The 143,698-nt window shown below is 46.3% G+C and overlaps 1 protein-coding gene and 1 long non-coding RNA gene across 3 annotated transcripts in view; both read left to right on the forward strand.

Annotated features, from left to right (window-relative positions):
• Positions 1–7,975: 7,975 nt before the first annotated feature.
• On the forward strand, positions 7,976–85,348 carry LOC104642399 (gamma-aminobutyric acid receptor subunit beta-4). Of its 2 annotated transcripts, none has more exons than XM_075763420.1 (9): positions 7,976–8,940; positions 13,025–13,113; positions 35,862–35,929; positions 59,230–59,450; positions 74,605–74,687; positions 78,820–78,957; positions 80,587–80,739; positions 83,486–83,730; positions 84,225–85,348. In XM_075763420.1, exons 1-9 carry the CDS (start codon positions 8,861–8,863, stop codon positions 84,600–84,602), a joined length of 1,455 nt encoding a protein of 484 aa, XP_075619535.1. In that variant the 5' UTR covers positions 7,976–8,860; the 3' UTR covers positions 84,603–85,348. The 2 variants fall into 2 exon arrangements, with proteins under 2 accessions (XP_075619535.1, XP_075619534.1); XM_075763419.1 differs by having other exon boundaries at positions 8,003–8,940; positions 83,486–83,742.
• Positions 85,349–143,502: 58,154 nt separating this feature from the next.
• Positions 143,503–143,698, forward strand: part of LOC142603296 (uncharacterized) — a 4,201-nt gene continuing 4,005 nt past the window's right edge. Inside the window, exon 1 of the long non-coding RNA XR_012837188.1 lies at positions 143,503–143,604. This is a non-coding gene — a long non-coding RNA (uncharacterized LOC142603296). The remainder of the gene's footprint in view (positions 143,605–143,698) is intronic.

Here is a 143,698-nt window from a genome sequence, read left to right on the forward strand (position 1 = left end):
TCTCCAACCACCAGGGCATTGCTTGTGGAGGACGCCACCATGAGCTTTGTCATGGGATAAAACACAGACGAGGACTCACTCTCCTATGTGCCTGGGACACAGGAGACCTGGGCTTGACCTCCCTGAGGCTAATGGGGAAATTGCACACACGTGCCCCATGGTATGCAGGACCAATCTCTTTTATCACATTTGCTGTGACCCCTCAGTGCAGGTTGCGGATGCTGCAGGGCTTTGGGAGGAGACAGATCCAGGTGGCACCTGCTCTGGGAACACATTGTCCCCATGGCCAACAGGGACCAGCAACAGCATTTCTCAGCAACTCCTCCCTCCTGGGTGATGGCATTGAGCCCTGGCCCTCCTCAGAGCAAGGGAGCTGCGGGGACAGAGGGAGAAAGAGGAGCTGAAACTATCCACACCTCCATGTGGTGGTCAGGAGTGGAATTTTTTACCTAGATCCTTGCAATCCATTTCACTGCTCCTTCCAGCACTTTTGGTTGGATCTCCATGACTCAAACCAGGTGCCTGAGGACTGGAGGAAAGCCAATGTCACTCCAGTCTGCAAAAAGGGCAAGAAGGAGGACTCAGGAAACTACAGGCCGGTCAGCCTCACCTCCATTCCTGGAAAGGTGATGGAACAGCTCATTCTGGGCAGTCATCTCTAAGCATGTGGAAGAAAAGAAGGTTGTCGGGAGTGGTCAGCATGGATTCATCAAGGGGAAATCATGCCTGACCAATCTGATAGCCTTCTATGATGGCATGACTGGCCGAGTGGATGAGGAGAGAGCAGTAGATGTTTTCTACCTCAACTTCAGCAAGGCTTTTGACACTGTCTCCCATAACAACCCCATAAGTAAGCTTAGGAAGTGTGGGTTAGATGAGTGGGCAGTGAGGTGGCTTGAGAACTGGCTGAATGGCAGGGCTCAGAGGGTTGTGATAAGTGGCGCAGAGTCTAGTTGGAGGCCTGTAGCTAGCGGTGTGCTCCAGGGGTCAGTTCTTGGTCTGGTCTTGTTCAACATATTCATCAATGAGCTGGACGAGGGAACAGAATGTACCCTCAGCAAGTTTGCCGACAATACAAAACAGGGAGGAGTGGCTGCACACCAGAAGGCTGTGCTGCCTATCAGCGAGACCTAGACAGGCTGGAGAGGTGGGCGGAGAAGAACCAAACAAAATTCAACAACAAAAGCAAGCGTCAGGTCCTGCACCTAGGGAGGAATAAGCCTATGCACCAGTGCGGGTTAGGGGCTGACCTGCTGGGAAGCAGCTCTGCAGAGAATGTCCTGGGAGTCCTGGTGGGCAAGTTATGCATGAGCCAGCAATGTGCCAAGAAGGCCAGTGCTATCCTGGGGTGCATTAAGAAGAGTGTGGCCAGCAGGTCGAGGGAGGTTATCCTCCCCCTCTACTCTGCCCTGGTGAAGCCACATCTGGAGTACTGCGTCCAGTTCTGGGCTCCCCAGGTCAAGACAGGAGAGAGAGCTCAGAGGAGGGCTACAAGGATGATCAGCGGACTGGAGCATCTCTTGTGTGAGGGAAGGCTGAGAGAGCTGGGTCTGTTTAGCCTGGAGAAGACTGAGACACGATACTGTCCAACCTGCTCTAGGTGATCCTGTTTTAGCTGGGGAGTTGGACTAGATAATCTCCAGAGGTGTCTTGCAACCCCTACCATTCTGTGATTCTGTGTGAGAGGGCATCTCATCATTACTTATAAATATCTAAATGGCAGATGCCAAGAGGAAGGGGCCAGACTCTTTTCAGTGGTGCCCAGCGACAGAACAAGGGGCAACAGGCACAAACTGGAACACAGGAAGTTCCATCTGAACATGAGGAAAAACTTTTTTACTTTGAGGATGACCAAGCACTGGAACAGGCTGCCCAGAGAGGTTGTGGAGTCTCCTTCTCTGGAGATATTCAAAACCCGCCTGGATGTGATCCTGTGCAACCTGCTCTAGGTGATCCTGCTTTAGCAGTGGGGTTGGACTAGATGATCTCCAGAGGTTCCTTCCAACCCCTACCATTCTGTGATTCTGTGATTCTGTGATTCTTTGGCTCAGAAGGAGGCTTCTCTTGTGGTATAAATGGGAAGGAGCATCCCTAGGAGCAAGAGGTGCTATACCCTCTGAAATGGGGATGTCTCATGAGAGACACGGGCCCAACAGACACACTCTGTGTCAGAGCAGATCTCCATCGTTAACAATAATGAGCAGGGAGGCATTTTTTGGCACTTCTTAACTGTCTGCAGGGGCTGAAGGGCCTTTTCCTTGCCTTGGGCCCTTCACGCTGCCAGTCATAATACGATCGGAAATGCCAGTCCCAAAGGGCATTGCTGCCGCTCCTAACCACCATCGTGGAAATGTGAAGAGAAAATAAACTTGAGGCATTTTATGTGCTAAACCTGAGCAGGCCTTTGCCACAAATCAGAAGTTTGTGTTTACAGCCCTGAGGTGAGATATGCAAGTGGGATAAGTTGATGACACGCCACTGCAGTAAGCAGGGCCAGGCAGCCTGACACCACAGAGGGAGCTGGCCGTGATCTCCGTGGCAGTCACTAGTGAGGGGACATACAGCCATACGTGCATTCACGAGATGGCTAAGGCTCTACATCCCTCAACACGCATGTAGGAATGAATTCACGCCTCCCAGTGTACCACAGCTCTGCTGCGTGTCAGCCCCAAGGCTGCCCTGCAGACCTGACTCACCTGCCTTCTCCATCACAAGCCTTCTCGTATGGCTGGAGCAGATTATCCCTGTGCCACAGGCTCAGCATGGTGTCGACTGTCACCCTACAGGTTGTCTGTGCATGGCATAAGAAGGTTGTGGCATGCGGAGACTGGCATGCATAGGACTGTTCTTTCATTGCAGACGTGTGTCCTGGTTTCGGCTGGGATCAAGTTTATTTTCTTTCTAGTAGCAGGGATAGTGCTATGTTTTGGGTTTAATATGAGAATAATGTTGATGTTTTTAGTTGTTGCTGGGTAGTTGTTGTGTCTACACTAAGTCAAGGACCTTTCAGCTTCTCACACCCTGCCAGGTGCACAAGAAACTGGGAGAGCGCAGCCAGGACAGCTGACCCAGACTGGCCAAAGGGATACTGCCTACCATATAACATCATGCTCTGTATATAACTGGGGAAGCTAGCTGGGAGGCAGAATTGCAGATTGGAAACAGACTGGGCATTGGGTTTTTTTTTTCCACAGGTGGTGAGCAATTGCATTTGTACATCACTTTATTACTATTACTATTACTATGATCTTCCTTTATTATCCTATTAAACTGTCTTTATCTCAACCCATGAGGTTTTTTTCATTCTCCTCCCAATCCCACTGGGGAAGGGGAGGAGTGAGTGAGCAGCTGCATGGTGCTTAGTTACCAGCTTGGGTTAAACCACAACAATGTGGGAGCTAAACCTTCTTAACAACCACAGTTATCACAGCACTTCTGCACTCTTATAATCAAAGGGCCTTCACTGTACCATTGGCTGTACCATTTTTCAAGTGAAGGAAAGCCCAAACTAGACTGTGTCTGCAGCCTCATAAGCTAAAAGACAGGCTGGAATGGAAGCTGATGCATGAACCCATCTCCACTGACAATCTTTTCTCCCTTCCCTCCACACTTTCCGTGATCCAGTTAAAGAGATTTGAGCACAGAGGAGATGAGATAGATACACAACTGCATGCAAAGCTCTGCTCACCAGTTCAACTATTCACAGTTCCTAAAAACGGTCAACTTCTTACCACTTACTCTGGAGAAGTCTGCACTATCTTGCAAAGGGATGAAGGATCTTTAGCTCAGCAGAGATGAGGAACCCTGTGTCTTTGGGTTATTTCCTCAGGAATATATAACATCTAGCATATGGTGTGTCCAAGCAGGGGGGCTCCTGGGTTTATACATTAGGAGTGATTTGTGAGTTAGAGGACACAGAGTTGCTGCAATGACAGTCCCAGCTGTCCAAGCAGTTGCTGGTAGCTGTCAGCCCCACCAGTACATGGGGATGGCGACTTGTGGTCTTCTCTTGCCAACACCTGTTTTACTCTCTTTCTTCTCTCTTTCTCTTTCTCCTCTCCTGTCCTTTTTCTGCTTTAGAAGAACAACCATTTTCTGCTGGGAGCTGTTGGCTTGACAGAAGAGCCAGACATCCTGCCAGTGGGAAGTGAGGACCAGGAAGAGTTTCCACCTTGACAGCAAGCCCTTGGGAATAGCAGCACTTATGTGATAATAGTGATGGCACAGGAAAGAGCTCCTTGTTCCCTCCTGCTGCAAGAGGGACACATGACACCTCCTCAGGGCAGGAGGTGATGCAGCTAAGTGGTACTAGTGGACCTGTATTTTGGATGCTCTCTAGTGCTAGTTCTAATTATGGTATTTCCTAATGTTGGATTCATTCCACTGAAATATCTACCCAGAATCCATTGCTGAATGAATCTGCATGCTTGTAGAGGAGGTCTTAAGCATACCTTGGTGCTGGCAAAGCCCAGCCTCCCTCTCTTTCCCTGTTTTTGCTAAAAGGTAGAGACAATATGATTCACTGCTTCACTCATGCAAACCCCTCAGGACAGCACTGATCCTTCTCTCCCATGCCCTGAACCCAAAGATGGAGGTAGCACATAGACGAAGACCCAGCAAATGCTCAGCTGTTAGACATTGTGGAGAAAAAAAAAAAAAGAAAAAACAAGAAAAAGGGGACAAAAGGAAAAAAAGGCTTAAGGTGGCTGTAGACCATAAGCCATGATCCGTAGAGGCTTTTGGCACAACACTGTCACACTGACTGCAACTTGGAGTCAGCGGTGGCCACAGGATAAGAAGGGAGGTCAGGGTGTGGAGTTTGCAGCAGAGCAACAGGTGAGAGAGGAGTGAAAATGAGTGATTTAATAGCGGAGGACAGCAAATGGCCACAAACGCAGTCCTCCATGGCCTCTTCAGGGTTATTACAGCCATGGCATGTCATCTCCAGCAGCCTCTCACAGCTTTTTTCAGACTCAGAATATGAACTTTAGAAAAAAAACATTGCTAGGCTTACAGTGGAGAGCAGGCAGCCACCCAGCAGGGGATGGAGACCCAGCATTTGGGATTCTGGGAGGGGTTCAAGGATGCCCATCTTCCAGAGGGCAAGAAACAATCACCTCAGTGAGCATCATCACGTATCAATATGCATCAGCCTTAAAGAAGCTCAGCAGAAATGGGTGACTAATTCCAAAGCAGTCCTTTATTCATGAACATGGCTTCAGGTAGATTATTCAAGAGCACACAACAGCTTCTTTGAATGCATTCACTGCTAAGCAATCGGCTTTCCAAAGTTTCCCGTTGTGGCTGAGTGGCCAGATAATTCATGTGACACGGTTTCTGCTCCCGGCTGGGTGAACTTGCAAGCACAAATGTCACCATTTGTGAGCATAATTTTCCCTCTTCATGTATACCTCTGACATTTGCTTTCCACTTACCTTTTTGCCAGTAATATGCAATCATAGCTGGTGAGAGAGAGCAATGCTAAGGGGCCAGAAAAGGGAGGAGAGAAAGGGCCCAGGAGGGGCTGAATGTGGCCTCTGGTGCCCAGAGCCTTGGCAGAGGCAACTGGTTCTCATCTCCCCAAGAGCTCCTCCCTGGTACCCAGCAGCTTAATTCAGAATAAGTGCTTCAGAAACACACTGCTGCTGGGAGACCTGTGTGCTGGCAGCAGCAGATGAGGTAAATACCGAACCTGTACAATAGCTGGCGCCGGAGAGGTACTGGGGCAGCTCATCCCAGGCTTAGGGCTTCCGGTGATATATGCGCATATGGGGAGATCTCACAGGACCCTGGCATATCTGTGCCGTGGCTGGCTGTGCCCTGCACTGCGGAGCCAGGCACACCGGGTGAGGCACAAGTGACCACACAGGAGACAAACTGCGTTATGGAAATGGTGGGACCAGCTGCTTTTCAAGTTGGGATTGAGCCAAGCACAGCCCAGATCTGCTGGGCTGGTTTCTCTTCTTCAACAGGCACACAGGGAGACCCTATTGCTTTGGCCCATCTCCCCATAGCCCTTTAGCAAAGGTGAACCTCTCAGCCACAGGAATCAGGGAGCCACAAGCTTCTGGGGGAGCTGACAAAGCGTGTATTGCTCATGACACCAGGGCATGTTGAAGCTAGGGCACATCCTGAAGGCATACACCCTTGGCACTGCAGTCAGCCCAGTGCTGAGAGCCTAGGCGGACAGGCAGCAGTTGCTTTGGGCTACAATGCAGCTGAATAGCACCAGCTACAGCTGGATGTCATGGTTGAGTCCCTGCATCTGTGGGAGGCCACGGTGAATGGTCTGCAGTGAAAGCCTGTGGGTAGCGTGCTGCATCCCAGCCCCTGGCTCTGCATGCAAAGGCATATTTGCTGGCATGTGACAAGTACCACTTATCTGCTTTGGCCTGAGAGAAAACACAGTGGCAGATCACTGCTCTGAGCTTAACTCATGGAGGTCTGGAGGAGCAGGGGTGGTCTGGGCTCTAAACCAAGCAGAGATCATTTTCCACCAACCTCAGCAGCAGAAGACTTTTTCCCCTCCCATTCTAGCACAGCCTCATCGTAGATGCAAAACCTTCCTGGAGTCCTCCTTTTCCCCACAAGCCTTGCATGCTGGCTAGCCCCAGGACCTCCATGCTGTGACAGGAGCTTCAGGGGAGATGGACTGAGCTGTGACACCAGGACAGTGCATCACACAACCCAGATTTTCCTTGTTTTAATGTCTCTGCATCACCACAGCTCAGCTTGGCCTGCATCAGGGAAGCTCTTCAAAATGGTCACTCTCCATCTCCCTTTTTGGGAAAAGGAGATGTGGAGTACATGATCTGTGGTGTGCCTCTGATGAGGAAACCACAAAGAGCCATGCCAAGCACGAAGAAAAGGAGCATTATGAACCCCAGAGCCAAGGATTTGCCCAGTCGGGGCTGGGGCAGATCTCCCTGTAGGGAAGGGCAGGACGAGGGTGCTGCCTGGTGGCCGCTGTGCATTGCCCCATGCCTCTTCAGAGGCATTTTGGACCTCATCCTGTCCAGCTGCAGTGACACATCTGCTCTGCCCTCTTGGCCCAGAGGGCTTTGGAGACCATCTACACACAGGTGTCAGCCAGCACCAGGGGAAGGGAGACTTACCTGCTTAGAGGATCTGCTCTGAGCTGCCAGGCAGCTACAGAGGAATCAGAATCTGGGATGGTCCTGGTGTGAGAGGTAGAACATTTCCTCCTTGAGCTATGGCTTCTGCTCTGCATTCAAAGTGCTACTGGATCTCTTCTTTTTCCTAGGAAAAATCCTCCATGGTAATACATTACTGCATGCCTGATGCAGAGATGTAGAGCTCCTTAATTATATTACTTTTTTAAGATAAAGATCAGAAACTGATGCAAAGGAGATTGTGGCTGTGAAGATTTCAACGGCTGTTATGATTTCAGCAGGCAAAGCCACAGTACCAGAAGCTGATCCTCAGCAGTATTTCTGGAAGTTGAGGCTCCCTTTTCCCACAAACCATATTGTATCCATAACACAGCATCATCCAGGGAAAGCTGAGCTTCCCAGCTGAGCTGGGATTCCCTGGCCTGGGAAAGTCTCCAGTCCCACCAGAGGCTTCAGATCTTCCCCAGTGCACCAGGAGGAGGCCACCAGGTCACTCTGCCCCATAGCATGGAGAGAGTCTCAGGAAATCACCTTCTTTTTTATCTCTGAAGGAAACAGCTCAGCCTTTGCTGATCACACTATTTCAGGAAACCACAGCACCCATCAGAGTTTGCAGGTGAGCCACTCTTGTCTAGGCGCATCCCCCCACTTGCCAAAATGCCATCACCTTTCCCATCCTCTCCCCTGCGCCCATCTCACTGGGAAAAAAAAGGGAAAAAAATCCCCTCTGCAAGCCAGCAGGGGTTAATGTTGTCAGCCATGACGTCAGGATCCCAATTCATCTGGAGAGTCCCCCTCCCCATCCACAAACTCCCTCTCTCCTCCCCTCCTCTTGTGACTTTGCAATGAGCAGCAAAACTCCACAGGAGCTGCGGCAACAGCACTAGGGAGACATCCAGTCCTCCCTCAGAGAGCAGCTCTTTCCACAGACAGGGATTTATTTATCTCTACACATGCATATATGTATTTATTTATTTACTGGGTTGCGTTTGTTTTTCCTTTTTTTAACCCTTTTAGAAAAGCCCCAAACCTTTTAAGTGATGAGCCTGAGATTTTCCTAAAATAAAATAACTGCACAGTGGAGTTGGATTGCTTCCTCTTCCCCCTTGGAAAATAAAGAGGGAAGAGGGAGCAAGTAGGTAAAATCCAGAATAAAATCATATTGCTAGATAACTCACACCTCCCCCCTCACACACACACACGCGTGCACACACTCTTTCTCCTCCTCCTCTTCTCTGAAGGTGGGTAGCAGGAGCCATGCAACATCTGCAGAATCGGATGGCAGAAGAGCAGGAGGAAAAATAATCCAAGTGGAGTGCTCAGGGGACACTGAGTTCTTTTTTTCTTCTTTTTTTTTTTTTTTCTTTTTCTTCTTCTCCATCTTCTGCATACCTGTGAGATTCAATCTCACATTTTGCTGAGCCCATTTTGGGGCATTTTATTTTTCTTTCTCTTGGGATTTTCTCCATTGCCAGAGGATGTCTCTTGTTGAGAGGATGCTGAAAGGAAGAAGAAACGAATTCTTTGACTGGCACTGAAGGGGGGGGGAATATTTTTCCCCCACATTTTTTAGGGTTTTTTGTTATTCTTTTTCTCTAGAAAATCATTAACTGGGGGGGTTGGTTTCTTTTTCCCTCCCCCCCTTTTTTTGGAGAGGGATTTCAGAAGATCCATCCTTCTTTCCCCTCCCCTCCAAAGATTTTTTTTCATCCTTCGTCTTTGTGGAAATGTGGACATTTCAGGCAGACAGATTGAGTGGAATTGTCTCTGCTTTAGCAGCTCTTTGTCTCGCCTGCTGTGCGCAAAGGTAAGAATTGCCATCCCAGGCTGCAGGGACAAGGGGGGCTGATACAGGATTTGTTTGTTTTGTTGGGGTTTTCTCCATTGATCTGTATGTGGGAAAGGGGAGGGGGTTCTTTCCCCAAATTGCTTCCCCTGCTGCCTGCTGTTATTTCCCAGTCAGTGTCATTTTAGGGGGAGGAGGGATGCTCATACATGAGATGTGGAGCAGGCTCTGCAGATGGAGCCCACCTCGCAGCCCACTTGCAGCGAGTCGTTCGTGTCGTGTGTCCCTCCCCCCCTTCTCCCCCCCCCGTACACGACCTGGGGGAAAATGGCAAAATGAAGCGTTTTTCTGGGAAACATGGTGTCTGTAGGAGCCGATGGAGTGCATGGCACCGAGCTGTGTGCACATGCACCCTGGCACAGGGCTGCCTTCGCCATGCCTGTGTCTGCACACACACAGTACACATGCAGCCACACTCACATCCAAGTGTGCTGTACCAAAGCCCTGGCTCTGCGGTGTACAGGAGGCAATGCCTCTGTCTGTGCCTCCATGCAGATTTATGGCATGCAACATAATCATCTGTGGGTGCAATCTGTTCAGATATGTCCCTGCATGTGCGCATTCATCCATGCCCGTTTGGGTGCACATACGTGTGTATCACAACACACCTACAGAGCACAGCACGCTTTACCTGCTCTGCATGGAGCCATGTAAATGTTTGCACGAATACCCTGCATACTCAAGCTGCAGCTACTCCTGGTAATATGCGTTGAGCACTCTGAGTGGTTTAAGCAACCAGAAATGCAGGCACCCATCCAGCCTGGACAAGGTGTACAGAGCACACCTGTTTGCTCCGACACAGGTGTTTATCCACTGCCTTCACACACAGGAGTAGTGCTGCCTACTTCTCCTCATCCTCCCTTCTCACATATGTGGGCAGGTGGGTTTGTACCTCTGTGCTGACGGTGTCCATGAAGTCTGCTGGGGAAGGAGCTGTGGCATTTTCTTGCTCAGCCATGCACACTGAGCAGTGCATTTCCAACGCACACATTCAGGTCCCCGCACAGGCTTGCAGGTCAGTATATACAAAGATTTATGTTCCCATAGTTATAAACATGCACATGCGCAGATTCATGCCCACCTTACCCACACCATTCATGCATGGTTCCACCGTGTATGGACACATACACAGGCTTGCTTAGAGGCAATGTCCAAGCACACGTGTAAAGATAAATGCCCGTATCAAAAGCCTTTGCTCCGATGTGTCCTTGCGTGTGTGTTTATATCTGCTTATGTCCAGGACTGGTATTCACCTATAGTCTGCGTGTGTATCTGTGCACACCTTGGAGACAAAACACTCTCCCATGTGCACATGCCTTCAGCTACTCCCACACATACCAGCCAGCAGCACAGTGCGCATATATGTAGCTGTTTGGTTGCAAGTGTACGCGTATGTGGAAAACACATGCACGCCCACACAGAGGCAGGGACACAGTATTCAAAAATTCAGTTCACAGGCTAGATGTATGTGCTCCCTAAATGGATGGAGACCCACATTTGCCTAGAATAGCACTTAAATGCAGATGCTCGCCCACAGCTGGGCAAATGCACAACTTGCCTGTTCAGCAGGAGGGACGTGGCTTTTTGGATCAAAAGGAGCACTGAGACGCAAAAGACCTTGTCCTTAATCATGATGCCAGTTTATGCCCTCACTGGGCCAACTTGTAGCTGATGAGGAGGAAAAAACCCTTGTATCCCTCTTCCCACTCTGCCTCTTTCTGCAGGTCTCCTGACACATTGGTTACTGTCTCTGCCTCAATTTCCTTGGCTGTATTATGGACGTAACACTGCTTCCTGAGTTTATGATGTCCTGCGTGAAGCTAAACAGAAGTGTTTAAATCCCTTGAAAAATACATGGTGTCTCTATTACAAATATGGAAATCTATGTACCTAGGAATGACTGTCTAGAGATGAACAAACGCTGGTGCACACTATCAATCCCCAGTGAGCATATACACATAAACATGTTGCAAAATGTCACATACTTGCATAGAAATCCACAGGTGTAAGTGGACCTTGCAAGCCTAAACCACGTCACCTAGACACAGTGTTGTGAAAATGTCCACCTATATGCACCTCTCTGACCTTTTTCCAGTGATTAAAGCAATGCAATGGAGAGCTGTACCCCTCTAAGGTGCATGCTCAGGCATGCAGCTCAGACACTTCACCCCCTGCCCCCAGCACAAGTGCTGAACGGTTTGTCCATGTACCAAAGCTGGGCCTGAGAAGTGTGCTGTCCCACATTTGCACATCCCTATTCAGTTAAGAAATCCCTGCATACACACAGCCTGTGTATCCAGAGCCTTAACACATGCCCAGACTCCCCAGTGGTCCCACATGCTTCCACCCACACCTGTATGGAGAGGCTGGGCATCTGGGAACCCAGTCTTAGGCACCCACAAATACCTGTTTCTGTGCTCCTGCACAAATTGTGTCAACAGTCCAGTGTTTTGTCATTACCTGATGGAGTAAGATCTGTACCCACAGTCACCTCCACACAGACTTGGATGTGGTCATACACATGCACACGTTTGTGCACTTTTCACAGCTGTACCCTTGAGCTCCAGCGCTTTCATGTATCTGTGTGTCTGTGTGCACAGTCATGGAGTCCGTACATACTCCATACAGTCAGGAGGGAGTTTGCGTGCATGCGTGTGTGTGTGTGTAGACACATGGACATTTCAGCGCAAACCCAGGTGCCTAGTGAGGCACAGGGCAGGCTGGCAGAGGTAGTGCTATGGTGCAGCTTTCCAGCTTGACTTGAATGGATGTGGGAGGTGGTGTTGACAGGAAGACATGCTGTTGTGGTGGGTGACTGCAAAGAGCAGCAGTTGTCACTGACAAGGTCTCTATTCTCATGCAAAGCAAGGGATGAGGGTGGCACAGAGGCTGGGTGTTCAGGCAGAAAACCTATATACCCCAAAGCACTGAATAGGTTCAATATTTTTAGCATCCTCTGCTTTCTGGTTTCCCACCTTCAGTTTTTCTTTGGCTTTTGGTCTGTTTTTAGAGGGAGCTCCCTTCTTGCTGAAATGGCTGGAGGAGCTGGATCAGTGTTAGGGAGGACAGCTGCCCCTGCTGTGTGCAAGTCAGAGGGTCGGGAGGGAAAGGATCACTGCTCTGACACACAGGGAAAGATGGACTCTCCTTCCCTGTCTCTGTCTCTTGATTTGCATTGCTAAGAAGTCATGGTGATGCTGAGTGACAGAAAATGAATTTTTACATGCCAAAGATCAGCCATATGCTGGGGCCATAGGACAAAAGGACCATTGTTTTCTCCTTTACTTCAATAGTATGAAGAAATACCTGGGTGCACTGAGAAGCAGAGGTTGCACTGGGGTGTGTGACAGTGCAGGGTGCCTGCTGGGGGGGGAACCTGTGTAGTGGGGACCTCAGGGCACAATAAGTCCGTGCTGTGCGGTGTGAGACCAGAAGCAAGTGCCCAGTGTGGCAAGAGAAAGGGAGTGACCCACGCAAGAGAGAGGCTGCAGCCACCCCATGCAAGACTTGGTGGAACAGAAAGGACAATTTCTGCCTCTGTGTGTGTGTGTGCACCCATCTATGGGCAGGGCACAGTGAGGCACCCCAAGTGTGCGGGTTGGTGGCCAAGGAGAGAGTGGAGAGTGTATGTAGTGAGCGGTGCGCACGTTGAAGGGTGCACCAGCCTGGCGGGACTGCTGGGATGCAGGCACACACCAGGTGGGAGTGTGGGGGGATGGAGGTTGGGGTACCCAGGAGTCAGGGTGAACTGCAGAAAAGGAGCCAAAATACCTGCTGAGACTCCTGTCCCACCCCCAGCATGGCTTAGGAGCCCTGGCAGCCCTGTGGCACTTGTGTGCAGGTCGGGGGCCAAGACCTGTAACAGGGGCAGCAAATATGAGTGATAAAGGAAACAGGGAGGCTGTGCCTGTGGACAGGGTGTCTGTAGCACACACAGGTGCCACGGGGCACGAGGGACGCTGCGGCAGTGCTGCCTGGCCAGGACCCCTCCCGGCACAGCCAGTAGCACATGGGATGATGAGAACTGTCTTCTTTTGTCTTTCAGCCCATCCACTGGGAATATTTCTGTGGTGAAAGAGATTGTGGACAAACTGCTGAAGGGCTATGACGTCCGCCTCAGGCCTGACTTTGGAGGTATGGTGATGGCTGGTCACGGGGAGCAGAGCACGGGGGCTGTTGTGTGTCTGTGCTGCCAGCCTGGCTGCTTGCAGCATGCACTGGCCTCGTGAAACACTCCCATCTGACGTCTCCTATCCTTGGCTGTTTGCTAGCCCTCTTCTCCTTGCCTTCTCCCTCACGTTTCTTTCTTGCCTCCTGGTTTCCATCCTCCTCTCACTGGATCCTCTCCTTCTGCTGTCACCTATTTCTGCAGACAGTTGGGTTGTCCGTGGTGTGATGTTTCTGGGGATGTTTTGCTGGGACAGAGACACTCTGCTTTGCCTCTACTCCAAATTTTCCTCCATCACAGACAACAGGTCATCTCTCCTCCACTTCTGTTTCCAATGCCAGATATTTTAGCTCTTTTCCCTGCAGAGGGTTGGGGTGATCATTGGCAGGGCTGTTGTTTGGTCTGCCAGGCTGCCCCTTCAGAAACAATATGGGATCAAATATTCCCTGGGAAGGTGATGGCCTGGCTGCTGTTCAGTAGGAGCTGCAAGGATCTGCAATTCTTCTCTTGTGTCCTGTGAGTAAAAAGGAGAATGGGAAGGGCCTTCTCTTTGTTGTCCTGGTGGAGATGAAATATCAAATAATCCTTGGGTACTGTCATACTCCAGGGTATAGTTGAAGTCCATTTGTTGGAGAGGAGCAGGCGGTGGAGAACCACAGCTGACTATACAGGGAGAGGGATTTGGCGGCCTTCTGCCCTCAGCCTGCTGAACTTGGCTGTTTTCAGTCTTTTCTGGGCAATGTTATTTCCTCCTCAAGAGGAGATGTGTGGGATTGGGGGATCTTCAGCCTGCAGGAAGACAGGAACCACAACATGATGTCCTTCTCCAGATGACTGCTGGGAAGCAGATTTATACTTGTGCTCTCGAGGGGGAGAGATGCTAGGGCCAATTCCATGGTGATACAAGGGAGGAGTTTTTTTCCCAAAAGGTCTGATCTAGAGTTCCTTGAAGCTGGGGGTGGAGGAATATCCCCATTCATTTAATCAGGTTTTGAAGTCACCCCAGTGTATTCCAGTTTCCCATGACCCCATGAACAAACCTGTCTCTCCCTGAAACCTCTGTTTTCCCTGCACCTCACCCAAACCTGCCCCCATCCACTCTTACCCTTCAGCAGAGACTGCCTTCCCTCCCCACGCACACCGTCCCCACCGCCCTCGCAACCATGCTCTACCCCAGGGTGGAGCTGGGGCTTTCAGGTGGCAGCACCAAGTGCTGCTGGACTCTGGCCTCAGGGAGAGCTGTGGGGTGGGGAAGATAGTGCTCAGGGGCATCTGGGAGGTCACTTCAGTGCAGTGGGGAAGCACTTCAGAGGGACTTGCATCAATCTGCAAGGAAACAGGTTCCCCCTCTCCCTTCAGTCCTTTGAACATGGGATATGGTTGGATCTGATTTAAAGGCTCTGTCTGGGAACCATTAAATGTCCCTATTAGCTGACCAGCCCCAATCACAGGAATCGGTGCAGTCACATTTTATGAGGGGGAGAACTGCAGAGATGGCATAAAAACTGCAAGAAAACCATCTTGTAAGCCATTGAGATGATTATGATACACTAAAACAGTAGGTGATCTGGCTCCGCAGAGGCACAGAGCAGAGGGGTGCAATGGGGAGCCATGGGGGTGGAGGTCCAGCAGCTCAGGTCCATTTCACAACCTGTGTCCTCTGACGCCAGATCCCCAGGGCATCCAGCTGCACCCCCCAGGACACGGACCACCCCTTCCTTCAGCCTGAGCAAGGCAGGACAGGGCTCAGTGAAGGCAGTGCTGCTGACCCTGCCAGGTCTGTGCGGTGCACGGGCTGGGCTCAGCAGGCACTGCATCCTTCCTGACTGTAAAATGGATGGTTTTGGGCAACCGTTGCATTTTATTTATTTTTACTCTGAATTCCCAAAGTACAAACTGCATTTTCCCTCACTCAAGCAGAGAAATAGAGAGATAAGGATAACCCTGTTTCCTGCACTCATCTTACTATTGCCTTTCACCCTTTCTTGTCCTTTCCTTTGCTAGTGAGTGAAAAGTCCTGGCTGGCAGCACCAGTGACTGCACCTTCAGTGCTTGGTGTGCAGGGATGCCCGAACTCTTAGCATGTCTGGGCCCCTCCTCCTGAGGATAAGCTTGTCTGGACAAAATTGCCCCTGCAGCATTTACAATTGAGGGAAGGGTGGGCTGAGACGTGAGTCTGAAAGCTGGAGATCATTAGCATTACAAGCCCAGGGGAAAGGGGTGGAAGATTCCTTGCTCCACTGCTGTCCCCAGAGCTCACCAGTTCTCTGAGATTTTGGGCCGAATCCATTGCTGGGAGAAATCCAGTGGGATCATGCCAGGATGTATTTAACCCTTTGTGGCTTCTAGTTCATTCACAGCCCTGCTGTGGAGAGGGTGAAGTTTACCCCAGTAAATTGCATGCAGCTGGAAAAGGCACACTTTGGACAAAGCCCTGGAAGCTCTGTGTATGCAGATCTGCTGTCTCTCAGGGACACGTGGGGCTGGACTGAACCCCAGTCCCAGCACCCTGAAGACTGGTCTGTTCTGCAGGACACTGCCCTCCTTGTGCTCCACCTAGACCATCCTGCCACCCCTCGGCTGCCTTTCAGCTGGGTGTAAGCCATCTTTGCTAGGGGAGGCGATCACTCTTCACCCACTTGTTCTCTTGCCCTGGGAAGACCAGTCAGGGTGAGCTGTGAATGGCCAAGACAGCATCTCAGAGGAGTGACAGGACCTGCTTGAAGCTGTGTGCCCTGGCAGAATGGCATGGGGCTGTCTCAGGGCTGGCCCAGAAGTGACCGAGGGGTCTGGCTGGACAGGCAGCTGCCTGCAGGAGGAGTGGAGAGAACTGGAGCAAAGCAGCTACCACTTAGTTGCCTGTGAGCGAGGCTGAACTGCTCCAGAGAGCACCTCTACAAGCCAGAGCCCTTGGCCCTGTGCAGCTCAAGGATAAGGGCACTGGAGGCAGGAAGGTGAGAGTAGCTGGTGCTGGGCACCCCAGAGGTGTGGGCAGGGAAAGGTCCTTCTCAGACAGATTTCCATGTGAGAAATACAACCCCCAAAAGCAGTGAACCAGGCTGCCTTCCCTTCCTCCCTTCTCTGCTCTTTCCCCGCTTGCTTTCCCCATATTTTCCTCTTTCAGGAGTGTTGTTTCCTTCTTCTATCCTCAGTGCCTGGTGGCAATCACCCCTGCACTGTCCCCACCTGCTCAGCCCTGCAGGCAGGGTGCCACCTCCAACATCCTGGGGTGTCTCCTCCATGCACCTATGGTTGCTGCCTGCAGATCAGGAGGGAGCTGGGAAGCTTTGGATGTAGAGGCACTGGAAGAGCCTGTTCCTGTGTATCATTTATGCTCCTTGCCATGGCAAGGCAGATCTTGCACCTCACAACCTTTCTAACAGAGCCAGTGCTTCCACAACACAGCAGCCCTAGGCTGCTGAACCTCATTCCAGCACACCTACCATCCCTGGAATGTGGTGCTTCAATGGCTCCAAATGCAACTTACTGGTGCCCAGTCCTCTTTTTTTGAGAGAAAGAGAACTCCGACTAATGCCAAAAGGAGGACAGGCCTGCTGGGGATTGCAGTTCACTTTTTAATTTTGAGATGCCTCGTTAGCTCTGGGCCGAGCTGAGTGGCTGAGAAACGTCAGCCACTTGCTCTCCTCCCCTCTCCCCCACCCCCTTGGAAACCCATTAGGCTGATGAGCAGGTCGGCTCTCAGGGGTGATGCTGTGGCAATGAGTATGACGTGCTCATCTGGGGAGCCAGACTGAATGGGGGGGACACACAGGAGAAAGGGAGAAGGTTAGAGCCATGTGGAGGTGGTGGAAAAATCTGGGATCAAGCCATTCTGGCTCAGTGGGGGCAGCCCAAGGGGGTCAAGCACCAGGTGAGGTGGAGGGGCTGACATTGAAGGGCCAACAGGTTCATCAGTCCTTGGGGTACAGGTGATAAACCCTTCCAGCCTGGGAAGCTCTGGACAGTCCCCTCTTACTTCTCGCAGTTCCCCAAGCCCTAGAGTAGCACACCATGTTGGAGAGATGTGGGACAGTGCAGGGTAGGACATGTAGGGACCACAAAGCCCAATTTTCATGGGCTGAGCAAGGAGATGTCTTGGGACTGAAAGGGCAGGGGGTCATTGCAAAGCAGGTCTGAGGGGTTTGGCCAGGATTGTGGTAGGGATCTGGAACAGCCTTGGAGGAAGGATTTACAGGGTAGGGGGGAAGATCCAGCCAGGGCTTTTTGTCTGCTGAAGAGGGAGATCTCTGTCCTGGTACTGCAAGATCAACAATGACACAGAGCGAGGTCTTTTGGCAGAGTATGCTGGGGAGCCTGCTCGGCTCTGGGGGAGCAGGGCAGCGTATCTCACAGAGAGATCAAATCACAGGTGGGTGTCACCCAGTTGGCCCTGGCCTGGGGGATGAACAGTATGGGGGGCAATATTTGGTGGGTATATTGCAAGCACAATTACACCACAGTAAGGCAAGCTGGATGCTCACCATTTAGGACTGGATGAGCCGGGGATGTGGCAGATCAGGTCTGGGAAGCATTGCAGGGCCACGAGTGGGGGAGAGAGGGAGTTTTGAGAGCGGCACCCTGGATCTTGTAAGTGCTCTTAAGCACTCACTTTCAGAAGCATTAGTTCCACAGGAGGAAAAAAAAAGAAAGCAAATGAAGACTGTATTGCTCCAGGGTAGAGCAGGCAATGAAGGAATGGCAGGAGGATCCCACTTGAGCTCAGTGACTCAGCTGCTCTCTGTTGGTGCAACATTTCCAGCCCAAAACTTTGCAAGAGTTTCAAGCAGATGGCTCTGCTTCCCAGGAGTGGATGAAAAGGGGACCCAGCATCATTTACAGAGCTTGTTAGGCAAAAGGAAGGTGAGGGCATTCTCTGCTCGTTGCCCCCAGCCCACCTAGAGTGCAGGGTTCCTAGAGTTTCTCCTGAGTGGTGTGCACAGTGTCTGAAAATGCCTGGTGAAAAAGGAATGACCAGGAAGCCCTCAGAATTACACAGTAAATCCTATGTTTTCATGCAAGTGGATCCAGCAGCTTTCCCCTGGATTGAAATGAGCCTGAGTCCTGCTCCTCATCTGCCATGAACCCGGCTTCCCAGTTCTCGTCACCCTTGCCCAGTCCCACCCCTCACCTTTGACACCCAAATCCCTCTTTAGCTGCAATATCTTGGCCTCCTTCCTTTCTTTCCCCTGCCCTTCCTGTCCTCAGCCCCTCTCTGCTCATCACACTTGCACCCTCTTGGGGACCCAGCCTACCCCCATGTCTTGCTTGTTCCCCAGCATTTCTTCTTCAAAGGCCACTCCAAATTCAGTGGACCTGGGGATGAAATCCTCATACCTTCCCTGCATAACAGCATCACTTGAAACCCAGAATTGTATAAATAAATGATTGCTGATGCATAAAGTGTTGCAGTGAAGCTTCATCAGTAGTTCAGGGCTCCGAAACTGGCGGGGCTGCCAGGCTGAGCGGCTGCATTGGCTGTCACAAATATGGCAGGAGGCAGAGGGGGGCCAGAGCCCCGGCCAACCAGTCCTGTGTGGCTGGGAAACAGCTGGTTTTAGTGGTCCTGCACAGGAAGCAATGGGAATTTGGTTTCTTATGTAGTCAAGGCTGGTGGTATTGCACATTGTTAAGGCTTCCTGAAAATGTCCATTTTCCACTGCATATAAGGTTCAGTCACAGTGGTTGTGTTTTTTTCCATGCAGCTAGCTTGCTTTAAGTTTTTGAAGGGGAGGGGAGAAATTTTAGGCAAAATGATTCAGAAGTTTCTGAGAACAAGCTGAGGCATGTATGTGCTGGGTTTTTTTCCTCACCTAAAGTGTTATGGGGTGAAACTGGCAGGACCTCCAGCAGAGCTAGCTCAGGTGCATGTGTAGCAGGTGTGTGCCCTGGGCTGCCAGCTACCTGGCTGGCAAAAGTGGCATGGCCCCACTACCTCCGGTGCAGCATCCCAGATTGGCGGTGCTGCTGCAGGAGGGCCTGGGTGTGGGGCTGGGAAGGGCGCAGCCTGGCAGGGGTTGGGCGCTGGTCCTGGGCTGCTTGTCCTGGGCACAGCAGGAGCTAAAAACCTGCCTTTCTAGGGCTTAGTCCTCAGCTCTCCAGCTCTCTTCCCCTCCACTTCTGTGGCAAAAATGTTTAAATCTCCAAGCAGCCAGATTTAATTTTCCCTATGGTTCTGAGATACCTTGAGCCAACTCTTTTGCATGCTTTGGGGCCAGGCATTGAGACTTAGCAGGAAAGCACTTCTCCCACCAGGGTCATCTCCAGAAGAAATTGCCCAAAGCTGGACACAGGGTTAACCTGAACTTCACAGAGCCTTGCTGCAGCAGGAAATATCATCCTTCCTTCCCTATACCCCAGCAGGGCAGAGGTGCAGCTCTGGATTTGAGAGCAGAAGGGTGAATATGGATGAGATTGGGGAAAGGAGTAAGTTGAGGAAGGAGAGGTAGGAGCTGTCTGGAGAAGTTTGCAAACCCCAGTGTCACCCAGGGCCAAAGAAAAGGTGGATATGCCACCAGGGCTGCCAGTAGTCCTACTTTCCTTCCTGAGAAAAGGGTTTTAAGAAAAGGATGTTCTTGGTCAGTAAAACTGGCTGCAGCTGTGCAGCCCTCACTTTCTCCTCCATTTACATGACTTCTGGCTCCAGACCATGGGTCACATCCTCTTTAGGGCTAATCCAGAAGGAAGATGACAACCTCCTGCTGTTGTGTCTTACTTCATTAACTGAAGTGGCAGGAAATGAAAGGATCCAGTCCTTCTTGGGACATATGTGGATGTTAACACATTGCCACATGATGGAATTTCTATTTTTTTTCACTTTGCTCTTTTTATAGGAAATACATGCTGTGAAAAGGACTTTGGGGCTGTAAAGTCAGACACTCAGGACTTCAGAAAAGCCAGAATTGGGCTTTCTCCCTGGATCTATATTTGGTCCCCTTGTGAAGGTGCATCAGGAGGCAAGGTCCAACAGTTGCTTCCTCCTGAACACCTCTACAGAGCACACAAGAGATGGCATTTACACCTGGAGCTGATCTTTCTTGTTCCCTTCATTCAAAATGGGCACAGGCTGGGAGCATGACAGTGGGGACTAGCTGAGGTGGTCAAGGTGGGTGATTAGGACAGGTTGAGCCAGACTGAGATGCACGTCTGATGCAAAGCCCAGGACTGAGAAGGCAAAGACCATCTTGGACTCATGCTTTCTTGACTGCTCTGTATTCATACCTGCTCACAATACAGAATTAGTTGTTTTTATAACTGTTGTCAAGCACACCAGTACAGCATGAACATGTTCACACCTCCCCTCTGAGGAGTCAAAAGTATCCCCTGCCTTGGGGTGCCCAGCCAAAACACCTGATTTTCCAGAATACTTAGCAGCATTGTAGTCAGCAAACTGCATGTTTAAAGCAGAGCTCCTATTGGTTTCAGCCACAGCTGTGAGTGCTCAGCCCCAGTGCCCCAGGAGAGGGACATGCAGAGTTCATGAAAACCCATGAGGTTTAGGTGACTTGTGTAGGAAGGAGCATGTAGGAACCCCTGTGACACATCCAGTCCTGGAGAACAGGACTCAGCTACACAAACATCTTCTTTCCTTTCCTGGAGGCCCTCACTCACTGCATGGCTATCAGCTTCTTCAGCAAATCAGGCAGGCATCCCACTGTCAGCACTATCCTCTGGTATATAATCCTGCATCATCATCATAGCAAATCCATCCTCTATCAAACAAGGAAAAAGATCCTGTGGACTGTTTAATTAAGAACTGGCTTCGTAACATCTATTCAGCAGTGGGCATCCTTCCACCTAACTTTCATCCATTTTGTTTTCTCATGCATTTTTTTTTTGAGTGCAATAATATTTTAGAATATTAGACCAGTCCCTTACTCCCATGTGACAGAGTTTGCGAACTTCTTGCTGCATGTGAACATGTTTGTGCATTCATCTATGGCCTCACAAGATCCTTATTATCCTCCTTCAGAGACAGGAAGCTCTGACAGGTAGTGGTGGAGGGAGTTTTGGGTGGTATGACAAAGACAGCAATGAAGATGGGTTCCCCAGTGTCTCAGCCTAGAAACTTGAGTTTCTGAGCAATCTATGTGCCTGCCCTAGAGCTGTTATTGGGTACCAAGCATTGTTTTCTGGATTCGGTATACGGTGGAGGACATGAAGTCTTGCTGTCACCTATTAAGCCAGTATACTTTCACAGGAACTGGAGGAGATGTTGATTCTTATATTTGTGCCAAAGTCCATGTTGGATAACTGGATCCAGTTGTCCTCCTCTTTCCTTTTCACCCTTGGTTGGTGCAGTCTTTCCCTGCAGCTCTGCTCAGCCCCGGACACAGCTGCTTTCCAGTGCTGCTGGAGCTCGTCCACGGTAGTGCACCATGGCTAGCGAGGGATCATGCACTGTGGCTAGCAAGCATCTCTGAGACATCTGTGAAAAAGAAAGATGTAATCATCATTTTAAGAAAGCATTTATGAATTTTGCCTCTTTTTTTAGTTTGATTTTTTTATGACCAAATACAATGCATTCAAGTTATTGATTAGTAGACTAATTCCAATACTTCCTAATTAATTAACTGATTAAAAGCAGATTGTTGTTTATAGCCAGTCTGGAGGATGTTTGCCATCTCACCTGGACCCATCTTCCTATTTGACTAACATGTACATAACACTTACCATTTCTGGGATTATTCCTGCCAGTAAACTCGCCTTCGAGGGACTGTCACTGAAAGCAAAATGTAAAAGGAGGGTAAAACCCATTAGTACAAGATCTTTTGATTACTAAAAATATATTCCCACAGCCTTAGAGCTGTTCATCAGAGCAGCTTTGCATCTCTGCATTGTTCATTTCCTAAGACTCCAAATATCCCAGTTAGGCAGAAAAACATTTTAAACTCACATAGCACAAAATACAAAAGCCAAGGAATATGCTGTAGTTTTACTGCTACATGAAAGACAGACTGTCTGTGCATGTCACTTTTCTCACCTATGTCTGGCTCCAAGAAAAAAAGTTGGAGGCTACTAAATTGTCAGGGTGAACTGATGTGAAATGGTTCTTCAACAGTAGTGACAGCATTTGGTGCAGAAGTCTGTAAGATCCATTCTTGTGGATAGCCCTTGGTGGGGTTTGTTAAGTGTCTATATCTTGATATTTCATGTGAAATATCATGCACTTGTTAAAACATGACAAGAAACATGGACAAGACAAATGATGTGCTTAATGATGGTATAAAGACCATTAAAAGAATTCACATCACATATGTGAGAAAGAGAAATGTTGGACAGTGGAGCCCTATAGCATGAACATATCAGTCAGATAAACAGGTATTCCGGAGATCCAGTGATTGATCCTGTTCCCATTAAATGGAAAGACACAGGGCTCTTCTCACTCAGCCCTTCCTCCCAAGCTGTAAAAGCGCCACTGTTTGCTTTGAGCAGGGTGTGAATTTCAGGCTGGTTTGGGGAACACTGATCATGCAGTTCCTATAGGCTATTCTTCTGGTTTTGGCATTTATCCTTGGTTCTGTGTCAGAGCTAAAAACTCTTTTTCTTCTCTGATCTCTCTGAAGGGGAGAGGGGGCCCCTTCCTGTTTCTCCTGCTCTTTGCAGTCCTGCGGGAATAGTGCTGTTAAGTAATTGTGCACTTAGAGATGTCTGTGCTTGTGACAGGGGTGAGATTCAGTCAAACCTACCATGGCTTGAATTTCGCTCCCGAGACCTCAGGACCTCTTATTTTCAAGTCTGGGATGGCTCTGAGTACAGTTATAGTTGGAAAAGAGATCTGTAAAAATTACATCTTGTTGTTCCATATTTATTCTCCCTCAGTGGCTTCCATGTCAAATTTGCTCAGTTTACCAGTCAAAACAAGATATTTCTACCTGCCAGCTCTGCCAGCTCAGCCTGGGCTCTGGAAATCAAGCTGTGCTCTCTCTGCTCTGGACATCATCACCAGCCAAAAAGAATTCTCGAATCAGGGCTGAGCTGGATGTGATTTTGATTATGCACGAATATAATTTGTTCTCAGGTAGTATTACAGGCTCTGTGTGACAGATAGCAGCAAGGCTCCTGTGCAGTACAAACATTGACTAACAAATCCTCCCCACTACCTGTGGATGACAGGCCACCGCTAGGTCCATTTTACATCTAGGGGACACCAAGAGGGGCAGCTTGTTGGGGATGACACAGAAAACCTGTGGCAGTGTAAGGAATAGCTCTGGGAAGTTCTGCTTCCTGCTATCACTCCTTATTCATGAGCACCTTCAGTGCTCTGGTTCACTGCTTGGCCACCAAACCGTGACCTTTCCTTCAACTGCGGTAGACTGTCCAAAGGGAACATGCAGGTGGGCCCACTTCTTGCTGCAGAGAAATGGTATAGCCATAGGAAAGGCTCTCACATGCAATGGACATTAATTTTCTTCACAAATAGTTCCCCTTCTGGATGGAGATGGACGGCATTCCTCACTGTCCTTTTCAGGAAAACTCAGATTTTGAAAATTTGATCATTGGCTGAATATTTAAAAAAATTATATGTTGCAGATAATACATTCACTGTGTATGATCATGTCATATAGTAGAAAAAGTGGGAAGGGTGTCCCGGCTATTGCACCAGTTCCAGTCTTCAATCTTCTTGTGCTTCTGTAATGAATCTCACCATGGCCTGTGAGCAACAAGGGGTACCAGAGACTTCCCTGTCCCAGAGTGAGATTCTGCTCTCTGAGTTTGCAGGGTTATTTCAGCCACTAAAAGCTGTGGTAGGCTTTTATTTACTACACAGATCAACCCCTACCAAGAGCAGTGACCCAGAAGCAGTGCGTCTTACTTGGTTCCTATGACAGTTTACTATCCCGTGCTTGCATTTGGGACCAAGGCTCATCAGTCAGCTGAGGTGTAAGAACACCAAACTGCCCCTTCCTCTTCCACAGGTCATAATGGCAGCAGTGCCACAGAACCAGGATGGGTTTTCTGATCAGGATATCTTTCCAAATACATCTCCTCAGCTACTAGGCAGCTTCTTGGTGTTCTTGCTCTTCTCTTATGCATTGGCCACAGTGGGACAATCCAGCTGCAGGCTTCTTTCTTTTAAGAACATTGCATTGGTGAGACCACTGCAGATGACTCCTCCAGGTTGGGGGAGACTTGTGCCATGGGAAAGGCCAGGTTCAGGGGCTGCTCCAGGCAGTTCAACAGGCAATGCATAAAGAAGGGGGCTCCCTATTGCAGGCGACAAAGCTCTGGATGTAACATCAGAGGCTGTCACACCAGGAGAGGAGGCCACCCAGGTTATGAGTGGGGGCTTACTGGTAGGACATTGTCACCTGGAGAAGGAAACCTCCTTCAGATGGGGAGAAGGTCTGCAGGAAAACCCAGTCTGCTGGCCTCTGGGGAAGGGTCTCAGCCTGGTAGGAAATTTTTGAAAGTGAAGGAGAGGGTAAGCTATGAGCTGAATTTTTCTTCTTATCCTCCTTTCATAGCAAAAATAGAACATTCATCAGAAGTTCCTCTACATGTTTTTCTTCCCTACTGCACACTAGCTCTGTGCTAGTATTTGAAGCTAGAGAAAAAAATTTGATGAGTACTCAAGTTAATAACGTGTGATTATTATGTTGATGAATTGCTGGAGATGTAAAAGCTCTGCAAGATTCTCTCATCCATGCATCCTGAGTGAAATCAATTATTTTGGTGAATAAATGGCAGTTAGTTCTAGTTAGTTCCATCTCTTAATAAGAGGTGCTGGGTTAAAACGTAACATGGCAACATTTGTTGTGCTGAATTTCCAGGACACTTGCAAATTGATCATTACTGAAATGATGGAAACACCAGCACAGGGGTCAATCTATCAAAACTGACCAACTTACTTACAAACTTGAATTCTTCTTCCTACAAAACTCTTGCAATTCTGAGTCATCACTGAATTTTCTAAGATTTTTCTCTGTCTTGAGACTGTGGAGAAAAAGCAGAACAACCTGAACAAGGCACATACAAGAGACTCAGAAGCTGGGAGATGAAAACATATAATCCCATGTATAACATTTGGAAAGGGGGAGGCTTGTTTGTGTGTGTGCTTTGCTTCTCATGATTTCTAACTTAGACTCATTATTTTAATGTGAATGTCATGGTATTTTCAGGCCTGACTCACTCCTTTTTTTCTATACTTGCACTGTAAATTGTCCTGACTGTCACTGAGCATAAGCCTTGGGAACCATGCAACCCCAAAGCTCTACCTCTAAGCTCAGCCAAAGGGCGATGTGCCCTTCATAGGGTAAGGAAAGGACCAGGTGCACAGGATGGGGAGGTGGTGGTGGGAGGCTTCTGAAGTCAGCATTAACAAAAGACCTAATAGCAGGCTCTAGCTGGAAGGATAAGGTGGGCACCAGGAAAGGGGTATATCTGCACAAAGGACTTGACAGAACTAACAAGAATGGAGTCACCTTCTCTCCCTTGGAGACCCCAGTCATTGACTTTGAGCTGTTGGAGGATGAAGGACCATGTCCAGCACCATCCAAAAATCATCTCATGGATGTATGGCAAAGGGGCCACAGCAGGGCTGTGCCCTGATGCTCCTGGATGTCCCATCCCCCATTTCAATATTTATGCAAGTTTGGCATATCATGACCTGGCCATGTGTTTATTTTCTTTTTTCCCCACATGCTGTGCATGTCCAACTGCATTCAATCCAGAAGTTAGATGGTATGGTATCCCTTAAAGACAAGAGTCCATAAACAGTGATGAGCAGGTGTGATTAACATTAAAAATTGAAAACAAGGGGCGAAAAAGGAAAACACCTTCTTGCTGTCACTTTGATAAAAAAGACAAGTCCAAGTATTTTGTTGCTGTTACAAATATTTCCAAGACAGAGTAATGGATTTGATATGAACAGAGAAGCTTGTGTTAACCCATTTAAATTAATTTGGTTCGGCTCATTTTCAGCTAAGGGGATTAGATGGCTCAGGATTTGGTAATGTGTGAGAGTGTTTTCCCAGACAGGTCACATACTCAAATACAGGCCAGGTCTGCAGTTGTTTGGGGGATGACATTTCTAGTGCACATAAGAGAGAGGCTTCTCCACGTAGCAGACATTTATTGGTAATGTGTCAAAAAAGCCCAGCACTGAAAAGATGGGTCAGGCCTTTTGTGCCCTGAGTGGGCAGATGAGAAGTGCGAGAGACTGATGGACAACCTGGGAGAAATTTCCACAGCTGCCAGCTGGAATGCAGGAAAAATTGCTAAATGGCCTCACCTGTGTGCCACCCTGGCTGCCCCACCTGAGGGGGGTGGAAGGAGGGAGGGAGGGAGGGAGGGAGCGAGCGAGCGAGCGAGCGAGCTGGGTGGTTGGATCCTGTGTCAGTCCCCATTATCCAGCAAGCACTGGGATGGGATGTCCCACATATAGCATCACCCCTGGTATTGGGAGCTGTTTTGCTGTGGGTAGGAGGACAGTGCTCTGGTTTCCCCAGGTAGTTTGCTGCCTTCCTCTTTCCTAGGCTGCTGCAAGGACTGTAGTGGTGCTTTGGCGGTCCTTGCACTAGGGATTCAGCCCTAATTCTGCTTAAAAATATATGTGCGTTTGTGGACCTTGTAGTACTGGAGCTTGTGCAGGAATCCAATGTTTTGGGTTGTAAAGAATGTTTTCCAGGCTGAGAGGGAGCCCTGGGAGGGGGTCTGCTCTGAGAATAACCTGGTGAGCTGGAGATGAGGCAGGAGCAGGCAGTTGCCTGCATTGAGGCTTGTGGTAAGTGTGGTCTGGTGGAAAGCTGTAGGTGCATGATTAAATACCCTACTTCCTTTTGCACATTTACCTGTGAGGTTCAAACTACTTAGTGTCTGTGTGCAATCCTTTCTGAAGATGTGCCTTCTCAAAAAGCAGGGCAACAGGTGGTGGGATAGGAAATGAGGAGCAGCAGAGTGCCAAAGGCTTCTGAGCCTGCCTGAGCTGAGGGAGCAGTGGCTCTGGGAGTGTAGACAAGTGCCTAGGCTGGCTGTGAGGAAATGGAGCAAATGTGAGCTCTGAGGGCCTGAGTAAAAGCAAAAGGGTTGGTCTACTGCTAAGTCCCCCACAGCTTTCCAGGCAGGCAGGCAGACCTGTGCCCCATGGCTGCCCTGGTAGGGCCCACAGGGGAGATGCACTTGCCTGCCAGGATCCTGATAGAGGTAGGAGGGAAGTCTTCTCAGGTGGAGAAATATGGGGGTGGCTGATCAGTGTGGGTCTGATGCTTCACATTGCTGCTGGGGAAAAAAAGTGCCTGGCTTGTGTTGATCTGCTGTCAGTCTACAATATATGCTTGCTTGGGAAGCCCTGTTGCCCTCCTGCTACTACTCTTGGTGGAGAGTACTTGGGATGCTCAGTGTCTCTGCTTTTCCCAGGGTTAGCTCAGTGTAACTGCAGGAAAATGCAATGTTTCATAGTGCCCTGCTCTGCAGAGAGGGATGTAAAAACAAAACACAAAGTGTGTGCCCTGCAGACTGCAAAGCCACAGAGCGGATCTGTGTGGGTGCCCTGTAGGACACCGGGAGGAATGTCCTGGGGAGGGGAGGGGAGGTGACCAATCCTTGCTCTACCAGCACAGTGCACCAGGAGGTCAGGGCATTGTCTTTATGTCCTGATGGTCAGATCTGGATCCGACAAAGAAACTGATGGCTGTGGCAGCCTTGCAAAGTAAACAGGCTGTTGTTTGAGCTGGGTGTTGCCTACTGCAAGGGACAGATGGTAGCTGGAAATTGGTCCTCTTGGTAAAGTTGCTCTTAGAGTTGATTGCTTGGGACCCACTGGTGGTGCCAGGCTGATAATGATCAGGTCTGGTAAGGTGATGCAGTTGTGTATGTCTGTAAATGAGAGCAAATATGCAGTTTGACAAACCTGGGAGATAATTTTTCCCTCACTTTTCTGTAACCTTACCAAGTGTGCATCACCCAGACAAGAGATACGCATACAGAAGACTTTGGAAGACTATCCTCACCACTGAGGATGAAACGGCTTTAAAAATCTGTCTCCTGAATATTGACCGAGGCCTCTCCAAAAACCAGATGGTGTTCTGAGTAGTCAGTGATTTTTCTTAATGCTGAAAGCCCTGTGTGTGTATACAGGTGCTTTGCTGAACTGAATCTACCAGCAGTACAGATGCTGTAAGGGTTGCTGTCTACTCTCTTGTTCAATTTTTAAGCCTGTACATTTGAGATCTTTTTATTCAACTTGGGTAGCTGTCTACCAACATCTTTTAAAATCAACCTTGATTTAGCTTCCTCTGTAATCCTCCAATACCTCTGGGACAACCTTTACGCTGTTTTTGCAGCCAGTTGATTGTTCTCTCGCACTTCCGAATTTCCATGGGATATTTGCAATATCCCACTCTAATACCTACTAATCCATTAAAAATACCTATGAGATGATAGATTACATAATCCACTGTGCCTCACAGATTGTGCTCCTTAGCTCTCTGCTTTCCCTAGAATAGTCACAGAATGAGTGCTACATCTGCATTGGGAAAGCATTGTTCCTCCAAAAGGATCCCTCAGCACTGGCTCACAAGCAGGCACCACTTGCTTGAGAAAATGCTCTGTATCTATTCAGATCTAGAGGGACAGCTTCATTTGACAACATGCTGGAAATGTGGCTGCCATTATCAAGGTTAATCTGCACATTTGCAACGAGCATCACAGGATAGCAGTACTCGAGTGGTCAGTTCTGCCTGCTCTGCAAGTGTTGTGTCTTGGCTCCTTGCTGAAGAATTGGCCTCATTGCTTGCTTGGAGGAAAGCCTGTCTCTTAGTGATGCCCTTGATTTGTTTAGTGTTTGAATATTCCAAAAGTCTGCTCACGAGCTATGCTATGGTTGTACCCTCCCTTAGATGTTCCATGAAACGTGTACTGCCCTTGATATCACCATCTTGGTGAGAGCTTGCTCCAATGTTTCATTTCTCTTGAAGTCCCTAGTATTGCCCCTTCTCAAATAAAAAGTGCAAACTCAGTCATCTGACTGGATGAAGTGAAAAGCCAGGCTGCCAGGAGACCAGAGTGGTACAGGCTGGAAATCCTCATTAGCCTCCTTGCCCAGGATGACACTGTGTCTGGTCTGATGTGGATGGAGGGAAAGCCTAGCAAGGTTAGGCACAATCTTGTTTTGCATATAGGCTCAGCAGCTTAAACGGTGCCAAGCACTCCCTAAAGAAGTATGGCAAAATGCAGGAAATCTGTCAGGCAGAAGAAACTGTTTTCTCTCAGACCTACTTGGAGACTAGCTGCAATCTCCATGAGAATTAGTGGTGGTAGATACACCTGTTGCTGCAGAATAATGAATCCATGGGGAAGTAGCAGGCATTGACAGCCCCAGATCTTCTGGAGACCAGGACCCTGTCATTCACCTCCAAAATACCGTGCTTGCTTCATGTGGAGGAGATCCCTCAGCAGCAGCAAGTCCCTCATACTCCCTGTTCCTGCACAGACAAGAAGGCAATGTCATATTTGCTGACTTGCCATGAGACCATGTCTCTTTCTAGTAATGTATAGCAGTGGCCAAAAGCATAATGTCACAGTATGCTTTGCTCTTCTAAATCCAATGGATGTCACGGAGTGACCTGCTAAGAGTAGGGGGAGACCTTTCATATCGGCCTCTCAATGTGTTTGATGTTCCTGGCTATTGTGCTGAGCCTGGCAAATTTAGTATGCAGCATCAGCTGAGGGTGGGGGATAGGTCATGGAAATAAGAGTTAAAAAAAAAAAAAAGTGAAAAAAGGGTTGGAGAGCGTTTAATGGGTATTTAAACCTAGATTTTGTTGGAAAAGTTTAAGTAGGTTCTTAAGAGACCCTGCTGAACTCAGCGCCTCTAGATGTCACCGCAAATCAGAGATGCTGGATGAAAGTGGTTCCCAAAACATTCCTGCTTTCATGATACATGGTCAACTTTTCTCACTCCTCAAGCAACGTTAACACTTACTGAGTTTGTGCTTGATGCTGTACCTAAGCTAAAAAAACCCCAAAGGAACAGGAAAATTAGTGTTGGGAAACCTCTTTGTGATTTGGCTTGTGTAGCCTACTGGGATGCCATCTTTTAGGCATTCTCCTATTAACTGCTGTAGCAGAGCCTCAGTCTTGAGATCTGTGAGCACAGATATTATGCAGATAGCAATTTGTGAACTCCTCTTACAATCCTCCTACGTGGTGAAAACCCAAGAGCACTTTCATTCTCCCTGTCCTGGGGTGTAAGTATCGACTCCTCTACAGTGAATATGAGTATCCTGACAGTAGACTGGCCTCTGAGTTATCTTTTGGGTGGGTTTAAAAGACTATGGCCCAGGACTAATTAGTCCATCAGCTGAAAGTCTTTCAAGGGTGTCTGTTTTGGGAGGGACAGAGTGGGATTTCTTAAGAGATCATATATGGTTGCATCCCCGCAGCAGCTCCTCAGCTAGTGACAAGCTTCGTGCCGAATGTGCCGGCTTCTGCACCTCTGATTACCTGGGAGCTCTTGCCTCCTAAATAACCATGTATATGAGCCCTTGTATAACCAACCCATTGCTGCATCTAGCAAGGATGTAGGTTGTGGTTTTAAGCTGTAAACATAAAGCCAAGGTGCCCTGAGATTCAGTGCTGTGAACAAAGCAGAGGCAGTGGCTTGGGCAAAACATTTTCTGCAGAAAGAGCTAGTAGATAGATAGTGAATAGTGCTCCCTTGTTCAGGCAAGTGGGGATAAGACTGAAGGAAGTAGTCCTGGGAGTGAAATTACAGTCTGTGTACTGGTTATGCCTTTGGCAAGCCTGAGAATATCCTAACTGCTGATCCTATTTGGTGTGGGGTTCATTGAAAATGCAAGTAAGGCACTGCAGTTCTGTAGCCACGTATATCAGCAAACTTTGCCATCGTCATGCCTGCCTCTATCACCCTGCATTTGCAGAAACAGTTCTGCCAACCAGAGCAGAGCAAACTTGTCTGGGACTTGCTGTTCCTGGGCTCTGCTGCCACTGCTGTCCCCCAGCTTCTGGAGAGCTGGGGATGAGGAGTAGGGTTTTGCATGGACAGAATCTTATGCCTGAGGGTATTTACCATTGCAGGGTAAGGCACAGACCTGTACTATATGTAGATTTAGTGGCTGAAGCCTCTTAATTTTGTTTACTCAGCAGAAGACCTTAAAGCAGTTTTCCTGCTGCTGCAGGGATCTCAGAGACTGGTGATACCACAGGCAGGGTGCAAGCAGGGAACACTGGGGCTCATGCACAAAGCTGTCTTGAATAATCTTTCCTCTTGTCCAAAAGAGACAGTGCTGTACTCCCTTTTCCTGCATGCGTGATGCACCCTAATGGCAAGAGCTAGGCTGCCCCTTTAACATGTCTAACCTCCTACACAAAGCGAGCAGCTCCCGGGATGGGTGCAGTGGGTTTGGAGAGACTTCTGTGGTTTTATGAGAATGCTGTGGGAGGTTGCTTTTTCTTTTCTCTGTGCTGGTGACATGTCATCTTTGCTTCAGTGGCTGGTTTCTAGATATCATGCTTTAAAATAGAGATGTAGACAAAGTGGCAAAAGGCCAGAGGAGAGCAGCACTAATTGTTGGAGCATTAGAAAACATGACCTCTGAGGAGAGGTTGAAGAAATCAGGTGCATTTAATCTAGGCAAGACAGTATTCGGGGGGGAGGGAGAGGGATGTCATGGTTTCTCAGTACATAAAAGCTGTTGTTAAGGAAGGATGATTGATTTATTCTTTCACTGTCATTGGGGGGAAATGATGGGACAAAATTACATTTACACTGCAGCGAAGGCAGGAAAAGATTGTCCAAGGGAGCTGTGGAATTTCTGACGCTAGTGGTTTAAAGAAACTCTGGTCTGCTTCATGAAAGATATGGGCCCCCAAGATCCCTGTCAGTGCCTTTGTTCCTGTAGTTTAGGCTGAAGGGTAGGTTTGAGGCTGATGCCTGTCCCTTAGCAACTGCAAGCCTTGGCTCTGCCAGCCTTGCTAAGTTCACGTGGTCAGAAATGCATGAACAGACTCCTCAAAGCATTGGCTGTAGTTCATAAAAAATGGTGTGGCTTCAGTGGATGATAATGTAAGCTCTGTTTATCTGCCCACTGTTTTTGACTCTCTTCAGCTGTGTCCGTATTGCAGTTGGAGATCTGGTGGCAGAGAAACCCAAGCTTGCTTTATTCTAACTTTCTTGGGCAGGATTGAAGAGACAGCAGCTTGGACGTTAATGCAGGGCAGTTGCACAAGTAAGCATGCACTGTCTGGAGACCTATTACAATGAATTTTGTGCTATTGTCTTCACTGCTCTCTGCAGCTGAGATACCAGGCTGAGATCTGGAAGAGATGTCCTGATCCAGGCTACCATCACCTCTGGCTGTAGTGCAGGCAGACGTGGGCTTGGAAACATGACCTTTCCTCTGCAGTCATGCCATAGGAATTTCTTATGTAGCAACATGACTCTAGGTTCTGGGGCTCTTAAGCAGTATAAAATAAAATGTGAAAGTAATAACTGGTTACTGGGAAAATATTGCAGATTAGCACAACTTGTTCTCTACTTTGACTGTTTTTATATTTGACAAGTATCGCTTGCAGAAAAAGGACGGGTTTTATTATAACTCTTTTGTCTGCTTCCAACTTCCCAAGTACACTTTTCACAGGCATCAAACTACTTTCAGGACAAGATGTTGGTGATTTCTGCAGTGGTGGTGAGAAACGGGGATGCGTGAGGGTGCTGTTCACTAGTGAAAGTGGCAGAATTTCTCACACTCCCTCACTTGTGATCTTGCCTACAAATCTTTTCTAGGCATAAGCTTTTTCTTTAAGGGGAGGTCTAGTTTTTTGCACCCATTGGCAAGGCACTGATAAAAGCATAGACCTTTAATATCAAGTTTGCTTCTTTTGCCTCATCTCAGATCTCCAAATGCAGAGTTCTGCCTTTTTAGACAACTTTACACATGATGTTATCTCATATTTTAAAGACCCTGCTTTTGTATGCCTCTTGCCTGAAGCTGTTAACATTGGCAGAATTGATGCCCTTTGTGTACTACTGAATGTTGGACACCAGTCAGTCTGGTTTTTTTTGTTGGGCTGCAGTAAGAGGTAGGGCATGCTTTTTCTGTTGGTTGTATATGTTTTTGCATGCCTGTCCTGAGGAGACTGTAAGCCAGTTTTCCCAGCAGGGATGGAGAAGGTGAAATGGCTTCCCTGTGATCAAGCTAAAAGTAGGTCCAGTAAATGCAGGACTTTGCACACCTTCATGCTTGGAGTGTTTGTGTGACAATCACACGCTTCTGCCTGTAGATTGATGGGCATGCACCCCAGGGGTTGCAGGTAGGTAGTGGAGCCTCCCTTTTGCTGTGATAGATGGGGTGTAGAGGTCTTGGCAGTGCCCAGAGTGGCCAAGAGGAGCATTGCTGACTGCGCATGGGAGCTGGGTACAGCTGAGCCCAGACTGATGGGGAGCAGTGAGGCTGATCTCCACTCCAGTGTTCGTCTTGGAACTGGAAGTCGGGAGGTCTGGATCTTATCCACGGCTCTGACACTGAGTCACTGCATGACCTCAGGCGCTCAGATACCATGGTGATGAGCACAGCACAAATGTCTAGACAGATAGATTAGATTGGATAGACTGTATTTGACAAATATTTGTATATCACCACTGTCAGTGCTCCCCTGCTATAACCACCCAGCCTGCTGGTTTCAGTGGGTCTCCTGTGCAGCAGGGGGGAAGAACCAATTTGTGCACTGAGGGAGGAGGGAACACATAACCAGTGACACAAGTACCTGTGGTGACTGGAAGAAAAGCAGGCAGTAGGGCAGCTCTTGGAGGAAACAATACTGCATGGCAGAAAGGCTTCAGGAGTCAGGAGCTGGCTTCTCCCCAGCTCTGCTGCAGCCCTGCGCATGGCCCCGTGTTTCCTCCTGTAACCAATTAGTCTGTAAGATCCTCAGGGCAGCAGTGACTTCCTCCTCCTGCTATGGTTTCTATCACAAGGCCTTGATTTCAGAAAAAAAGACAAACTACCAAAGAGAGACTTTCTTAAAAGCTTTCCTGTGCCACTGTCAGCCTCTGGCATAAGGGAGGATGCAGGAGAATCTCTCCCCAGAGTGACTCTTGGTTATTTTCCCACCTGATTCCCTTGTGAAAGATGATTGTAGCAGTACAGCAAAGATGTGGCTAGGAGTGCGCCTGGTTAGGGATTTTCAGAGGCTCTGCAAGGTCTCCTGACCAGCCCTGCCTCTGGCACCCCTGACAGCAAGCCAGGAGTGCTGGAGAAAAGCACTGCCTCTTTAAGGAGATTTGCATAGCAGGGCCTAATTACAGTTGTTGATTCTGATGTTTTCAGTGTTGTTCATATTCCATTAAAGGATAATGCTGCTTAATTTGCAGCAGAGGGTCTTGGTTAACAGTATACCCAATCACAAGACAGCCCTAATGACACTACTTCCTTACTTCTGGTAACACATAATTAAAAAATCACTTCATTTCCAGTTGTGTGGTTCTCCCCTCTCCCCCAATCTCCTAATTACTTTCTAAGCCATTTCATGATTATCTATAAATATTTCAGTGCTTAGATCTACTAATGAGTCCATGGAAGAGTTAATACCTTGAGTGGCATCACTGCATGCCATTCCCTTTCTAGTACTGTATTGCAAGGAATCATTTTCCACTTTGCATGTGTGAGAAGAGGGGCTTTGATTGCAGTGGGATTGGGTTTGTGCTCTGGCTGTGGGGATGGCGGGAGAGGGGTAGCACTCACAAACCCCATCTCAAGCTATAGGAGTTTGTTTTACTGGTTTTGGTAGTGGATATGTACCTCTTTGCAAATTGTTTTAAATCCCACTTGAAAGGGCTGTCCTGTTGCCTGGCTGTAGGAGCTGCTAGTCAGAGGGGCTTAGGTAGAGCTCGGTATGAGACTAGATCTAGCTGGGATGCCCACACATCTGGAAGAACTGGCTGAAATGGCTGGTGTCTGCCCTGACTCTACAGGTTTGTGGGTAATACAGCTCTTGCTGCACTTGGCCAAGAGAGGGCAATAAGTCTGGCTGTGACTGCCCTTGTGTGGTGTTTCTTCACAACCATGCTGCAGTCAGTGGTCACTGGGTAAGGGAATATCTGGATTTCCCAGCAAACCTGTGCACAGATGTCTTCCATGGCTGCAGGCAAGAGGATGTGGGGTGACATGTGCCCTGATGCCCATAGTAAAATGGGGAATCTGTTCTCTAATCAAAGTGCTGCTCTGCTCTGAAAATGTTGCTTTCTCACTTCGTAGATCTGGTTCCTGTACTTGTGTGGTATCTTGGGTATTGAAATTCACTTGGGGTTTTCAGACTGAGCACTCAATGCAGACGGAGTGATGGAGGAGTGAGCTGGAGTATCTTTCCTGCCCATGTGTTGCATGGGCTTGATTACTATGTTCTTTGTATGGTCAATCAGTAACACTTTATGCAAGCCCACTGGGAGCCTACTGATGGTCTCTGAAGGCATTATTTGGAATAACCAGAGATAATTGTATAACTAGGGGGTAATTAACTTCCAGGAATTAAAGAATCAAGCTTAGGCTGCCCTACTCATAGGGGTGAGTCTGTAAGGCTGGGAGTTAGAGAAATCTACTCTTCTCTAATCATTTAAGCACGTGACGTGGAAATCCTTGATACTTGGGGAATGTGAGGCTGCTTCAAATCATACCCATGAATTTCTAGGCAATTCTTCAATAGTAGATAAGGGAGGAGGGCTTGAATATGGTCCTTACACAGTCTATTTGTGTTTCAGGTAACCCTGTCACAGTGGGAATGAGCATCCATATCTCCAGCATTGACCAGATCTCTGAAGTCAACATGGTAAGTCTGGAAATAAAAAAAATCCTAATAAACTGTTGAGATGTGCTTCCATGACAATGGCTTCTTGAAGCCACCTGAGATCTCAGGGTGCACTTCTGAAAAACAAAGTAGTCACACCTCTGCTTCCTTCACCTCCTACTACAGATCTTCCCTGCAGCTGGGAAGTTGTTGGAGGAAGAGTGATATTTGTCTGGTACCGAAGAGGTATTTTTTTTCTTCTGCTTTGGACACAGAATTTTGAGAGGTGATGGGAACTCTGACTTAAGACAGGATTCTTCCTCACTAGAGCATAAGGAATTCAAGGATGATTTCTCCACATGTAGTGTGATGAAAAAGAAAATCAAATGCTTAACTGGGCCATAGGAAATGAGTTTGGTTTTTTTTCAAATTTGTTTCTCAACATACTGTTTTCAGTCTGAGCTTTCCTCCTTCCACTCACTGAGGGGCCTGTGTCACTGGGACTGCCTGTCAGTTGTCCTCAGAGCCTCAGCCCAGCCCCAGGCTGAAACAATCCTGAACTCACTGAAACAACACTTGCAAGACAGGACTGGCATGTGGGACCTCTGTGATACACACCTACCCCTGCTGGTGGTACTTGTGGTTGGACATGCTGAAAGACTGTAGTTCACTTCCTAATGTGGGGGAAATTCTAGTAGGGTTAGTGAGTGTCAATACCAGCACACTGAAGTATCTCTGGTGTTATCTGAACGTGTGGACGGAGGATCTCTGCTAGCATCTCTGGAGCTGGTGGCATCTTATTCAGAGTAGATTCTCATCCTTTATACTTCTATGTTGGTTGCACAGCCACCTCTCTGATCCATTAATGCTTATGCCTTAAAAGAGTAGATGCAAATTGTATTTTTCAGTTGACACAAAGACAGTGGTGGCTTTACAGTCAGCCTGTGCCTGCCAAGATGAAAAACAGTCAGTGGCTTTTCATATTTGCTCATGGTAATTTGGCATTTCTTTGGAGATCTGTAGTGGAAAGGGAGGCATCTAATGGAGATCTGGTTTTGGGTGGCATTGATAGACTGGAGGTTTTCATACCACTGAGAAGAAATAATATATCTGCTCAGATAGCAATGGTTCGTTAATCATTTTTGGTCATGGTTTGGGTACACATCCTATCTGTCTCCCAGAAGCCCTTAGCACCCAGTAGAGGACATGGATTACAATGATGATTGCCTAACCTTGCCTTCCTCCATTCTGCCCAGCGGTTTTTCCTCCTAAATCCTCTCCTTTCCAAAATGCTGAAGGGAGTGGAAGACTGGTGGGGACCTCCTGGCAGCAGCCATCCTGTTCCTTGGTTGCTGACCCATGCAGGAGAATCCTAGGCCAGTTTAGAGCTCTTGCTATTCAAGTCAATTAAAACCTTGCTCTCCCAATGCTCCTGTCCTATTTATCTGTTTCTGGACCCTTCTGCCCTGTTTCTCTGGCTCACCAGCTATTTTGCAGTTGCATAGTGGGGAGGCAAGACTATCTGGTCGTTTTGGTTTCCAAACTGCTTGAAAATCCTGAATGCACATGTTTATACGACCCGGGTTGAAGGGCCAACCACAAACCTTCAGGTTCTCATATGGAACAGTTTCTTTTGTAGACTCTCTGCTATCATTCCACTATTACCTTAATTATCTGCATGGCATGTTACACCTCAGTCTAGTAACAGTGACATTGGACAGTGTATAGAGTTGGAAATTCAGGTACAGACCTATGGCCCCATTGCATTGGGTAGCTGTGCTTGAGGTTAGGCTCAACTTAGAAGAGCCAGATGGCTTAACCGAGTTCCATCTATCTTGCCTGTCCGGGCAGAGCTCAACTTTGAGTCATCTCCTTCCCCGGTCTCAACTTGGACCTGAATTTTCCTATGGGGTGAACCAGCTGTCACCTTCCTTGCTCAGCATGGACAATTTGGAGTCTGGACCTGTAGCTTAAGACCCCAGCTTGCACAAACATAACTGGGAGCAAGTGAAGGATTTGATTCACATCTTACCTGTACCTGAGCACTGCAGAGGCTGGTTCAGGATTAACCTCCTGCTAGAGGTCTGTCCATGGACTATAAAGGCTGATCAAGTGCTTTATGAGTAGCTGTGGCTAGGCATGCTGTGTCCTAGGCTAGTAGCCATTCTCTAAGCAACATTTTTCAACCCTTGCCACGTGAATGCAATGCTCTCCCATCTCCAGTAAACATCTGCTTTCCTCTGCCACAGGACAGCCCCCCTGTATGCTTGGGTCTGGGGAGAAACAGCAACCATAATATCTCTGTGGGGTGCATTGGAGATCACGTTTCCTGGCATGGACCTTCATCCACATGCTGCTCTGGATCTTGCAGAATTTGGACAGCACTATTGATGAACATTGAGTGTTTTGATGGTTGTGATGGCTGTAATCAGTCTGTTCATGCCATGCTCCTGTTGATACTGTGAAGGCATGTACCTTCTGGGCATGTACCTTCCTGGCTCTCTGTTTGACTTGACAAGCATAATCTCCTGCGCATCCTTCCTAAATATGTTGGGGTGGCGGCAGAATGGGGGACAAGGTGGCGATATGTGCAAACCTACTCAGGATCAAGATCTATAAAGCACCATAGTGAGGCAGCTTAAAAAAGGGGTTAAAAAATCAGAATCATCTTAAAGAGCAAAAATTTAGGGAGTGGAAGAGTTGTCATGTGATGTAAGTTTCCAAGCTGAAGGGATTTTATGTGCATCATTCTTCTGTGTGACAGATGCCCCAGGGAAAGGGTTGTATGTTACCTCTGCTCTGGACATGGACACTGGCAAGAAAAATAGGACGTTTTTTGGCATCATGTGTGATTGGGAAAGCGACTGTACAATGAATAAATTAAAGGCACACAAGTGAAGCTGTGTTGTCATGGCAACCAAATAGCTTCTATTGTTCCACAAGGAGTGTTATTACTTACTACCCCTTGTAGGATAATTAATTAATCCTCAGACATACTTTCAGGAATAATGGCCCTGGTGCTGGGGCTGGGGAGGCTGAGGAGAGCCCCCAGCTCTCCTATGCCTTTCCCTGGGTCTCTTGGTGTCTGCTGGCTGTGTGATGGCAGGGAACAAGTGCTATCAGTGACTAGCCATTGCGTGACTCAAAAAGGTGTTTTCCATGGGAGTCCCACTGGATGCAGTGCTGTGGAGGAATACAGCTCCACCCATGATCTAAGGACCACTCCTTGCCTTCAGTCCCATGGGAACTGTATTCCTAAAATGACAATGTGGTGACATTTTCAATCCTGGAGGATACAGAGCTCTCTGCAAAGGCAACACAGCTATGTTTTTATGGTGGAAGTTCCAGGCACTGATATACAGAATGCTTTGCAGCTGCTTGTACATGCTATGTGTTTCCTGATGCCTTGATATACAAAGCCAATGCATCTCCACCTCCTTGAGGGCCATGCCCAGATGCTGTGCCATGGTACAGCTCAGAAGATGGAATCATGCCAGGATGCAGGATGTTCATAGGTACAGTGCTGGCTTTGTAATGATCTTCCAATGATGAGGGACCAAAACTACAGTCCTTATTTAAAAAAAAAAAGGCACCTTACTGTTCATTGCAGCTGCTGCCTGCATGTGGTCAGCCGTATTTTCAAGCTCGCTTGCTAGAGTAATGCTTTATTACTGTGTACTCCTCTTAGCCCTGCTAAACAACACTGAGCTGCAGCCTCTGTTCTTGTCAGTGATTAGAAGGATTATTTTCTGACCGAAGATCAGTGACATCAATTGAAATGCCTGAGAAAGGTTGCCAGGGGCCAGGCCAAATAGGTACTGGGGAGGGCACATTTGACTGGCAGACCCTCTGGGAAGTCCTGATCCATGAAGATGAAAGGCCTAGCTGGAGTCTGTTCATATCCTATACAAATTTGCAAGTTGGGTGTTTAAAGGCAGGCTGAAAGGAGAAACGTCTTTGTAATGATGTTCAGTAGCTCAGATGATCTGCAAAGAATGGAAGGATGGTATCTCCTAGTTCTCATTAAAGGAAATTGGCTAGATAACTTATCTGGTAAATGCCATTTTGCTACAGGTGGTTGAATTGCAGTAAACATGGAACAACATGCAGGTATATATAGATGTGTGTTGGTGTATAGTAATACTTGGCTAGTGCTATTTTCAGACCTCTTAGTATGGTGCCCAAGTTACTGAGGAGTCTAGCAATACTTCTGACCCAGGAGAATGAAGAGCACTGACAGCATGGAGCTCAAGTCACTCTGCAGCTGAAGCAGCACGCAGGTTTCTGTCCTTGTGGTACATGGCCTGAATGCTGCCCAAAGTCACTATTAGCTTAATGGTGTGGTTCAACCAATCTGCTCTGATGGATCCAGTTCTGATGGTATCCAGTACTGATGGCTTCAGAAGGAGCTGGAAGTCTTCTCCCACTCCTGCATGTCCTTTCAACAGACAGCTGAGGACTAGCATGTTCAGAGTATATTGTACTTGCTGCAAGGTGGGACTAGAGGCTAATATTTCCAACTGTAGCCTTCTCTCTCTCTCTAGGTAATCTTTGCAGACATATTTTTCTAGTACCAGACAGTTCAGACTCCCTTCAAGCATTAATGAACTATTTCAATGAGGAAAACAAGAAGTTTTGTATGCATTTGAAATAAGGAATGGTTACCCTTCATAACGCTTCAATTTTCCTGCCCTATGATCTGTGCAGTTCTAAACCTGCTTCCTCCTGTGTATCTGCACACCGTAGACAGCTTGGAGCATCCAGTAGTTATAGTTGTGATTTCTTTGTGGCTCCTATAATTTATTCATCCCAAGATGCTCTCCTACATCTGCAATAACATTGTTTCAGTTTGTTATAGCACTAGCTTTAAAGTTTTATAAACCTAGTGATGAGTTGAAAAGTTACAAGAGGATTGTTGTAGAGGGCTGGTGTTAAGAAATAAGGCTTCCAAATAGAAATGTTTGTGGGACTATTTGTTAAAGGAACAATGCCTGTGGGATTGGCAATACCTTTTGCTGGGGGACAGGCTGCAGTGCAGGTAGGTTAGAGGTTGGTGCAGGATGCTTGGCAAAGCTGACCTTGATGCTTTGATTCATTTCCTCCTGCTCCCTACTCCTGTATCACCTATTGTCACATTGCTGGCATACTACACTGGATCTCTTGGGGGTTATGGAAGGAAGCACCATGTCTGTTATTTCCCAACTTCCCCAAGCTTACTTGAAAAACACGCTGTCTTGTTTGGCAAAGACATTTTCCCTGTTCAAGAGAGATGCATGTCCCAAGACAGTGATGAGCTGCAAGGGTTATAAATTGGCTTTTAACCCAAAAGAAAGTAGATCAGGTTGTGTGTGAGGTTGTTCTTGACCAGGACAGTTCTTCCTACAACCTGTTATGCCATCATTAGTAAGGCATCACTCTTCTCACTATGTCAAATTTTCCATATATTAGGCATGCTTGAAATAGCCTTTGTAGAGGAATCTGTCCTGATCAGGCTTTGCAGCTCTGTTTTCACCGGAACATGAATATGCATTGACTAGTTGAATCTCAATCTCAGTGTAACCCATGCACAGTAATATATGTGCTTGACTGCTGTATGCTGGGCATAGCTGATGAAAGAAGGCAGTGTGGATGGCTAGGCTCTATACAGGAGGCTTTATTTGGTACACAACACAGCAGCGTCTTAGGCTGTACGTTCTGGTCAGAGCTCTTGACCTTTGGGCTCTTTCAGCAAAGGGGAAGGTAGGAAAATGTATATCCATGTGGGATTGCTGCTCTGGATGCATGATGTCCAATCCATTCTCAAACTGTTCTGCCCGTCAAATTGTGTATGCAAAACCTTGGTTTCCTTGGGGTTGAGGCAGCTTTGGCAGTAGCCTTTGAGGACTGTCAGCAAACCCTCTGCATGCCTGCAATAATGGACAGAAACAACTTTGCTGCAATATGCCCCTGAAGAGGATTTTCCATTGATATAGATGTCTCGAGCTTTAAAAAACAAGATTTTTAAGATGAGGTTTCTACTACTATACTGTACCTTATACTACCATATATTCTCTTCAAATATAACAGCATTTTTTTTTATTCTTAACTGAAAGTGTTGCATTTCGTTGCCATCTCTTTTCAATGGAGAAATGACATACAGATATTTCCCACTCAGTCTATTCTATATCCCTGGGTATCCAAAGGTTTAAAAAAGCAAAGGTTAAAGCATTTAAATCCTACCGTCAGAGGTTTCTGGAGTTATATGCTATGAGATACAAGTATGACATGACACTCCAGTGCTGTAAATGTTTCCCTGTAGCCTCCAGCCCTGTGACACCGATATCTGAACAGAGTATGTGCGTATACATTACATCTTGGTATTTAAGGCTAGTGAATATTGAAGACTGCCAAAATATGGTAAAACTAAGAAGCAGCTTTGGTGCTGAACGAATGATGTTGTGCTGCAATGGCACTGCAGGGGCTGTAGTCCTGTTGGATTGCTGTAGGCTCCTGGGATGGTAGTGTTGCAGGTAGTAGAGGATGCTGTGGGGATCCTTGGTGCTGGAGAAGGACCAGATTCTACCAGTGTGGCATGATAAGAATGGTGCAGCTCTGACTTAGGGTCAGATATCCCCAGGCTCTGTGCTGGCATGGACAGGTAGGTGTTATGTGCTTTTTTCACACAATAGGGGCTTCTGCGTGCTGTGATTTAATTGAAGTATTGCAAATGTGCAGCTGAGATAGCAAGTGTCTTTGCTTCAGTACAACTTAAGTCATGCAGCTATTTTCACTTCAAGTCCTGGTGTGCAGGGCTTCATTCAATGCATTGGATGGCTGTTTGCTTGGGAATCAAACAGTGGCAGTTCTGTACATGTGAAACAGCATTTTCCTGAAGGGGAGAGTTACCAGGGTATGCAAATGGCAGTCCTGCACAATGGTTGTGTGCAGTCTCCTGTGCACACTGCCATCAGTTACATATAGTCACTGTGGTGGCCTTCTCACTTCTCTGCTTCTCCAGCAATAGGGAGTAGCTTGTGCATAAACATACAACCACTTGGCTAGCTGAAGGAAAGCAACAGCATCTTGATGCTTTTTCCTTCTGCTGGAGGGATGTTTAGAGAAATAAGAGATGGTTGTAGCGGGGTGGAGAGCAACCTCCAAACTACTCTAAACATAAAAGCTTTGAACTGGTCTCCTTTGCAGGCAGGAGATACAACTGCCTGCTCTGTGTCTCATCTAGATAGGTGGTAACAGTAGAAATCTACTGACTCCTAGAAACATCTTTGCAACAAAGCAGATGTCAGGGACCCATCTTATCTGCCATTGCTAGATTTGAGTTTACTTTGTCTATCCTTGCAGTGGTGACATCCTGTGACTACTGAGGCTCTGGGTGACTTTCACCAGCACTGATACAGTCTAAAAAGTTAAGAATCAGATATGGATATCTTCTCACAGCACATTATGCTTTTCTTTAACAGAAAGTCCACTGATTGTGCTGAAAAATCCCTTGAACTAGGGAAGTGCATGAGGACAAATAAAGCATCTGGCCTCAGGGGGGCTCCGCATTTGATGGTAGGGGATGAGTGGATGCTTAAGTTTAAACAAATGGTGGTCCCCTTTCTACCTGAAAGACAGATGCTTCCACAAGAGGGTAGGGTTCTTGCACAAAATATTTAAGGATAAAGCAAACTTGTGAAGGGGCTTGAAGTACTCCCTCTTCATTGGTTCTGAAATTGGTTGCAAAGAGATTGTCCTGGCTTAAAAACTAGAAAACAGGTCAATGTGACTCATATGTCAATATTTACTGCATTTATGGCAGCTGATAGAAAGGAAAAATCTTATCTGTCTTCCGTAATATTTCACAGATTATCCCATTCCCATGACAACATTCTCCCTATGCCCTTGGTCCTGGTGTTGCTCGACTGCAGAGACAGCCCAGTAAACTCATCACATCTTAGAGTCAAGTTGCTATGTAACAACCCAAAGATCACCATACAGTCTCTTCAAATGCCACGGCCAGCTGAAAGCTAGGATCTGCACAAAGCACCAGGAATTCCTTCTGAGAGGTCTCAAGGACTTACTGTAGCAAAGAACGGCCAGGTAAAGCAGCAGTCCTGCCAGGCCCCTGCTACTATACTGCCTGGAGGTGTCCTCATGTGAGAGGGGACAGCTTTATCACTTCCCCTACAAAGGGGTCTCCTTTGTGCTGAAGGGCTCTGATGTTTTGAACATTAATGATGTTCTTGAATTAAACATTTTTGTTGGCTGAATTGCATGATTTTGCCATGTACATAGATCAGTAGATGGTGAACTGTGGAAACCTTGCTGAAACAAGCTCTCATTTGAAGAAAGACTGTGAACTGCTGGACTAGAGAATGGCACTCTGCCTCTGAGGCTTTCTGTTCTACCATGCTTGTTTCTTCCTAGGAATCTTGTAGCATTTACATGATATTTGAATGGAAGAGTTTGCAGAAAGCTCTTTGTCTACATAACTGGAAATTCTTGGTTATGGAAAGCTGTTGGGTAGACTGGCTGATTCCTAGCCTAGACCTTGGGTTTTGCAGCATGAATAAAATGTGGTGGCAATGCTTTTGTTGCAAGTGATTCCCCTCTGTGTGTCTTTTCATGATGCTGTTATCCCTAAGGAGCAGCTCTGCAAGTCCTCCAGTATCACAAGTTCAAGCCTCAGGAGGGCTGAGTCAGCCCTGCTCCAGTAGTGAGAACAGAGTTCACATGTTTTTCTCGCTAGGCAATTTCCCAAATGAGAACATTTCTGTGCTCTTACTGAAGAGGTTCACTTTGCATTTTGTAGGTGACTCCACCCAACGCCAAGGAGAAGTCATGTTGGAGAGGATGAGAGTCCATGGCTATGTAGTTCGCAGCACGCTTTCAGCTGAACAGTGCTATGTATTGCAGTACTCCATCTGTTCCTTTATCAGCCAAGTTATCTTTAGATCTGAACATGTCAGTGTTGTGTGGTGGTGGTATGAACCACTTCAGCTTGCACCCCAGCATTCCTGTAGTAGTTAGAATTGCTCCTGCATAAAACTTTGCCCAGGGTGAAAATGTTTGGTTTTTTTTCCCCTGCTTAAGTTTTTATTCAGTTTTTTACACAGGCAGAACTCCCACAGCCTTTATATATATATTTTTTTATATATATATATATATAAAAGCTGTCTGTGTTTGAGAGAAATGTTCCAAACTACCACCTGTTTCAATAGCATTGCTGCAGCATTTGAGAGTATTACACAAGTGAAAGCTTCATCTGGTTTGATTGAAAACCAAATTAGATCTTGAGAATCTGACCTTCTGACATCCTGTCATATATACGTTTAAAGCATCTAGCAATAGAGAGTGTATGTGCGCAAGAGTGCCAGCACCTCAATATAGAACCTAGATCCAAATATGAGTGCATGCGTGTCGTGTTGCTATTTGAATATGTAAATAAATGGGGCTATATATAGCTCTATATGTTATGTACATGTTAAGTGAAGGTGGCAGATACGACGGCTGAATAGCTTTGCTGTTTCTGAATGCTGGTAGAGGCTCTCTACAGTTTGCTCCTACCCCTCTCAGCCTTTCTGCTATCACATTTTTCAGGCCTCTGGAGAAGATCGTGTGTGGGGACAGGAGCTGTTAATATTCTGAGTCTGTGCTGAGTTGCTAGGCTACAGAGAAAAATGAACAAACAAGGAAAAGGGATGGTAAAAGGAAGAGCATCTGCTGAGCTGTTTGGAGATCCAGAAAGGTCCTCTAGTCAGACAGAAGGGATCATTTTGGGGAGGGAGTCCCTGTTGCCCTGACACAAGCAGAGTCTCAGGCCAGCTCCAGCCAGAAAAATGGCAGAGGAGGGAGTAAAAGGCAAGATCCACTGGCCCCTTCCACATCACTGCTTGCAAGGTGTGCACAACTGGCATCCTACTATCTGTGCCAGGGTGCAGTTGGTCACCACACTGGAGTATGTCTTTTTATACATCCTTTGCCCACTCTTTGCAGGGTGCACTGAGCTCCTGTCTGAGGCTCTAGCGAAGAGGGAAGCAAACCCAAACTGTACTCACTGCTTACAGATTGGACCTCATCTCCCTTTTCCACTGCAGCAACCTGCTACCAGAGTATCATCTCCTTTACCTTCAGTGACACTTCGGGGGAAGGCAGCCTGTGGCTTGTATCTCCCTGTCCATTCCCTTTGATGCATTCCAAGGTCACAGACACACAAAGTATTGACCTTTTTATCCATCAAGAATTTGCAGCTAAGGTTCAAGGGGGCTTGAAGCTTTACAATACACAAGTTCCTGTCTGAACTTAGTTTTCCTGAGTCCCAGTCAAATTTCTGAACACAAAGCCTCCTCCTTTTCAGCTGTTCCCTCCATAAATGACTGTCAGGTATTTAGCTGTACAGGCTGTAAGCCATCAGACCTACCAGGTGCCTTGTGCTTCATTCTTCTGGAAGGATGGCTTTGCCCTGTGCTCCTGTTCCTGTCTACAACATTTCTGTTCCCTCTCAATATTACTGGCTGTATCAGAACCCTCAGAAAAATTAAACAGTGCCTTTGGGTATTTTTATTATCTGGATGCTTTATTTACCAAGATCACATGGGCTCCCTGCCAATAACTTTCAGCCAGCTCTGCAAATAGACCTCCTTGGCTCCAGGACTGTTGGTCCTGGTACTGCAGAGAGCACTCACTCAGCATGGACAGAGACTGCAGCTTGTTCTCCACCATCCAGTTGGCTGTGAAGTCAAAGTCTGCTTGCTTGTGGACCTCCACAGTCTGCTGAAATCTCTTTTTTCTTCATGCATCCTGTAATAAGCTTGACTTGTTCAGCAGAATCACGAGTGTTTCATACAGCTGCATTTTGAATGCTATTGTCAGTTAACTAAACTGCACCCATCCATCAGGTTTATGATCCTGCAGCCAAGACTTGGATTGCTAAAGTGGAAGAATGATAGTATGGGCCATATCGTGTGCACTGCTGCTGGTGTCAGCCTGGACTGGTTCCCTTGGCTTTACCCTGGCATAACCAAGGGCAGACTAACCCATGGATGGAGGCAGAGTTAGACTAAATCCATGATGATACACTGTCTGGTCAGTACCCTTGACAGTAAAAATTATTTCCTAGAACAGATCAGTTGATACTCCTGTACTTTTTGGTTGTTCCAGCATGACTATACAGTGCTCTGTTCACACCATAGTTGAGAGAGTTAATTGCTAACCCTTTTCTCTAATGATAGGTCAATCTTACCGAGTTTATCAACGTAGAGGCCAAAAATACAACTATGCAGAATATTCGTACATAGAAGCTGTCACCCCAGATATAGAACTGGGTCTCTGTGTGCAGAGGTCTTCGGGTTTTCAAGTGCAATAGTTTGCATCCAGTTTGCTTGGGCTTGTTGAAAAGTAGCCCTTGTTTTTCAAACCACAAGACTGCCATCCTCTACCCTTAGGAGATCGCCCTTGACCTAACTGAACCCTATTGCCAGAAATATGTTCTGCTCTTCTGCATTTCACCATTTTATCTGCTTAGTCCCAGTTATCCTTCCTACATGATCAAACTCTGATTTCTACAGGAAATAAAGACCATTCTAACCTTTTGGTCAAGCGAATCTGTGCCAGCCTAGTTGAGGCGATTGTTCTGCCCAGGACGTGTTAGTCATCTTACATTATATAAAGGATTTGTTTGCCTCTGGCTGCCTCCTGGGAAAAGACATCTTTGTGGCAGTTTTTGGAACCTGGAATACCAAACCTTCCTTCTCTAAGGTAAAACAGTGTCATTAAAGCACTGTGTGCCTTGATATTGTAGCTGAGTCTCATGGTTTCAGTGCTCAGAGCTGTATATACAGCATTATATTCTGCCATGTAAAGTAGTAAATAGTGCTTCATTCATAACATGATTTCCTACCTATGCAGGCCCAAACTGCATTGGTGGTCTTGACTGCAACAGGGAATTAGAAGCTCTATTTATTTTTTTTTCCCAGGGAAAGTAATTTCTGTTCATTACACACTTAGCACTTGCCTAGAGATGTGGGGATCCCAAACTGGAGCATGGAGGCAAGTTAGTATCAGTGTCTTATTTTTATAGGTAAGAAAAAATGAGGCGTAGGTGAAAGTGCCCAAAGTCTCCCACAGACTTAGCATTGAGTGAGCTGAAATTGATACCCAGAGGTGTTTTCTAAAGTGCCTAATTCCAATGGGCTACTAAACCCCTTAAGTGATTTAATTCCACATTCCTCCAGCTTTTTTCCCCCCATAATGTCTACTAGTCAGTGTCTATGTTGAGGGCTGCAGAACCTCTCCTGCTTGGGTAGAGTCTGACCGGATTGGTATCTGGTAAAACTCTTGGCAAGGTGAAGAGGATGTTTCATTTTAAATATAAGAAAAAAAGTACAGAAGAGTGAAGAGTTCTGGGAATGCTTTGGAGAAATTACATTTTTCCATTACCAAGGTTGCTCCTGCTAGAGAGCCTATTCAGTTTTAACCACTTGAAGTGAGCAGCTCTCAGCAAGCAAGAGGTAGGAAAGCCACTACAAGGTGACAATTCTCTGAGGAAACATGCAGAGGCTGTGAAACCCATTTGAAAAGGTTTAGGAAGCATCACTGGTCTTCCAGCACGACCTTTCCATTGGCATAATCCAGTTTTCTTCCCCCATCCTTCTGAGAGCTTTATAAACTGGTATCTTCACTAGTCACTGTTCAAATGTCTCACTCAAATTTAATTTAATCTAATAGACTAGTTGTTGCATGTTTAATTAACTACAAAGTGATTATTAAAAACATTTTTGAGCTTTAGTAGCTGTATATTAGATATGTCCATATGTGTATGCAGGAGGGCACTGGCAACTCATGCTGTAAGGCAGTAAGGGTAGAATCATAGAACAGTTTGGGTTGGAAGAGACCTTAAAGATCATCTAGTTCCAGCCCCCCCCTGGCAGGGGCAGGGATATACTCCACTGGACAGGTTGCCCAAAGCCCCATCCAACCTGGCCTTGAACACTTCCAGGGATGGGGCATCCACAGCTTCCCTGGGCAACCTGTTCCAGTGCCTCACCACCTTCATAATGAAGATTTTTTTCTTTGTATCTAATCTAAATCTGTCCACCCTCAGCTTAAAGCTATTCCCCCTTGTCCTATCACTGCATGCCCTTGTAAACAGTCCCTCTCCAGCTTTCCTGTAGGGCCCTTCAGGTACTGGAAGGCTGCTGTAAGGTCTCCCTGGAGGCTTCTCCAGGCTGAACAACCCCAACTCTCTCAGCCTGTCCTCACAGGAGAGGTGCTGCAGTCCTCTGATCATCTTCGTGGCCCTCCTCTGGTCTCACTCCAACAGCTCCACGTCCTTCTTATGCTGGGGACCCCAGAGGTGAACACAGTGCTGCAGGTAGAGTCTCAGAAGAGCAGAGTACAGGGGGAGAATCACCTCCCTCAACCTGCTGCTCACACTTCTTTCAGTGCAGCCCAGGATATGGTTGGCTTTCTGGGCTGTGAGTAGTGCACATTGTTGGGTCATGTTGATCTTCTCATCAACCAACAACCCCAAGTCCTTCTCAGGGCTGCGCTCAACCCATTCTCTGCCCAGCCTGTATTTGTGCTTGGGATTGCCCTGACCTACATGCAGGATCTTGCACTTGGCCTTGTTGAACTTCATGTCAGACTCTCCAGCCTGTCAAGGTCCCTCTGGATGGCATCCCTTCCCTCCAGTGTGAGGTGGGATACGGGCACCAGCACTGTCCCATGGCTTGTAGGTGTGCAGAAGGCAGTTGTGTGGCATACCAGATTAGTGCCAGCAAACAATGGAAAGATGGCCTTTCTGAAAACATCATCTTTTCCTGTCATGGGTCAGCAGAAGCCTATGGCAGCATAATCTGTTGTAAATTACGGAGTACTTAAAACCAGAAATCTTGTTGTAATATAAGCATGCCCTCAGACTCCCTTTCCCATGCAATCCATGATCACAACACTTCTCTGAGACTTCATAGAGATAGTGCATTAACGCTTGTATCTCTGACACTGTGGTAGTGGGTGACCTTGTGCATACCTAGAGAGAGGTTAAAGGAATCAACAAAAGGGCCTAAGTTAAGATTTTGCCTTAAGTAAATATGGTAAGAAAGAGAAGGGATTTGGGAAGGTTTGGTGAAGCCATTTGGAGACATCTGATGCACTAGCAGAACACAGATGTAAGCATTAAGCCTTTAAGGATCTCCAGGAGGGGGAAGAACCCGTATTACCTGCGCGATCCTGGGAAAGACTTCACTTGGGAAAATATACATCATATTTCTCACAGAGGGCATGTCAACTTGCTGCCTTTCTTACACTATCTCAAGCTAGTGACTCCGCTAACTTGCCATCTTCCTGGAAGAAATTACTCAGTTGAGGACTTGCTGCCTGAGCTTCCTCCTTGTATAAGTGAGTGGCTTACCTGTTTTTAGCTCTCCTGGTACTACAATGAGTCCCTACCAGTTCCCAGTCCATCTATCAGTGAGAAGATAGTGTAACCATCCTTTTGACTTTCTGCCTGAAAACTGGTCAAATTCATGCATCATCTTTTTCTGAACTTAATGTATGGCCTTGTTTCTCTGGCCTTAGTTGGCTGCCTGGACAAAGCATGCTCTTCTGTGCTTGTTTGGCATAGGAAGGTGTAGGAACCAAAAATTAGCTTGACCATTTCTCATTAAGGGATTCTTCTCTGGCAAAGATAATTTTGCAAGTTTGATGAGGTTTGGAGTAATAGCTAGCTGGTGATGCAGAAACGGGAAGGTCAAATAATACTGCTTTTTGGGGTAGAATGGACTCTGGGTTTTGCCCAGCTACTAGTTCATGGGGAGAGACCAGACTGGCAGAAATGGTATGCAGTAGCTCACAGATTTTATGGCTTTAGAAACTGTCTGGCATTGTTTTCTAAGAGCTTGCCTGAGGAAGATGTCATGCTGCAGGTGGTGATTTTGGGATTGCTGCCTGTAACACTGAACAAGGTTGATGTTTTGCCTGTGCTCCTAGAGCAGCTGATACACATCCCTGTGCCCATCAGTTCCGTCTTTCTCCTCTTGACCTCTGCTTCCAGCATGACTGGGGCTGTTAAGCAGGTGACATATGGAGCTGCCTCCTGCTAGGGCAGGGTGTTGATATACAGGCTCAGAAGTCTGAAAGCCTTGTCATGGGCAGATCAATGCCCTTTTGGCTTAGGATCCAGATAGGTTTATCTTCTATCTTACACTTGCAGGACCAGCACCCATCAGGGTGCTGCAGGGATAGGGCATGGCAGGAGAGAAATAGGACAACAAAGAGACACTTTACTTGCACACCCCTAATTGTTGAGGATATAGCTGATATCTGCCCTAGTTTCTGGACATGCATTCAGCAATTAAACACATGCAAATTACTAGAAAATTAGATCAGATTAGTGAAAGGAACATCTCTGTGCAAAGTACTTCTCAGGTCTTAAAGAAAATGAGCTCAAGAGCACAAAGACCTGCAGTACAGAAGGGCATAGAGCATATCCTAGAAGCCAACATATTCCTGCCCCTTGCATTACTGGCAGAGAGACTGCAGGTGCTCTTCCTGATCCCCAAGCCAGTGCTGACATCTGGTTATTCAAAAATAGGGGAAGTGGAAAGAGATTGCGGCTTTCTCACTTGCTAAGCTGAAACAGGGAGAAAAGCAGTATCTAAAATAGTTGTCACTTTATGTATAACAGTTTTCAGGCAGAACTTCAGACTTGTAAACTGGGCACTGACTTGCACCAAAAGAGAGAAATTAAAAGCAGCACTTTGGCAGAATGCTCTCCCCATGAAAAGTACAGTAAGTATAAGAGTTGCTGCCTCCTATCCTCAGCAAAGGTGAGACTCTGAACAGACTTTGTGCTGTTTTAGAGCTGGAAAGTCTGCTATCAGGTATTTACTTATGTCAGATTAACTGGTTTTCATTAGTTCTGGGACCCATTGATTTATCTGTGTGGAAATGGACAATCACTTATGAGGGCAAAGTAGTTTTCTTAAATGAGCTTGCTAAAGAAGAACTGTGGCTGTCTTGCTCTGTCCTTCGTGTATTCTCCTGTACATTTTACACTGCTCCAATTCTTTGCAACTGATTGCAGGCACATCCTGTCTCCTCCTCTTAAAAAGAATTCCTCTTATTTCCCCTACGCCCTCCTTAAAATGAAACATACTTGAGGACTACTTTGTCCTTTAATTTCTTTCCCAAGAATGACGGGAACAGGAGATGGTGTTTAATCATCAAAGAAGTTGAAGCCAACAAACTGTTCATTAGTCTCTGGCAGTGGCAGCTTGGTTTTTACTAAGTCAGATGTTCCATTTTTCTCCCTCTTTCTGGAGCATCTTGGCTTTCCTAATGTCCTTTTGTGATCTTGGACAAGGATACCATATGTCATTTGCTTCTATGGGGAAGGACTTTTATTTGGTCACTTCTCCAAAAGATGGTGCTTTATCAAAGTCAGGGTGGAGAGGAAATGGGGGGGAAAAAAGTAAAATGGCATAGCTAGTGCTAGAGGCAAGTTGCAAAACCTCCTTTATCCCTCATGCCCAAAGTCATGCAGCAGCAGAAGACCAGTGTGCCTTCTCCCCTGCAGAACAGTTCTTGCTTCCAGTACCTTACAAGTGCTTAGTATAAAACACAACCTCCACTAGCAGCCTGGAATAGTCACCTTCACTTTGAAAGTCCCTCTGAAAGGTATCCAAGTCATTTGTCATCCACAAAAATGGACTAGGCACAGGAGACATCCATGTTGCCAGAAATACCATATTCTGAGCAAAGATTTGACCCTTTCACATACATTTTTTCCTTCCATTTCTAGTCCTGGCTTCTGAGTCTAGTGTAGCTCCCAATGAGCATGCACACTTCTGCCTCTGGACAAGTTCAGTACTGGGGACTCCCTAGGTCGCAGCACAAAGGAAAGTGATCTGACCCAACCTGCCAAAGATCCACATCTCCCAGGAGCTGTGCTGAGGGTTTATGAAGCAGCCTGCCTGGGAGGGATGCTTCTGGTGAATTTCTGTTGGAAGATGGAGCGTCTGCCTTGCAGCAGGAGACTCTGTGTCCTTGGGCTATTCTTTCCTGTTAGTCCCTTCCTTTTATGACTTGGACTGTATTTTCCACATTAATGCCTAGCATTCCAAAATACTGTTAAGCTCATGACTTCATGCTTTTGTAACAGCAAATTCTACAGGCTCTGTAGAAAGTTATTTCCATTAATTTGACTTCAGTCTGTTCTCATGCAACAATTCATTGCAGAACATCAGAAACCATCATCATATGGCTCTGTTTCTTGTTTAATTCATGCAACAGTTTTACCCCCCACTTCCCCCTTGCCTCCAGCCTAGCTGCTTCCTGCCTCTATCAGAGCCCTTCTACTACTTTTGAGAGTGCATATAGTTATTTGTGTACTGCTCAGTAGCCCTTAAGTATCTAAAAGGGTGTGGGACCCTCTAAGCTTGAGTAGCATAGGGTTATGATTGTTTACTGACTTAATGCAAGCACTACAGGGAGTCAGAAAAGAGACTGATTTGTACTTGTTTTAAAGTGATGTAAATACAGTGAAGAGCTAAACTGTGGAACTCACTACCACAAGATTGCAGATGCCAAAGGCTGAATATTCTGAGAGATAAGACAAACACTCAGAAGAGAAACTGAGTATCTTCAATTAAGAAGGTACCAGCTCTGGCTCAGGAGATCCTTAAGCCTTAAATAGCTGGAGAATTAAATATCACAACAGAGACCCTGTATTGCTTATATTCCTCCCTGCTGCTCTATTTACTGTTACTGAAGACAGCATACTAATGTGTAAAGGTTTTTGGTCTGACACAGTACAACTGTGTCTCCAAAATCAGCACAAGCACACTTGTAAGAATACCACTTGGGACATATACCATGTTTGTATTCTGCATGCTGACATGAGACTGCACAGGAGAAGGACAGCTCTTTCTGGGAAGAGGGGCTTCTTAATTTTGGACCTTTCTCTCACTGAAGTGAGCAGAAAGGGACACATGATGCTATGCTCCAAAGGGCATCCTTGAGCCTAGGGACTCTAACAGTGTGTCACTGTGTGCAAAGGAGTGCCTTATCTGGCTTTCCGGTTAAAGACTGAAGCTGGTCTCCGCAGAGTGCTACCCTTGTTACTCAGGTGCCTTAACTGGTCCTGCTCAACCCCTTGCTGTTCTTTGATCTGTACACAAGTTCAGGTTCCCACCCTGAACTGACTCCTTGAAATGTCACGTCCCTTGGTGGTCTGGACACATCCCTGCACACTGTTCAATGCATGTGGCTGGCCCACAAGCAACTGGCCAAATGCCCCTGTCCTCACCTGAGTTATGGTGGCTTCAGATAGTATCTGCTACCCCCAAGCACTCCAGCTTCCTCCTACCCTCTAATTTGTCAGTGCTTCAGTGGCAACCAACCTGTGCCCACAGCACCAGGAGTGACCCACTCTCCTGCATTAGTCCCCTTTCCTGGACCCACATGTCTTCTGATTGACTTGGCCTCCTTAAACTTTGCCTTCCTCTGCACAAGTGGGATTGTTCCAATTAGGCTCAGATATGGCATCTTCTTCCTGGGACACATCTGCTCCAAGAGGTAGCTTTGGTCTCCTGTGACAGTGGGCTCATTTCTGCTCCCAGACTGCACAGAGCCAGCACAAGTGGGGAAGGGTCCAGTGTGAGTCCGGTTTGCTTTCCAAGAAAAAGTAAGCATTGTACTCCGAAAGGAGGTCTGAGATGGAGGTGGAGGGTCTTATATGGTAGATGCTAATAAAGGTGTTTGTAATATGAACCAGTGGAAATTAATTCTTGCATTCATACTAATGGTGCCATCTTATTTCCCTTCTTGCTGTGCCCCAGCTCCTGTTCCCTTAGACTTATCTACCCTGTCCTCTGAAAAACTGGGGAATCCCTGTTGCCTCTGGGGTTCTGCAGAAAATACCTTCCTCCATTCATGCCCCTCGTGTTAACATTTCAGCCTTTCACTGTTCAGTCCTCTTACAGCACCTTTTGTTTGGAGTCTCTGCTGAGTTTCAGGAAAGGCTGTAATTATCAGTCTCCTTCTCTTGTCCAGAGATGGATGCTAGTAGCCCTGTCCTCAGTAGGTGGTAGGATGCACTGTCATTTCAGCAGGTGAGGCCCCCAAGTAAGCTCCTTTTTCTGGGGCTTTTGTGGGCCTCTAAGTGAGCCGTCCTCCCTTCTTGCAGGGAGGCACCTCTGAAACATGAGTGTCTGCTGCCTCTACATGTTGCTCTCACCTCTGTTTTCTGTGCGTCACACGCAGCAATAAGGAGGAGAGAAAAAGAGAGCAAAGACTTTGCAAAACCTGGGAATGGGGGAGGCAAGGGGGGGCTGACAGCTCACAAGGAGCTGCTCGGCAGAGCAAATTGAATGGAGGCATGGGGTGTGGGGGGGTCTCCTACAGCTTTCCAGCAGGCTCAGGTTCCATCTAGGCTTCGTGAGGGGCTGAAGGGGAGCTGTGGTGCTGAGTGTGGTCCCGCACACAGCTGGGCCATGAGGTCTGCCTTGCATGGTAGAGAGGGCAGCGCAAGAGTACTGCAGTAAATAAAAGGGCTGGAAGCAGCATTGGAGCTGTGCAGCTTGTGAGCTACTGGGTACCTGACTTCTGGGACAAACCAAGGGATCTGGCCACTCCTGGACTAGCAGAGATGGAGGAGACAGGAACAGCTCTTTTGGCATAAGGGGCATGCGATTTATAGGTCAGGGAGACTCGGCAGGGCTCATCTGGGTCTGATACACGCTTTCTCCTTTCCAGCACTATTGCCTGCAGCATTTCAGCTTCCTGCAGTGGGATGCTTGTCAGGGTAGGTACAGGCTGACATGGCCAGTTAAACTACAGTAGCAAAGCCTAGCTAGAGAAGGTTTGCAGGTATCTTTGGAAAACTTGCTTTTCTTGGGGGTGGAAAACAGAGGACCAGGTGGAGGCACGTAATTTCTGGTCATGGTCATGCTTCAGAAGCCCCCTTTCCCTTCTCCCAGCCTGTGTTTTTTAAAAACTGAAATCTAAGTTCACACTGAAAAATTTCCAAAGGTCTTTGCAGTGCAAGCTGCACAGACCTTCTGATGAGGGAGTGGTATCTCCCTTCCTCCACTCTTGCCTCTGCTTCCCCAGTAGCCACCAGACGAAGCAGGAGGTTGCATAGGATAGGGCTGGCACATGCATGGTCCTTGTATATTGAAGGGGTGGAAAAGCTGGAGGGCTGCATGGGCTCCAGGTTTGATTGATTTTGAAGCTCTTAAGCCTGGTAAATGGGCCAACTTTCTATCTGCTGGTGATGCTGGGAAACCCAGCTTGTGGTATATCTGTGGCATCAGTAGGCTTGTGAATGTCACTGGTTACTGGGAGGTTTGGGAAAGCCTCGTATTAGCCCAATGACAGATAAAATCCTACAACAAAGGGATTGTTGTTCAAGACTTGGAGGAAAATCAGGGTTATTACTTCTGATTCCTGAACTTATGAACTACTGCATGCATTGGCTCTGTCTGGCCATTCTGCTTCTGCAGAACGATGTCACCCTTGGCCATTATTTTATCTCCCTCTGAAAGGAAGGCTATGATTAAGATCTCATTGGCTCTGGAGCCTGGCCAGATGGTGATGCTAGGGTGTCATGTGGGTACTTCATAATTGCCTGACCAGACTATGGGGTATAGAGGGGAAGGCAATTTCTTTCTCTCCTGCGTACTGGTCCCTCTCACTTGCTGTAGTGGGCTTCCTTAGCCTCCTGGTCTATGCCCTGCCCTCTTCCAGGGACCTGGAGGCAGAGCATCCCTCTTCCCCGTGGCTTGGTGCTATACCCATCGGTGTGTCAGCAGCACCTGTTCCCCCCAGAGAGGACCAATCTCTGCAGGGTGGACACTTGTCCTGCTCTTTTCCTTCTGCCCAGAAATCCTGCCCGCTGTTCAACAATGTGATGGGGTAGGGAGAGCAGGAGAATGAGAAGTGGAGCACAGGAATCAGCAGAGAGAGGAGCTGAGGGAAACCTCAGGCACTAGATGAACCATGATTATCAAGTGCTCCAGACTTCCATGACGCTGCCTAAAGAAATCTATTGTGCCAAGAAGCCCAGGAATATTGCAGAACAGAGCTCAGCCTAGGGCTGGGGTGGCTGTTGTTGCCCAGAAAGGTCTCTGCACCTGAAGAACATCATCAGCCTGATGGGTAGGGTGTAGGCTTTTATTTCTGCACCCTTCTGAGTTTGTTCCTATCAATCCTGGAAATACAGAAGATGTGTTTAGAAGGTGTATCTCTTAGGTGCTAAAGACTGTTCAGTTTGTAAGCTGCTTGCTCTTTTTGACTTCTGGAGATCAGTGCCACCTCTTTGCTGCTGCTGCTTGAAGGCAGGTAGGAGCCTGCAATGACAGCAAGGTGGTCTGGTTAGGGGTGAGCTGTTGCAGGGCTCTGTCAAGGATTAGAAAAATGCAGGTCAGTGAAGCAGCTCGCCAAGATGTGCAGGTGGAGTTCTCAAAGGAGGAGAATGGAAATGATGCCTCTGTAGCCAAGATTCCTACAGGCAGAGGAAGAGTCTCTTACCAAGGAGGATAAGAGGCTCCAGGACCTCAGGCACTCTGCTCCTCTGTGCTCTTACTGCAATGCAGGTCCAAACACCCTGGGAAGGGTACCAGGGAGAATGTTTTCCTTTGCAAGGTCTTGACCAAAAAGAAAATGTTTGTGCCCCTGAGAGATGGACTGTGAGGCTTCTGAGGCAGGAGTTTAGCAGTCCCTTAAAAAGCAAATCAAAACAGTTTCTTGGCCAGAAAGTTGTCACTGTGTTTTTATTCTTTTCAATATAACACAGAAAGTGACAGAGCTTTTGTATCTAGTCTACACCACAGATTTACCCTGTGACCTTTCAGGTATGCATGTGGGTCTAGATTTCTGATTCATAGTTAGATACCTGAAAGCTGGCATAACCATAATGTAGGATTATTTGAGCTTGTTTTCAGAAGTGCTAATCAAACCTGGCTTCAAGTGAAGTCAGCGGGAGAAGACAGGCAGGCAGGATGCCTCTGTGCTCAGCCCAGATGTTAGTGCATGCACAAGTTCCTCACCAGCCCCTTGCACAGAGCTGGAATTTGCGGAGCAGAAACACCCGTCATGCAAATCTGTGTGGTCAGGAGGATTCCTGTGACACTGTAGGTATCTGTTTGGGAAGAGACAATGTGTCTCTGGCCTCACCTGTTCTAGATCATTTGCATACATTTTTGAAAATACTTTTTATTTAGGGACTTGTGAAAAATTACTGAGTTCTGTAAGGCCACTGTCAGCAAGACTTGTGCCCACTTCCTAATCAACATCCTGTTATTTTAATGCTAGCTGGTTTCCCCACCAAAATCTTGGCTCCTGGCCTATTTAAGATCTGTGGTGAGAATGTTTTCTGTCATTGGTGTGTACGAGACCCCTTCCTGTACTACTCGTTTACCTGAGAAGAAATAATTGTTCTTCTAGTATGGTGCCACAGCACTGTGTCTTTGAACAAGCTGATCTGAGGCTTCTGGATTTCCCCTGGATGTGCTGTTACTGTCCAGCAACTAGTATGGCTTCTGCAGAGCTGCAGCTGTGGGCCACCAAACAGCTTTCCCTGCCCTCTATTAAATTCTTGTCCTAGCAGCAGTTTGAAGTGTCAACTTTTTACTATTGAACAGGAGAGGAGCAGGAGATAGGTACAGCATTGTGCTAGCTGGGCATGGTTAGGGAACTGCTCCTTTACCAGTGGATCATGCTCCACTGGTAACAGATTTCCTCCACATATGTCCCTTCCCGAGAATTGCAACAAACTCCCAACTTATCTCATATGAGAAGGCAAGTGCTAACAGCTTGTGATGGCTGGCCTGGGTTGATTTTGAAACCTTGGCCTCAAGGTGAGATTCTCCATGTGCCCTTGGGAATATTTTGAGTTTCTGCTTGAAATAAGATTGGCTTTTACCAACTGTGTGGTAACAAGCAGTGGCTGAGCGTGACTGCATTGCGTCAAGACAACTTTATGTGACTTAATTGGGAGATCAGTCCTTGAAGTCTTTAGCATAGTGTAGCCCACTGTTGGTTGACCTCCTTTAGTGCTATTGTAGTCATAACTACTACTGTTTTTGCAGCCAAACTCTCAGCAGGCTGGGACAACATGAGTGGAATGCAGTTTTGTTTGACTGGAGTCATGTAATGTCTTATTCTCCCCTACAAAGCTCAGGCTTGTTTCCATTTTCCTGGAACAAAGCACATTCCTCCCAACTGGTGGAGGTGTGGATACAAACATTTTGGTGCCAAGGAATTTGGAGACCCACCAAAGGTCTTGGAAGCAGCAGTAGTGAAGGGACTGACTTACATCCCTACCCTGGAGCCAGGCTGATGTTTGCATGTTTCTCTCCCAGGACTACACCATCACCATGTACTTCCAGCAGAGCTGGCGGGACAAACGCCTGGCATATAATGACCTTCCTCTCAACCTGACCCTGGACAACCGGGTGGCTGACCAGTTGTGGCTGCCTGACACCTATTTCTTGAATGACAAGAAGTCCTTTCTGCACGGGGTGACAGTGAAGAATCGCATGATTCGGCTCCATCCTGATGGGACTGTCCTGTATGGCCTGAGGTAAGTCTAAGGGGAATCTTTGTTGGTTGGGTCGAGAATGAAATCTTTTCAAAACTTCCTCCATTTCCAAATGTATTCTGGTAAGGTGAGGACCCAAAAGCCCAAAAGATGCTCAAGTGTTGCACAGTTATAAGTATCTGTTCTTTCTCCAAGCTGGAAATGGTTGTTTCCTTCAGGTCTCCAAAGTTTCCTGTGCTGCTATAGACAAATTTTGGAGATGGGAATAGTCTGCTCTGAGCATTTCAGGTTACTGTCATTCATGTTGCGTAACACTTCCATTTGAAACACTCAGTTTCAGTTGCTTATAATTTTCTGCAAGTTTGGCCCATGGAGATGAGACTTTGTTACTCTTGTATCTAAGGCTGAATTTCTGTAACATTTGAGTCAAATAACTTTAGTCATTTCTGAGATAAGAGACGTGTTTTTGTACAGTTAAAAAAATGTCTCTTTATCAGATCTATTCCAAAGACTGAGTCTTGAAAGTTGATATCTAGTAGGGGAACGGTCCTCAGCAAGGAGGCTTTTTGTGGTGTCTGGAATAAATTAACGTAGGCAAGTCCACAGTCTTTGAAGGTGCTGTGCTTGTGTGTGGTGGAGGTGGCAAAGATTGGCCTTGTTGTATTATCTGGATATGCCACCATATGTAAAAAAGTTAAATGGAGGAGGCAGAGGGCTAAAAAGGGGAGTTATAAAAGGATAAAAGGGCAGCTATAGGTAAGACTGGTTTTGGATGCTTTGGCTGAAATCTAGGCAATGATTTTCCCAACCCTGTATTTGTCTGCTTTGTGCTTCTCTCTCTTTTATTTTTTTTCCCCCGACTACCAAAATTCACAGCTGGCTTTTTAGACCTGCCTCCACATTCACAAATGATTGCAATAGCAGCTCTGGGCTTACATCCCAGTGCAGAAAAGGGGGAGGAAAGACCTTTCTCCTTCAAAGAGGGTACACCCACCCTTCCCATTTACAGTATCAGCTCCTCTGCTGCTTCGTGTTTTGTGGCAAAGTCTGACTTGTTATGATTTTTTTCCTCCTCTCCTTCCACAGTAGAAGTGCTGTTTTGGGGACGGTAGGGCTGGGTGTAGGCATAGCAAAGTAGGAGGCTGCCAAGGGCATCATCCTGCCAGGGCAGCAAGGTGGCTGTGTCCTGTGCTTTCCCTATGGTAGAGCCTTGGGAAGCCAAAGGAGCGGCAGTCACTGCTGGTGCTGAGGGACAGGCTGCAGTACGTGTGGTGATTTAGGTACTACTTTTTCCTTCCAATCAGTGGACACCTCTTGCTCCAGGCCAAGAGACAACAAAAAGTGCAACAAACCCAATTCTGTGACTCTGTCCCAGTTCTGCCTCTCCCTTCCCAGGACATGTTTGCCTTGGGCCAGTGATGTTGTTTGGCTGATACTGCCAGGGAGCCCTGAGTCAGCTTTACTGACCCACCAGAAAGACTGCAGCTTTCCCACAGCTGACTACCCCAAATTTCATCATTATATTAAAACAAGAGTGAAGGCTAGGCAAGAAGAAGCTTTGTCTTAGGGTATGTAGGCACATTAATTCAGCCTGTTGGGAAGAATGGGGCAAAGAGTGCTGTTACGCTTAGGCTGCTCTTTGCTGCTGAGACAGTCCACCTGAACATAGATCTGCCTCCCCCCAGGCTGGTGGGAAATCTTTGCAGACATGCACACAGCCAAAGCAGCAGAAATGCTAGTATATTTTTATCAGCTGCCATTTAGTCAGTTCACATAATGAGCAGTGTGAACCCTGCACCACAGGTAACAGGCAGGGGAAGTCCTTGGAGGGTTTGCACTTGAGCTGGCTTGGGCTGGGACACTGTGCCAGCACCTCTTGTGCTGTCCCTTCTCTTCCCATCCCGTGGGGAAGGGAGCTCAGCTCCCTTGCATGACCTGTGTAAACGGGTGAGATGAGAAAAATTGCATCCAGGCCAAAAAAAAAGAAAATGACAGCTGTTTGCCCCTATTATTTCCAGGGCCATAGTAAGAGCTGCCTGTGTTGTTTTAATTTTTGGCTGTTTTTCCTGGAAGCTGCTCTCTTGCCCCTGGAGAAAATGGCAATTGCAACAACAAAACACTGAGAAACTGCAGCTCCTGTTCCTGAACTGTGCCTCGGGTCAGGGTGGCTGACTGTTACTACCGGAAAGCACTGGGGTTTTGGCGGACAAGCCAAGTGCCCTGAATGCTTGAAGGCCCTCTAGCTTTATTCACAGTGGTATGGACAATGATTTCTTTAGGGCTTCTTTCTGTACTGACTCCTGCACCTGCAATTTTGCTGACAACAGAAGTACTAGGTCCAGTTTTGCAGGTGCAAATAACTGTGATCCTATTCAAAAATACATAGCCAAGTGCACAGCAGGTGTAAGCAAGTAAGAAAATAGTCATTGCATATTCACCTGTGTACCCTTTATCTTTGTAAAAATGCACCTATGCTTGTCCTGCAAACAGGAGAAAAGTGCAGGTCCTCCCTGTATTTTGAAGCCTGTTCTTGTCTTTTCCTGCGTTTTTTGGATTCATAAAATGAAGTTGCCCTGATGGAAGAAAGTCAAAGGAGATGATTTCTGTTTCTTTCCTTTGCTTGCTTGTTTGTTTTTTCCCTGAGTGAGATACCACAGCTCTGCTCCTTCTCCTGCTCCCTTCTCACCAGTCACTTCCCCCTCCTTTGAGCTGATCCTGTAGCAAAGTGACTCAATCATGCTATTTGTGGCACAACAGTCATTTTTCTTTCCAGCAGTCTCTGATGTCAGAGACCGGGGAGAATGACACCCTGGCAGGCCCCTGTCTTCAGCAAGTGTTCAAGCGACTAGCAGGATCAGGCTCAAGTGCTGGATCAGACCTCAAGGTCCAAGTTAGCTCACATGGAAGTCAATTCGGACTTCAGTGAGAACAAGATCAGGCTTCAGATAACTTGTTTGCGTGAGTAAATGAAGCCTTTAATTCCTCCACTCTGCTCCATTGTGAAAGTGGTGTGTCAGAAAAGCATAGGCTTGTTTTTGGTAGAAGTAGCAAATTAGTGGATGAAGGGAGTGCAGCAGATGTAATATAGCTACATCTTTGGAAAGCATTCGATACAAAAGCTTACTCCAAAATTAATTCCCACTGGGCTTGGATTAAAAGCTGGTTGCCAGATCTCCAACAAAAGGAATGCATAAACAGCAGTGAGTGGTGCTGGGGCAGTGGTGCTGGGCTGCTGTGGGGCTGGAGCTGGGACTGGTGCTCTCTACCCCCTTTCCCAACAGGTTAGCAGATGGCATAATTCCCAAAAGGCCAAATAGGAGCCTGGAGCCCAGATCCAGCCCAGAGAGCACTCTTATCTCTGCAAACATGACGAGGCATGGGAAGATGCAAACCGGCAGAGCTGACAGGCTTTTTAGGAGGTATGACCTGGCACATGATAGTGCCTGAACTTGCCTGGTCCTCAAACACCTTGCAGGAATTAAAAGTGCCTGTGAAGCATAGGAGACTGTTCACCTGTGGCATGCAGCAGGAAAGTGCTAAAATGATGTGGAAAGCCTGCAATATGAAGGGAGGCTTAAAGCAGCTACCCACAAAGACAAAGCAATCAGCTATTGGGTAGTGGATAGAGACTGGTAAAATAATGAGGAAGAGCTGGATAGCATTGTCTGAATTCAATATATTTTCCCTCCTAATGGCTTTTTTGTCAGAAATTGCATTGGTTTCATCAAATTTTAAACAAAAAATTAGGGAGAGATTTTTCATTTAAGGAAAAAGCATTTCAAAGAATGTTGATGTTTCACTCCTAATTTTATGTAGAGAATTTCTCACTTATGTCAATATTTCCCTCACTATTTCAAGCTGCTTTATTAACACTACTGACGTCTGAGTAACATAATCATCACAGGCATTCTTTGGACCTCCAGAGACTGTCTAGTCCACCCCTGCCACAATCATAGAATCATAGAACCATAGAATGGTTTGGGTTGGAAGGCACCTTAAAGATCATCTAGTTCCAACCCCCCTGCTGCGGGCAGGGACACCCTCCACTGGACCACATTGCCCAAAGCCTCATCCAACCTGGCCTTGAACATTTCCAGGAATGGGGCATCCACAACCTCTCTGGGCAACCTGTTCCAGTGCCTCACCACTCTAACAGTAAAGAATTTCTTTCTAACATCTAATCTAAATCGACCCTCCTTCAGCTTAGACCCCTTGTCCTGTCACTACACTCCCTGATAAACAGTCCCTCACCATCTTTCCTGTAGGTCGCCTTCAGTACTGGTAAGCCGCAATTAGATCTCCCCGGAGCCTTCTTTTCTCCAGGCTGAACAACCCCAACTCTCTCAGCCTGTCCTCATAGGAGAGGTGCTCCAGCCCTCTGATCAGCTTCATGGCCCTCCCCTGGACTCTCTCCAACAGCTCCATGTCTCTCCTGTACTGGGGCCCCCAGAGCTGGATGCAGTACTCCAGGTGGTGTCTCACCAGAGCGGAGTAGAGGGGCAGGATCACATCCCTCAACCTGCTGGTCACACTTCTTTTGATGCAGCCCAGGACACGGTTGGCTTTCTGGGCTGCAAACGCACACTGCCGGCTCATGTTGAGCTTCTCATCAATCAATACCCTCAAGTCCTTCTCCTCGGGGCTGCTTTCAATCCATTTCTCGCCCAGCCTATACTCGTGCTTGGGATTGTGCCGACCCACGTGCAGGACCTTGCACTTGGCCTTGTTGAACTTCATGTGGTTCGCACAGGCCCACCTCTCCAGCCTGTCCAGGTCACTCTGGATAGCATCCCTTCCCTTCAGTGTGTCGACAACACCACACAGCTTGGTGTCGTCGGCAAACTTGCTGAGGGTGCACTCGATCCCATTGTCCATGTTGCTGACAAAGATGTTGAACAGTGCCGGTCCCAGTACTGACCCCTGAGGAACACCACTCGTCACCGTTCTCCACTTGGACATTGATCCATTGATCACAACTCTTTGAGTGTGACCATCCAGCCAATTCCTTATCCACCGAGTGGTCCATCCATCGAATCCATGTCTCTCCAATTTAGAGACAAGGATGTCATGTGGAACAGTGTCAAATGCCTTGCACAAGTCCAGGTAGATGACGTCAGTTGCCCTTCCCTTATCCACCGACGCTGTCACCTCGTCATAGAAGGCCACCAAATTTGTCAGGCACAATTTGCCCTTACTGAAGCCGTGTTGGCTGTCACCAATCACCTCCTTATTTTCCATATGCCTGAGCATAGTCTCCAGGAGGGTCTGCTCCATAATCTTGCCAGGCACGGAGGTGAGACTGACCAGCCTGTAGTCCCCTGGGTCTTCCTTTTTTCCCTTCTTAAAAATGGGGGTTATGTTCCCCCTCTTCCAGTTGGGGGGAAATTCACTGGACTGCCAGGACTCCTCAAATATGATGGAGAGTGGCCTGACCACTTCATCCGCCAGTTCCCTCAAGACCCACGGATGCAACTCATCAGGTCCCATGGACTTGTGCACCTTCAGGTTCCTTAGATATTCTCAAACCTGATCTTCTCCTGCAGTGGGTGGTTCTGCATTCTCCCAGTCACTGCCTTCAATGTGTACGTTATCACACATACAAGCAATACGTTATGGCCTGAGATTTTTATTTCCTTTACTAGACCATGTAGCATCCATTTGCTAGTGAAACAAGCTGACACTTCTCAAATGCTGATGTCATCAGTATATTGCTATCTGTTTTCAAAGACCTAAAAACAGAATCAACTGTAACAATGCTGAAATTCTCATATGGTAATTCGAAATCATATTTGAAACCAGCCTTTAAAACATCCTTCAGGGAAATCTTGAAGCTGTCTGATTTCATTCTAAATAGGGACAAACCTGGATTCCAGCAAAACAGGTGCTTCGAGGGGCCCAGACTGCATCCCTGAGCTTGCGGGGGGAGCAGGCGGGCTGGGATGCTGGGAAGCAGGCGTGAAGCTGGGTGGACAGCAAGCAAGATGCAATGCCTGGCTGGCGAGGAGCCCAGGCAATGTAAACTGAGCAACTGAAAAACTGCAGAGGAATTTGACGGAGACTAAATCCTGTGCAGAGAGAATGAGGGATCTCCTCCTGCGAAGGTGGTAGTGGTGGTGGGAAGCATGTGCATGCGTGTTGTGGGGTTTTTTAATCCCGTCCATGATAGGCACTGCAATGAGGTGTGTTCTAGGCAGTTTGGATGCACGCAAAGGTGCCAAGGCATAGCGGGGCTCTGAGCCCAGTGAGTGCTCTCCTGGGGAAGCATACCCTTGCTATCCTCATCAGTGTAAATACCTGTTCACTGTTTAGAGCAGGGAGGAAAGAATTGTTGTACTTGAAACAACTAAAAATTTTCAAACTGAGAGAAGCTGGGCGCATCTACTTTGGCAGCACTTAATTTCTGCTTTTCACACGGTAAGTTCCCATCAGTCAGATGCTCACTGAAAAGTAGTGGCTCCTGGGGGCTGTAAGCCCTCGGATTGCAGCAAGCTACTGCTGACCTGCTTGTGGACCAGACCTCGTTCCTGGGCAAGGCAGCAGCTAGAGCACTACTTCTAGCTCACCTTACATAGGGAAGCAATGCAGGTTAACAGATATATGTCAAGCATCCCACCCACTTGCTCATCCAACACCAGGTATGCTGTTAGAGCCCCCCATGCCACCCTGGTGTACAGTGCCTCCAGGGCTGCCCTGCCTGCTCCCCACGGCTGGGGCTCAGCTGGAGCTCATCTTGGGGACTTCTTCATAGCTCCCATCTCCAACCTGACTCTTGATCAGGACCCAGCCCTGTCTGTATTACATTCCCCAGGTCCCAGACTGTGGTTCTTGGGTTCTCCAGCTGGTAGAAAGGTTTCTCCTGCTCCTGTCTCACTTGAAGCCTGCTGTTTTCAGCCACGTTCTTGTTATCTCCCTGGGTGTTATTTGATTTTCTGCAGAGAAGATGGCCTGATGGGTTAAGACTGAGGAATTTCTTCTGTACTGAGACCACTGAGAAATTTTCTTGTTCCATCTCACAGTCCAGAAGGGAAGAAATCTGTGATTTTTGCTTCCCCTTCCCTCCCTGAGAGAGATTTCTCTGGAAATGTGAGAGATGATTCAGGCTCTACCCTGTCTCTATAGCTCTGCCTGCTCCCTCCGCAGGTTAGGCAAAGGCAACAGAAATCTCTACTTTGGCAGCTTGGGTGAAAAGAATTGGGCTTATGTCCATCCAGCTGGCCCTTGGAGCTAGTCCTGCAGCTTTGTACCACTCCCACCACAGAGCTCTGCTTTGGGTCAGCTCCTTAGCACAAAGATGTGGGGGTGGGAGAAGGTTTTGTTGCAGGTGGGTGAGGAGAAATGAGAATTTAATTACGAGTTCAGCTCCCCAGTTGAGGTTAAGGACAGATCCCTTTCTGCATTTTTGCCTCCTAGGATCGGGATGAGGGACTTAGCTGGAAACACTAGGACGTTTAATAATATGGAATTTCAGAATAATCTTTGAAACTGTGGAAGAAATTGGATCTCACTGAAACAGAATAAAGCAGCAAGCCAGAGCTGCTTCTCCATCCTTAATGTTGCAAGAATAGAGGCAAGCATCCTCAGGACCTAGCTGAAATTGCTGCCTGTGCTACACTTCCTTGTTTATTAGCAAAAATGGAGGTCAAGGAGTCTCCACAAACAGCTGATTCCTACTGTTTCCTCACAGATCACTAAAACAGCTTGTGTGCCCTGAACCCCCAGCTCACCCTGGCAGCACCTCTTAGTCTTCCTGCTTATCCTGTCCTAGCCACCAATCTGAGCCCATCCCTGGACCCTGTCTATTCTTTGTCAGATCCCACAGGTTTAAGTCACAGGTTACTGTTTTATTAATTCAACTCATCCCAGCCTGACGCTGTTGAAGCAAGAGACCTCCTGCTCCGTTAAGTGCAGGTCATTGTTATCTGAAGCAACCCTAACAAATGAATCTCTTTTTAAACGTGTTCCACTAGGGTCTCTCTTGTCCCCAAATCCAGTTGACAACTTGCCAGATGCACGGTGCATTTGGAATAGAATGAAGAGGCAGAAAAGCAAAACATTACAGCCAATGCAACTTTGCTTTGTACTCTCCTGGGTGGAAAAATGGTTGATTTAGATGACTGGTACCCTGAGTACTAGTTTAGAAGAGCTTTTTTTTTTCAATCCCCCATCTGAGTGCAGCGCACAGTGTTATTTATCAAGGATGCCTATGCAAGCACAGATGCTTTTGGAAACAGAGTGACCTTAGCAGTATTGTGCCAAGGCTTATGGAGTCAGTTTTAGGCAAAAAGACACAAGGGGAAAATATTGCATATCCTTGCCTTGCTCTTGGTTCTAACATGACCTCCAGGAGTTTGCAAAGATCAGACCGTGTTAAAAGAATGGCAAAATTCCCCACGGGTTTATAAATCCCTCCAGGCCCTTTGAAGTTTGTGCTTACTGCCAGGCAGAAGGTGACATTTGCCAGCATGTTTTTTTGACTGACTTTGAGAATGTACAGAGTAAAAATTCAATTTTATTTTTTCCCATGTTCAGCAAAACAGCAATTTTGCCTCCCTCTCTCCTCTTAGTAGAATTCCCTTATGAGTCTAACTTGCCCCATGGGGCAAGCCTGCACAAATCCTGCAAAACCTGAGCTGCTTCCATCCATTCCCCTTATTGCTGCAAACTGTTGTGAGCTTTGGGAGTCTGTATACCAGGGGACAGGAGCATCTTCAGCTTCTCAGGAGATATGAAATCCAAAAAGTTGCAACCAGCAACTTGAAATAATGTTTATCTTTTGCTGTGAGAGTGTTTGTGTTAGTCCTTTCATAATGACACTTAATTCATAACTGCAAAATAAGGTAAGTGCCTGAACTGCTGGCTCTGTTTCCCTTTGAATTAGGAAGGCAATGGTGGGGGTATTTGTGCTATACTCCCCCTATTCTCATCCATACTGAATTTTAGGCCATAGTCTTTTGAAGCTGAAGGTATCAGGGAACATTCCTGAGCACTAGGCATCAGTGGCCCGCATAGTCAATTTGTTTCCTGGGTTTGGTCTGTGTCCACAGTTTCTTGGGCAGTTCCCAGTTAGAGCACAGCAGAGACTTGGGACCATTCTCAATAGACATCCTGAATACAGCCAGACTCTTTTTTTGTGGATAAGAATTTAAGTGTAGACAAAGGCTGTTCTGTACCAATTGACACTGGCCTCAGAAACCAGTGCCAGGCATGTTTAGTTTGCTGGTATAAACACAGTTACGATGCAGATAGTGCAGTAGTTGGGTTTTTTTTGTAAGGATGAGCTTAAGGAGAAAGGGACCCCACTTGCTTTAGGAACCCTTCAAAAGTAATAGTCTTTCCCTCTCTTCTACCCAGTCAGTCCTCCTCAGAGAATCTGGCCCTGCTCCTTTTGAAATCGGATGATATTTTGGGGAAGTAATTTTTTGCCCCTTACACTTGTAGATGGTGAATTTGGTTTTCCCAACACAAGGGAGGTGATCTAGAGGATGAATGGGTGGCTGAGGGCCTTCAGAGCTGAAGTTTGTTAGAGGGAGATCTGACTGGGGCAGGAGCTGAAAGGGCAGCTACCTTAGAGGTGGCCAGCAACAGGATAAGGAGGAGATGGAAAGAAGACATTCAACTGCAGCAGGTTTTAATGGCAGGTCGGAGCTCTTTGCTTCTCTATGTCTGTGAACATACATAATCATTCTAAATAAGACAGAAGAAGCCATTAATAAGTAAACAGTGATGAGGAGGATCAGAGAGGTAATAAAATGGCTGGTGGTGTTCATGCCAGATAACTGAAATATTTGTGAAGGACACTGTTGAGGCAAGTCCAGAGGAGGGCCACGAAGATGATCAGAGGACTGCAGCACCTCTCCTGTGAGGACAGGCTGAGAGAGTTGGGGTTGTTCAGCCTGGAGAAGAGAAGCTTCCAGGGAGACCTTACAGCAGCCTTCCAGTACCTGAAGAGCCCTACAGGAAAGCCGGAGAGGGACTGTTTACAAGGGCATGCAGTGATAGGACAAGGGGGAATAGCTTTAAGCTGAGGGTGGACAGATTTAGATTAGATACAAAGAAAAAAATCTTCATTATGAAGGTGGTGAGGCACTGGAACAGGTTGCCCAGGGAAGCTGTGGATGCCCCATCCCTGGAAGTCTTCAAGGCCAGGTTGGATGGGGCTTTGGGCAACCTGGTCTAGTGGAGAGTGTCCCTGCCCATGGGAGGGGGATTTGGAACTAGATGATCTTTAAGGTCCCTTCCAATCCAAACCATTCTATGATTCTATGACTGACGGTTTGCAGAAACTTAAGCAGTCCCTTCTGAGCTATTGCTGTGGTGGGACAGTCCTCTGCTGCTGCCGGGTTCAGCTTGCACAGCAAGCAGCAGCGGAGGGACAGCAGAGTGAGGTTGCATTACCCGTTTGATGCCAGCATCTGCTTTGTCAATACTAGCTTCAGGTGGGCAGAGCTTTCCTCATTGTAATAAATAGAGACCTAGCACTCACCCTGTGTGACTTAGAACTTCATGGCTGCTTTTCTAGAGATAGTGTCTACCTCTCCTGGGACTGAAGAATGCTCTCCAGAATGAGGTATCCATGCTACTTTGACTTCTGCTTAGATCCACTGGGTGCTGGCAAAGAAGGGGGATCTCCATCAGCCGACAGCCAGAGCTGCTTGACATCTCATGAATGCATGTCCCTTTTTTACTCTTTTATTGAGATGTATGGTGGTTTCTCCACAGCCCTGTCTCCCCCCAGATGAACTGTGTCTGCCTGCCAGCTGTGCAGTGAAGTAGCAGGGCAGTGAGGACTTGGCCGCTTGATAGCACGACTGCCTACAGACCTCAGGAGAAATGATTAGGGCAAGGGCAGGAATGTCTTTTTTGTGGGGAAGGAGGTGTAAAGGCTGTGACACATGAGGGGGCTGACCCAGAGGCTCACGGGGTGGGCAGAAATTGAGGGAGGAAAGGAGAGCTGGAGAAGGAGGGGGGTGGGAGGGGTGGCTGGGCTGAGCGGCTGAAGGGAGCGGGACCGCTTCATTGAGCGTATCGTGCAAAGCGCAGGCGAGTCTCTCCTCTCCAATGGGCAGTGTCTCTGTGAATTGCCATCAAAGCAGATGAAATTTCACACCACACAAATTTTTGAATTTAAAAGGGGAGGGAGGTGGGTAGAGAAGGGGGATAGGAGGAGGGAGAGGGAAGAAGACGCAGCCTGGCCAGGCGCCAGCACCTCTTGCTAATGCCATAGGGAAGGTGGCATCCTTCCCCGGCATTCCCTTCAGCCCCCGTGCTCCCTGCTCCCTTTCACTTTGGTTGTGTCTCCTGGAGGCAGCACGCTCTGTCTAGAACTATTTACAGGGCGATGGTTTGTTCTCTGTCTCCTCATCTCCTTTCTCACAAAGTATCTACTCCTCTGCTTTCTGTCTTTTAACCTCTTGTTCTTCTCTAGCTCTTCTTCCCCAGGCTGCTTTATCCCTTGCTTCCCCTGATCCCTCTCCTCTGTTCCCTTACCCCAGTGGCCTCCTGTCCTGCACTATCTGCTCTCCAGTCTCTCATCTCCACTCCTACCTCCCCCATCAGTGCTTATGCTGTCATCACTCTTTGATCTTCTCCTCATTTTTCCACCTCTTACTTTCCTTCCACCTTTATTGCCTGTTAACCCTGTTGAGACACCCAGGAGCTCCTTGGTGTCAATCTTCCCCATCTATCTCTCCATCCAGTCCTCCCCATGCTGCCTTCTGTGCCAAGAAAATACATCTCTTCTCACAACAGCTCAGAGCGTATCAAGGTAATACATTTATACCCATGAAAGCATGAGGCAGAGATTGGTCCTGTGGCCTTCTGGCCCAGAGATGACGTGCTGTGACCCCACAAGGTCTCTGCGGTGCCTAAGTTTTGCTCCCTTTGGCTGCAAGGAGTGAGTGGAGCCTCTCATCCCCTTGTGAGTCCCACCTGCCCATAGTACACAGCCACCAAAGGAGCTACAGAAATATCTTGTTGGCCTGTATAGGAGCAAGTGAATATTGAGTCAGTCCCAGAGGCCACAGGTGAACCTTTCAACAGTGGCAGGTGCTATGTAAAGCAATGACAGGGATGTGATGCCGTGGGTCACCCATGTACTCAAGCAGGGTATGGCAGAGGGAAGTTGGTGTCCAAGATGCTTTTTGAGACCTGAAGTCTAAAGAATTAAATACCCCCTTCCTCTTTGGGATTTCACTTGCTTTATCTCAAGTAGGGCTGGTTTATCAGGATTAGGGAAGACCAGAGGCAGGACCTGAGCTGAACCTAATGCCCCAGGCCAGCTGCCTCTTGCATCTTGACATGCTTCAGGAGCCCCACATCCAGGTGGTCCTGTGGTGCTGGTGTCCCTGGGCTTGCTAGGTGCACCTCACTGTGGGTATGGCACCACAGCTGAAATGCCCCAGATGAGCAGGTGGCTACAGCCCAGGACAGCTGCCCGTGGCTGTGCTACCTCTGCTCTGAAAACAGAACAAAACCTTCACTCTACGTGGTCCCAATTCTCATCTGCCTGAGCAGCATTTGGGACCTGCAGCCAGCTGGGGTATCTCTGAAAGATGCGGAACTATATGGTGTGGATACACCTGCCCTTTAATCATAAGGAAGGAGAAATTATCTGGCTTTTGAGGACAGATACCCTCTTAATCTTGTTTTTCTCCTTTCTGTTAAACCTGTCCTGAGGTTCTCTTCTTTTTGAATCAACAGGACTAAATTCTGCCCTGATGTAAATCTCTCCTGATACAAATTGGAGTGATCTTGCAAAAATCATTGGAATGGCTCTGTATTTATGCCTGCTGTTAGTGTGAGCAGGATTTGGTGCATGGAGTGTGGTAGCCATAGCTCACTATGTCGTGCTCTGCATTTCCAAGCAGCACTGCAGGTGATAAGCAAATCCTGTCAGGAGGTGAGAGGGTCTCTCTCAAACCAGAAAAGGCTTCCCCTGGATGTCCTTTGTGTGGCCAAGTTAGCCAGCCAGGCTGCAATTCTTGGATGGACACTGTGGAAAGGTTTTTTAGCCCACAGGGTCCCACATATGGGATGGAAAATTTTCATTTAATCCATTTTTGTATCTCACACTTTATGGAAAAGAAGAAAATGCATTTATAACTGCTATTTCCCATGGGTGCAGTATAATATATACAGTATATTCCGTGTGCGGCATAGGGGGATGAGTCATACCCCTTCGTGACTCTTTGGTCTCAGTGCCTGGCCAGGATGGACTCTGCACCTGCCACTTTGGGCTTTCCTGGCAAGGTGCAGCTCCCCCCAGGTGTGCTTCGGATCTGCTCCTCCACCATGGTGTCCTGTGCCCAGCTACCCTGGTCCAGGAAGATCAGGGTGGGAGAGGGATTGCAGCCCTCCTAGAGATGCCAGACTGGGAGGCTGCAAAAGGAATACATGCAATACCAAAGCCATGGTGATAATTTTTGACTCCTGTCCTGTTATCCTTTTTCCCCTCTGAGCTTTCTCCTCCAATCCCTTCGCATTCCAGATAAAAGGGTTAAGAGCTCACTTGGGCCCCCTGCTCCGAGAGAGAGGGCAGTTGCAATGTTGTATCTAGACCCAGTGAGGATATATATAAATTCCCTCCGTCTCTTCGGTTCTATTTATAGCACGGCAGGCAGTGGCAAAGGCTCTCCTCAAGGCTTCATCTCCTACAAACAGTCTTCACAGACAGCAGAGAGATAAATTTAGCACACGAGATTTCTTAAAGAGCCAGCAGCTCTGCGGGGCTGCTCGCCTGCCCTGCTACAGCCCCTGCCCTGACACCCCCACCAAGGCAGCCCTCTCCCGTGGGTGCTTGCCCCCCCCCCCCTTTCCAATTTTCTGTCCAGCTTCACCCATTCTCTCCCCCTTTCTGATCTTTTTTTCTATCATTGAAGGTTTTTTCTTTTTTTTTCCTTTTTTTTTCCTTCCTTTTTTTCTGGTTTGCCATCTCATCCTCTCTGCTTTCTTGTTTTTCTTTTTTTCCTCTCTTTTCTCTCTCCCAGGCCACAGGGCTCAGAAGATAAAGCTTTCTCATTAACAGTTCACTGGTTATGCCTACATAGTAAAAGAATGTGTAGCTTGATTAATGCCTTCCAGATGGTTAATTGAAAAAGTGGTGGTGGGTAATTCACCAATCTCTCCTCCCCTCTTCAGCACTCTGCACACATGCATCGCACAGGAAGAAAACAGCATTAAAGGGTGAGGGGAGCAATATATTTAAGAAATAGGGGCAGCCTGTTAACTCCAGGGTGGTGTTGCCAGGCTGGTGAGTTAGCTGTTGATTTGCTCTGTCCCTGTTTCATGCCTCCTTCCCTCATCTATCCCACCCCAAAGTTCCACATCCCAGAGAACAATGCTCCTTCATGTACAACTTGTAATACACACAAACCCTTCCTGCACCCTCATGTGAACCCCACCATGGTCACCATGCCGCTCTGCTCCCACCTCGTGCTCTGACACCACCAAATCAACACCAACCCTCATTCTCTCCCCATATTTATTTTTCGGGGGGGGGGGGGGGTGGGGGGGTGGGGGGGGTGTTGCACACACACCTCCATGTGTCTTTCATGAATCTTGATCATGCAATCATTTGTGCAAGAGTGGCTCTGTTACCAGAGCCGTCAGCCCACAGGAGTGGAAGGGCCCTGTCTGGGCTTTCGGATTTGGCAGTGCCAAAGTGGGTGCGATGGAGGGGGCTTGGGTGGGTGGGGGGCTGCAAGTGGCATCAGGAGGAAAGCAGGGGTGGTAATGTAGTCAGCTATTCTTCTCTACAGGTCACTGCTGGACAATTTAATCAATGCATCTTCTATTTTACAGACACTGTCAGCTGTCTGCCTCTTACAAGCTAACGTGCCTCTCCTCTTCCCCCCTGCCCATAGCTCTGCCTACTCCCTGTTTCTTTGCCTCTCTCAAGGAGAGAACGCAAATCCCTCCCCACCCCGTTAATAGAGATACTGCCTTGCTGACGTGAGTCACGAAGGGTTTAAGCTGTGCAGTTGAGGGTGAGCCGCATTCAGCCCCCCGCCCTGCACACCTCCCACCACGGATCTCCCTGGTTTCCAGGGAAACGGCGGCCCCAAATGCTGCCTTTCACGTCTGCCTTTCATTTCTCCTTTTTTTTTTTTTTTTTGGGTAAGAAAAAACATACAACTGATTTTTATTTTTTTTTTGTAATATAAAACATATAACTGATTGTCCTCCCTTCCCCTTTCAGGATCACTACCACAGCTGCTTGCATGATGGACCTGCGGAGGTACCCCCTGGACCAGCAGAACTGCACGCTGGAGATCGAGAGCTGTGCGTATGCCTGGCACCCACCCTCTGCCACGCAATGCCACCCAATGCCACCTGCCGCAGCTGCAACTTCCCACTCATGGGATGCCTCCCGGGGGTGTTACCGGCCACCCCTCCTGGAGGATGTCCCCTGGGGCAGGACCAGGCTCCCTCATCCAAACTCCATCCTGAGGGGACCTCGTGGGTAAAGTGCCCAGGAAAATGGAGCTTTAACAGCAGGCTGGGCATGAAAATCCCTCTCACCCTCGGGAGAAGGGAAACTTCCTTTAGCCCTAAGAAAGCCCTGGGAGTATGCCCTCGCTTGTGGCTGTCCCTACTCTACATGAGAGGTGGGACCTGAGCCCTCCTGCAGACCCTCCCCACTTGTGTCTTCCCTTGACTCCTATGGAAAGCCTCTCCCGACCGCGGTGGTGGAGGAGGTCTGGCTCTCCCTCATAAAAATGCACCACAGTATTCCTGCAGGAGCGGTCCAGAGCAGCAGATCTCACAGTAATGATGATGCAGCTTCAGTGATGATTATCAGAGAATTGCTTTTTTCGTAAAAGAGGTCACACAGCATCCATAGTTGGAAGGTGCTGTGCTGCCTTACCAGCCCTGCCTGTGCCTGGCAGCCTGCTTGCCGCTCAGATTGCTCGGGATGCGCAGCCATCACAGCACTTGGCGTGGCGGGTAATGGGATGTAAATTAGGTCCTGCTGGAGGCACTAATGACATGTCATTTCTGGCACTCCTTAGCATTTTGAGAATAGTTTATGGTACAACCAAGAAAACAGAAGGCAGAGAATTACCCACAGTTCCCCATGTTGTGAGTATGTTCTTAATGGGACATGTCGAGCCAATTTGTTAGTCGAAGCTACATTTCCTTACAATATTTCTAAGATACACACAGAGATGAAGAGATTCAATTGTTTCCTTCCTCAGAGCCTTTGTCTTTTACACACTTGCACATTCAAAATCCACAGGGCTCCATTTTGTTTGCTTCCAAGTCCACACAAAGCTGGAATAACAGTCCTTTTATGGCTGGCTTAAAAAACAAAGTATGTAAAAAAACTCCAAACCACCACAAGCCACCAAAATAGCCCTTTTGTGGTGCAGAGGTGCTGGGTTTGTAAAGCAGCAGCAGGCAGCTGGGGTCTCCTTCCCCACAGCAGCTTGGGGCACGTACCTGCAGAAGATAAGCCAGTGCTGGCACTGCCTGTTGATCCCATCCCTCCTTCCCAAAAACAGCCTTCACTGCATATACCCCTGCCTAGCTGTGCAGGATTCAACAAAAACTTGATGAGGCAGGCAGCAAACAGGCTGTTGATCTGACGTTTTAAGATGACATATCAATACTTCATGATATTTCATGTTGAAATACTTGTCTTTGTGAAAGTTCTTTTACTTTTTAAAAGTAAAATGGAAATTTGGTTTTCTTTTTAAAGCTAGAAATCAAAGCAAAGCATTTATTTTTAGACTGAACAACCTTTCCCTTTAGATTCACTTTTAAAAATGGCTTCCTGAAAAACATGTTTGATTTCATATTGCATAATGCCATAATAAATAAAAAAAATACAAAAATTGGTACCCAATACCAGCAGGTCATAGAATAAATGGAATAGAGCTAGTTAACTGCGAGATCTCCTAAAATTAGTTAATGTAATCTGACATTTTCATTGCTGATCGGGAAGTAAATTTGAAGTCACTGATGTTAAATTTGTGGATGAAGATAGATAGCAGTCTGCGTGGCTTGCTTGCTGCACATTTGAATACCTCCCAATTTGAATACATCCAGAATGCATTTGAATAGAGCTAAATGTGGAGGTCTGTGCCTGGGTGTGGGAGCGCGGGCCAGGCTGCCAGACTGAAGGACTCGTAACCCACACTGGGGAAAATGATGACGGGATGGCAGCCCCAGGCACCGCTGCTGGAGGTTTCATAGCAGGGCTCTGACAAAAAGGGCTGGAGTGAGCCTTGGTTATATAAACCAGGGGAGCCGTGAGTCAGAGCAGTGAATCGATTGGCCTCTGAATATGTCGCTGGTGAGATGAAGGAAGGGACTCTGTCTATATTTGGTTTCCAAAATTTAGAAAAGAAGTTAAGAAATCAGAAGAGATTGAGAAAAGATGCTAAAAAGCAGTTCAAGGGCTAGAGCAGATGTTTTGCAGTGAGAAACCTCAATAGCTCAATCTAGTTCGTTTACTGCAAAGGAGGTAGAGAGGTGACTTATTTACAGGCTGGGTGCACCTCTGCAGAGGGGGAGCACAGGGTGGAAAGAGCTTAGTAACCTCCTAGAAAAATTCAGAATAACCACCAGAGTCTCCATGTCTGAGCCAGATGAATTCAAATGTAAAATAGCATACAATGTTTTTTAGCTGACAGAGTGTTTGAGCTGCTGAAGTCAGCCACTGGGAGGAGTGGGGGACTTGGTTTCTTGCTGCTTTTCACACTTGCTTTTAGTGGTCTGTGAGAGATGCTGCAGCCAGATGGAAATATCTGTTTCTGTGCACAAAACTGGGGTACTCGAGGCAGTGCAACAGCCTGTGACACCCCAATGTCTGCAGCAGATGAGATGATAATGTAAGGGTCCTGAATCTCTGTGGGCTCGTGGGTGTGGGTGCTTTACCACTTACTGCCTTGGGAGCAGGAGCATGCCATGGGGGGAGGAGGTGGAGCCCTGGCTTAGATGATTTATATCGGAAGCAGATCTGGCATGGCATTTGGAAGATTGTTGTTATTTTTTAGCACCCATGAATAAGCGCAGTAATCACTGAGAGTGCAGGATGTGGGCTTGGAGACTACACAGCCATCAAAGAGTTCAGTTTGGGAAGAGACCTCAGGGTGTCTCTAGTCCAGCCCCCCAGCTCAAAGCAGGGTCAGCTATGAGATCAGACTAGGTTGCTCAGCTCTTTGTTCACTCAGGAGCTGCAGGATGACACCATGCTCAAAGGTTCAGCTCTGATCTGGGCTAACCCTTGTCCCCTAAGGCTAGGTAAAAGAATTTCTTCTCCACGGCTCATTCAACAGCTCTTCATTCCCCTGATCCCACTGATACACTGGTGCTGGTTTTGGTGGCAGCTCTCCTCAGTGGATGCTAGCCTTGCTGGGTATTGCTAGCCATCTGCCTCTCTACTGTGAGGGCTTATGGATAAGGCAGGCTGTCGTGCTGCAGTGCAGGTTGTGAATAAGAGCTGTCCATGGGCATAGGTGAAGTTGATGCTCTAAAGCAAGCCTTGCACCATGCCATACCAAAGTCTGTACATATCTTACTGCTTCTTTGCACATGGAGGTGCTCCCATGCAGCTCTGCACTTTGCTTAGAATAGGAGGCCACCCCTTGTGCAGCAATAGCCACAGTGCTTCAAAACCCAGCTTGCCACAAGCAGTGATAATTTTCAAGTGGAGATGAATCCTTGCCCCACAGGGGCAACAGGCAGGGCTGTGAACATCACACTGATGGGAGGGGAGCTGCATGATTTCATCCCCTGGGCCTCATTCCCCGTGAGTATTTGTTACCAGCCTGACTCCCCTTCCTCTCTTCTCCATTTACTGACTGCTCTTTTCAGCCAGCACTTGGTAAAAGCAGCCCTATCTCAGAGACTGTCCACTTCCCAGCTCCAAATTTTGACTGAGAGTACTTAGAAGAGGGATGTGTTCTGATGCTCAATTTTCTTTTCAACTGCTGTTGTAAATCTTTTTCTTTCTGGGAATTTTTAATACTTAGATGCTCTGTTTACCTAGTCCCCACCAGAATGTATTGTGTGGTCTCCCCCTTCTGGTAAAAGGAGGCAGTCTTTAAAAACCAAAATGTCGTGTTTGGTGCATTTGACAGAGGCTTCTGATGCACAGGTCCCTGTCATGTCAGCCATGGAGATTATGTAGCGCAAGTCAAGGCATGATGGGACACTTCTTACCTTTTTCACCTGAATTCTGGCTAGAAATGTGAGTTCTGACCAATTCTTTCCTCTTCTCCTGAGGACTGTACTTCCAAGCTCAGCTGAAGAAGAAAAGTACGTCAGCAGAGAGCGGCTATGCTTGCTAACTGATGGTGTGGGCTTTCCTTTGGATCCTCTTCCAGATCGCCTTAGTGAAAATGGGGGTGTCATCTGCTTCAGCTTATCAGCTTAGCTCTCTCTCTGTGCTTCTTCATCTCTGCAGATGGTTACACGGTTGATGACATTGTCTTCTTCTGGCAAGGAAATGATTCTGCTGTCACAGGGATGGAGGTGCTAGAACTGCCCCAGTTCACCATAATCGAGCAGAGGCTGGTCAGCAGGGAAGTGGTCTTCACCACTGGTGAGTCTCTGCTGAAGGGATGCAATGGAATGTGCAAACCTTCTGCTGATCAACATCAATGTGGTTGTTCCTCTGATTCAGATGCTGAGGTACTAACTTAGGATCTAGGCTTCAACTTAGGGTTCTGTTCCTTTGGAAAAGAGGCATCTTCTGTGTTCACCAAGTTTGGGGTTTTTTTGGCTGCTTCTCTTCAGACACTTATGGGATCTTTTTTTTTTCCCCAGTTGTTTTCTTTTCTTAGTCAAAACACCAACTGAGCTCAAACCAGAACCTCTTTAGAAGGTTCTCAGCCTTTACCTTATTTTTATGTGTTTTGCAACTGGCTCTCAAAGCTAATGTAGGTGCAATAGTAAGCAGAGGAATATATCAGTTGAAAAGCAAGTGGTCTATGAAATGATGCAAACCCATCTGTACACAGCAACAGAAAGATCTGGAGAGAATACCTTGCACGACTCAGATACTGTCAGTTTGAAAGTTGGAGGGGTTTGGATTTTGGTTGCTGTCTTCACTTTGATCCGGCATGGAGTTCACTGCCAAAACAGCATGCCACACATCTGTTAAATAGGACAATTTTTGAAATGCCGTGAAATCACAGCCTGAGTCTATCAACAGTGGTGGCAGACAGTGATGTTGTTACAATAGTGCATTGGGGTCATACTGGGAGCAGGGTCCCATTGCAATGGTAATCTAGAGATGCAAAACAAGAGGCAATGTTCCTCAAAAAGATGTTCGCAGTCTAAATAGGTAAGACCTTCAAAAAAAGACTGGTGAGATACTGTGTTCAAGCTACGCAAATGGCACATAATCGTGAGAGAACATAACCTTTTCCCAGTCTACCTCCTTGATCATTAAAGACTGTTGTTCTCTTGTTACTTTAGCTGCCAACCCACGATTACACCCCTATTTCAGGCTGCTGTGTTGCTTAAGGGACAGAAGTTGGAAGGAGGAATGACATGGACTTTATTTCACAGCAGTGAGAGAGGCCCTGCTTTGTCCATGTCAAAATGACCCTGCTACAGTGGAAGGACTGTAAAAGTACTTATTGCCATCACTATCCCCATTAGGTTTGCTAAAAGATTAGGAGTAAGTTGCAAAAACTTGGGGAGAAAAAAAAAGACCTACAGATTAACTTGCAGTACTCTATTTGCATATGAATTTGCCCAGTCTGACCATAACCCATTTTTAGAACAGCATGGAAAAAATATGATTCAGATCTTCATTGCTGTTTGGAGGAAAAGCTAGCACATGAAACACTGGAAAATCATCTCACTGCATCCAGATATGGGGTTAAAATCTCCTGTGTAAACCTGTATGAAATTGGCATACCATAATAGCAATTTCAGCACTGAACAGACATTGTCCCATTATGTCTGATATAATAAAGTAACTTATGTAGAGTTTCCTTTCTTCTTAATATTCTGAGCCAACTGAGCAGACTCTGAAGAGCTCCCTTCCAAAAACTGGTCAGTCTGCAAAACCAAATAAAGAAAAAAAAGAGAGATTTCTCATTATCCCTGCCTCTTGAGAACATTTTCCAAGTAAAATTTCAATTCTTAACCTAAGCTCTTACCATAAATACAGTCTTGCCCTCCTCTGAAACAACATCTCCCTTTAATATCTCATTGACAGGTTCATATCTGCGTTTATCCTTGAGTTTCCGGATTAAGAGGAACATTGGTTACTTCATCCTGCAGACTTACATGCCGTCTATTCTCATCACCATCCTGTCCTGGGTCTCCTTCTGGATCAATTACGATGCTTCTGCTGCACGAGTGGCACTGGGTATGTACTTTTTCATTATGTGTTGAAGAAGGTGGTTTTTTGAGGGAGATCAGCTAGGACAGCTGTAAGAAAGAAAATACCTTATTCTGTATGAGGTAGCAGCTAAGCAAGCCACATAGGTCTATCATCAAACTTGTTGTCCCAAATGAAGGACAGTTTTTTCTGAGAACAAACTTCAAATTTTCAGCCAGAAGAGCTATTTTTTTTTTGTTCAGAAGTATCAGTACTTCCCAAGCTTGAGTCTGTATTATTTGAATCAGTGAAAGTTCTACTGTAAATTTCTGTGGGTGCAAGTTTAAACTCTATAACAAAAGCATAAATGGTCACAGATTCTCAGACATGTGAGACTGACATGCCATGAGCCCACCAAGTTCCTTCAGTCTGGTTTATACTTGTTTTCTTAAGAAAAGAAGTCTGGACACCTCTTGGTCAACAGGTGTGCCAGGACTGGTTAGTTTGATGATAAATACTAAGGGTGGGTGGCCAAAGAGTAGTAAGAATGGAAAAGATGAAAAAATAAAGGAAGTGGCATTACACATTTTCCTTATCATTTAGGCCCCATACAGACACTTTTTATAGCTGAAGACCTTCATAACCAAGGAAAATGTGGGACAGTAGTTAAAATCCAAGTTCTCCTTAAGTACATGCTCCCCTAAATAAGAATGTTTTCCTATAAGAGGAAAAAATTGAGGTCTTTTAAGCAACAGAAGGAAAGTGGGGGTGGGTTGCAGATGAGGATTTTGAAGAAGGAACAGGAGAAAGGGGCAGGATGGCTGGCATGTGAGAATGGGGCTATGCAACATGGTACAAAGTTCAGAGGAAATAGGAGAGCCAAGGAAGGAGAAGGATTTCATCTGTGAGTGAGAAAAGGCTCAGAGGGGCAATGGGGCACAGGTAGAGGCTGGGTCTTAAAGAAAAGGCTGGGGGCTTAAATTAGCTCTAGGAGAAGACAGAGTTTGGGAAGGCTCAGAGGAGGGATGGTTTGTACAAAGATATAAAATAGATGATTTGGCTGTGCTTGCTTGGGAATGCTGGAGCAGGGAGTCAGGGAAGGAACAAGAAGAACATGGTAAATTAAAAAGGTAAGTTGCATTGACAAGAGTATAATCAGTGAGAGAAGAAAGACACCAGGGCAGACATTGCTGGCACAGTGAAAGTACAAGTAGAAGGGTGGACACAAGATGCACAGCTGTTGAATTTCTGCTGACATCTGGATTCAGAGGAGAAGACAGAATAAAAACACTGTAGATCAGAACTGGAACAGCTCTCCCTAAACTGTTCCTGACAGGTCTCCATCTAACTTGTCCTTAAAAAGCTCCAAAGAAGGAGACTCCAGAGCCTCCTCTGGGCAATTCCAGATTTATCTGCTTGTACAATCAAAAAACTCTTCTTTGCCTCTGTCCTAACTCTCCATTGCAATGTGTCCAATTCTTAATGGAGATGTGCAGAACATTCTATTCCCTCTTTCTTTGTGCCAGATTTCTGGATGTTTAGGCTACTGTCTAAATATAGACAATATAATATATTGTATGTATATAAATATATCTCCCTTCTGTTTACTTTTCTGTGAACTGAAGACTATTAGTTCTTTAAATCTTTTATTAGGAATGACAGCAAAGATGTGATGAGGAGGAAGGTGGAAGGGGAAACAGGACAAGCAGATGTCCAGGATGCAAAGAGAGGCTCGAGAGCTGTCACTGTAGAGGTAGGGCTGAAACCAGAAAAGCAAATTAAGGTCATGGAGACTAAAAGAGCTGCCAACAGAGAGATGAGGAGGAGGGACACTAGAAGAAAAGGAGATCAGCAAGGTAGTAAGAAAAGCAGGACAGCTGAACTAGAGAATTGGGAAAAGAAGACTAGGTTGAAAAGTCACTGTCCCCAAAAGAAGCATGAAGGCTTATTGCCATCTTTCTGAAGCTGGTAGAAGACTGTCAAAGAGACAGATCTGAGGCCACTCTGACAGTCCAGAGAAGGGAAGAGTCTGAGAAGAAACTAAAGAAGAGGATTGAAGCTGTGAGACTAATCATGGTACAACAGGCTCTTGGAGAATGAGTAGAAAGGCAAAAAAGTGTTCAATAAGACCAAGAAATGTTTAAGATGCAGAAAATATGAGTAGGCCTAAAAAAGAGACCATAAGAACCATGGGAGGAATGTGTACAGATGATAATTGAAGTAGTGAGTGGTAAAGCCGGTGAGAAGAAGGTGGGAATTGATGGGGCCAAGGGTGTAGACAGAAGCCTATGAGGCAGGCAAAAAAAGAGAGCACCATGAACAGGGAATCTCTTTACTCTTTCTTCTATTCATGGCATTGGAAAGACACAGTAAATTCATGTCAAGGATACTGAGGCATTCAGTAGTGACCAGGGAAGCCTGATGAGTTCATGAAGTGGAAAAAAGAGAGGAGAAGAGGTTGAGACTGAGAGCAAAGCTGCAAGTTTCCTACCACACTGAGGGAAAGAATGAAGATCAGGGAGGACTTAAAGAATCAAGGTGTAGAGGATGTTGATCCCCATCATCCTGATGATACTCCACTTTGACATTTTCTCCCACTGTTGGCGGCTGGTTTATTTTCTGCAGCAATTTGTACTGGGCAGATGGGCTTAGAATAATGACAATTTTCTTCCCAGTTGCACTGTTCCTGTCACTCCTGAGATTGTCCAGCTGGGAGAAGGGATAGGGAAATGAAGAGTGGCATTTCAGGAAACCATCCCACCTTGGTAACACAGCACCTACCCTCTCCTTACAGGGGTCACCACGGTACTTACAATGACTACCATCAATACCCATCTGCGGGAGACTCTCCCCAAGATCCCTTACGTCAAGGCTATTGATGTTTATCTCATGGGCTGCTTTGTCTTCGTGTTCCTGGCGCTCCTGGAGTATGCTTTTGTCAACTACATATTCTTTGGGCGAGGCCCCCGGCAGCAAAAGAAACAGAGTGAACGGATCAGCAAGGCCAACAATGAGCGCCACCGTTATGAGGAGAAGAGGGTGAGAGAGCAGGTTTGTCCCCTTCTTTCATTGTGGCAGGAGAATTCAGGCTCTCCACTGTTCATTCAGTCCTGGGTGAGCTGTGGAGCAGCCTTTCTCCTCATCACGAGAGATAAACTCCAGTTTGCCTGTCTGGTGATTACTGGGGATTTTTTTTCTCCTTGATCATTTTGTCGTCATTGTCAAGCCAGTCTCATCAGGACCATCCTCTTGCACAGGGCAGGTGGTCCCAAAAGTCCCCCCCCCCCCCCCCCCCCCCCCCAAGCAGTACCCTGCTCAAAAGTTTGCTGCAAGCACCTGTGGCTAGTCCTTCAACTCCAGCAACAATGGACAACATTTTCAAACGCAGAAGTCCAGGTTCAGAGCTCACAAATGACCTGATCAGTGGTACTGTTACACAGAAAGCAGTTAAAAGTCATCCCTAATGGTGTGGCCTTGTGTGCATTGTGCACTGGACATCCCTGCTACCTTTCTCTCTGTCTTCCCTGTTCTAGGTTGACCCCTATGGTAACATCCTCCTCAGCACTCTGGAGATGAACAACGAGCTGCTGGCCACGGACATGATGAGCAGCGTTGGCGACTCTCGAAACTCTGTCATGTCCTTTGAAGGCTCAGGAATCCAGTTCCGCAAGCAGCTGGCCTCTCGGGATGGATTTGGTCACCACCCAACCCTGGACCGTCATGTCCCGCTGACCCACCACGCCACGGCCCGCAACCGTGCCAACTGCCGTCTTCGCCGGCGGTCATCTAAGCTGAAGCTCAAAATCCCAGACCTGACAGATGTCAGCACCATTGACAAGTGGTCACGAATCATTTTTCCAATCACTTTTGGATTCTTCAACCTTGTTTACTGGTTGTACTATGTAAATTGATGCCTGCAGCCTCCAGGAGAGATAGGGACAGACACTCAGACAATGACAACACAGGAGTGTTGTGGTCTTTTGGGTTTGGGTTTTACTCTTTACTATCATTATCATTTATTCCTTTGATTCATTAGATTTATTCTAAGCTTACTCTTCTCTTTTCAGCACATGTAGAACCACGGAGTGTGTGTGGGGGTATGGGAGAGAAGGGTATATGGGAGGGGGTTTGGTTTCAGGGAGGGATGTGTTTGTCTCAATTTGGTTTCCTGCTGAAGGACTTAAACCATTGTAAAAAAACCCAAAAAAACGCCAAAAAGCAAAAAAAGAAAGAAAAAACCAGAAAAAATAACAAAAAAAAAAGAAAAAAAACAAGAAAACGTTAAAAAAAGGGGGGAGGGAGATTTAAAGAAATTGAGTCAAAAACTCTTGGGGTGGATAGATTATCTTTGGCTATGCTCACTAATGCGCTATCCTCGCTTCCATTTCACTACTGAATTTCATCTTTCTCTTCTCGGTATTATTTTTTTTTTTAATCTTTCTTCTGTCACTGCTCTTAACCCCTTCATGTTCATTCTTTCATAGATTCATGAGATGGTGAAGTTTCATTTTCATGCTATGAGATTTCTCTTTTCTTTTTCTCTCTCCCTCTCTCTTGCTTACAAGCCTAAAAGAATCTTTTAAACCAACAAATAAAAAGAATATTTATTTTGAAAGAGCTGGGAAGGGGGGAGGACAAGGCAATTATTTGGGAGGGAAGGGGCAATGTGGGGTTATGGGAGGGGGGGAGGAGGGAGTTTATCAAAAACAAAGGCACATTTGCAAGTTGCCTTTTTCCACCTTCAGGAGTTTGCAAGCTGTTTTTCCTGTATGAATGTGTGTGTGTGTGGCACATCTGTGTGTGTGTGCGTGCATGTATGTAGATATGAGTGTGTGTGCAAGCATATTTTCTGGGGAGGGGAGCTGGGGAGGGGGGTTTTGTAATGTCTTTTGTAGAAAGAGAACACAGACGACATTTAACCGGCAATGTTTTGGGGAGAATAGCAGGGTTTTGTTTGCTCATTGCAGCTTTGTGAGGTTGGAGGTCAGAGTCCCAGCTTTTATTAGAGAGACAGAGCTGGGGAGGTAGATTGTGCAAATATAGAATCATAGAATCACAGAATGGTTTGGGTTGGAAGGGACCTCAAAGACCATCTAGTTCCAACCCCCCCTCCCATGGGCAGGGACACCCTCCACTAGACCAGGTTGCCCAAAGCCCCATCCAACCTGGCCTTGAACACTTCCAGGGGAAGAACTTCTCTGGGCAACCTGTTCCAGTGCCTCGCCACCCTCATAGTGAAGAATTTTTTCTGTATATGTAATATAAATCTACCCTCCTTCAGCTTAAACCCATTACCCCTTGTCCTATCACTGCATGCCCTTGTAAACAGCCCCTCTCCAGTTTTGATATAGATACTTGCTGAGGAAAAAGAGGGCCTTGGGGATCAGCAATGGGACAGTGCTGCTGTCCACTGCTGGCATATGACCTCTAGCAGACTAAGCTGATTCAGTCCCTGAAGGAGGGGTCATTCGTAATCATTCCCACTCTGCATCTTTCTTACTGAGTTTGTGGAGAAAAGCAGTTGCAGGACTCTGAAAACTCAACCCTTCCCCCCCTACTTGTTCCTTGTGCCAGACAAGGGACTTCACACTCCATCCCACTGAGTGACCATAGCCTAGAGCAAAGTGCAGGAAAGCGTGGATGTTATTTAACTCTGTTGTGCTTCAGGACAAAAAAATCTGGAAATGATAACTATCACTTTTCCTAAGAAGTTCAGGAGCAAATGGTGGCTTGGCAGCCTCTGATCTGTACTGCTTCTATCAGGCCTTGCTTTATATCTGTTAATACATGCAGAGTGTAGAGAAGAGCATCCTGTGTCCCTACTTGCAGGAGATGTAATTAAGGATCCAGTAGAGTTCATGGAGCATCATCCCGCTGGAAGATGATGGTCTTCAAAGACTGGGCAGGGTGAATATTGCAATGAAAATGCTGAGCTTGTCAGTGCTTATGGAAGCCCCTAAGTCTGCAGCAGCTTCCATCCACAGGCACTCCATTATAAAGGTACAGAACAGTCACTTGGCCTTGGACAGTCACTTGGCCTTGGACAGCAAGGTCAACTTTTTCCAAAGCAGCCAGTGACTTTCAGGAAAATCCCTGAATTATTGACCACTTTGGCAATCACTGATGATTGATAATCTCCCTTATAATATTAATAAAAGCCATGAAAATAATAAATTCACAAGTGCAAAACTTTAACCCTAGGGTCATTCTGCCATTCCTGGAGTAATGATGAGAACCTTGTTCTTACCTGATAGAGCTTTTTACATGCCAGACACACAGACATGCACACCCTGCCTTGAATCCAACCATTGCTTTATTTTCCTGTTAGCATTCTCTTCCTTATTCCTTGATTCCCATTGCTTGGGAGACCAGAGTGATCCTCTGAGACCAGGGAAACTCCTATTTTTCAGTTGACAGATGCATCTAATACATCTTTTCCTTCACTAATTTTATGACTGTACAGTGCTATGAAAATGTGAATCACTAGGCCTGACCTAGTAACACTGAAGTCATGGAAAGTTTTGCCTTGACTTGGATGAAGCAGGATCAGGGCTCATCAGAGTAATAAGTATTGTTATTTTTATATCAGTAATATGTCTTACACCTTTTCTACTAGTAGAATCCTAAGCATAAAAGTAGAGCATCCATCCTTCTCAATTGCCCTCAATCTCTGTCTCCCTCTGTCATACTCATGTATGCACACATTCAGTTCAGGCCTCCCTGTACTCACCAAAGTTTTAGCACAATTGTTAAATCAGGCTTAGATTCCCAGCTGCCCTGCAGAACAGCCTCTTGCTGGTTTCCACATTCAAGAGTGATGTTGTTGAAAATGGGTCTTCCCACTTTTATTGTAGTTTATGGTCTAGATGGGTCTGTATAGGAATAAGAGTGAATGGAGCTGGATGACAGGGCTAGGACTGGATGGGGTAGCTTTGTCTACCTGATATGCAGGAAGTTAAAGCTTGGCCAGTGGAGAAAGTTACGCTTTCTAGTGGGATTCTATTTGGAAATGGCTTTTAAATGTTTTAATGGAAGTCATAAAGTTGTGGTTTATGACATCACCAGTATAAAGTAGGTGGATATATGCATGTCAGATGACTGCAGTTCCCAGATGGAGGCTGACTATCAGCAGGTTTGGTTTTGAAGGGGAGTCTAACCAGTTGATTGGTGATTAAATAAAATATCTAAACACTTACACTTTCTATATGTGATTGCAATGTAAAGGGTGGTCAGAATGATAGAAGGGAAAAAAGAAGCAGTTATACGAAGCCCACTAAGATTGGAGGGAGAACAAATGGCCATGTGGTTAGAAATTATGATGAGGGAGATGGCTCTGAACTCCAGTAATTTGATAGTTGTAGTAAAAGCCTGACAGATTTGTGGTAGGAGTTAGGCACCTGAGAGCTCTCTGAGCTGGTCCCAAAGACTCGTAGGGGCAGTGACACGCAGATGATGCAAAACCCACCTATGCTCTTTGCTGCTCAGCTGCTGAGGCCCACATGGAGTGGGATTCTGACTTATCCCATCCAGCACACTGCAGGTACAGCCCAGGGTCTCCAGCACAGGGGGGCTGTGCTTAATATTTAAGGCTTCAATCAGAGATTGAGCCCAAGGTTTCATAGCGACAATCCAAAAGCTTTCCAGGGAAAAAAACACTGCTCAGCTAATTTCTTCACCTGCTGGGACTGAGAGCCAAACTCATTTGCTATTGCTTCAGTTCTCTGTTGGCTGGGTTCTCTTTCTTATCAGGAGTCATCCTAGTTTCTCTCTTTGAATGTTTCTGACCTGGTATTACCCAGTCAGTTTTACTTTCTAAAGTCAGTCTTAGTATATCCAGACATCTGGACTATTTGGTCCTGCACAATAATCTTTGCCAAAGAGTGTGCGGTCAGGACTTTTCACAGTTCAGGAACTGCCTTATAATTTCTGGTGATGGGGCAGAATGCTGGAGAACAACTGAGTGTCCTGTGAGTCACATGGGTAATAGAAAACGTGTTCCCATACATGAGTGAAGGAAGAATGCTGAACGCCTTTAGAAATGCCCTCCTCCAGAACCAAGGTGGCACCTCCATTTTTCCCTTCCATAGCTGTCTCTGTCCACCCCTAAGAAAGGCAACAAACCCATGTCTTGTTTTGAGGTCCAGTGATCCAGAAAGGAGATAGTGAAGAAAACCGGCATTTTAATCATACTCAAGGCTCAGACGTTTCAAGCCATCACAAGCATGAGGAGAGGAAAGGCATGAATCTCTCATGCAGTGGGTACAGAGCTCGTGTTATTGGAAATGTGGAGGAGATTTCCATGCTGCAGCTTGCGTGCCTGCTCCTGTCCAACTTTTCTTCACAAAGGAAGAGCAGCGGGGAAAGGGGGAGGAAAGAGTGTGAGTGCTGTTCCAAAGTGGAGCTGCTTCTGACTTTTGTTGCAGTGGTACAGGAGGCAATTCTGATATGGGGCTTGATTTGCAGCTTGGGGCATGATTGCTTCTTGCTGGGTCATGTTTTTTAGCAGAGACTAACACAAGCATGAGGGACACTCCAGGCTGCCTGAGGAAGCTTGGCTGGGGAGAACGTTTTGCACCTTTCCCATGCATAACAGCCTAAGGCAGGCATGTGGAGGAGGAGAAGGAAGAGGAGAAATAGAAATGAAATCTCTCTCAGGATATACATGGCCAACAGAACTCTATCACTTCATTTTCTGATACTGTATAGTGTTGTCACTCAGGGACCTTTAGGAACTAGGACCTTGGGACTGTAATCCTACCTGTCCTCCTCCTATACCCCCCTTCACCTTGAGTATTGAGAACTGAAAAGAGAATGAGAGAAAGAGCAAAAGAGGAAAATAAGAGCCCTGGTAGCAAACCCCTGCTATTCCATGGGTGAAAGTACAGCTTTGGTTACTAAGGTAAAAGGAAAATGTATACCTTTATATTCATGTCTTCAAGCATAAACCAGCCCGTAGTGTATATAGGATAAGTTCACAGTGCATGAAACAAACAGGACTGTAGGTCTTAACTGGCATCCAGCTTCTTGCATGCACATCTGACACCATGCCAGCAGCTTATGTCTTGCAAATAAGCAGGGAACCTGCCAAGACTTGGCACTTCCTCTGTCCAATGGACAGCACATCCACTTCCCAGAAACAGTGCCATGCAGGGAACTGATCCGGCCAGTCCGTTTGACCAGATCTGCTCCAGAGACTCTGGCAGGAGGAGATAAGGGGTGGGGGAGGGAGTTGGTTTTGTTTTCTTTTTTGTGGGGATGAGGAAGGGGTTTTAAATCTCTGAACTGTTATCAGACAGAAGAGAAACCTCTGGAGCTGCAGACCAAAGGACAGTAGTTTTAGGGAAGGTGGTTACTGAAATCCTAATTGAGAGGATGAGGAAGAGGTTGTTGGTGGGAGAGAGCTGTAACTTCAGAAGCAGAGCAAATAGGAGAGAGGTAGTGAAAATATATGTGCAATATGATAGCTTTGAAGGGACTAGAGCACTGAAAACCGGGGACCTCCACTGAGTCAGACAGGCTGGGTGCAGCTGCAGGCAGCACTCAAGGAAACCCAGCCATGGCAGCAGCCCCCACTGGGCAGAGACTGTGGTGTCTGAGAGATGGTGAGATCAGGAATGGAGAAAATAGAGAAAGATTCATGGTGCTCTACCATCAATATGAGCTCGGTCCCTTTAAACAGGGACAATCATTTGCATCCGGACAATGTTGCAGGAGCTGGGCTGGGATGCACAAGGGAGTGACTGCCATGCCAAGCTGGGGCAATGGCTGAGCTCTACCTTGGTGTCAGAGATCAGAGCCAACTGGGCAAGAAGTGCCATGTGGGTTACCAAATGCTTTCTTGGAGATGAGACTGGGCTTACCAAGCAGGGTGGGATGTCTTTACAGTAGACATGGAAATTGGGTCGGGGCATGGATCGGGTGAGAGATGTGAAACTTATGTGTTGGAAGCAGGACCTAACGCAGATGCTGGGAGGGTGGGAGGAAGGGTGGGAGGGAGGGAGGGAAGCAGAGACTGGGTAGAAGAAGATGTATATAGTGTTGGGGCTTGGGTTTTATTTTTCATTTGTTTTTTTGTTCGGTTTTGTTCTTTTTTTTTGAAAAAAAAAATATGTTTGATTTCTAATGTCTTGATGTAAACCAAATAAAAATGGTTCTGTACATTCAGAAGTAAAGAACAGCTGAAAGGTGACAAGTGTAATAAAGAAACACTGTCCTCCAGGCTGATACTATAACACATTTCCCCAGACTTTTCCCACAGGGGTTGGAGGGCAAACTTGTGCCTGTGCCTGCACGGAGGCACAGCCCTCCAGGATGGTGACCTTAGGGCTGACTCCCTGATCCACCTCAAAGCACAGTAAAGAAGAGGTGGGCAGTAAAGGTGGAAGTGATGCTATGTAAGCAACTTTTCAGTGTTTGACCCCACCACCCCTGAGGCCAATAGGAGGAGGCTGTGTATTAGACCCTAATCTCTTGCACACATGGTCTCTTCCTGGAGAGCCAACCTGCACTATGCCTTACTGTATTTTGGGATGTAGTGAAGGGGCTGAAGATGATATCAGATATCACTTGCATACATGAAGTAATGCAGATGGAGTAAAGGCAGTATGAGCCTGAACTTTCTTTGAGAAGCTGTTGTTGCTGCTGCTGTTTTCTGCCCTGTGACTTAGTCTAAGATGACAAATGCTAGGAAATGCCCAGCTGCTCAGAAGACGTACAAAGAAAGCACTCCATGTGAAAAGATTTGTCTTAAGACACTTGTCTGTGGGTTCTTGGCTGTTTGTGCAGGATAGGTTTGGAAGAGAGTGGAAAGCAGGGATCTTCTGTTAAGTTGTTATCTGTTTTAGTGGCCATCGACCTTGCAGAGACAAATTCAAGTACAGAAGGTCAGAAGTACCAATGAGTGGGCTCAAGTGTAGGACACTGGTTGAATTTGGACTGAGGGACACCTGGTTTCCATGCAGCTTCCAGTTAACAGAAATGAGTGATGGGGAATGCCAAGGATGATGATGGTAGTGGGTCTGAGACATATGGGTAACCCTCTGTGTTACAATCCATCTTTGTCTGGACTGGGAGGAGTGTCAAGTGTAAAAAGCAATATGAGAAATTGCCTGTCTGTCTTATCTTATGTTTAGTGATTTGGAAAAGCAGAGGACAGTCTTGCCTCCATGGGGCAGAAGTGTGTCTTTTTTCTGCAGCTGGGCCAATGAATATTGTAATGTTTGTGTTACTGCAGTGAGGCTAAAAGAAACAAAAAAAACCTTCACATGTGTGGCAGACCAGAGGGAAGTCTCAGTCCTCTTAGGAAGGGCATTCTTCAGCAGAAAGGCTTCTCTCCACTGCAGCTGCCACTCCAGCTAGTATAGCTATGCATCAGTATAGTGCAGCCACACAGTCCTGACTCAGCCATTTCTGCTGGTGAGCAGGCCAAGCAGGACTGGGGGGTAAGCAAGGACAGGTGTTTTGCAGACAAGACAAGGAGGAGTTGTGTGAGCATGAGCTCCTGCACCCCATTGTGCTCTAGACTAGAAAACCCTGGAGCAAAAATGTGGTCTCTTGCTCCAAGAAGCTTATGCTGTCATTATCCCACCTTAGAGACAATGGAGCCAAACCATCCCAAACCTCCTCTTCTTGGCTCCTTGCTGTGGCCTGCCTGCTCCCATCTAAGATAGCCATAACTTGCCAGTGCCACAGGCAGAAAGCACTTACAGAGTGGTGCTGAATATGTCTATGACAAAGTGGGGAGATGAGAGGTAGTAGACCCATTTATGATACAGGGATGCACATTTTATCATTTGCACAGGCTGAGCTTGGCGTTTATACTGGCAGACTTTCCCCCCAGAAAGGATGAGACAGCACAGTGGTGAGTAATATTATTTTTTTTTTGAAGAGGGTGATAATTTCTCCTCCAGTATGTGTTTTAAACAGTAGATAGTATTGGTTTGCCTTCTGTAAAGGCTACTGTCTCCCAGCTGTCAGTGTTATACCAGCTGAATAATGTGGGGCAGCTCCAGAGTTAATTGCCATACTCAGTTACATGCTGGGTCCAAGTTTTATTTGGGGACCTTGCTGGGCATCCAGTGGACAGAGTGTTTGAGCAGGAGGGTCAAAGATCTTTTCCCTGACTTTCCCACCCCTCTGGACATGTCTTTGATCACAGTGTGCTTCTCTGGATATGCCATCATGTGGCTTATGCTGCCCAGATGCACAGATAGCCCTGGCACTGCTGAGCCCATTGGGGAGGGCTTGGGAACCAACAGGCTGGGAGAAGCTAGGCCAGCAAGGAAAGAAAATGTGATTGCCTTTGTTGTGATTCCAATGCCTCTTGGGGACTCAGACAAGGGGCAATGGCCTGTTTTTCAGCATCAGGAATGCCCTGTCTCTGGTTAGCAGAGGCATTTCTCTCTGTGGCTGATCTCAACTCTTCTCTGCAGAGAAAGGAACCAGCACTCCCTCTTTGCTGACAGATGCTCTGTCCCACTCAGTCCTTGAGCAGGTCCTCTTTATTTTTACCTGTAGGGGATAGTGCATTTAGTTGGTGTCTTATTTCTCATCACCATCCCCTGGCTGTGCCCAGGGCTATGGAGCCCGTGCTGCTGCAGCACCAAGCCTTGCCAAGGTAATGGCCATTCCCAACAAGACCAGAGGGTCTCAGTGGTGAGTGCAGGAGGCAAGCAGGTAACTCCTCACTGCAACGGTGGCTGTTGCACAACATCATATGACAGGTGGGAGGCCAAAGAGGAGGCACAACCTCGTGAGAGAGCTGGCATTGGCATAGGTGGCAATGCTTAACCTTGTTTATTCAGAGGCAGTGGCCCACAGGACCTGAAGTTCTGGGGACCACTGTGCCACCTGCCTCAGGGAGGCATCAGGGGTGCTTTGAACAAGAATATATCTTTTGCTAGTGCAGCTTCCAGACTGTTAGAGATCTTGCTAGCCTTGTGCCCCATGAATTTGGAGGTAGAGAAAACAGAGATGTGTCTTAGAGCCTCTCACAAGCAGAGACTGGGCAGAAACCCCTGAGTTTCAGCTCCTGCTAAGCCTAGATGATGATGAAGGAAGAGGTTAGTAAGGAAGGTGAGGTTGCCCCAACCTTCCCCTCTCCCATTTCATTTGCAGTGAAGCAAGAAGGGGATGGGTGAAGCAGAGAAACACAGTGGGATTAAACCCACATAGTGCCCCAGTCCAGCAAAGCCCAATCCCTTGCTCAACTCTGAACACAGGAGCAGTCCTGATGACTGTGCATCTGCTCAAAATCATACCTGGATCCCACAGCTTCACTGAGTTCAGGCCAATGTGCTTGGCAGACCAAAAGGGAAGACTCTTAGTGAGCAATCCCCTAGAAAGGCTCAGAAGTTGCTACAGAGAAGAGTTTCTAACATCTGGAAGGATGAATGAATAGCTAGGTGCTGGACAAGAAAATGGAAAACTTGGGAATAAAGGTGAGCCTCAAGAGTTACCCAGAAACATCCCATCCATTGGCATGTATACATGACCCTGGTGGCAAGACCATTGTCTGGTCTGTGTTATTTATTCTTTCCATTGCCCGGCATGTCATAATATTGTGTCTTTGTGTGAAATCACATCCCATTTCAGAAGAGAAACTGGATTCTGAAGGACAAATGCCCACTCACGATGTGCTCACTACAGGGATGTTATGCCAAGAGGTATGAAAGCAAACAAGATTAGACCTCTAAGGCTGGGGCATCCTTCCCAGGAAAATCTAAACCATTTATGCCAATGTATCATCCTCTCAAACTGCACCAATCCATCTTCCTCTCAAAGATGAAGAAGCAGCAATGTCTTCTCTAACTGGGACATCTTATGTGGTCTGAAATTCAGACATGCAACTAACTGAACAACAATGACAACAGGACAGAGAGATCAATGGCAATGTATATCAAAGGGACTGCTGTGAACCATCTTAACATACTCTGAGTGGCTGCATTGCATCCTGTACAGTGTTACAAAAAAAAAAAAAACCAACAAAACCAAAAACACAACACAACAAAAAATCCCCACAACAAAAAAACCCAAAAAAACAGAACAAACAACCCATTTTTATGATCTTTAATTTGCATTTTCCGCATGAAATAAGATCTTGATCCTTGTCTTTTTTTGCAAAAGCAGATTCTGCTTTAACTAATGTAAAAAAAAAAAAAAAAAAGGAAAGAAAAATAATGTTTCTAGCAAAGTGATTTAGATGTAGAAATTTTTGTTAGAAAAAATGGGAAAAAGAAAAAAAAAGGGAAAACCAACAAAGAAATAAAATAAAATGACCTAAAGAGCCATCTTTGTCTACTCTAGAGGTGGGAAGGTGTGATTGGTGGATGGCACTTTCTGCTCTCAGAGCCATCCTGTGTCAGTCGGGAGAGGCACTGTGCCACAGGAAAAGCGTGCTCACCAGTTACTGCGGGTGCTTTCAAAAACTGTCTCCTTCATCTTCTTTTAGGGAGAGTGAGCAGGAGGGCAGGGGAAGGGTGGGAAGGGGCAAGGAGAGTTGCCTTGATTTTATTTTGGGGTTTTGTTTTGGGGAGTTTTGTTCCTGCAGTGACAGTTTTTGAAAGGTGATATGAACAAAAGTAAAAATAAACAGACTTGAAAATAGTTTACAATTTTGTACAAACTATTATAAATACTAACAACAAATGTTTTTAAAAATGGTCCATACCAGTGCCAAAATAATGTAATGTGTACATTAATTTATTATCTTTTTTTTTTTGAAAAAAGGTGTTAAAACACAAAAAATAATTCTTTTTTTAACAAATGCTGTATATGGACATAAATGTACTTGAATGCTGTTAATTATTAATTGGTTAGGAATCTTTCTTGGTTTTTGGTTTGTTTGGTTTTTTTGGTTTTTTTTTCCTACCCATAACAAAAGTAACACTTATAAAATACAGCCTTTAAAGGAGAAACAGTCAATTTTTTCTCTGCTGGTTTGAATGTTCTTACATATTTCCATTTTCAAGGCACTGTCTTTAGGCCAAATCTGTATTACTGGCCTCTGAAAAGCAAATCAACTTTACCATCCAGAGGACTCAAACTTGCCCTTACTTTAAACATAACTGTAGTGATGCCATTTGAAATATGTGTCCAAACAACTTTGCAAAGTTTTCTGCATGTCCAAGCGTTCTGCTGGGTTGAACCAAGAGCTGCGATATGCACAAGCACTATGACACTGCCTAGAGCAGAGGGGAAAATTAGAATAAATCTCCAGTCTTATTTTTCTACCATAAGGTAACTTACCCTAACTTTGAGGAGCAAGGATCAGACATTACATTTTCAAAAGCTCTTGAGTCCTATTTCCACAAGCAAATAAAGTACTCAAACACTAGACTTTGTCATGCTAACCAAAAGTGGATTAGACAGGACCATTTTCAGAAATGACTGATGCACTTACAGTAAGGCATCAAGGTATTTCATGTTAATAGGCTGTCTTAAGTTTCCAAATTTCTTATTAAAAATTTAAAAGGCTTGGCCTTTTGAGGTCATCTAGAAGTTTTTTGGATGTGCAAATAAGACTGTCTGGACAGTTGTTGCAGTGAGTGAGCGTATTGAGCAGTCAGGGTGCTGCAGCATGTCGGCATCACTTGGTGAGGGGCTGTGGGGACACGGGGGGATGCTGCTGGGGAGGTGGGATGCATGGTCAGCTGTGACCACAGGGAAAAGGAGGGAGCTGACTTTGAATTCCCACTTCCGTGTGGTGCAAAGAGATGTTACCAACCCAAAGTTCCTCACAGTTGCATTAGGCGTCCATGTTCCATCTGGATTGTGTTCCTCACAGCTTGGTCTGCTCCACACCTCTGTGGCTTTACGCTGTAAGCATACATCTAAGGATTAAAAATACAGGGAAAGTAAGTAGTGCAGAGATGCTGGTGGAATGCTGGAAGTCTGCTTGCCACTGATGGGACCATCCTTGCACCCTGAAGCAGAAAGATGCTGTCTCCCACACACTCAAGCAGGAAAATTTATACTGCCTGATATGCTCCAGCTGGTCATTCAGGTATCTGTATCTCTTCTCAGATGGGACGTATTGCCAGTGGGATCAGTGTGGGTGCTAGGATGAAAAATCAGGAAAAAAATTGTGCTAGGAACTACATTCAGCACTCAACATGTGAAATCAAGTCCTTATTCCCCTCTCCAACACCGACCAAAGCCACTGCCTGTTCAGCAAACCAACCATATGGTATTTGGCAGGTGATGGAGGAGGTTTCTTTTTTTGCCTTTGGATTTTTTTTTCACTGAACTTTATATATAATATAAATCCATTATGTTGCTTTCTTCAAAAATGACAATTCAACTTTTAGCTCTTCTCACCAGTCATTAGGACAGTTCTTGTCTTTAAGAGCCCCCAAACCCTGTTGAGCTGAGATGCTGCCCTTTCCTGGCACAGCCACAGCAGTGGGGAGGCCCTTGGGAGCATTGCTGCCCTCTCCTCTTGGACTCCGTATTTGCCTAAAGTGACGCTTTTCAAAACCTAACATGTGAGCTAGATGTCCAGTCCTCAGTTTTGGATGTCCAAACTCTTGAGGGTCTCAGCCTCACCAAAATCATAGATGAAAGCTAAAGAGGCTTTGCCCCGTAATAGAAACAGCAAAAGACAATGATCTGGTAGCTTTAAAAGAGAAATATCAAGTGCATAGTGTCTGCCATGTTTATGCTTAAATAATGGCAGAATAGAGCAGAGGAGAGCAGCACAACGGAAGGCTTTTCAAGCTCTGATGGTGAGTTACAGTTCCTGCAAACCTGCCACTTCAGAGAGCTTCTGTGATGCACTTTTTCCTTCTGCCTTCATTTTATTAAAGAGATAACTGTATGTATGTTTAGCTGCTGAAAAAACTCCTCATCTTGCTGTCTCATTTAATTTAAAGTGAGGTTTTAGCCCTGCTAATCTCACATTACCTTCCTGTTCTCTTCTGTTTAATCTATTGTCCCCTGGGTTTCCATGGCAAGATCTCATACTGCAACAGGGAAAGAGCTTTAATGATTTGTTCTAGTCGTAGTTCAGGACAAAGTGCTAATAACCACTTCACAAGCATAGGCAATCTTCAGGGTTCACATCTGACCAAGATAACTGCCCTCTGTCCTTTTATGAAGAATATTTTGTTTAGATTAGAATTTCAGCATTTTTTCTATATTAATCCACATCGTTAGTAAGCAGCACCGGTATATACCCAAACATCCTGGAAGACCAGATAGGGTACATCTACCCTGTTTGCAGCAACAAACACCCCATTAAATTAAATACCTGCCCACCACTGCTATGGGATACTGAAAAGACTTTTTGTTAATAACAGCAGGGATATTGTTATCATTAATAGTGCTAGTAAACTTATTGAATATTCAAATAATGACAGAGCTCCACATTTTCAAAAGCCGTTAAGTGATTAAAGCATCCAAGTTCCTCTGACTTTTCAATGGCTTGGGCATTTAAGTTGCATAATAGCAATATCCAAAGTGATATAAAAAGTTTGTAAAAACATTATAGCATGTTCAGATTGGTTTATTCTGGAAATCATATTGCTGATGGAAAGAAAAAAATCCTCAAGATCGGTTTGTATAACAGCATGCAAGAATATCAATACACTCCTTCCTAACTTTATTTGCAGGACATACCACTGCAGATCAACCTCCAAAAGTTTGGAAGGTAGCAACAAGACAGAGTTTAGTGCATCACTCTGCCAACTATCATGCATTAAAGTGAATATATAGCCTTTTAAATTTGAGAAAGAACAGAGATTCTAAAAGAAGAGTTGTTTTGGAAATTTCAAACTAATGTCTTTAATGCATGTGAAATCTTCAGTGTCAAAAAGTTTTAATTTTTTTGTTGATATAACTTCAGAGCATTTTGTGTCCAGGAATAAATTATGTTTTCACCTGTATTAACACAATTTTCATTGACTAATTTCAGGCAGGTAGAGGCAGAAGGAGTTGACTAATTTCAGGCAGGAGGGAAATTCAGAAAAAGAAAAATTGAGAGCAAAATGGATACTAAAACTAAAATGAAATAGAGCATTTTATTTCAAGGCAGCTGAAAAGCATTTCATTTGAATCACCACAATTTCACTTTGTTTTTACAGTTTTTGAAAAAATGCAGATTTTTGAAGGAAAAAATAATAACAAACATTTTACAGCCCGTTGTCTTGTGAAGTCTCATCTAATAGATTCTGTGCTGAAAAGCCCTTGAAAGTCGCTCTCTGCTTGGAGAGTAGAAGGAGCTGAGCCAACTCAGCTGCAACCCAAATACGTGGTTTGAGGGAGCCTAGGCATTTTGTGCTTGCTGTTTAGATCATGCGGCTTTACTCCAGACAATACACTTCTCCAAATGAGGGTGATGCTGAAGCAGCTGTCTAAATCGGGCACTGTGTCAACAGTTTAAATATTAACTGTTCCATGTGTTCTCACCAGCCCATGGGAAATACAATATCAGCCAGAGGATTCAACCTTGAATCCTGCTCATGGACTTTTTCCCCCAAACAGAGCTGTTCAGTCACGAACAGCCTGGAGATAGCGCACATTACCTTCCAACAACCAGCTCTGTCACTCTGTTTCTTACACCAAAAGGGCTATGTAGGAAGACAGGGCTTTTCCATGACTGCAGGGTCTGTTTGGGCAGGCTGCTGCAAACAGAAGGCAAAAGTAACTCAGCATCCCAGGACATGTCTGGTGAAGGGATGAAGGCTCCTTCTCCATGAAATTGAGGACCTAATGCCTCCTAAACACGTAGGTTTGAGGCCCTTGGCTACTTGGCCAAGAAAAAACAAACTATAAAACCTGCTTCCTACAAACCACCAGGAAGCTAGCATGCTTGGGGTCAAACAACCCAGCAATGGATATTGCTGACAGGCGTCATCTGCACCAGCTTTGGTTAAGGGATTCACTTAAGTTTTGACCTCATACTAAGCACAGTGCAGGAGTCTGGTCTTGCAATAATGAAGGCACAAATTATGATAGCAAGGTCTGCAGCTGGAAAAACAGTCTCCAGAGGAGTTCATGTTTAAAAATGTGATTTATATAAGCTATTATGGACAGTGGTTTTGTACGATCATCTCAGTTTTGGGACTGAAAATTCACCTCTGATAGCCTGTATGTTAAATAGTACTCTCATTTGTGTTGTGTATTTACAGGTCAGGTCCTAAATCAGGATTTAGAAGAGCTCCCCGTGTCAAGGAAGGGTCTGACTTCAGCCTGTATCCACCATATGGAAAAAAGATCTACCCATCCCTTTCCCCTGTACTTGCACTCACGTGACAACAGAAGAGTTCAGCTTTAGCACTCACACCACTTTCTTAGGAGATCTTGTCAGGTAAACACACAAGGCCAATTAGAAAGTATATGTCACTGAAATAAAAAGCATTATCAACAGATACGGGACATATGAGGCTGTGTTCTTCATGCTCCATGTCTAAAAATCTCTGCTGTACAAGCCCACAGGAAAGAACTCTCCCCATCCAGTAAAAGCCAACATTTTGGTGGCATGATACAGAGCTCACAGCAGTACTGTTTTGAGATGGCCCATCTACCATGTACCCGATCCCACAGGGTAGATCCATCTTCACCCACCCACATCCTCACACTGTATATTCTTTCACTCTGTGGGTTTATTGGTGAATGATGAGCACATTTTTCAACTGGATTCATCTTTCAGTTGCTATGCAGAGACGCACCCTCCTCAGGGAGCTGTGAAGATCGCAACAGGAGCTGCTGCCTAGTTTGTTAAAATACTGAGTTTAAAGGTGGGTGCTGCAGGTTCAGACAGAGCCTCTATTTAGGAGAGGGGCAGAAAGTCAGCACTCTGCTGAGCACTGCTGGTCACAATCCTGCTGGAGCAGGAAATGCTGCGGCGTCTCAGTTCTGCACCCAGACATCATCGTTGTCTGACAAAGACATCCCTCCCCTGCCGTGCACCTGCAGACAGAGCTGCTGGCAAGCCAGTTCTTCTGCTTAACATCGGATGACCAAGGGGGATACACAAATGCTATTACTTTTTCATGTTTCTATTTCTAGTCTCTGTTCCTTTTCCCAAAGTCAAGGTCTTTTTTTTTTTTTTTTGTAAAGTTTGAGCAAAATCCATTCTGCCATTTTGAAGTCAGATGGGTGAAAAATGAGCCAACTTTAAATCAGAGTTGCCAACTGGTTTAATTTAATTTGGTGAATTAATCATGAGCCTAGTTCTAAGTCCTTCTTCAAAAAAACAACAACATGTTCTTCAATTCATGGGAATATATCCAGGGCTGTGTTTGCATTTAAAAACAAAAAGTAAGTTTCTGTCATGGAGACAAGTTCTCATAAATGTGACTGCTGGAGCCTGTGATCAGAAGTTAAATTAAATGAACCTGCTATTAAATGTTTATTAATCAGGTAATAGGTTTCAAGTCAAAATCAAGATTTTGGAGAAGTGAAAAGGCAAATAACTAATGATTATTGTATATTTGTATCTAACAATATTTCTGTACATGGCCCAAAATCTCCTGAGCTCTGTTCCCCTGCAACATACATATATGTGTACACTCCCCACACTCTCACAGAAGAATTTAACTTTCTCATCTGGGGTTCTCTTGCAACAGTGCTTCTAATCAGCTTTGCTGGACAGAGAAATAACCATAATTTATGCAGTGGAAGCAAGGGTGGCATAGAAGTACACGACTGCTCATTTTTACATTTTTGTTGGGTAAAGTTTCCACCTAGCTCCATGTTATGAAACAACGATGATGATTCACACTACACGAGCATGTGAATGCCCTGGGAGGTATGTAAGCAAAGCAAGAGGGAGCACCCAAGAATGGTATAAACAAGAAAACCTGAAATGTAGAGGTCAGGTCTCCAGAATCCCTGGTGCAGTACCCTATCCAATGGAGCATGGCAGAATCAGAGAGCATTTGTGGTCTTGATGGGGAATGTACAAGGATTCCTGTTGCAGAGAAGAGCTTGCTCCCTCTCCAGTGATGGGTCAGAAAGAGGAGGTAGGACTGTCCTGCCAAGCAGCTGACATTATTTGCTGGTCCAGCTGGAGTGGGAGGAAGGAGGCAGGATAAGGTATCTGCTGTGCAACTTAGGGAGAAACTCCTACAACCTATTACAACAATATGAGTGCAGCATTGGCAGAAGCTGTTGTGCACCCTGGGTCACCCTAATTGTATGAAAGGGTTATCCACAGAAGGGTGTCAAGAAGGATAAAACAGAAGACAGTGTTTCACCCATCTTCTCACTGCCTACATATTTGCACACATATTGACCTATTTGCAACTACACAAAGTTCCAAAGTCATGTTGACGTATTGGGATAGTGAAAAGCATCTTCTTCACAGACTTTAGAGGTGAGTGGACAGTGTTTTACAGAAGAGCATTCTTTCCCTGAAAGTGTCTTCAGATCACCACTTTGTCATCATTCCTTATGGCAAGGAGTAGGTCGATGTGTAGACAGGCAAAAGGAAGATGAAACTGCTCACCACTGAGGGAGTCTTTTGCAATTTCCCCTCAAACATGTGTCTAGTACCTTTTCATAAAGAAGGTCATTCACAGGAAAATCCCCTTACATATGCAGCTCTTCAGAGCTTCCTAGATGTTCCTATATGGCTCATAAATCATAGAGGTAGCTTTTACCATCAGCATTTTCCTTCTCCCTTGAAGTACTAGCAGCCACAGCAGCTGCTGAGTCTGAAGTTGATTTCACAAATTAACCTGAGAGTACCCTACAGTCCCTGGACAGCAACTCTACCTGCTCCACGCATCTTCCTGGGAGGGACAAAGCTTGCAGCCTCAGCACTTCTGTAAGCTTTCCAGGAGGAGGGAGAAAATCTTAGGAGGGGGAAACCTCAGCTGGTTAAGTGTTTCAGCCAGAAGGCAAATGGAGAAGGCAGGATGCATTATACAGAGGCAAAACACAGAGCAGAAATAAAAATGAGAGAGGAGAAAGGCTTCTAAGAACATGAATGAAACAAAGAAGGAGATGCATAGTTATCAGTTATACTTAGAAAAGAAAGAAACAAAGAGTAAGATTGAGGCTGGAAGAACTTGATACCAGCAATAGCTAACCAGGTCACAGGGGCCAAGAGTCCCTTGGCAGGTTGAATACTTTTTTTGTTTAATGTGATGTGAATTTTTCAGTACCATGGTGGACTCACACGCACACCAAGTTTTCCCATGAAAGTTGGTCTTTGCTCTGTTTTGTGTTTCTGGAGTGTGGAAGCTTCTTGTGAACCCAGCCCTACATCTCCCCATTTCAGCTGTAGGGACTAAGCCATGCAGCTCATTCTTGTGCTCTGCCTTTTCTCCACTCCTTTTACCAACACACCTTCATTCCCACCAGATCTTTGCATAGGGGACATTAAAGCCAAAGAAAGAAAGGAAGAAGCTGCTGTGCTACCCCCATGAGCTGCAGAAGGTGCAGGGCCTCTCTCCCGCAGCAGGCTGTGTGCTGGGTGCCAGCAAGCAAACCCACTAAGGCAAACCAAGTATCTGCAAGGGATGCACACTTGAGTCATGCTGTTTGCTATCCTGTGTCAGGGCTCTGCCTGCACTGACAGGCTTTAATTAGTCTGAACAACATCACCCGGGACCTAGTCCTGGTATGAGCTGTGCTGCTGGCAGGTCTGTGCTCAGCTCTGCCCTGGCTTGCTGGTGGGATTGGCATTGGATTTGTCTCTTCACCTCATGTTTGTTTCAGTTACTGGGCTGCCAGTTGATGTTATTGCTAGCTCTGCTCTGCTTGGGTACTGTGGGACTGTGATTGCCCTTGTCACAACTCATGGAGTAGCTCTGGTCTTGCTGCTTCCTGTCACTGGAGAAAATCTATTGGCATTTGGTAGCAGGGCTGCTGGGACAACTCCTCACTTTAAAAAGGTAAAATCTGACAGCCAAAACCCATCTGATGAAAGTTCTGTCCTCTGAGGCTGAGATGCAAGAGACCCTAAGCTCTAGGAGAAGGGGTGGGGTGAGAGAAGTTCTCTAAGGAAGTCTTGAAGTGTGCAAAAGACTTCTTGAGGTGTGTTAAATGTCCTCCATGGTGTCCAGTACTTCAGAGTTCAAGTTTGCACAGGGTGTTTCTTGATATTGAAACTCTTGAGATGTGTTGTCTTCTTGCCCATGAAGTGGTGGAAAATGTGAAGACAGTGGACATTGCTTAGTGCCATGCATAACTCGTGCAGGCACTGCACCTGGGTGGTCAGGACCTGGAACAGCAAGCAAATGCACTTGCTAATGTAGATGAATGGTGAGCTCCAATAATTGATTTGGGTTTCTGTCCCTAGAAACACAGCTACGTACAGCTATCCATTACCTACATGGGGTTTGTATTTCTCCTTTAGGGCTGATTAATTAAACGATTTATTTTTGTAGGTATGTAGGAAGAGGGAAGGAAGGTGGCTGAGAGAGATGAGCAAACAGTGGGCTCCCTTTGATAGCCAAAGGATGCCTGATTTCCTCACCCCAGCCATGCTCACAGTGGAGTCCTGTCCTCCTGCCTAACTGGGAGGTGAGGGATCAATATTCTTAAGTGTCTGGACTGCTCTTCAGTTCTCTGTAGACCAAACAGCTCTTTTTGAGGACCTTGGCAGAAAAGCTTGAGGAATTGTCTCCTGGATGTGGTTACTTCATAGTGTGTGTGGTGGAAGTCTGCATGACTTGCTGTTCTGACTCCAGCTGGTCTGTGGAGTGAGAAATCTGGGCAGTAAATGTGATCTTTTCCTGAGCATCTTGGGATTAACCCTGCTAAGTCCCTCATTTCACTTTGTGGGGCAGGGGTTGTGTGTGTGTACAGGTGCTTTTCTTTTCTCTTTGGTCAGCAATCTCCTCTGGTCAGGACCTTCTCTATATAGTGCATGCAGTGATCTCATGATATTCCCACAGATGAGTAACTTCCCTGAACACACAGCCAAAAAGGCCTTATAGGCAGGCAATGGAATAGCAGATGGGTTATTGAGCCTGCCTGCTTCCTACCATTTCCTGATCCTTTCCTAGGTGCAAGGTCAAACCCACTCTTTATCTGCTGCTGGAAACATGCTCTGGGGATGCAGTTCATGGCCTCTACCTCCTGCAACAGTGAACGTTTCATTACTCATGTAAACTGGAAAGCCATCAAAATGGGAGAGGTGGAGCAGCCTGGTATGCCCTCCCCATGCCAGAGATGTGGGACCTGCTTTATCAAACCCCTTTGGGCAGAGGAGGGATCTGAGTCTGCCCACATCCTGACTGTAACTGTTGAGCCTATGTTGGGATCAGGATCCTGCCCCAGTTCTGTATTGCTTCATTTCTTTTCTTCCTATGGGGCTAAATAAAAGAATTAAACCTTTTGTATGAGATTTCTAATTCATTTTAAGCCATACACTCTTTATATCCCACCCTTCTGTGAAAATTGCTTCTTTACCTTGTCTACTAAAAATAGCATTTGTGTGAGCACAGCCCTACTTACAAGAGAAAATGAAAGTTTAGCATTGCCCACAGTTTTGGGCTTTGATATTCTTGAACACAATGTGCTAAACATAAAAAGTTCAACCCACCCCTTCTACAGGAAGGGGATATGTTTGAAGTTCATGTTTGACTATGCGAGACCTAATCCTGAGTGTGGTTGAGCACCTGCAGAACTGGAAGTGGCAGAGCCAAGGCGACGCTGTGCACCTGTTGTCCTATGGAGTGATGATGACAGGAACCTGCTTCTCCCTTGCTTGTTGGCATGAGCTGTGCTACACCCATCCCTCAGCATCCAGCTGCAGGACCTGAGACAGATGTGTTCTAGAGGAGAGCTGAGCCCTCACATCTACTTACACTTTTGCTTCCAAGAATTGCTCTTAGGTAAAGAACACTTAGATTAAAAGAACTGATTTCCCAAGTAGCAAAAAGCAAAGAAAACCCTTCTGTGAGCTCTGTACAACAGTCACAGCACCTCATTGCTTCTAAGCTCAAAAGACCAAGTTGAGATTTCATGCTGGCTCCTGTGCTGAAGTAACAAGAATAATGATCGACCAGAGAGGTCATGCAAACCTTTGGTCCTCTGGGTACTTCAACAACCAGCTCCTCATGAGTGGGGCCATGGTTAATCCAGAGCAACATCTTGTCATGAAGCAGTGGGGTCCTAGTCATCCTGCCCTTTAGATTCCACTTCAGAGGGAGTTTCCTATGTAATGTCACATTAGATTTACACCTATCTGTTTTTCTACTGCCTTCTTTAATAAATGTGTTACAGGGCTCTGTACTAGTCTCACACAATTTTCCTTGTTCTTTTTCTTCTCTATATCTGCCCCAGCTTTCTGTCAGGACCTTCAAAAAAGAATTGCTAGTCTCACAATTGAAGGTGTACACCTTGATCCTGCTGTCATATGTGATGTCCCCTGGCATCTTTAGGACCTGATGCAGGGACAATAATGCAAAAAGTCTGACCCAGCACGTGCAGCTCTAGTCTCTTCCTCTTCACACATCCCCTTCTGCACCGTTTTGATATATATGCAATCCCCTGTGTATGTCCTTACACACACAGTGCTGCTTTGGTGATGTTGATTCAACTGGTGACAAACGTCATCATTTTTGGTCTCCATCCTGATTTTACCTTAGCTGTCTGTAGCTGGAAGCACAGACAGACCTTAGCTGTCTGTAGCACATCAAATTCAAATAGACTCCCTGCGGTTAAAGGGGTTAACTGGTGGCACTGCATTGTGTAGGGGATGGGAAGAGTGGACTGGCCATCTCAGAAAATCCAGCACTGTATCTATGCTGAATACTCAAAAAAGGAGCACCTTTTGGGGAAGACTGTGGAGACACTGCATCTTGAGAGTGATATTATTGACATATGTAACGACACATGATCTGGAGCTAAATCCCCAGGAAGTCTGAATCTGTGGCTTGGTTTGAGCCTGCTGTCTGAGGCTGTGCTGTGCATTCTGCTTTTCACAGAGGATCAAGATCTCTTCTTGGGTCTTCGTACTCCCTTTCTGATTTAATTTGGTCCTAATTAATTTTCACAGTAATAGGATGAGAGCAGAATTGCAACAGAGGGAATTCTATTACATAAATGGAAAACATTTCCATGGGGAAGGCAGCTAGTCATCAAAATACAGGTCCAGGTAGGCTGTGGCGTCTCTGTACTTGGAGATACTCATTATTTGACTGGACAGACCTGAGGACCTAAGTTAACTTCAAAGGTGGTCATGCTTTGGGCAGGGGTTAGACCAGAGACCTGCAGAGTTCCCTTCCCATCTGAGTTGTTCTGGGATGTTGTGAACTCTATGTTGGCTCTTGCCTTGCTTTCACCTGCTCCTCACCCCACCCCACAAGCCTTCAGTGCTGGGGATGTCCGTGGCACCACAAGACCCAAGGGCATGGTCCAGACTAGCGGAAAAAGCTTGATTATATAGACATGACTCTGGAATAGAATTCAATGAAGCAAACTGATTTGGGTAGAGAAGAGTAAAAGCACTGCCTTTATCAGCGGGCTGCGTTCAGAGGCAAAGGAATTAAACCAGAAACATACACAAGTTTTGGGGTGGGGGGTGGCTTAATCAGCTGAAATTAGCTGTGAGGTTTGTCACTTCAGCTTTTCATGTTTGGAGTGATTACAATTAAAATGCAAAGATCTGACTGCTTAAGTACTCCATGCTAATTGGGGGATCAGCGTCCTTTCTTTTCCCTTTCTCCTCTAATTCATTTTAAGGCTTTGTTTCCAGTGCAGAAGGTGTGGAAGGCCCAAGAATTTGAAATGAGGGAGAGAGGTGGGAAATACCAAATAAAAACTGTGTGGGCAATTCCTCCAGGTCTGAGGAGGGAGGGAAGCATGGGGCTTTCCCTGCACAGGAAACAAATCTTTCCAAAGGGATGCAATAATCCTCCTTTCCTCTCCCTGGTTACTTTTTACGCTCTGGTCCAATGGCTCTGGGATTTCATCGAATGAGATGGGTTGGTCAAGAGTTCGCATGTTTTTGCAGCTGATGTATGGGCTGGGGTAAAGCACTGTTCCTCAGGGGCCTTTTTTTCACCCATGGGTGCTTTTCAAGGATGAGGTCCCTGGTTTTTGAAGAGGGCAGCTGAAGACCTATCTTACCGATCTTTTCATATACACTCATACAAGCAGCTAGCAGCCCATGGCTTGTGTTCATGAGGTAGATGTGGGCAGCAATTAGCACACCAACATAGCTGCCCCAAATCAATATGATGCTTCTTGTGCCTGGAAGGGGGAAATCCCACTTGGGTTACCTGAGTGAACAGTGAAAGGGCACAATCTAAGGTCCACGACATGCAAGACAGCACAGAGTGGAGACTTTATGCACAATGTGGTGTCTGTGGAAGAGTCTTGAATGTAATATCACTGCAGTTAGTGATGGGGCCAGCCCACAAGTCCAGTCAGTGCACTTCTGCTCCTGATGCCAGCTCTACTTTAGGCCACACTTAAGCACCCAGCAGGGACCAGCTCTGTGGTGGGGTAAGGACTGAGGGGCATTGAGGGACTAGTGTCACAAAAAGAATAGCGTCAAGTGCCGTTATGGGCAAATGCAGCTATTCCTACCGAAAACTTGCATTGTCAGCTCTGGTCTGCAGAGAGCTGTGGCCAGCAGTGATGGGGAGCTGGGAAAAATCACTGATATCTGCTGAATTCATCTTTTAGGCAGCAGAATGCTCCTTGGTAGCCTTCTGCTTGTGCCCATCACCACCCCTTGACATGGTGATAGGTTACCCCCTCCTTTTTGAGGCAAAGCTGAGGCCCAGAGCACACCTGAAATCCAACAAGGTGACTCCAGCATGGCAGGGAGCAGAGCTAGCAAAAGCCTTGATAACCATCATGCCAAACACAAGGAGTTTGCAGGGTGCAGTGAGGACCAGCAGAGCAAGAGCCGGGGATGCAGCAAGTCACAGGCTGCTCCACCAGCCGCTTGGGAGGGCAAACAGTCCTGGAAAGCCCCTTCTCGAGGAGGTTTATAGTGATCCTCTACAAACTTAATGACAAGCTCTGGAGGAGGGCAGGTGTTTCACATGCTTGGTAGCTCCATACCAGGAGGTAGCTGCAGCACTTAACAAATTAAATAAAAACCTCGGCTCCCTATTTTAAATTCCCCTTCCCTGGACAGGTTGCCCATGTGCTGTGGGGCTGGGGTGGATGACGGGGAAGTGTCCTTCTCAAGCTGGAGACCAGGGATGGCTCTGCAAGGGCTGAGAGGAGGTGGATCCCTCCTCAGAGATGTGCAGAGGAGAGTGAGTGAAGGGCGCACTGGGGCTGCACTGCCTGCGCCATGGCCAGGGCCTGCAGGAGTCCTCCGTCCCTAACGAGCCCTTCTCACGCCTAGCCGAGCATGTCAGCAGCGCGACCCCGTCCCCAGAGAAGGGGACGGTGGGTCCCGGGGGCTCCGCCGCAGAGTACCCAGAGATGCAGCTCCTGCTCTCGCTCCAGTGGTCTCCAGAGATGGGCAGCTGTGTGTGAAACGTGTTCATCTGTTTTTCATGAATTCAGCAAGAATTACCACCGGGAAGGGAGGAAGGAGAAAGGAAAATATCTTCTCATCCAGAGGTTGGGCAGGGGGGGAAAGCAGAGTTGTGGAGGGACAGGAGAGATGGGGGGCAATTGAGGAAGCCTGTAGCTGTTAGAGCAGAGGTACTGTGAACCCACTGGCTGTTGTCTGTGATGGTTTTTCCTCCTCTATTGCCCATGCTTCTCCCTGTTTCCCCACAAGCAGAGCTTGCCTCACACATGGAATATGGGAGCTCACCACCCCGAATCCTGAGCTGAGCATCAGCTGCGGCAGGGCATGGCTGTGTGCATGAAGCTTCCCTGGGTGGCAGTGGTGTGCATGCATGGCATGGCTGAACCACACATGGACCCTATTCCAAACCAGGTGCAGCCGTGTCTCTACCCATTACTCCTTCTTGGCTGGGTTTCTGCCTGTCAGCACATACTTGTCCTGCCCACATGCTGTGAGCTGGAGGCAGCCACTGCTGAGCACAGGTTGTTAATGCACCTCATACTGAAAGGAGGAGCAGTTGCCTCAGAGTCACATCATTATATTCCTGTTATTTTCCTTGCTTGGGGATGGTGGGAAACAAGTACTTTCATTTTCAGGAAGCAAGATGGTGGGTGCTGGTGTCAGCCTTTCTATATTTTTCTGTCATTTAGCAGCTGGCACCCTGGGGTTTGAGGTACTCAAGGAAGGCGCCATGCTACTCCAGCAGGGAGGGCAGGACCAGCATCAAGGCTCTTCACGTTGGTAGGGAGGATGGCCAAAACTCAGCTGCAGCTCTGGCACGTGCACACTGAGGACTGGTAGTTGGTTTCAGATCTGGAAGCAGAACACTTCCCTCATGGTACCTGAGCACTCAGGGAGCAGTGCAACAATGAATCAGATCCTAGTTTCTTCCTTGCTGCTGCTACTCAGCAGATCCTATCCTAATTCAGATGCAGACGCAGGCTCTGTGAGGCCAGAGAGAGGTTTTCTTCTATTCCTACATAAGCTTCCCAAAAAGCTGGGAATTTGACTTGAAACAAGAGCCAAAGTTTGAGATCCAAGTCCTGGGAGCAGGTTGCCCTCATTGAGAAGTCTGCAAGCCACCTCCTGTGCTTTCTCTTGCACTGAAGGTGTGACCTGACCTGCAGGGTTGGCTAGTGGACCCCAGACAGCTTCTCTGGAATTCTGTCACTGCTTTCCTCCCAGGACCTGCCAGTCCCTGCTGGCAGGCCCATAATCAAACAGTCATGCAGCAACTGCAAGCAGCATCCATATTTCCACTTGGGTGGGTGTCTCAGCTGGCTGTTCCCAGGACTGGCTCGCTTTGGGGGTGCAGGTGTGTTTGGGGTGGTGCTGCTGAACGGCCAGGCAGAGCAAGTGAGGAGGATTCCAGTAACAACCACATGCAACATGGGTAGGGGGGAGATGACATTACACACAGCTCTCACTTTCCTGTGTCCTCCAAAGCAGGAGGGAGATATTTAATGGAAATGTGCTGGATTGGTAGGGAAGGATTTTTTTTTTTTATGTTCCAAGTCAAACCGCTGCAAAACCAGGTGTTGCTGAGGCAAGCTCTCAACTAAAGGGCACGAGGACTTTCAACCTGTCCACCTGAAGGGAAACTCAGAGACAGAGAGAAGCAAACTCTGCTTGCCTAGAAGCCCTGGATTTTTCATTTTCCTCCCTTCAAACACCTAAGTGGAAGCACAAAAGGACACGTCAACAGCATTACCAGGTCACCTGCTTGAGAGCAGCCTTGGGTGGCGAAGGGACTTTCCATAAACCACAGGGAGAGCAGGCAACCAACCCAGGGCTGGGATCACACTGGGCTTTGTAGACATGTTTTCCCTTCAGAAAGAGCAAGAAAAATTCAACCACTTCCCCAGAGGCTTGTTTGTATTGAGACTCCTGTACTAATGCTAGGCCTGGTTTTTTGAGCGGCAAGGGGATGGAAATAGTCTCCTTGCAGTAATATAACATGGGAAGGCAGGAGGGCAGAGATGGGATGAGAAGAAGACACTGGGATCACTCTTGTGGACTACACCAATATACAACTGGAAAGTTCTACTGGATGTCCCCAAGCTCTGGAGCACCAAGTGCCTAAATATTCTTGTGAGGGAAACCTAATGTTCTAGCTCCTAAAGACCAATCTGAGAACACCCCAGCCTGCACAAATGCAGAGATAATTGCATTCAGAGATGACACTTTTTGCAAAGTGGAAAGTGCCATTAATGTCTGCTTTCCCAATTGCCACAGAGCTGAAGAGAGAGGGAGCCACTTGCCCCAAGATGAAGGTGAAACTGGAACTCCAGTTCCTGACTCAGAGAATATCTTTTGACCACAGCAGGCCCATGGGACTTCTCCTTGTGTGGGCTGGTTCCTGACTGTGAAAGTAATTGGGGCAGTTAGGACAGGGTTGGTCTCTTGTATCTCACTGCTGTCCAGCGGGACATGCAACTTGAGCCACCAGCACTTGGTTACATTTGGAAAAAAATTGGGAGTGTCCTCAATAGCCAAATGGTGCCTGTGTCATGAGGCTTGAACTCTGCTGTTCCTGGCACTGAGATGCTTCTGGAGCCGGGAAGGAGAACAGCCATTCAAAGAAAAAGCCAGTTTTCTTGTTCTCCTGACAAATGAATTTAAATTGAACTAGAATTTTGAATGAAGCTGATAATAGCTGTGCTATTTTAATCCATCTGTGTCTCCCTTGCCTCAGCATCAGCACCGACGTCAAAGGCTCCTCAGCCAGGAAAGACCCTGGTCGGATCTCCTCAAAGCTGGCACTCTCAGCAGTGGCACAGGAGGATTGCAATGTACAGATGGATGCAGCCCTGTCTCTGCTAATTGGCTCTGTTGCTCTGGATATAGCACTGAATCCTCCGCAACTGAGCATAATAAATGTGAGGAAGTTTCCTCCTGCAACAACAAAACTCAAACCCATATAGCCTTAATAAATAAATAAGGTTCCATGTTCTGTTCCCAGATGCCACTGTGGAAATCCAGAATAAGTTCAGTGGATGTATTCCAAAGATACCAGTGTCAGGGAGAGCTGAATTTAGCCTGAATGGCAGAGGAGGGAAATGGGATGCTTTTGCTCACTGCACTGAAGCATAAACATAATTTCCCTTATGAAGCTTTATAGTGATTCTCTGAAATATAACAAAAGGAAGCTGTGGCTCCTCAGCATTGTTTTTTTCTTTAGTTGCCCTTTGCTGATTGTACCAGAAGCAATATGTTACCTGCGTGTCTGAGGTGCAGTGCCACAGAGGAGCACATCTTTGGGGTTAAGTCAAGTATGTCCCAGGTGGGCTTCCTGACGTCAGTGATGCCTGTCATGGTACAGGGAACAGCAGCTGAAAGGCCTACTATGACCCTGGCTGCAGTTCCTTCTGCCTAAATTTGAACCCTGTCTCTGGTGATACTTGAGAAAAATCTCTTCTTTGCTATAAATTAGGGCAAAGCCTTCCTTGATCTTTGCATGAGGCAGATCAGCTGAGCACATGAAAATTGTGAAAAAGGCAGAGATAATGTCGTTTTACTTTGTCAGCCTTTGTTTTTTCTTGTAACTTGCCTCATTTCAGTTCCAAGTTGATTTTTTTGAGATCAATTGTCTTTTCCCTTGTCCACCCCAAAATTTAGCAGAAGGTTGTGTAAAAAATAAAAAATTAAGTGAAAGGTTGTAAACAACACAACTCCCCCCCCCCAAAAAAAAAACAAACCCAAAACAATGCAAAAGAGTTTCTTCATAACCAACTTGGTGTCAGCATCTGTGGAAATGAAATATTTAGCCCAGGATTTGGTGCTAATCTTTCTGGTGTCAGCTCTAATCTGAGCTGCCACTTAAGAAAATGAACTAACAAACAAAAGATAGTCTAACCTTTTCCCTTATGATGATAGTTTCAAAGATGTAAATTCATCATAATGAGTTTATCTGCATATACCAGATTGTTTTGGGGAACTTGTGATGTCCCACCATGGCTTCTGTGGCTCATCTGCACTGTTGTGCCTCTTCCCTCCCTACTCCCAGCTCCCTCTCCATGTGCTTATCGCATTCTGAAATGCCAGTGCTGACACATGCCCCAGGGGAGCAGCAGCTTCAGGCCCTGTGGGGCACTAAGATTTTTGGCTTAGTTATTTTGTTATTTGCTATTACTGCTGCTTTAGCCCAGTGATGGATGGCACTCGGCTCTGGTGGGCACTATGGCAAGGGAGCATGCCTGCAGAGAGGAAGGGGGCTTCACCTCTCCAGACCCAGGCCAGGTTGCCCTAACACAGACTTAATCCATCTGGTAGGGACTCTTTAAATTGACCTTTAAATAACCCCTAATGAGATTCTGTTGGGGGATTTGGTTTTGGTTTATTTTTGGCAGCAGTAACAACAAAACCCAAATAATATTTTTAATTTTGGACACCCTAGGAGCCTTAACAAAGCCAAAAATATTTCTGAAAAGCAAGTCAATGGTGGTCTGCTTTTCCCATAATTGTCACAAAAATACTAACCCCAGGAGAAAAAAATAAATTTAATGCTAAAAGCAAATACATTTTCAGCCAAAATAGAAGTTGATGTAATAGATTTGACCTTTCTTGATGATCTTGCACGGTGCCAGTGCTTTTTTTGCTAACACACTGCTAATCTGGGGCCTTACCACACCATAATTCAACCTTCCTGTTTCTCAGACGTAACATATCCTCTGGCATGAGGTTGTGAGCCAAGCTGGGGTTGCAGAATAGCCCACCAGCTCCAGGGTTTACGCAGCTTGGGGGAACCCTCTGTCTCTCTGCTGTTAGCAATGCTGAGGACACTTGACTAGTCTGGCTGGGGTCTGATGAGGGGTTCCCTTCAGGTGACCCCCAGGTTTCCATGCCTTAGGCACTGGTGATGGGGGCCATCCAGGCCAACCTCAACATAGGGCTGCCACCATCACTAGACCCAGTCAGTGTGGCTTTGTCTTGTGAAAAACTCATGAAACAGCAGTGGTGATGGGAAGCCAAAGGAATAAGGTGCTTTTATTCCAGCTGAGAATCTTACACTGATTATTTATGTCTTGGGGATAGATGGTTTGGTCTTTCCCCTGTTCTCCAGGGGATGGCTGGGCTCCTTATCTGGAGGCTGGTCTGGAGAGTGTCTTCACCTTGGTCAAACAGACCAGTTGTCCCCACCTCAGAAAAGTCATGGACTCCCTGGAGAGCTGCTGGCTCTCACCTTGTCCCTCTGTGGTGGTGTTGATCCTGGGAGTCAGCATGCTCTCTTTTCTTTTAATGACCACAGCAATGTTCTCATCGCACATGAGCCTGCATGTGTTTAAAGCAGCAAAATGAAATTCCCCTTGACCTTCCTCCCCAGCCAAAAATGAAAAGTACAGCAAGGTTGGAGGTGAAATGGCACAGCTGGGTGTCCTGTGTGCTCACCTCACCAGAGGTATGAGCTGTAAGTCTCTTGTGGAGTTTCTCTGAAAACTGTTCCTCCCCAGTCAGCCAAGCCCTGTCTTCCAGGGCTGCAGAGGGATGGGGTGCTGGTGGGCAGGGGTGCTGGCAGGACAGTGGTGGCAAGGACACAGAGGAGTGAGAACAAGAAGAGCGCTGAGAGGCTGCATGAGGACGATAGCAAGGAAAGGCATCAGAGCAATGGCCATGTAGCATCTTCATAAATGCACAGCAAAAAGCTCTCAGTCCCCCAGCTTGCCAGAGGCATGTACTGCTAAGGCTAGGCACTGCTCTGCAAAGCAGAAAAGGCCTTTTCTCCCTGAACACCACTGTGGCACAGCTCATGGTGCCTGCTCTGCTCTCACCAGGCGTGGGAGATGACTGCCCCTATGTTGGGGTTGGACCAGGGTTGGGATGTGATGTCCCCAACAGGGCAGCCCAGCACAGCAGTGGCTGCTGCAGAGTGGGTGACGTGCAGCTGCAAGCCTTTTGGAGCAAAAAGTGATCTCTCCCCTTCACATTTGTGCAACACCAAGCATGTTTTGGATGTGTTTCATGGGTTTTTCGGGCTGCCCTAATGCTTTTCGTGGACCTTCAAGTGGGCAATAAGGCAAAAGTAGACTGGTTCCCTGTAGCAAATGTGCTGTCTGGTCTTCCACTAGTTTTCTCCTCTGCTATTATAAGCCAAATGCAGGCTTTCCTGGATTTGGGAGCTTTGCTTTTAACCCACTTGTGGCTTTCTTTTTGCCTTTGATCCCTGCCGCTGGGTAAAACCCACAGAGCAAATGATGTCTGCCCTTCTTCATGTTTTATTATGAAGCTGAAATTTAGCCTTAGTTCACCGAGCGCTTTTGAACTAACCGAGGATGAGCCTCAGGTTACAAGCCTCTGACTTTTTCATTTCCTCTCGGAGTCTAGATACAGGGTCCCTTGGGTATATGAACATAGTCATGGCCTTACCTTACACAGTCCTTGCAGGAAGCCAGAGAGGAGTTGTGAGTGTCTTGGTGAATTTTTTTCGGTTTTAGTAATCAAAGAACAATTCAGAAAAGCCACAAGTAGATGTGGGACAGGGAAGGTCTCAATAAATTATACATTAGAAAAAAAAAAATCCCTGTATAAACGTGCTCTAAACAAAAAATCACTCTTTTTTCCATAAATTTATATCCACTCATACCTCAAAATACATGGCGTTTAAAAGATCATCAGGGAAATGAAACACAAAAATTACCAGGATGATGTTTCAGCAACTCAAATGTGCTTATTTGGATCATTTTAGAACTTATTTTTCCATTGGAAATTTTCATGCTCATTTAGGCTGAAAAAAAGCATATGAAACATCAAACCCACACCTGAACTGGAAAAATTATTTCCCTCTGCTTTTGAACATCTCCTTTCCCAGGCTGTCAGCCACACACCCAGCTCTTTGCAAAGTCCCTTTGGGCACCAGCAGTCTGCCAGCAGCTCATTTCTGCAGTCCCAGGCCTGCAAAATGCTTCTGCTGTTCCCACAAAGGCCTGGTTTCTCAGTCGGGTGCCCCAAGAAGCATCTTGCTGATAGGCCACTGTTGGCTCCATGCATGCTGCTCCCCATGCACCTGGTGTGCCTGCACCTGCCCATGGTGCTGAGCTCCTGCCAGCCAAAGGCATGTGGTGCTGGTGGTTGGCTTTGTGCCTCGCTTTCCGCATCCCTCTCCAGCTATTAATGTAGTGTCACAGTTGTGGCCATGATGGGAGCTTGCAAAGCCCCTTGCAAAGCCAACAGCACTGCTTTAGCCACCCAGCGGAAGATACTAGCGGATGCTCCTGGCACCCTTCTCCTGAGTCTGAATGAATTGGGGCAAGTCAGTATCTGAGTCTTGCTGACCAAGGGAGGTAGTAGTGCAAAGGAGAGACACAGAGCGGCCATTCCCTTTCTTGGAGCTGGCTATGAAGCCCTGAAACTAGCAATGTGGTCACTGAGGAGCAGGAGATGCTTTTGGCACTGAAAGCTTGCACAAAGGATGCCAAGAAGAGAGTTTGTGCAGGTGTTTATCTTGGCTTCAACTCCATGTTACACAAAACTGATGCAACTTTTCTGTGTAGATGAAGTATCTCCTGGTTAGAAAGCATACATAAAAGATGAAGGTTTGGGAGAGCATGAGGAACAGAAAGGGGAGGGTGGGGATCTCTGATTCAGCCCTCATCACTCTGGGAATTTCAGCAGCTAAAAAAAAGCTCCTGCATCTTGGGGCAAAGTTACTTGTAACGCCCCTCAAGAGCTGTGGTTGCAGCAGACATATGTGCCATTCTGAGCATTCTCTCCCTTGAGATGTGTTACTCTTAATGCAAATCTCAGCTGCTCCTTCCCAGCCTCCTTGAGGTGAGCAAATAATTTTCTCACTCCCAGCTTTAATTACAGAGCAGAAGTGGAAGCCCACATTAGATTGAGCGCTGTTTAAGATGGACACCAGAGAAAGCCCTGCCCATGTATTTCTGCTTCCTGTAAACAGCTGAGAACCTGGACTGTTGCAAGAACACAGGCCAGATGAAATAGCTGGATGGGTCATTGCTTTCTGTGTGGAGAGCAAACCATCCCCACATAGCTCAGGTTCTGCCTGTACCAGTTATCTGAACTGGTAGCTGATTCAAGTGAACAATGCCAGTCTGGGTGCTCTCTGTTTGGGTTAAGAAGTCTTTATTTTAGAGGCAGGGGAGTTAATTGTAATGTTTTCCTCATGGGCTCGGACTAAATTCCACTAGGAAGTTAGGGCACCCTCACAGCATTTGCATAGGTCTAATGAAATGCACTTAAAAGCATAGGTTTAAAGCTCACCTAGGCATCTGTTGATTTTGCTTTTGGAGCTGGTTTAATTATATGGTTTGGAAAACAAGGTCTTCAGCATGTTTGATGCTCCTGTGAAAAAGTTACTCTTTGTCTAGTTATTTTGCTAGAATTATGCTGGTACAAACACTTCACTGAGAATATAGAAAAAAAAGAACTGGAAAGGACCAAGGGAAATAATCTAGACCCAACCAAGCAGTCATCTACCCAAACCCCTCCAGAAGGTTTACATGAATATACTTGTCCTGCTGAGCTCAGTCTATTGAAGTCAGCCCTAAACAACACAGAGACAAGATGTCTCCAAGCTGCATTGGGTAGGTGACTGTGGTGTGTTACTCATCTGAATTTGCTGGGGGCTCCCCAGCTCGGATGCAGCCTACAGTGAACACCATGAGCAAGTCCCACTGGCCCTTGCCTCCCCTGAGATTTTTGGACTCTGGTTTCAGCACTGACCAAAGTTCAGAAGCAGACATCCATGAACATATTAAGTAGTGGACATGTGAAGAAAGCAAGTTAATTCAATTGTATTACAGCTGAGGTAGATTTAGATCTCTACAAAGTCAGGCACTGGTTTCAAAGTGTTCTCTTCAGTCTTAAAAATGGCTTTGATATGTGCTGAGTACCGGAGAAGCTGTGATCAATTTGTTAGAATGAGTTTATTAAAGAAGAGAATTCCCGGAAGAAGAAATTGGGAATGTGGCACTTGTAATTATGTCTAACAATTGAGATTGATTCTGAAAACCTGAGCTTCCCCTCTCTCGCTTTGCTGCAGCTCTGGTGTTTTGCACACAAACTGCATCTCTGAGCTGTGCTGGTTGGTCTGCTTGTCTCCTCTGAGCACTGGGTGATTCCTTCCTCTCCCCTCCCCACCATGCCATGAAGAATCACAAAAAAACCAAACAAACAAAAAAGTGCCAAATTGTTGAAAAATTTCCATTTTGATGTAGACCCAACCTGTGTGCAAATTTGGGTCAAATTCCACAAACAGTTTCAGCCAAAAGCATGCAGGACATGTTGAAATATTTTTGGGTTGATATTAAACTGAAATGTTTTGAAATGGCCTTTTTTAAAATTTCAAAACTGAAGCAAATTTTTTTTAGCCTAACATTAAAAAACAGACTAGACTACAAAGGAAATTTTTCTCTTCCTGTTGAAGGAACCACTTAGGCTTGACTTCAATGATCTTTACAGTCTTATTTTGTTTTGCCGAAATCGTTGACCCAAATTTCCTCAGATTGCTTTAGGTTCAACCACTCACATGAAAAATAGTCTGTTCAACCTCCTGTAACTCATATGTCTCTTCCAGTTTCTTGGCTTCTCCCCTGGCTTTCCTGCTGCACGGTCTGTTTGCCTCCTTCCCCTATCCAGTTAGATGCCATTCCTCACTAAACCCCCTCTGTTTGTGATACACTCCCTCCTCTCAAGGCTCCTCCTTGGTGGAGGGCCATTTAATTGTTTGGCATAATTCCCTTATGATTCAGTGCCACACACGTATGTACACATAATAGGAATTAATAATAGATGCTAATAATGCATAATTAATTCATGATAAGTGTCTGTTACAAAGTCAGCATCAGAAGTGGTATCACCACAGGGAAATTCCCCATCCACCTCTCGGGCTCCTGATGAGGGGTTTGAAAAGACCCATGCTCAGGGTGCACCACTATGCCTCTCCAAATTACAAAGTGGCAGGCTAGGGGTAGGAGGAGACACTATCCCCATGTGTTTAGAGCAGAGAAAACTTCAGTGCCAGGAGCTGGGTTACTCCCATATAGCACTGTGTGAAACTGCGCTGGGGACTAGTTCCTCCCTTTCCTGACCCAGGACAGGACATCAGATCAACACCAGCTGCTCTCCAAACTCCCACCACTGTCAGGGAAGATCTGGGCAGAGCCTTATCCCTCCTGTTTAATCATGTTTGCCCGTGTGATCGTCAGTCAGGTTGGCACTCGCATATGACAGCTTTGATCTTCCCAACTGTGCTGCAGAAGGCCTGGCAGGACCAAAGTTGCCTGCTGAGGACCATTAAAGCCTGCTTGTTAATGTACCTGATGTCTGAGGCTCTTTGCACTGAGTCCAAGAGCCAGGATTAGGCTTGAAAATGAGTACAAGTGAGTTCCTACAGCCCCCAACACCTGTGCTGCTGCCCAAGGAGCACCCACGCCTCCTCCACCTCTTCTGCTTTCCACTGAGCATTAGCAAGGCCACAGATGGTCTCTGTCTGGGACCAGCCAGGAGGATGTGTGTGTGGTGGGGAAGGAGTCTCCAGCACAAATCTATTCCATCTTCCTGGGTGCCATTGCCTGTCCCCAGTTATGGGCAATATCTGTCTGTAGTACACAGGGTCTGCTTGTGTGGTAAGTATGGACACCACATGTGTTCAGAAGAGTCCTCATTTGTTCCTTGACAACAAGGCAGAGCACTGCTTTGTCTAAGAAGTGGACTGTAGGCATGGCTGAGACCATAATTTCATGACTCATCATCCCACACATCCTTGTCACATCTGTTGGGACAAGAGATGCAATGCAACATAGATGGTCTTAGTTATGGCCCATAAAGGATCTCGGTCAGGCTCTGACCTCAGTCACAGGCATGTGGGACCCCAGCACCACCCACCACCAACTTCTGAAGGCAGCATTCAGAGACTCTGACTCATGTCTTGGAGAAACCCTGCTCTCCCCATGTTTCCACTGCTGCAGTCAGGCTTGTGAGGATCAGGGACTATTAACAGCTTGAAATATCCTCACAACTGCAGCAGTGGTGCTAATGCTGAGCAACCATACAAAGTCTTGGCTGAGATATTCAGCAGCTTCTCTGCTGTTCACTTTCCCCTGACCCTGCTTCCCACATGTCCCAGTTTCCAGTTTGGCTGATGCCAAAACTAACTAGTCACTGCAATGCTGCTGGTCTCCATTACAGTTCCTTCTGCATTACACCTTCATGTTCAGCTCCACACTCCTCTCCACTTGTCATCACTGACAGTGAAGCAGCTGCTGTCAGCCAAAGCCTTACTTAAGGGAAAAAAAGTTTAAATTGCTCCAAGAGGGACTCTTCTGAAGACTGGCTGAAAGAAAGTGAGTTTCTTCAACCAAGTCTTCAAATACAGCAGTAACCAGGGAGCCCTTGCATGCTGCAAAAGGAGAGGCAGAAAGCGCAAGAAATCCCCTGCAAGGGGGACCGGACTCTGAGTTATGCTGAGGACCTGCTCTGTGTGGGGCCACCCTCACCAGCAGGGATGGGGAGGGCTAGGAACAGAGCTGGGCTGTGAAGAGCCCTAGCTAATGGACCCAAGGGACCAGCACCTCACTTACGGAACTGCAAATACATGTCTTCCCAAGCCAGCATGCATCCAACTTTGCAGGAGCATTTGTATCTTGCAGAGCATGGCTGCTCTCCCTTCCCTCGCTCACAGCACAACTAGCAAGATCTGACACTTCCTTCCCCATATCTTCTGGGACGCTTGCCCTCTCTTCAGACCCTGAGGCCACACCACGTGGCAGAGCAGGACACATTTACCCCTTATAGTGTGCAGGCAGCCAGCTCCTGCCATGGTTGGCCCCCACCACCCAGGAGTCCTCTCCTGCCTGCTGCCCATTGCACAGGCCCCACGCCATCTGCCAAGGGATGGGAACACTTTTCCTATGCCATTCTGCAAACCCAATGCAAAGGAGCTCTGCTGATCCCAGGGACACACTCCCATCCTCCTAAAGCCTGCAATACCACCAGTACAGCTTGCCTGCCACTTTCCTAAGTCAAGACTCATACACATAGTACAATCCTACCGTGGGAAATTGCTCTCTTCCTAACCTTGGCACATGCTGCCTCCAAACTCCCTGCCTCAATGTGATGTGGTATGGCACCAGTATGCAAAAGGTCAGCTTTCCATTATAAGCAATTCAAGGCATTTAAGCTGTATCAAGAGCAGAAAAAACTCATGATTCTGCACCACATAAAACCACAGTACAATTGCAAAAATGTGTTTGACAAATCCATCAAGTTACATCAACAGAGCGCCTGGTATTTCTGGATTTCTCCATGCACACTATTGAAGGCAGTAGGAGTTTGCCAGAGGCTTTTCTCCCTGGAAATGCAGCTTTCCACAAGCTCATTGTATGCTCACAGTCAAGCACATAAGCTGTGTGGTCTTATCCCCTCCATCTTTCCAAAGTCAGTAGAAGGGCTGTGCACGGGACAGTAGAAAGTGCGGTTCATTGCTCTCCCCACCCACCAGGTGACTTACTTCTTTAATTTCTAGATTTACCTGCTGCAAACAACTGTCACATCCTGGCTCGGCCTTTGCTGTTTATCCAGTAATAGTCTGAGCATGGGGGCAGGCTTTCTCCTTCCATCCTCCCTTTCCCATCTTGTCTACCCATGAAATCAAGCAGAAAAGGAAAGCCAAGGAAAGGAAAACCAAGCTGGGGGCAGAGGGTGACCACAGTGCCAGCAATACCCTCAACAGCCAGGACGTAACCTCACCACATTGAACAAGGCAGACTGCTGACAGTAAGAAGCTCTGGTGAGCTTGTGGACACCATCAGGCAAGGGAAGATATTGCCCATGCAGCACTTCAGTCAGGAGTAGTTGAAAACAAAGCTAGAAACTGTGCCAGAGCTTAAGTATAGCTCTTAGAAACGTGGGTGATGGGTGGGGGTCCCAGATGAGGCTGGTCCAGGCAACTAAAGCCTATTAGTGCACACAGAGGCCTGAAAAAAATATTTCATTTCCCTTTCTGGTGTAATATGTGCAATTTGTCCCTTATCAGACTAATTATCACGTACACTAGTCATTTTCCCAAAAGAGATAAATGGTACAAGATGCAGTGCCAAGGGAAGAGCAAGACTCTGACAGTGCCCCAGGTGGGGAAAGCCACACAGGCATTTGGGTGAAGGACATCCTACGCCTCCCCACAAAACACTCCAGGAACCACTCAGTAAGGGGAAGGCTTGGTGAAATGGCTGTGAAGGAGGTAAATTGAGGTGTCCATGTCAGCCCTCCCCCAGAACATGACCTGTATTCCATGAAGAAAGACCAAAGTCTTCAGTGGTCACCTGGCTGCCACCATGCCATCCCTGTTGCACAGAGATGACACCACCCCCAGCCCTAGCAACTGTGACTGCTGCAGTTTCTACAGCGGCTCTTCTTGCTCTGACAACAAAATTAAACTGCGTACAAAGAGTGAAAGGCTGGCATCCAAGAACAAAGCACATGAGCTGGACGTTAAATGTTGCAGTATGACATCTCTTCAAAAGCCTGCCTGGGGAGAGAGATGCTTCCTTCAGACGGAGCTGGGGTGGGGTAGTACAGACAGCTTTACTGGATACAGAAACCTCAGAGTTTCTCTTTCCAGCTCCCAGGATAAACTCAGCAACTGTTTTCAAGTAAATATGTAGGAAAAGAATAGCCTATTATATGGAGCTGAGTGAGAAGGAGACGTGAAGGCTTGACTGAACATAAAATTAAGCCTTGATGTTTGCTGCTTCTTCTCCCTGCCTGGTATTCAGATCTCTCCTTGGACAAAACTGGTTGTGCTGTCAGTCCTGCATTGGCCTCACTGGAAATGCTCCACTAGAGTCTCCCTTGGAGTTGTAATCCAGAGTGTGTGGGAACAAAATTTTCCCTGTGATGCTCATTTAGAGAAACACTGAGGGACTTGTGGCCATCTGGCTGTGGATGATAGCAGTGCATATTTGTATGGGAAGTGTATGTGGGGAGAGGGTTAGTATCAGAACATCTTGATGCTCTTGACAAGAAAACACATTATTTTTCTTTAAGCAGTGCATTGCATGTGGTTCCCTTGCTTAAATCACTTGAGTATCATGTTGGATCATATTGTACCCAAACTAATCTTCTGCATCTATCAATCCATCTGTTTGTGTTGAAGAATTCCCATAATGGGAACATGTCTTCAAATGTTTATTTAAAGTATTTGGCCTGGTTAAAGTCTTTATATAATATTCTGGGAAATGAAGAGTGTTGTCCTTGGTGCAGCTGTGCTGCAGATTGCAACAGTAAGTGAAGGGATGTATGCTGTTCTGAATCATGAAATGGCCAGATTGGCTGGAGTGAAATGGAGGGTGGATTGCTTCTTAAGGATAGGAGATGGCAGATAGATAGCTTTGACCTCTCATGAATTAGGAACTGTAAGGAGAAGGATCTTTGTTGTTAGGAGAACTATGTCCCAGTCCCCAAACAATTTTAATCCTGGGAGCAAGCAGTGGTAGGAGCTTTGTTTTATGATACCTACAATACTTTGTAGAGGAGCATCAAGCCCTGTCATGGTACTGCATGAACAATGCTTTCTAAACAAGAGGTATACTTCTCCCTGACTTCCTGAAATCTTAAATTTGGAGAGGAAAAGGAGGTGGTAATTGATTGCCCAGCCTCCGTGCTTATGGAGTGCCTCATCTCAGAAGAACTGATGTTCACGTACAACAGGGATCGCCCCTCACCCTATTTTTCACCAGCTCTGTTCAGTCAGCCCTGTCTGCTACAGCTGTATTGAGTTAGAACTAAAAGGGCAAAGCGCAGCAGGAGAGGGCTGCTTTGGGAGGAGGGCTGGGCTGGTGGTGGAGTGTGAGGAGTAGTATTTTGATGTAAGCTTTTACGTAAGCATTGGGATGTGCTGTGTTGCATTATTGGCTAGGGGCTGGGTGATGCAGGAGGGTTCAGTGTGAACATGAGGGTCTGAAGATGTGGAGCTGCTCCAAAGCTCTCTGAAGTTGTTGTGTAGCTGGTGAGGAAGAGGAGGAACAAGAAAAATCAGAGAAGAAAAGGCAAAGTAAGGAGTGGCTTGGGAACAGAAAAGTTGGCTTTGGCTGTATGTTAGGTCTGGATCTCAGAGCTGGGGATGGTTTTAATTTTCCCCACTAGTGCTCAGGGATGGGTTACTGAGTGGATGCAGGGTGGTACCAACAGGTGATCTGCAAGCAGGGTGGTTGACAGACAGCTTGCTGCTTGCCTGGGTACAGGATTTGACAAAGCAGGTTTTGAACTCTGCAGTGGAAGGTCAGGCTTGGAGCTAAATTTTGTGTGTGTCTGCACCTTGGCAGAGGGGCAAGGACATGCTGCAGCCTTGTGGGCTCGTAATGCCTCTTTTCACAGAGGAAAACTGGATTTCCATGGTTGTGTGGGGCCAGAAGTGGGAGGACGTCTGGCTGTTGCTGTGTTCACTGAGTACTAGCTCTGCCTGAGCCTGGCCTGAGAATGCCTGGAGCTTGTGGTCTTTTCCCTCCTACAGAGTGATCTCTGCTGGTGTCAGTTTGATTATCCGATGGCCTGTTGACAGTTAATGATTGTCACAATTTTTAAAAAAAAAGTTATTTACCAATTTTCTCTCCTGTGGAGCTGAAAATAATAGAAAAATCAATCTAAACTACATAGCAATAAGAAAACAATTATCCAAGATGACCAAATTAAGCTGCTCACAGAACTCAGAGTGGTTCTGTTCAGTTGCAGCCATGGGACTCCACAATAATTATTGCTAGCTGCCAAGCGTGCGATAGGTTGGGACTTTTGTGGGGGAGAGTTGGTTCTTCAGTGAGGGCTGGAAAGTAAAGACTGTCAATGCAGTGGAAAACATGAAGTTAACTGCTGGTATCACATAAGTTTAACAGTACTTGGTGTTCGCTTTTTTTACTGTTCAAAAGAAGTACACAAATAACAGCAGTGATATGAATGGTACTTTCTAAGGTGAAATGCAGAAAACAAATTCAGAGTGTGAATAAGGTTGCCTGGTAATGATGTGGAGAGTCTGTTTTCTCATAGTAAAAGGCTGTGTGGGACAGTGGGGAACCTACAGAAATACTAGAACAAAAACATCATCTTTTAGGAATGAAAGCAAAAGAAAGGTGAGAACAGGAATCAGAGCTGTTGATTTTTTAAGGGGTTTTTTGCTGGCTGTGTCACTTGCAAGACCCACTAGATAGTATGCATTTGAATTTTTCTGCCTTTAATGAGGTATTCCTGGAACGCGATTTTCTGGTGTTAAAGATTAAGCTGAGATGCAACAGAAGGGAAGAGCGAGGCTGCATCACGGTGGCAGTAGATTAGTAGAAGAGAGGCTTCTGATCATAGAAAAATGTTCTCCTTTATTTGGAGAGTGGTGTATCTGGAATAGCTACTGTATTGGACTGTCATCTCTGAAGGTAGGCTCCTAGAAAGGAAGAAGCACAGGTAAAGAGAAGGGAGGAAAGAGGCAGTGCAAGCTCTTCTGAGGAGGAAGTTGCAGACAGAGCAAGAAACAAGGCTGCAGTCCCAAGGGGATGCATTTGTGCTAGTGCTGAGCTTGGGGAGATGAGTTTTGTAGATGTCAACAGACAAAAGGTTTGGAGCACGGATTGTACTTTCTTACCTAAAATGCAGCAATCAGCATTTTGACTCTGATTTGCTTGGGTATTTTTTTTGCTTTATCCTCACACACACTTGAATGACTTATTGGTGAGGTTAGACACCCCCTGGATTGTGTGCTCGGTGCAGGCTTAGAGCCAGGTCCCTGATCCCATCAAATGCTGGTCACCCTCTCTGCTGTACAGCAGCCACCAGCCTGGGTGCAGCTTTGCAAGATGTGCAAGTACAGTCTCTTGTTTCAGTGGCCTGTCCAGGCATTGATTGCCTTTGCACACTTGTGATGCAGTTGACTGAAAGTTCACCCAAGGCTGGGGGATTCTTGGATTTTGTGAGCAGCTGGAGGCTCCCTGCTAGCCTTAAACCAGCCATTGGGGTCCCTCAAGTTGGCAAAGCAGTTGGGAGGGAAGCTGGGAATAGCTGCTAGTCCCATTCTACTTCTGGGATCATTGGAGGGGTGAATTACAAGGGCACTGACACCACAACTGCTTATGGTAAGAGTAGGAGGTTGAAGTTGGTCTTTAAGGAAAAACTACAGGGAAAGCTGCACAAGCTGAAATACGGAACCTTTATCTGACCACCAACAATTACTCCTAAACTTCTACACCTTTTCTCCTCCAGTAAAAACTAAGACATGTCTCTCCTCTCACTGTAGCTTTGGCTTTTTTGGCTATTACCCACATCTTTTTTTTAAAAGAAAGAAAAATTTTCCTAGATTTAGTAACACCAGTGATTTCTAAAGACACAGCTTGAGGAATTGGGGCAAATTTGCTGGTTAACTTCAGCTGAGAAAAGGAAAGAAAATGTTGAAATTCTTCCCTTGGAAAACAACAGATCTAAACACCTGGACACTTCAGCATGAAGTGGAATGTTTCATTTTAAAATTGTCTTTTTTCTTTTATTTTTTGAAGTTGTTAAGTAACTCAAAAATTGAGTTATCGGGTGGGAATACCCTGAGTGAGCACCACCACTGCAAACTGCCTGTCCTGATACTGGGAAGATGCCCAGTTTTCTCCCTTTTTGACAAATGCAGGTCACTCCTGGCTTTTAATTTTTATAGACTTCACAGTGGAGAGGAAACTGCTTTTGGAAAGCCTCTACCACTTTCCTTTGACAACAGAGCTCCTGTAGTTTGAGGCTGGTTTTAATGTGTAATTAAGCAGAGCAAGAAAGGGTCCTCTGCAGCCACAGTGATGTTCCCTTGAATGTGGAGTACACTTAAAACAGGATTAGCCAGCAAGCTGATTTAGAGGATGGAGTTAGACAATGCAATCCTCATAAATCAGGCTTTGCATAAGGAAAAGTAGCTTGAGGAAGAAGGGGCTGAGGGCAGACCTGCTGCCTGGCTGGTAACATGAGGCCAGTCCTCACCTGATATCCTGGGCTCACCTGAAGGAAAACCAAGCAGGTTGAATGGGGAGGCACAAGCCTAGCAATCTGGAAGGTTTCTTTTGCAAGGAGTAAAAAGAGAGACAAGGACCTGGTGATGCCCATGGGATGAATGAGCAGATGCAGGTGGGGCTGTGGGTTGGGGTATAGGGGGATGTTAGTGGAGAAGGACTTTGAACAGACATTGTAATGCAGCACACCAATGCCTGGACACCCCACTGCTGCAACCTGGAGTCACTTGCTGTCTTGCCAAGTGAGATTTTCATGTGTGCATTTTAAAGAGTTATATCCCATTTCTCTGGATATGCTGTGGCCTTTCCCAGTTGGGATCAGTCATGTTCCCTAGTCTCTCAGATACCAGCCCCTATACTCCTGAGAGCTTGTGACCTCCCCAACGTGACACAGAGATGAAACAAAGCCTTTCCTGGAAAGAAGAGCTTTCAGACAGGTGGGATAAAATGAAAGAGTATGTTTATCCACAAATCAGATTATAATTCCAGGAGGCTAGAGGGAGGGGGGAGGGAGGAAGGAGGCAGTGCATGGAATTTGAAATGAGAATTAAAGGAATAATTAAGGGTTCTACCACTGAACAATGCCAATGAACTGGCTGGGAATAAATCAGATTGCACTTGAAGGAAGTGACCTGGAAATATATTACTGACTGTCCCTTAGCCAAACCTCATCACCATAGGGCATCATTGAATGGAGGGTGAGGTAACCCTGGTCAGAGCTGGGGAGGGCTCAGTCAGGGAGTGAAACCTGCCGGGCATGGGCCTGGGAGCCTCTAAGGTAGTCTTTCCTCCAGACCGTGGAAATCTCTACTTGAGTAGACCAGCCCTTGTTGGTACAATTTTGCCTCTTGAAAATGCACACAAAATCTTTTATTAAAAACCCTGCAGATGAGTTAACAGCTGGGAGAAGCTGGAATATGATTAATGTCTCATGAATTAGCCCTGGAGGTACTTTATGGAAATAAGATTTACAACAGTATTACACGCAGTCCTGAATGTGGTTTACATTTTTAAATGAGGAGAATGAATGTTTCTCTCTGCTCTGCTCCCTTCTCCCTTTGAGCCCTTGCAGAGGTGCAGAAAGATGATCCTGGTTGATTTGGGATGGGAGGTTTTGGCGCGGGGGGAGGTATTGGACTGTGCAGTTAATTGAATTATTTTACTGGCCCCAGCACTTTATCAAGCAAGGAATCAAAATGTGTCCTGACATGGAGGATGCAATTACAAGTCATTAACAGAGAAATTATAGATGCTAGGATGGAAAGAAGGGATCTATCAGGGTGCTTTGTCCATCTTCTCTCTGCCAATGTAGGATTGCTACTGACAGCATATGGTTCAGTGCTTCTGGAATAATTTAGCTCCTGACACCTTCCGAGCAGTGCGGTGCTTCCAGCAGTCCCATTTATTTCAGTGTTTTAAATGTTCTACTTAAGATTTTCCTTCCAGACTACTCTAGACTTGCTAGAGGGAGATGGTAATCTGTGGAAGCAGCAGTGGTGGAGCCCCTGCCTGGGTATGTGCCCTATACTGAGGGGGATGCTCTGTGCAGACCTTCCTTAGGAGGAAAGGCAAGTGCCCCTTTTTGGAAGGCCCATGCAGTGGGACCATTGTATGCTGGGTTTACCTCGCTACGAGAAATATAATGAATGACCCTATTTGGCAATAGCAAAACTCTCTCATTCCTTATGCATGTCATCTTGCATCTGAAGAGAAGCTGGGCTCCTGAAGCTGTGTGATCACCTTGTACAACACGAACCAAGTGTGTTCTCTCCTAGTGTATGCAGGAAAGATTAGAAATGGGCAGCTGAAGCTCTCAGTCTGGTGGTTCTGCTAAAGTCAGGCCAAAAGATATATGAAGGAAGGAAAAATCCCAGGAATGGGCTACAGGGGATCACTGAAGAGCAATGAATTCCACACTCCCATCACCAGAACTGACCACAAGAGATGAGACCAAACTAGTTCAGGTAACCACAGGATAATAAACCTGATGAAAATATAAGAGATGGTCTTGAGAAGAAAAGGTGACAAAGCAGGTTCATCCACTTGGGTGTCTCTACTAACTCACTGTTTTGTTGGTGTCTAGATGATGAAAGAAGAGCTCTGTACTGGCCTTGAGCTCATACTGGTTTTGAGGCTGGTTTTGTACCCAAAATCAAGTAATTTTCCATGAGTACCTAGTGTTTTAAAAAGCTCTGTTTGGTGGTGACTGTTTTGCTAGAACATCCTGCCATCCATAGGCATCCTCAAGCTTGGCAGTGAGCCTGTCTGCTGAAAGCCTGTCTCTGTCCCAGACTAACTCAGATGATCTTGGACCCCAAAATGATGCCACCCCATTAAAGGGTCCAGTCAGACTTGCTTTGATGTCTGATATGATATCTGCTCCAGGCAAGCTGAAAGCTACAATTATTCACTGGTTTACTGAATACTTTTCAGTAGATTAAGCAATCTGAGAGAAATTGGGAGCTTATGTGAACAGAAAGTGGAGGTGGCATATCTTCCCTTTACCCTAAATGCAAGGAGGAGTGGGATATCTGAGCCAGATATCTGGGATATCTGAACCAGGCTAGAAGGGACTAACGAGACACAAAGCCCAGCAGTCCCTCCCAGTCCTTTCTGTGACGTGTCTGGGAAAAACTTGGTTTCCTCCCTGAACTGCGGTTCAGGAAGCCCAGCTCAGTTGGGAGCAGTGCATAAAGCAAGGATAGCTTCTGGGAAGGTGGATGTCTGCATGAATGTGGAGCAAAGACTTGCCTAAAGGTCCTGTATGGTATGTAGCCAGGGCCCTACAGGGAACTGTAACATGGGTTAGCTCTGTCCTGCACCCACGCCAGCTGGACCCGCTGGCAGGTACCACATGCAATGTGCTTTTCTAGCACAGCTGAAGAGGCCAGCTGCTGCAAGTTGTTGTGGTTAGGAGGTAAAGTCAGTCTGCTGAACTTTGAAGGGACAAGTGGCTTTCTTCTGGGCTTACAGGCATAGAGGGGCTGTGGTGTAGTGTTGGGATACTCCTGTGGCTGCAATTGGCAGAAATGTTAATGCCAAGTCAGTTTTATTATTTTAGTTTTTATTACCATCTAGTGGCAGGCCTTGGGAACTGAAGTCTTAAATCAGGCTTAAAACTATCCCAGAAGATTGCATGATATAATCTCATAGACCCTTGCTCTCCCTTTATTTTTATGCCGTCACTGATTTTATCTTTCAGTTGGATTTATGTTTCCATGAATTGTTGGCTTCCCACAAATTCAGTCCTGAATCTCCATGTAAAAAGGGTTACATATACTTGGTTTACAACCCATGGCTGCCTCGGTGTTTCAGAGTCTTGCAAAGTGTAGCCTGGAGACAGCAAACAAATCCTAGAAAATGAATACTCTATAAATTAATTGGAAACTAATTTAGGATAGATTGATGAGAGGGAGCTGATCAGGGGCTCTGAATATGCTAAGCCATCAAGGTCTTGACATCAAGTTTTAAGGTCATCTTGCTCAGTACTGGAGGGCTGCTGAGATGCATCAGGAGGATTTGTAATGCTGTTGCCATGTCTAGACTAGCAGGTGTTTTGGGTGAACAGGGCCCATCCCTGAGGGGATTCTCTGGTAGAGAGATGAAAACCTGCCAGGGACAAGTAGGAGTTGCACAGGGCACAGGAATGCTCTATTTTGACCTTACTGCAGACTCCGTACTGGTGTAAGTAAAAGAGCACTGAATCTGCAATTAGCAAAGCTAATATTAAAGTGTAACAGATAAGTAAATGCACTGAACTCTGTTTTTTAACCTGACTGCCAATCTAGGTATGTACCTAAGTATTTCGAAGGTGCAAGTCTCCTGTGTGTGTTTTCTTTTTCTTAAAACAAAACCCTCTGGATTAAAATAATTCTGCCCTCACATACCATAAGCCTTTGGACAGATCACAAGCAAACTTGCTATACTGTCACTAACATGAAGTTCATAAATCTGTAATCTGAAATTTAAATCTTCCAAGAATCCCAATCTGAAACAACATGAAAGTCACCAGGCAGAGATTTGCTCTTCTACCACAGAGATAAATAACCCTACAGATGTACTTTTATAAACTCTCCACTATCTTCTGTAGCTCTTGAAGTTGAAGAAATTATTCCAGGCAGAAGGACTGTGTTTATGGTGCTTGTCCTACAGTACTGAAAAAGAGTGGTTATTACTGTATTTTCAAAATAATTATAATCACATTCTTTAATTGTTTGAGATCAAAGACTGTCGGCTTCAGAAATGTTCACTAGAGACCGTTCACTCCCCTTGTTCTGGAGATATTTTTCTCATGGCTATGTGGATCCCATTTGGGGATTTCCTGGTTTACATGCAAGAGGTACATCTGGGGCTGAACACTCTTCTCATCAGCACGGGACCCCATACAGCTAACAATGCAATAGCTGGCTTAGTTGTCCACCAAAAAAAAAAAGTGCTGATTGGTGCAATGTAGTTTGATTTATCTATCAGACTATTTTGTTAATGGCTAATTGCATCATAGCAACTAGAAGCAAGAAACTGTGCAATAAGTGGCTGGTCCATGACTTATGACTTTGTGCTCTTACAAAAGACTCCCAGGCAAACAAGGCTGGAAAAGGAGTCGGAGATACCTTGGCAGCCTCAGCCATTTAAAAAAAATTTAAAAACCCAAGACAGGGGAGAATATGATGATATGATGATCAGATAGTGAAAGACATAGTCTTGTTGCTAAATATACTGTGGTAGAATAGTTGATCTGTCCTTAACCATAGATATGAAAGGGTGAAGATTCGAACTCAAAAGCAAAAAGAAGCTGGAAATTACTGAGACCAGCCATTGACAAAATGGTTTTAAAAGGAAAAAAAAAAAAATCTATCTTAGACACCAGGCCTCATCTGACTCTGACTTTTGCTATTTCTCGTGTTGCAGCACAGCTCTCTGACTCCACACTGAAGAAATGCGCTTGCTGCGTGCAGTTTTTCCATGAGAAGCAACAAGGTTTGCTCCTTAGCTCCATTTTTTTTTTGCATTTCTGTAATGCGCTGCTTGGCTCACGGTTACTGGCTATACTGGGTGATCTGGAATTGCATTACCTGAATTTCAGAAAAAGTAAGGACATGAATGAAGGGGGGCTGAGGCAGGCAGAGGGGAGTCCTTGCGCATCTCTTTAAAGAGAGGCATTTAATAAAGCAATTGGAGGAAACCTTCTGTCCCACATAATTTGAGATTTATTAGGCAAACTGGTTTACTTGCAGTCACACATGAACAAGCAGTCTTCCTGCTTTCCAAAATTCACCATTTAATGGTTTCTTTCGGAGCATTTAAGCAAAGCTACCACTTCTGAGCTGAGGAAATAGGAGGAAGTGAATGGGGATAGAAAAGATAAGGTGCTTCACTGTTGGTTGAGGGGGGGGTGGGGGTGTTTGTCATATTTTGCTCCCGCTCCTCTAAAGTTTTGGCCTTTCTCCTCCACAGGATTTGACACTCCAAAGCAAGCTTTTATCAACCGCTAGAGCAATAGGTGATCCCTGGGTGTGCTCACAAGCTCCTTAAGAAGTGGATGCACTTGAGTGTATCTGCAAGTGTTGTGTCATTGCATGTTCTTGCTCTGTGGTAAATAACTGGGAAGAAAGAACAGCAAATGCTTCTGGCTTAAATGTATAAGATGTCTACCAACCCCTTAGCCAGATTAATGTTGCTGTTTGGACTCTGTGAGGTTTTTGATTCGCTGGTTGTGGCAGAGATATTCAATGCTTTGATTGAATAGGTGCTTAGAAGTGAGGTGGGTTTTGGTCTGTCTAGGAAGACTAATGGTCAGTGCCCTGCCAAATGGCACTACCTCAGAAGGTCCCAGTGGGTTTTAGGAGTGAGGGGGTGCAGTCTGGATTCAGCTTGTGCTGAGGACCCCAGCTGCTGGGGACTTTCACTGGTGGAGCTGTAGGAACCCACAGGTGGGCAGACACTAATTCTTCATTTCATTTGTGATATGTATGGTTCAGATGTCTCCATATGAAGCTTTCACCTAAAGCTGCATTTGTAGTCCACTTCTAGGAGATGATTCCTTCCAGTCACTGCAGGGAGACATGAATTGTGCTCTGGAAGTGGAGTACAAGTCCCTCTGTCTGTCCTCCTTTCTCAGCCTTTGACTTTTTTAGGCCAAGCAAAAACATTTATCTGCTTGGTGCCTTAAGTCTATCATGATGACAGATATAAAATATGTTGAAAGAGTTTCCCTTGCATTACAATGAAGTATTGTGTATTTCCATCACATTTCCATGCCTCTCATCATGCCATAAGGTTAAGGCAATAAAAGCCAGGTAGGAGATTCTGTCTCCCTCTTAATGATCTTTAACTTCTTCAAATGATTTTGTGAATCTTAGCCTACATTAACTGCTAGCCTCTATTTATGGCTCAGCAATCACTAACAAGTTATAGCTGATAGATGAGGCAAAAGCTAAAAAGGGAAGTTTTCTGACATCACAACAGATTTTTAAAAAATCTTGTGCATCTATTCTGGGAACTCAGCTGCCAGGTTGGCACTACATGGGGTGTCACTGTGGCTTGAAGTGCAGTCGTAACAGTATGTGGAGGATTCAGACAAGCAGGTTCCAGTTCTGTCTCTAATGTCCCATTTCCTGCAATAAAACACGCCTGAAAACTGAAAAGAAGCAAAAAGTCCAGCCAGATGTCTGTGATGAGGTGAGTAATTCCAGCAGGTTTTGCAGTTTCTCACTGGCATATCCACAGCTTAAGGCTACTTCTCTATCACAATGTCCACCTCTGATCTACAACCTCATCTCACAGGGCAGCCCAGCTCTGCCAAACAGCAATTCTGGTTGATGGTGCTGATGCGCAAAGAAGCACAAGAAAATTGTGGCCACCTCCTTTCCAGTTCCTCTGGCAGCAGGACTGGACAGATGGATCACTTGGAGTCTGCTCTGTGTCGCTGGGCTGGTTCTGGAGATGTGGGTTTAGCACAGAGGGTCACCATCTTGCCTCATGCATGTGCAAGTGGAAGATGCCATTCTGGCACTGTCAGCGACCAGTGGTGCTGGCAGCCAGCACTGAAAAATCATAACATGGTGAGCAAAGAAAAAATACAAAATTGGCTTTTAAAACTGAAACACGAAAAATAATCAAGGGTGCTTCATGCTTCTCTTTCAGTAGTTTTCTTGCTACAAACATTGTGATGCGAAAAACATTTTCCTGCTACCTGGTGCTGTGTAGAGATGTAGCACTCAGGCATGTCAGAGCCTGCAGAAGCTTCACATGCTTACAGTTTGCTGGTTATGCTGATGTTTTGCCTTGCCTGACCTATCTCCTCAGGGCATCAATAAAAATAACCAGCTTTAGTCCACTACTTGGCTGCTAATTGTCCACTTGTAGATCTTAGTCCCAGCTGGGTCTGCTTCTGCCCAAAGGCAGTTGTGTTCAGTAAAGTGGCTGTTTGCATTTGTGAGCAGCCTCACAATAGAAGCAGGTGGCTGCCATTTTCCATGCTAGAAAGCTCTTTGGAGAAAAGGAAAAGGGGCAAATGAGGAGAGGGAAAAAAGGAAAAAAAAACCCCAAACCCACCAAAAAACCAAACAGATGAACAATGCAGAACATCTATGAGAGGAAAGCCTCTGAACTGCTCTGGTTAAAACGGATAGAGACCAAAAGTGTGAGAAGAGAAGCAATATTTCAGGACATAGGAGGGAGAAGAAGAAATGCTGCTTCTATCATTTCTCTGCTAACCACCACATCCAGGGCTGCCCTGTTTTCAATTTTGATCATTATGCAACATCTAAGTATTTTCCAGTGAAGATGCAGCCCCCTGTACAGCTAATTTAAGCCTCCTGATTATGACTTCCTTCAGTGAGTTACCTTTTCTTGACACCTTACAAGTAGTATGTATTTTCCCTGGGGTACTGCAGACCAGAGGTGGAAACCTGCAGATAAGCACAAAGAGAGAAAATGGCAAGAAATCACTTTACCGCTGCAAGCTTCAGAGCTCTCCTTTTCTTGAGTAGGTGAAAAAGGAAACTTCTAAACTGCCTGTCACATCCTCTCACCGGTAACAGCCATCACCCGGAAAGGGGACAGAACAGAGCTTGTCTCTGGAAATAAACAATAGAGAAAAAGTGACAAAGAATGTGCTTGTTCAACAGTACTGCTTAGCAGAAGCCAGATTTTTTTGTATCAAAAGAAATTCTGCTGCTTTTAAATTGTTTTTCATGCAGAAATGTTGAAAATGAAGCCTTTGAAATTTCTTGCCTTGTGACGTCTTGGGGAGGTATCGACCTATGAGTCTATCAAAAGACTTTATATTATTATATTATTATACTGAATTCCAATATCTATTCTATTATCCAATATCTACTCCAGTATCTCATCTGTATGCTCACAGCTTGTATACACATGAGCAGAACAGAGAGAGTGGTTGGGCACACACTGTTGACCTCTCTTCCATTACAAGCATCTGGAGGCATCAAATAAAACTGATAGGAGCAGTTTGGAAGTGCGCAAAAGGCTGTGATTCTTCACTCAGACCATAGCCAAACTGTAGATCATCCTGCAAAGGGACACAGTGGATAGCAGAGGTTTACATGGAAACAAGGGGAAAATGGTCATTTAATGAAAGACATTCCTTTTAGGGCTGCTAAAGACAGAGGAATTGCATCTGCCTCAGAGTCACAGGAGCTGAATGGGTTTTTAAGGTATCAGAGTATTAGTATCTCACGGTCTTGCCTTGCTCTTACCTTTACTGTGCTTTCAGCTCCTGTTAGAAGTGACATACTAGGACTGGTGGACAATCATGTGACTCATTATGATGCTCTCTCAAACTTAGAATTTTAAGTTTATATTTGGAAAGTAAAAGATGAATTCTTACAAAATGCTTAAACTGATATATTAGAGTATTGCTAACTTTTTCATTCATCTTTTGGACTAAAATACTGTTATTTTTGCATTTTGATACTGTTCCATATTATCACAAGATGTTTTACCTTCAGGCACACATCATTTTTTTAAACAGAATCAGTATTAGGTCAGGAATTTCTCAGAACAATGTTTAACAATGTTAAAAATGTGAAAAACTATCTGGATGTGGATTAGGTATGAATGAGTTGTAAGAGCTAGTTGTTCTGATATGCAGATCATCTCATTCCAAAATAACTCCAAGAAATGCACTTTTTGGAGGGATCTGGGCTGGGAGACTCAGTGCTTGGGCTGCCATAGTAGGGATTTTTCTTTTTAGTTATGAATATCTTGTGATTCTGGTAGCCTGAGGATATGGAGGCTTCCCCCATCTTCAAAAGGCTGAAGCTGTGGCTGACAATTGGATATTCCTGTTGTGGATTTCATAGCTGGACTGTGTATTTCAGCTTGTTCATTGTTTCTGGACAGACATGTTCAATGCCACTAGTTATGGTGCTCACACAACAAATAGCTGCAGTCTGCTCCTTGTTTCTTAGCAAGAATTGGCTGGGTTGAACATTGAGGGCTACCGTTTACAAACTTGAATGCGTACTGAGCAAACGAGGGTCTCTGTGCAAATTCTCCAGTGATTCTATTTTCATGGATAGATTCACCTTACAAGGAGTCCAAAATTTATGGAGAAGTCAGAAACTGGCTGTGGAACACATAAAGCAGTGAGAAAAGAGGTTAAAAACCTCATGATCTGATCACTCTCTAAAAAATCACATATGATAACTTAATAATTATTCATGCAGATTCATCTGTAGATATTCAAGCAGTAGGTTTCTTTACTCTTCTAACTGGGATGAAGCAAGAGGGGATTTTTCTTTTCTTGGACTCAATGAGGATTGCAGAGATGAGACAGTGGCTGGCCTATTGCTCTAGGTCATACCATAATATTCATATACCCTCCTCTTCACTTCCAGGGAGCCATGAGCAACCTCCTGCCTGGGCTGGGCTGAGCTACAGTTGGGGCATATGAAATTCTTCAGGAGCACAGTTCTAGTGTGTAGGCACCTGGAGCATGAGCACTGGCCAATGACAAGCCCTTCAGACCTTCCTTTCTCAGTAAATCTAGACCAGCTTGACAAATGACAGATTGGGACAAGACAGCAAGCAGGCAACCCCACTGTTAGAGAGCCAGGAGAACAGTGTTTCTGAACAGCCTGATGAAAGCAACACTAAGCATCATCTGTGCCATTCTGACCATACCCAGCTGCTACTTGCTTACACAGAGAGAAAAGAAATGGTTCTTTGATTCACTAGGTTTTTTCTCAGTTTTTTTCTCCCAACTCACATCTGCTAAAGGCAGTGCAAGTTTCCAGCCTTCAGAAAATTCACTGTAACTGGAAAATGATGAGACTCAGGGATCAGTACTAATTGTATTAATATTTGCTTGGCAGATTAGCTCTGAAGAGCTGATAATTCATGGTCTCTTCATTCACTGTAGTTTAGTGCCCATGGAATCCCTCTCTGGAAGTGTCTTGCTGCAGCATTTGTGTCTTTTGAGGTCAGTATGATGAGCTGCGTGGGTGTTTTTAGACATGAATCACATGCAAAAGGCTGATTCTCTTTTCTTTTCTTCTTTTTTTCCCTGACATACTAGGCAGCTTTTAAAAAAACAGCCTTCCAAATTCCCATACTTCTTTTTCAACTGGAAAACAACACCAAGTTTTATACTCATTAATTGTTCTCTCTCATCCCTGGTGGGTTTATGCATTACAGGGGTACCATGGTTTACGCAGACATGTCCCATATGGCAGGGTTAAGTCCAAATGACTGTAGCAATGGGGGACCTACCGTGATAGGTACTTTGGCAAGTGCACTTTGAAATCCATACTGCTGCAAATTCTTGAAAACAACTGAGTGTAGGAACAGACAAGCTGAAGTCAGACCCTTGCAGTACACTTCAGTGGTAACCTGTATGTGAACTGTGATCAATTTTTATGGCATTGGAAGTGCTGCTCGGTTTCCCCAGGTCTGTGCTCTGGCAGAGTGTGAGGTGTTCCTAATGACTGCCATGTGGCTGTCTCAGACATGGGCAGGAGCAGCACGCTGTCATCCTAGCATCAATGGCATCATTGCTCTTGATCTAAACATGCCTGCTGCAATTCAGGTGGCTGCCGCTAGTATCACCATCTCCTAAGTCAAAATCTGTGTAAATTTTTCTTCATTACATAGAGAGGGTTTGTGTGGAGTGGTTTCAGAAAAGAGGTATCCAGTTCTTCCAGGAAAGGGAACTTTTTTTGGTTTTTGGAATATCTCCCACCTGCCAGCAGGTTAAGAAGTGGACCGACCTCCCAGAGCCTCTGGGCCCTTCCTGGTAAGTTGCACCAGTGTAGATTGTTGAGTTAGTACTGTAATGACTTTATTTTGCATCCAAACTGGCAATTTTTTCACTTTTTCTCTGCTGTTTATGCCAATTATTTAAATTGGAGTCTTCTGACCTCCAAATTTAGGTCTGTTTGCTGAAGTATAGTGACCCTGGGGCCATGAAAGCTAGTCCTGAAAACTACCTGTATTTGTGGGTTAAGGAAATGTAATGTTTGCTAAAGTGAAGATAGTGCTAGCTGAACACAGACCCCATCCTAAATTTTATTGCTGTCCTCCCATGGGCACAAGCTTCTTCAGATGTACACTGCTGGTCTAGCAAGACTTTTGCTTGTGCCAGCAAATGTGTGTTAGGAGCTGGGAGGAAAGCCAGTAACTCCTATGTCATGAGGAACATCTCCAGACAGAGAAGGTGAGAGTTGAGGTGCCATGAGAATGTCGTTTCCGCTAATTTGTGTCCCACCTTTTAAAATATATAAAAGTATATGGTCCATTTTAAGAGTAGTAAAGGATCCTACACATGTTCTGTGACCATACTTTATTAAAAATACAAAAAATATACTCAATTAGAAACAATCTGATCCAAACCTACCTGTCCTTGACTTGAACCTACATGAGACATTAACTGAAATCAGGGCCAATGCCGTGGGAGTGAACTGCTGGGCAAAGTGAGAAAGGGAATGAAGAGCCATCTGCCAGCCAAGCACAGTCCCACTGTGGCAGATAAACCCTGCTGCACTTCTGAGGGGCCATGTCCATGCTCGTCAGATGAGGCATTCACTGTGCAAATACAAGATACCAAGCAAAAAATACTTACAAAAGGGGTTCTTCCAGGAAAAATGCTGCCCCAGTTTCCAGCTGGCAGTTCCCCAGACCAAGTAGAAGGTCTGATCATACTTATGATCCTCTTGAAGGAACTTCTAAGTAATTTTTACAAGAAGTGAGTAACGAATACGATGACCAGGACTAGAGGGCCCCTCTGCCTCCAGCCAGGTAGAGGAAGGGGACAATCAGGTTGATTGGACTTTGTGTTTTCCATGACCTGGCACATCAGACCCCCAGGAATATAAGGTTCTACTGGAAACCGGTGCACAGTGTACCCTAATGCAATCAAGATATAAAGGGAAAGAACCCATCTGTATTATGACAGGAGGATCCCAACAGTTGACTGCACTGGAGGCTGAAGTGAGCCTAACTAGGAATGAGTGGGAAAAACACCCCATTGTGACTGGCCCAGAGGCTCCATGCATGCTTGGCAGGAGAGGGTATTTCAAGGAACTAAAAGGGTACCGATGGGCTTTTGGAATAGCTGCCTTGGAGTCAGCAGTCTGCAGAGGAAATTATACAGCTGTCTAGTTTGCCCAGTCTCAGAGGATCCTTCTGTTCTGGGGGTGTTGAAGGTTGAAGAACAACAGGTGCCAATTGCTACCACAAGAGTGCACCAGTGGCAATATTGCCCAGCCGAGACTCCCTGATTCCCATCCATAAGCTAATTCGTCAACTGGAGAGCCAAGGAGTGATCAGCAGACCTCACTCACCCTTTAACAGACCCATATGGCCAGTGTGAAAGTCTAATGGAGAGCGGAGACTGACAGCAGACTATCGTGGCCTGAATGAAGTCACACCAATGATGAGTGCTGCCATGCCAGACATGCTGGAACTTCATACTGGAGTCAAAGGCAGGAAAGTGGTACACCCCTGTTGATATCATGATTGTGTTTTTCTCAATCCCTTTGGCAGCAGAGTGCAGGCCACAGTTTGCTTTCACTTGGAGGGGTGTCCAGTACACCTGGAATCAATTTCCCAGGGGTGGAACCGCAGCCCCACCATTTCCCATGGACGGATCCAGGCTGCATTGGAACAGGGTAAAGCTCCAGAGCACCTACAATACATTGGAGGCATCGTCTTATGGGGCAACACAGCAGAAGTTTTGAGAAAGGGAAGAAAATGGTCCAAATCCTTCTGAAAGCCGGTTTTGCCATAAACTGAAGTAAGGTCAAGGGACCTGCACAGGAGATCCAGTTTTTAGGAATAAAGTGACAAGATGGGTGTCATGAGATCCCAATGAATTTGATCAACAAAATAGCAGCCATGTCTACACCACCTAACAAAAAGGAAACACAAGCTTTCTTAGGCATTTTGGGTTTTTGGATGATGCATATTCCAAATTACGGTCTGATTGTAAGCCCTCTCTATCATGTAACCTAGAATAAGAACGGTTTCAAATGGGGCCCTGAGCAACAATAAGCCTTTGAACAAATTAAACAGGAAAGAGTTCACACAGTAGCCCTTGGGCCAGTCCGGGCAGGATCAGATGTGAAAAATGTGCTCTACATTGCAGCCGGGGAGAATGGCCCTACCTGGAGTCTCTGGCAGAAAGCACCAGGGGAGACTCGAGGCCGACCCCTGGGGTTTTGGAGTCTGGGGTACAGAGGATCCGAGGCCCGCTACACTCTGACTGAAAAAGAGATATTGGCAGCATATGAAGAGGTTCAAGCTGCTTCAGAAGTGATTGGTACTGAAGCACAGCTCCTCCTGGCACCCTGACTGCCAGTGCTGGGCTGGATGTTCAAAGGGAGGACCCCTTCTACACGCCATACAACCAATGCTACATGGAGTAAGTGGATTGCACTGATTACACAGCGGGCTAGAATAGGAAACCCCAATTGTCCAGGAGTTCTGGAAGTGATCACAGACTGGCCAGAAGGGAAAGATTTTGGAATGTCGCCACAGGAGGAGGTGACACGTGCTGAAGAAGCCCCACTGTATAATAAACTAACAGAAGATGGGAAACCGTACGCCCTGTTCACTGATGGGTCCTGTCGCATCGTGGGAAAGCGTAAGAGGTGGAAGGCTGCTGTATGGAGTCCTACATGGCGAGTCGCAAACAACTCAAGGAGAAGGTGAATCAAGCCAGTTTGCAGAGGTGAAAGCCATCCAGCTGGCATTAGATATTGCTGAAAGAGAAAAGTGGCCAATGCTCTACCTTTATACTGGCTCATGGATGGTGGACAATGCCCTGTGGGGGTGGTTACTGCAGTGGAAGCGGAGCAACTGGCAACGCCGAGGCAAACCCATCTGGGCTGCCCCACTGTGGCAAGATATTGCTGCCCGGCTAGAGAAGCTGGTTGTAGAAGTTTGTCATGTAGATGCCCACATACCCAAGAGTCAAGCCACTGAGGAACATCAGACCAACCAGCAGGATCAGGCTGCTAAGATTGAAGTGGCTCAAGTGGATCTGGACTGGCAACATAAAGGTGAATTATTTATAGCTTGGTGGACCCGTGACACCTCAGGCCATCAAGGAAGGGATGCAACATATAGATGGGCTCATGATAAAAGGGTGGACTTGACCATGGAAGCTATTGCACAAGTCATCCATGAATGAAACATGCACTGCAATCAAGCAAGCCAAGCGGTTAAAGCCTCTGTGGTATGGAGGATGATGGCTGAAATATAAATATGGAGAGGCCTGGTAGATTGATTATATCACACTCCCACAAACCCACCAAGGCAAGCGCTACGTACCTACAGTGGTTGAAGCAACTACCAGATACCTGGAAACATATCCCGTGCTCCATGCCACCGCCCGGAAGGCTATGCTGGGCCTTGAAAAACAAGTCCTGTGGTGACACAGCACCCCAGAAAGAATTGAGTCAGACAGTGGGACTCATTTCCGATACAACTTCATAGACACCTGGGCCAAAGAGCGTGGTATTGAGTGAGTGTATCACATCCCCTATCACGCACCAGCCTCTGGGAAAATTGAATGATAGAATGGACTGTTAAAGACTACACTGAGAGTAATGGGTGGTGGGACCTTCAAACATTGGGACACACATTTAGCAAAGGTTGCCTGGTTAGTTGACACTAGGGGGTCTACCAATCGATCTGGCCCTGCCCAATCAGAACTTTCACATACTGGAGAAGGGGATAAAGTCCCCCATAGTGCACATGAGTATATTAGGGAAGACAGTCTGGGTTAGCCTTGCTTCAGGCAAAGGCAAACCCATCTGCTCAAGGACCTGGGTGCATTTGGTAGGTAATGCAGGAGGATGGGGAATTCCGATGTGTACCTCACGGGGATTTGATTTTGGGTGAGAATAGCCAATAAATTAAATTATATGATGTTAATTGCTAAATAATCCTGCTCTTGTATGTCATCACTACTACAATTGCTATATGTTGTATCAATGGTAAGAATGCCCCAAATTAATGAAAGTATCACCCAAATTAATGAAGGATGAACTTTGATGAAACCAAGCAAAGTGTAGTGATGATGGAACTAGAACTGTCTTCAGCAACTGGTGCCCAGCAACTTCCTTGAAATCAACATCTTCAACTTGTAGACCATGGGCATGGGCCATGCCAGACACACCAGCCATGGGCTCCAGATGCAGTGTGCAACAATCCAACACCACAACAGCACACACCATCTCTCCTGCCCTGAAAGACTATGACAGATGGTGCCCAAAGTCATGCACTAAATGAACTCAATGGACATTCTAGAGGGATGGCCCATAGACTAAGGGAATGATATCTGCAGAGATATATATAGATATAGATATAGATATATATGTATCAAAGACAGGAAAAGTGGTGGTGATTAATTGGAAGTGTACAGTCTGGGTAGGATGTAGATGGTATAGAATAAGGGCTGCATAATGTCCTGGTCTTTGGCTAGGATAGAGTTAATTTTCACAAGAAGGTGGGAGGGGACACAGCCAGGACAGCTGACTCAAACTAGCCAAAGGGGCATTCCATACCATATGATGTCATGCTCAGTATATTAAGGGGGGGGGGGGGGGGGGGCAGTGGCTAGCTGGGGAGAAGGACTCCTGGATGGGCTAGGCATCCGGTCCCTGGCAGTGATCAAATTGCATTGTGTATTGCCCCTTTGTATATTCTTTTATAATTACTGTTGTTATTTCCCTCTCCTTTTGCTGTCATAGTAAACTGTCCTTATCCCAACTCACGAGTTTTACCACCTTCTTCCCATTCTCCTCCCTGTCCTGCAGCAGGGGGAGGAGTGAGCGAAGGGCCGCCTGGTGCTCAGATGCCGGTGGGGCTGAACCACAGCACCACAAAAAAAAAAAAAAAAGCTGCACTCCTCTCTTTTAGCTTCCTGTGCTGCTGAACATGTCTCCATAGGGAGCCCTGGAAAAGCAGAAGACATGGAAAAGGTTTATCGAGGTTTTCAGACATAATTGATTTGTACTTTTGGCACTGAGCTGAGTAAGTCCAAATCAAAGCTGAGCTTTGGTTCTTCCTTCCACTTGCATTTACATCCTCTAGTAGGGAGGGAATTGCTGGCAATGTCCTAAGAAGC

This window comes from Balearica regulorum, chromosome 11 (genome assembly GCF_011004875.1).
Source record: "Balearica regulorum gibbericeps isolate bBalReg1 chromosome 11, bBalReg1.pri, whole genome shotgun sequence".
Lineage (NCBI taxonomy): Eukaryota > Metazoa > Chordata > Aves > Gruiformes > Gruidae > Balearica > Balearica regulorum.

Coding starts and splice junctions, on each gene's coding strand:
- LOC104642399 (XM_075763419.1), top strand. CDS start 8,861: ATGTGGACATTTCAGGCAGACAGATTGAGTGGAATTGTCTCTGCTTTA. Junction 13,114..35,861: donor CCTCAGGCCTGACTTTGGAG/GTATGGTGATGG, acceptor TTTGTGTTTCAG/GTAACCCTGTCACAGTGGGA. Junction 80,740..83,485: donor TGCTGCACGAGTGGCACTGG/GTATGTACTTTT, acceptor CTCTCCTTACAG/GGGTCACCACGGTACTTACA.